This window comes from Prenolepis imparis, unplaced genomic scaffold, assembly GCF_030444845.1.
Source record: "Prenolepis imparis isolate NDT839.2.m4 unplaced genomic scaffold, iyPreImpa1.0 SCAF_5, whole genome shotgun sequence".
NCBI lineage: Eukaryota > Metazoa > Arthropoda > Insecta > Hymenoptera > Formicidae > Prenolepis > Prenolepis imparis.
The window spans coordinates 12,091,077-12,198,596 of NW_028141163.1; the positions used below are offsets into that span (position 1 = coordinate 12,091,077).

General features: G+C 29.9%; 14 protein-coding genes across 27 annotated transcripts; 7 read left to right on the top strand and 7 right to left on the bottom strand.

Moving 5' to 3' along the window:
• The first annotated feature begins 238 nt into the window (after window positions 1-238).
• Window positions 239-5,463, top strand: Not3 (CCR4-associated factor Not3). Its single transcript, XM_083037786.1, has 9 exons — window positions 239-809; window positions 1,643-1,875; window positions 1,963-2,118; window positions 2,212-2,391; window positions 2,603-2,890; window positions 3,022-3,277; window positions 3,578-4,215; window positions 4,340-4,549; window positions 4,664-5,463. Exons 1-9 carry the CDS (start codon window positions 785-787, stop codon window positions 4,760-4,762), a joined length of 2,085 nt encoding a protein of 694 aa, XP_082893912.1. The 5' UTR covers window positions 239-784; the 3' UTR covers window positions 4,763-5,463.
• Window positions 5,464-6,094: 631 nt separating this feature from the next.
• On the bottom strand, window positions 6,095-10,746 carry Pths (probable ATP-dependent RNA helicase DDX47). The gene is made up of 9 exons (XM_083037788.1): window positions 10,546-10,746; window positions 10,007-10,100; window positions 9,754-9,918; window positions 9,513-9,679; window positions 9,187-9,423; window positions 8,776-8,999; window positions 8,433-8,694; window positions 7,936-8,083; window positions 6,095-6,291 (listed from the first exon to the last, which is right to left on the bottom strand). Exons 1-8 carry the CDS (start codon window positions 10,564-10,566, stop codon window positions 7,955-7,957), a joined length of 1,299 nt encoding a protein of 432 aa, XP_082893914.1. The 5' UTR covers window positions 10,567-10,746; the 3' UTR covers window positions 6,095-6,291; window positions 7,936-7,954.
• An 828-nt stretch (window positions 10,747-11,574) lies between these two features.
• Rpb11 (DNA-directed RNA polymerase II subunit RPB11) lies at window positions 11,575-12,464 on the bottom strand. Its single transcript, XM_083037895.1, has 4 exons — window positions 12,266-12,464; window positions 12,086-12,175; window positions 11,831-12,005; window positions 11,575-11,728 (listed from the first exon to the last, which is right to left on the bottom strand). The coding sequence occupies exons 1-4, from the start codon at window positions 12,316-12,318 to the stop codon at window positions 11,693-11,695; spliced, it is 354 nt and encodes a 117-aa protein (XP_082894021.1). The 5' UTR covers window positions 12,319-12,464; the 3' UTR covers window positions 11,575-11,692.
• Window positions 12,465-13,012: 548 nt separating this feature from the next.
• Rl (Mitogen-activated protein kinase rl) lies at window positions 13,013-22,636 on the top strand. Its single transcript, XM_083037498.1, has 8 exons — window positions 13,013-13,200; window positions 14,642-14,768; window positions 14,856-14,966; window positions 15,482-15,733; window positions 15,864-16,031; window positions 16,172-16,360; window positions 17,081-17,213; window positions 17,289-22,636. The coding sequence occupies exons 1-7, from the start codon at window positions 13,073-13,075 to the stop codon at window positions 17,204-17,206; spliced, it is 1,101 nt and encodes a 366-aa protein (XP_082893624.1). The 5' UTR covers window positions 13,013-13,072; the 3' UTR covers window positions 17,207-17,213; window positions 17,289-22,636.
• A 411-nt stretch (window positions 22,637-23,047) lies between these two features.
• On the bottom strand, window positions 23,048-26,753 carry LOC145935843 (uncharacterized). 2 transcript variants are annotated; one of them, XM_083037496.1, is made up of 8 exons: window positions 26,651-26,753; window positions 26,457-26,567; window positions 26,202-26,368; window positions 25,901-26,052; window positions 25,445-25,801; window positions 24,942-25,333; window positions 24,276-24,805; window positions 23,048-23,876 (listed from the first exon to the last, which is right to left on the bottom strand). In XM_083037496.1, the coding sequence occupies exons 2-8, from the start codon at window positions 26,544-26,546 to the stop codon at window positions 23,732-23,734; spliced, it is 1,833 nt and encodes a 610-aa protein (XP_082893622.1). In that variant the 5' UTR covers window positions 26,547-26,567; window positions 26,651-26,753; the 3' UTR covers window positions 23,048-23,731. The 2 variants fall into 2 exon arrangements, with proteins under 2 accessions (XP_082893622.1, XP_082893623.1); XM_083037497.1 differs by having other exon boundaries at window positions 26,457-26,723.
• A 217-nt stretch (window positions 26,754-26,970) lies between these two features.
• Window positions 26,971-35,630, top strand: LOC145935951 (solute carrier family 23 member 1). The gene is made up of 13 exons (XM_083037778.1): window positions 26,971-27,168; window positions 30,032-30,157; window positions 30,777-30,934; window positions 31,700-31,905; window positions 32,007-32,133; window positions 32,250-32,370; window positions 32,671-32,926; window positions 33,159-33,287; window positions 33,671-33,829; window positions 34,685-34,764; window positions 35,023-35,164; window positions 35,239-35,386; window positions 35,472-35,630. Exons 1-13 carry the CDS (start codon window positions 27,139-27,141, stop codon window positions 35,521-35,523), a joined length of 1,734 nt encoding a protein of 577 aa, XP_082893904.1. The 5' UTR covers window positions 26,971-27,138; the 3' UTR covers window positions 35,524-35,630.
• A 130-nt stretch (window positions 35,631-35,760) lies between these two features.
• On the top strand, window positions 35,761-56,467 carry LOC145935950 (sphingomyelin phosphodiesterase 4). Of its 3 annotated transcripts, none has more exons than XM_083037777.1 (14): window positions 35,761-36,371; window positions 37,030-37,326; window positions 37,423-37,525; window positions 37,731-37,962; window positions 38,061-38,283; window positions 38,397-38,509; window positions 38,629-38,787; window positions 38,872-39,043; window positions 39,118-39,303; window positions 39,389-39,607; window positions 39,697-39,789; window positions 40,024-40,200; window positions 40,362-40,591; window positions 56,334-56,467. In XM_083037777.1, the coding sequence occupies exons 1-14, from the start codon at window positions 36,345-36,347 to the stop codon at window positions 56,335-56,337; spliced, it is 2,235 nt and encodes a 744-aa protein (XP_082893903.1). In that variant the 5' UTR covers window positions 35,761-36,344; the 3' UTR covers window positions 56,338-56,467. The 3 variants fall into 3 exon arrangements, with proteins under 3 accessions (XP_082893903.1, XP_082893902.1, XP_082893901.1); XM_083037776.1 differs by lacking the exon at window positions 56,334-56,467 and adding an exon at window positions 52,592-52,797; XM_083037775.1 differs by lacking the exon at window positions 56,334-56,467 and adding an exon at window positions 40,697-40,974.
• A 2,243-nt stretch (window positions 56,468-58,710) lies between these two features.
• On the top strand, window positions 58,711-60,018 carry Psf2 (DNA replication complex GINS protein PSF2-like protein). Its single transcript, XM_083038118.1, has 4 exons — window positions 58,711-59,171; window positions 59,274-59,382; window positions 59,456-59,617; window positions 59,727-60,018. Exons 1-4 carry the CDS (start codon window positions 58,927-58,929, stop codon window positions 59,769-59,771), a joined length of 561 nt encoding a protein of 186 aa, XP_082894244.1. The 5' UTR covers window positions 58,711-58,926; the 3' UTR covers window positions 59,772-60,018.
• Traf4 (TNF receptor associated factor 4) lies at window positions 59,941-79,198 on the bottom strand. Of its 5 annotated transcripts, none has more exons than XM_083038113.1 (9): window positions 79,169-79,198; window positions 78,489-78,581; window positions 78,159-78,386; window positions 69,996-70,123; window positions 63,381-63,485; window positions 63,140-63,301; window positions 62,581-62,898; window positions 61,861-62,121; window positions 59,941-61,582 (listed from the first exon to the last, which is right to left on the bottom strand). In XM_083038113.1, the coding sequence occupies exons 3-9, from the start codon at window positions 78,172-78,174 to the stop codon at window positions 61,229-61,231; spliced, it is 1,344 nt and encodes a 447-aa protein (XP_082894239.1). In that variant the 5' UTR covers window positions 78,175-78,386; window positions 78,489-78,581; window positions 79,169-79,198; the 3' UTR covers window positions 59,941-61,228. The 5 variants fall into 5 exon arrangements, with proteins under 5 accessions (XP_082894239.1, XP_082894242.1, XP_082894243.1 ...); XM_083038116.1 differs by having other exon boundaries at window positions 69,996-70,148; XM_083038117.1 differs by lacking the exon at window positions 69,996-70,123.
• A 239-nt stretch (window positions 79,199-79,437) lies between these two features.
• On the top strand, window positions 79,438-83,366 carry Mrn (general transcription factor IIH subunit 4 marionette). Its single transcript, XM_083038060.1, has 8 exons — window positions 79,438-79,619; window positions 79,742-80,362; window positions 80,851-80,975; window positions 81,265-81,470; window positions 81,954-82,127; window positions 82,531-82,617; window positions 82,698-82,910; window positions 83,019-83,366. Exons 2-8 carry the CDS (start codon window positions 79,849-79,851, stop codon window positions 83,098-83,100), a joined length of 1,401 nt encoding a protein of 466 aa, XP_082894186.1. The 5' UTR covers window positions 79,438-79,619; window positions 79,742-79,848; the 3' UTR covers window positions 83,101-83,366.
• Window positions 83,367-83,414: 48 nt separating this feature from the next.
• On the bottom strand, window positions 83,415-85,812 carry Cycc (cyclin C). Its single transcript, XM_083038061.1, has 5 exons — window positions 85,366-85,812; window positions 85,180-85,286; window positions 84,595-84,801; window positions 84,260-84,511; window positions 83,415-84,178 (listed from the first exon to the last, which is right to left on the bottom strand). The coding sequence occupies exons 1-5, from the start codon at window positions 85,395-85,397 to the stop codon at window positions 83,976-83,978; spliced, it is 801 nt and encodes a 266-aa protein (XP_082894187.1). The 5' UTR covers window positions 85,398-85,812; the 3' UTR covers window positions 83,415-83,975.
• A 1,064-nt stretch (window positions 85,813-86,876) lies between these two features.
• Window positions 86,877-92,603, top strand: Mtr4 (exosome RNA helicase Mtr4). Its single transcript, XM_083037873.1, has 10 exons — window positions 86,877-87,070; window positions 87,152-87,253; window positions 87,848-88,090; window positions 88,183-88,390; window positions 88,690-88,956; window positions 89,199-90,030; window positions 90,113-90,285; window positions 90,372-90,803; window positions 91,200-91,737; window positions 92,239-92,603. The coding sequence occupies exons 1-10, from the start codon at window positions 86,988-86,990 to the stop codon at window positions 92,394-92,396; spliced, it is 3,036 nt and encodes a 1,011-aa protein (XP_082893999.1). The 5' UTR covers window positions 86,877-86,987; the 3' UTR covers window positions 92,397-92,603.
• A 134-nt stretch (window positions 92,604-92,737) lies between these two features.
• Window positions 92,738-96,894, bottom strand: Casp (Fas associated factor casp). Of its 3 annotated transcripts, none has more exons than XM_083037875.1 (12): window positions 96,569-96,894; window positions 96,008-96,076; window positions 95,646-95,934; window positions 95,314-95,491; window positions 94,957-95,233; window positions 94,700-94,838; window positions 94,458-94,603; window positions 94,153-94,307; window positions 93,865-94,060; window positions 93,616-93,719; window positions 93,164-93,476; window positions 92,738-92,975 (listed from the first exon to the last, which is right to left on the bottom strand). In XM_083037875.1, exons 1-12 carry the CDS (start codon window positions 96,605-96,607, stop codon window positions 92,895-92,897), a joined length of 1,986 nt encoding a protein of 661 aa, XP_082894001.1. In that variant the 5' UTR covers window positions 96,608-96,894; the 3' UTR covers window positions 92,738-92,894. The 3 variants fall into 3 exon arrangements, with proteins under 3 accessions (XP_082894001.1, XP_082894000.1, XP_082894002.1); XM_083037874.1 differs by having other exon boundaries at window positions 94,700-94,841; window positions 96,569-96,893; XM_083037876.1 differs by having other exon boundaries at window positions 92,763-92,975; window positions 93,151-93,476; window positions 94,700-94,841.
• A 1,727-nt stretch (window positions 96,895-98,621) lies between these two features.
• Pld (Phospholipase D) lies at window positions 98,622-104,812 on the bottom strand. Of its 5 annotated transcripts, XM_083037767.1 has the most exons (15): window positions 104,542-104,811; window positions 103,740-103,940; window positions 103,100-103,457; window positions 102,898-103,018; window positions 102,377-102,797; window positions 102,069-102,304; window positions 101,595-101,862; window positions 101,316-101,484; window positions 100,842-101,090; window positions 100,509-100,764; window positions 100,206-100,426; window positions 99,896-100,132; window positions 99,548-99,788; window positions 99,124-99,453; window positions 98,622-99,051 (listed from the first exon to the last, which is right to left on the bottom strand). In XM_083037767.1, the coding sequence occupies exons 2-15, from the start codon at window positions 103,912-103,914 to the stop codon at window positions 98,950-98,952; spliced, it is 3,384 nt and encodes a 1,127-aa protein (XP_082893893.1). In that variant the 5' UTR covers window positions 103,915-103,940; window positions 104,542-104,811; the 3' UTR covers window positions 98,622-98,949. The 5 variants fall into 5 exon arrangements, with proteins under 5 accessions (XP_082893893.1, XP_082893894.1, XP_082893895.1 ...); XM_083037768.1 differs by lacking the exon at window positions 104,542-104,811 and having other exon boundaries at window positions 98,623-99,051; window positions 103,100-103,371; window positions 103,740-103,873; XM_083037769.1 differs by lacking the exon at window positions 104,542-104,811 and having other exon boundaries at window positions 98,623-99,051; window positions 103,100-103,368; window positions 103,740-103,861.
• Between the last annotated feature and the right edge of the window lie 2,708 nt (window positions 104,813-107,520).

Sequence of the window (107,520 nt, forward strand, 5' to 3'; positions counted from 1 at the left end):
TGAAATAAAGAATAGAAATAGAGAGAAAGAAGATCATTAATAATTGACCAATCACAGTTGAATGTGAAAAGGATCCTCGACTGTGATTGGTTAATTTCTTACGACTCTATTGTAAATGGCCCTGAAGTATAAAATCTCTATGGTCACTAGCATCACGTGACTATCCAGTCACGTGACGTTTCAAGAGACGTTGCATTTCTGAACGTACCAAACGAGTAGCGTGTGGCGTGTGAATCTAGAATACAGTACGCGAATACACGTCGATGCATATATACGTTATCATATATTATCTTGTTTCTTGTATCTCATATATATCACATTTGTTGATGCTACATAGCTTCTCGCGAGAGACTTCTCGCCGACTATTACGAACCGTGGGAAAAAAAACAAGATCGCATCGTCATACGTATACAAGTTTATTCGTGCTACCGCGCACACAAACCTCGCTCGTGCACCTCGTGCAACAAAATAAGCAAGTGGAAGGAAAAATCTCTAGAGAGAGAAAGAAAGAGAGAGAGAGAGAGTGAGAGAGAGAGAGACGGGATTTCTCAGCCGTAGCCAGCGGAGAGGAGAGGAGAGGATCTCTCTCGCGCACTTCTCTCACGGACGGGTGTCTCGGGGACGTTGTCATTTGAAAACGGAAGCCATCTTGTCTGGTCGAGCCTTCCATATTAAAATACGAGGAATTAATAGTCGCGGCTATTCGCTCCGATAAAATTGCCCCGTGTCCTTTCTAACACGTCTGGACTATGCGCGAACCATTTTGCCGCACGTTCACATAGCTATGGCTGCGACAAGGAAGTTGCAAGGTGAGGAAAGAAATGCCGCGTCTCTTCGCCTTACTGTTTACATTCGTCGGAAGATCCTCCGTCCTGTCTCCGCGGCGCCTTTTCTCTCTCCTCGTCCGTTTTTTTCCATTCCCTCCTTCGTCCTACGACTTTTTCTCGCCAATTTTCGCGCAAATTCGCGCGAATCTGACGTCCCGCGTAACGTTGACATACCGCGATCCAGCGTCGTCTTCGACGGAAGGATCGTGCGGGCTCTGCATTTTGAGAGATGATCCTTATTCCCTCTAATTTTGCACATTACTTGTTCCCTGAGATCACGAGCATTGTCCCTTTTCGTAGCCTCCCTCGGATACAGCTGTTCCTTGACACGTATCGGCATAACCTTTAAAAGCTTCATATTGAGGTTTAAATTAATTTTTTTAAATGAAGTATAGCGTAATGCGACGTAAATATGACATAAAATAATACACGATATAGTCTTGAAATCCATTTGGGTATTTTTTTTTATTATTGCATACATAAATGAGTTGTTATGGTTGTCTTTGTTACACAATTTTTGTATCGTTTATTATCTACATTATTATATATCTTATTTTATATTTTATGTATTACAGAGTCTCTGTAACTTTTCAGATTTTGCGAAAGTAGTTTTTCTAGATTTCTCTACGTCTCTGCATATATCTCCCAGCATATTTGTATATGAATCATAAATGAATCGTGAATGAATAATTCATTTTATCCAGATAGTAAAATAATTTATTGATTAGCGATATCCAATATACAGTGACTTTGAAAAAAAATTGTTCTAACAATTTATATAAAATAATATAATACATGAAAATCTCTCATTTCAGGTGAAATAGATCGGTGCCTTAAAAAAGTGACGGAAGGTGTAGAGACCTTTGAAGATATCTGGCAAAAAGTTCATAATGCCACCAACAGCAATCAGAAGGAAAAGTACGAGGCTGATCTCAAGAAGGAAATTAAGAAACTTCAAAGGTTACGCGATCAAATTAAGAGCTGGATCGCATCAGGTGAAATAAAGGATAAGAGTACGTTGCTCGACTATCGGAAATTGATTGAAACTGTTAGTATGCTTGCCAAGTATTTAATACCATATATGCGCATATCTATATTTTATCATAAATACTAGTAAATATTTTACGCATTGCAGCAAATGGAAAGATTCAAAGTTGTGGAGAGAGAGACAAAAACAAAAGCTTACTCTAAAGAAGGTTTAGGAGCAGCTCAAAAATTAGATCCAGCTCAGAAGGAAAAAGACGAGATTACTAGTTGGCTCGCAAATTCTATAGATGCTCTCAACCTACAGGTACCATATTATTACATTAATGACATTTTGGGTTGTCTTCAATAAATAATAGTACGAGTTACCCGTAATGCATCTGTTATTATTTTTGTTCAGATGGATACTTTTGAATCGGAAATAGAATCGTTACAAGCAGGAAAGAAAAAACGAATTGACAAGGATAAGCAAGATAGGGTAGACGAATTGAAAACGAAGCTTGACAAGCATCGCTATCATATTCGTAAATTAGAAACGTTATTACGTATGCTTGACAATATGTCTGTTGAAGTCAACACAGTAAGTGTTTTTCTTATATTTATTTTAGATTGACATGTAAAATCTACGTATATACTGCATGTGATATATCCTATTACAGAATAATTTTTGTAATTTTTTTCATTCATTTTATTGAAATTATGTATTTTATATATTTATATATTTAATTGTATATTTTTGTATTCATTTTATTTATTTCTTTTTGTATTTATCTCTGTGAAATTGCCAACAGATCAAAAGGATAAAAGACGATGTTGAATATTACATCGAATCTTCGCAAGATCCTGATTTTGAAGAGAACGAGTACATTTATGATGACATTATCGGCCTCGATGAAGTCGAGCTGTCCGGGGTTGGTATACCCTCGTCAGCGACGACGGATAGTAACAACAGCAACGAAACCGGGGGAACGCCGACTTCAACCAATTCGTGTACTTCGCCTATACCATCTCCGTCATTGAGTTCGACTATGCATAATCACTCGAGTGACAGCTCTATGGATAACGATAAGAAAACAAAGGTTCACTGTTATTTTCAATTCTCATTTCTCGAAAGTAGTCCATATTTGACATTAGATATAAAAATTGAGCTAGAAAAATAAAAATACATAAGTTTGTATCAGGAACATCAGATATCGCTGTTTGATTTCAGCCTGTGAAACCAACAGCAGTCAGACCGCTACTGAGTACACAAGCGAGCATTCCAACCACGGGAAGCACTGCCACCATGAAATCGAGCATATTATCAAGCAGCACTCCGAGCAAAACCATTCCCATGACGCCTAGCCACAGCTCGCCTAGTTCTACGAGTAATCACATTGCCACCACTAACGTTGGCAATTTCGCCACCGTAGCTGCCTCGCACAGCATTTCGCAAACCATCCATTCTACCTCCAATAAAACATCCAGTAAGATACTTCTTTTTTCATATTTTAATTTAAATAGCTAATAAGAGCCAAACGCGATTTATTAAAGTTAAAATATCTTGAATTAAGATTTATTTAATTTCTTGATATTGGATCTGGAGAGGAAAATAGGTTAGCTTTTATTATCCATTCAGATCCATCAAGAGCTTAACTAAAAGTCTCAGTTCTTCTTTTTATACACATAAAAAATACATGAGACTATTTGTAGCTGCCTAATAATTATTTTATGCCATACTCGTGTTAAACAAAACCTCTAAATTTCTTCTCTTATTCTTTCCACAGCCCACAACAACGAGAATAGCCTCCTATCATTGTCCACGTCCAGCGTTACGTCAAACGTACCGCAAACGGTTACGCAGCAGCATAATACTACTAATAATAACAATAGTAATTCGGCGCCGGCACAGACGACGCAGCATGTGTTGCACAGTCAGCAGAGCCAGAATCACAATAGCGAGGTGGAAATGATCACATCGATACCGCCGTCGTCGTCGTCGCCGCAATCATCGGTCAGCAGTAGATCTTCGCCGTTGCCCGCTAATTCCTGCTCGCCAGTACCGTCCACTGCCAATGGTCTCATCCCTAAGCTTCCCGATGGGAACATGTCCTCTCTAAAGTCCATTGCCCAACAAGTAATTGTTCGAGCAGGTCTCGATATACCACCTTCCGAACCGAACAGAAACATCTTTGACAGTACCAAGACGAGCAACAGTAGCGGCAACAGCGTCACGTCGGAAGCGCACATTCCTCCGCTGCTCGGGGTCGCCCCTCTCGGGCCTGTACCGTTGCAGAGGGAACACCAGCTGCAATTCCAAATGATGGAGTCCGCGTACTGTCACATGCCGCATCCGTCTGACTCGGAAAGGCTACGTTCGTACTTGCCGAGAAACACTTGCACCACGCCACCTTACTATCAGCAGGTATATTTCTATTTTGTAGGCGGTTTTAGATCGACACATCTCGTCTCTATCTGAGCTAAATCGATCATTCGCTACTTTCTACGAGCGCGAGCTGACACTCCTGACATGTGCGTGCTTCGATTAGGTTCAGCTTCCTCATTCGGATACCGTGGAGTTCTTCCAACGCCTTTCCACAGAAACCCTATTCTTCATATTTTATTATATGGAGGGATCTAAAGGGCAGTATTTGGCGGCGAAAGCCCTGAAGAAGCAAAGCTGGAGGTTTCACACCAAATATATGATGTGGTTTCAAAGGCACGAGGAACCGAAAGTTATTAATGAGGAATATGAACAGGTCAGTATTTTTTTGGAAGCCTGCGAAGCTTGCGAAAGTATATAAACTGATTATTTAATTTGCGCATTAATCTATAATATTTTGCGAAACTCTACAAGATATATTGCGTTTCAGGGAACATACATTTATTTTGACTATGAAAAATGGGGACAAAGAAAAAAGGAAGGATTTACCTTCGAGTATAAGTACTTAGAGGACAGAGACTTGAATTAATATAGCTTTGTCGCTCGTTGAAGTCTTCGAGATACGCCGTTTCCGTATCGTGTATTGTGTTTCTGAAATTTAACGGATGATTCTGTCAGATGTAAAAAGGAAAAATATATTCGATACGACGGAAAAAAACATTCGTTCGCATAAGAAGCCAATGAAAGCATTTCATTACAATTTTGATGCTGCGATGATAAAAAACCTCTCTTAATTCGTTCTTTCGAAGGGAAAAAAACCATCAATCGTGAGATAGATGAAACGAAAAAAAAAGAATAACAAAAAACAAAGAGATTGTTCGGGAAATTATATTAACTATTTGTAAATGATAACGCGCGAGATGTGTGGGAGAAAACAAATAGAAGGGAGAGAGATAGAAAAAAAAAACAACTACAGAAACATATAGAGATAATTCACTGTGCTGTGTGATAATAGGAGAGAATGAAAATAGAGAGAGAAAGAGAGAGGGAAAGAGGGATAGGATGATATACTTGCTGGCGACTGACTCTATAATACCAGTACAAACATGCGTGCTGTCCTCCACCCATCTAAGATAAGAAAGGAGGACACTCACGCTACGGTACGTTTTAATGTTAGATTATAAGTAGCCTTTTTGTATAAAGTGTATCGAGGTTATAAAAAAGAACCCTTAAATTGAATTAATGTACAGAATATGTAGAAATAGTGAATAATAATATTATGGAATTATATTTTATTTCTCATTTGAATGAAACCTAAGTTGTGTTTCGATTTTTGTCACGCACGCACTTATATAGCACGTCATCTCGTAGCTTATATATAGAGATTTGGAAGAAAAAAAAAAAAGAAAACATTCCATCCATCGTGATTAGACTCCGCTGTCTCGAAATATGGGTTACTTATATGCGCTCTAACTAATTGATCCGATTGGTCCCGGGCTCGTCCAGGTCTAAGATTCTGTATTATTAATAATAAGCAGCGTGTTGGTAGGCTAATAAGCTACTTTTCAGCGCTTACACTTTGCAACCCTTAGATTCGCAATACTTTACAAACGTAAGTTTATTAATAATCGTCGAACGATGACTTTTATCACACTATCGATGTGCACATGTGTGCGTATCTGTTTTATCTGAGAGAGAATCCGTGCGAATTTATTTATTATAAATCATAAAAAAAATAAATGCTAAAGCATGCATTTTTATATATCGAATAAGTAATTTGTTGAGCAAATTGCGAACATTATTTCGAAATAAATCGATTAAAATTATATCAATTATAAATTGATTCAAAATGACATTAAGTGTAAAAAAGTATTGAGATACTTTTACTCTCTATCCACACACGTGGTCTCCATAAGATTTCAAATAAATATTCAAGAGAGAGAGAGAGAGATTGATTATATATGTATGTGTGATAAAGACTACAAAAGTATTGGTATTTGAAATAAATAATTTCGCACGCAAGATCGTCACATGGCAAATCGAAAAGTGACTCCATGGGTTCGCTGTTGCAAGAGCCTTCGATAACGAGATTAAATGTACGCATCTCCCTCCTTCCCCCTAGTAAAAAAAAATTAAGTTAAAAATTCTCATATGATTATTTAGCGGAATAGAGAGAGAATTATAATGATTTTTTTTTAATTATATCGTGTAAAGCGTAGCGTATATTACATGTACTCTAAAAAGCGGATAATAATCTCCCGTTGCAGAGATTGCGCGACGAGCAATATATTAATTTGCATGACAGAACTCTTCAGCACAATCACGCATTTTTCTAGTTTTCTAAAGTGATCCAAGAGAGACGTATTATTACATATGTATTTATCTGTAAAAACACAGTAAATACATTAAGACTAAGAGATTTATATACGTACGATTGTGTATGTAGAAATTTCTTAATCGACAGTATATATATATATATATATATATATATATAATGTATATTCAAATTATATCTTTAAAAAAAGAACGTGATACATGCGAGGTGCTGAACAATTTTAACAGAGTATTTTTGCCTGCACAAAATTGAAAATTAATTCTTCACAGCTTGTATCGCATCGATAACAGAGTTAAATGCGTGATGGATGTGAAAATAATGAGAAACATTTTGCAGCATTTTAATTGTGTTTCTTGCAATGATACAAGGCATAAACAACGGCAGAACACACCGAATATTCTCGAGAGAGAAATGCACATTTTATATATTTTATTAATTTCTACAATATTTGCGATTATATAGATAATATGCATTTTCAAAAATCACGATAAAAAATAACTAAGAATCTCTGTTGCCACTTTATACACGCGATTAATAATCTCCTAATAATTAGAGAATGCATCATAGTTGTAAATTTGAAAGAAACACTTATTGTGTTTTCTTGTACCGTATTTTGTACTACAAAAACCTTGTACAATGGATTTTACCGACTTTCTATAGAGGATTAACAAAAAAAAAAAAAAGAAAAAACTATCGATTTTACAATAGTAGTCTAATGATTGTACATACAATAACAGTCATTATAATATTTTTCTGCTGTAGGGACGAACGTGTTCTTCTTTTTATCTGCATTTCTTCTCGTAAATGGGATGATATTCTGCTTTGTGATAACATTCACAAATATAGAAGCGTGCAAGAAGCATGAAAGAAAAACCTCTGTTGTATAATAACGAATTTTGTCTTCGATGCTTCGTTAATTTCCCCCTAACGCGTTCGCCGTAAATGATAAAAAAAATTGTGATTTTACTTAATATATATTTTATTGTGATTCTTTGAGTGATATTTAAAATACCATACTGCTCTGTGCAAAGACTTCAAATCGTTAAAAATACAGTACTAATTTCTTCAATATAACGATTTTTGCTTTATTGCTGAGCCTTAATTATCGCATTTCAAGCCTTACATTTTCATATTCAAATTTCCATTTTATCGTCTTATCATATATCTGTTAATTCAATCAGAATGACATATTTTATAATATGGATTAAAAACTAATGTAAAGAAGAGTCTCTAACGAAAGAATATTAATATACAATAAATATGAGATGAGTCAGCTTAGACGACACGAGAAAATTTTTGATTTCTAAATGAGAAACGAGTTTTTAAAGTAAAAAGAATTGTTATATTTTTTATTTAAAGTACGAAAGTCGTAGCAAGAAAAAGGACTTTATTAAAATAAAATTAATTATAATATTGTAATGACATACTTGACAATATCTAGCATTCTCATTTTCTTTTACTTTTTGTTTTCATTCTTTTTCTCACTCCAATAGACTGTTCTGTATCGTCGTCTTCATTGCCGGCATCGCCCTTACGTTTACCTGATTTTTTATTCTCTTCGATATTTTTCATATCCTAGAGAATTAAAGACAATAAATATATATGTGCATCGTTTGTATATCTATTTATCGAATCATTCGTCTTAATCCTCTCTCAGCAATAATTTTTTTGCTTACGCCATCAACAAATTGGATCTTTTAAGTTCACCCCATATTATTTTTATGTTCTAGATTTTCGAAAAATCCCCCAAAAATTCTGGATTATATTTGTTAATATCTCTATTACAATATCCAGATTTTGAAGTCAAATATTAAACTCAATTGTTTATACAAAGCAAAATTTGAATAGCTAATTGAAAAAAATAGAAATTTGCTTGTGCCTTAAAAGACCCAGGTTGTTGACGGAGGATTAAACTAGCTCTTACCATTTTCACTATTCGCTGTGCTTCGCTCACTCTTTCTTGCAGCAACATCACTTCTTCCTCTTCTGTTGGATATAATGGCAGCTGTTTTGATATCAACTGTTCTATTCGTTGATACAGCTCGACGTCGTATTGCGTGACAAACGTGATCGAACGACCGGATCGACCTGCACGCGCTGTTCGACCCACTCTATGTATATAATCCTTACTATGCGTTGGTATATCAAAATTGATAACAATATCTACGTGTGGAATATCGAGTCCTCTGTGGAAGAAAAATATAAATTTAAAATCTGCTTTTAACATTCAACATTTAAAGTAGTATATTTTGCAACGAGGGACCAACCTGCTAGCAACATCTGTTGAAATTAGTATAGATCTAGTTTTTGCTTTAAATTTCGTGAGCGCGGCAATTCTCTTGTTTTGCGACATTTGCCCGTGCAGAGGAACCGCCGTGAATCCTAAATTTCGCAATAATAGAGCAGTTCTCACGGTATTATTGCAGGTTCCACAAAATATCATGAAACTGTTGCCTGCCAGTTCATTTAAGATGTGCACCAGATACACATTCTACCACACAAAATCATTTTATGTAAAATTATAATTTTTACATATAATTTGTATAGATATATAATTTATATATGTAAAATTTATATATACATGTTTTATATATATAACTTATATATATAATTTTTACATTTTGCGTGCCAATAGTTATTTTATGACTAATCATGCTGTTATATTTGTTAGCTATTACCTTGTATTTCACTGGAATAAATGTGTAATACTGTTGCAGCTTTTCTACAGTTTGATACTTGGTGGACATCTCGACTTTCACGGGATTTCGTAAAGACGCGCGCTGCAGCTTTTGTACCTTTTTCGTCATGGTTGCCGAGAATAATAAGGTCCTCCTGTCTCGTGGTATAACTCTAAGGATCTTATCAACCTCCACCTCGAAATCCATGTTCAAGATACGATCTGCTTCATCCATAACCTTGTAAATAAGACAGAAAAAGAACAGATTAGAAAATTAATTCAACAATCCTCGAGATAAATCCATGTGTCGCATCCATATATTATTACCAGAAATTTTAATTGCCGCAAATTGAAGCCTTTTGTATTCTCCAAGTGATCGACTAATCTACCAGGTGTAGCAATGATAATATGAGGTTTTTTCTCTAATTGTAATCCCTGTGCATGCATGTCCATTCCACCTACTATCACTACACATTTTACACCTATGCTGGAACCTGAAACAAATACATGATATAGAGATTGGAGCACTTATAACAAGAGCACTTATAACAAAATAAGTTGTTCTTACCTAGCGCTTCAAATTGCTCTGAAATTTGGAAGGCCAATTCCCTTGTAGGTGTCAGTATAAGTGCAAAATATCTTTGAGGATTCTCCAATAATGCTTGCAGTATAGGCAATGCAAAAGCAGCAGTTTTTCCCGATCCAGTCTCTGCTAATCCTATTACATCCTTGCCTATCAATTATCAAAACAGATTAGTTACATCAATATCGATGCATTGCTCTCTAATATTTAATAGTAATTATATTATTGTCAAAATTACCTTGAAGTACCAAAGGAATAGCTTCTCGTTGAATGCTTGTAGGTTCTTTCCATTTTAATTCAATGCACGTATTACATAGGCTGTTCACAAGCCCCTATTTAATAGTAATCAAATATTTTTTATTACGTAAAATATGTTATCAGAAATTCTTACATCTGGACAAATCATTAAATAAATTTTATACAATTGTTTTGCAGTATTCTTCTAAATTTCTACAAATGTTTTCCTCTTGAAATAAGAATATATAAAATATGAGTTGAGTTTTCATAACTCAAAAAGATGGAATTTATAATATTATTAATCTCTCTCGAATTCTCAAATCCGCTTAATAATTAAGAACAATGGGCTCTAATTATTTAATAATTAAATTTAATTAATACATAATTGTGTTATATAAAATTCAGAAACTATATTATTTATTTATGTAGATTAATAATAATCTCTTTTTCACGTAAATATTAATAAATATATATACTCTTGACAACAATGTATAACATTTTTTTAGGAGTTACATGTGATAAATGTGGTTCAATATTTACCAGTGCTTTCCAATCATCCATGGCAATGTAGAAATATAACAAATATAGACACTTGCTAGCACAACAGTTTTAATTTTTGATAACCAATTTTTCTATTAAAATGCCTTCAATTTCGACATTTTTGATCTATTTATTATTTTTCTTTCTGAATAACCTATAGATTCTTGCACACAGGAAGTAGCAACATTTGCTAGAGCTATATCCGGGTTATGTAGAATAGTTTTCAATCATAGAAAAAAAGAGCTAGACGAAGACTCTCTAGGGAATTTTTAAAATCACGATTTAGGTTGTCATCTTTTTCTTGATTTTATGGTTATAAAAAAAGGACTAGATGGTAACTTCTAGGGAATTTTGAAAATAGCGATTTAGGTTGTCATCTTTTTCTCAATTTTGCGGCTAGGGGAAAATAACTAGATGGTGACTTTCTAGGGAACTTTTAAAATCGCGATTTTATGTTGTCATCTTTTTCTCAATCTTGTAGTTGGGGAAAAAGAGCTAGAGATGACGCTTTCGGCGCTTCCTAAAATTTCGTGCTCTAATCTAACCTATATAATGTTTGTTCGTTTCATGGAGAGATAATTTTTTAGAAGTATTAAATAAAATTTAATTTTCTTGGATTTTTTTATAACAACTTAATCAAAATCATTATTTAGTTTACTCTTCAAAAAAACAAACATTTAAATTATTTTCAGCAGATACTTTTTTTATAATTACAATAATATTATATATTACGTATTTAAGAATATTCGTTGAATATAAATATTCATGATGTTACATATAGAATGTAAAAAAGCTAAAATAATTTTATATAAAATTAATGAAATATTAATATATAATTATACATATATTTAAAATAAAAAAATAAAAATATATAATGCAATGAAATACATAAAATGACAAATTTTCTAACTTAAATAATAGTTACTATATTAGCTGACTATATTAATTTTTATAGTTACGAACATGGAGTCTTTAAATTCAAAGTTCAATGCTTAGTATAATTATTTAATATATATTATAACATATATTTACAATTATTATACAAAATTTGTCATATATTTAATATGCATATTATATGATTTAAAGGACTAAGTATTGGATGAAAGTTTGATAAGCTTTCTATGCATAAAATTTTCAATTCATTTTCTTAGTCTAAACCTTCCTTCTTCTCTTTGATTGCCTCCTAAAAAAAAATAATAAATTATATTCATATACACAATAATACATACAAAGAAAGAAAACATTACTTTAATATTTTATATTATATAATTGCATTAAAATATACCTTAAAACGTTCCTCAAACAGTGAAAGTTCCGCAATCAAGTCGGTGATGGCATGCATAAAGGCTTCGTGTGGAGTATAATCCGATGTTGTTTGTATTCTAATGACAAACTTATGTTCCAGTGGATGAGGTACTTTGTAACCGGCGAATAATACTTGAGGATCCTTTAGTAATTGACTGTAGATTGAAAAACAATTATCAACTGACTATATGAAAGAAGAAATAAAGTAACATTCAAATAACACTCGTATGCTTACTTGCGAATCATGTTTCCTAAAGTGTGATCCTCTTTATTGATTGTAAAGATAGCAGCATTAGGCACTTTAGTATCTTGTTCCTTTATTATCCTACAAAAAAAACACAGAAATAGATATATAAGATTAACTGATTCGATTAATTGTATATTTCATCGGGAACGAGGTTAGACATAAACATACTTTTTTTCTCCTTCATATAACAAGAACGACTCGAAGGTCGGAGGTGCATTCATCTTGCTTTGTAAATTTCTTTTTCTTTACGACTTTCTTTCAACTGATAAATCACAGAGAGTACCACAATCTTATAAATTATTGTAAATTATTAAAACCGTCAAATATATTATAAGGCCATTGTTGTGTGTATGAATTCTATCGAAACTTTCTAGCAAGATCCAAATAGACCCAATGTGATGCGATTGGCTATTGAATATGGAATTTTTAAAGAAATTAACCAATCGCAGTCGATCATTCTCCTCACATTGAACTGTGATTGGTCAATTTCTTAGGCCTTGCGCACAATAGAGAAAATATTCGGAATAATTATTAAATATTAGGAAAAATTAATAAATTTTAATTTTAAATTAAATATTAATAAATTTTTATTATTTTAATTCTTATTCCATATTTTCTCTATTGGGCCTTACGACTTCCAACTTGATTGTAGGCCCCTATTGTGGACCAGGCCTAAAGCCCGTATCAGACTACCGACTGCGAAGGCCCGACTCACATCTGGCCAATCACAGCGAGTCGCCGACTGACTGGGTCGCTGTGATTGGCCAGATGTGAGTCGGCAGTCGCGTCGGCCTTCGCAGTCGGTAGTCTGATACGGGCTTAAAGCTACTTATGTTTTCGTCCGACAGGGGCGCTGCGAGCGCTTTTCCACGCCACGCCCACCACACGATGCTGGCGCGTCAGCGTCAGTACGCGTCGGCTTTCCGGCGAGACTAGATATTCTGTCGGAAACGGTGCGGCAAAGTAGTTGTCAAAATGGCGGCGTACGAAGGGTCCGCGAACGTGAATCCGAATAGCGAAGTGGTTCGCGGGCAAACGTTCGAGGTCGGACCGCGCTACACGAATCTGTCATACATGGGCGAGGGTGCCTACGGCATGGTCGTGTGAGTAATCCTTAACAGTCCCCCCGAGTGTGCCGTTTTCGCTATTTCACGTTCGGTGCGGGTCAATTTTTCCCAGAGGCTCCCCCCGTTCTCTATCCCTCGACCGTCATCTGACAGACGACGATCTGCCCGAGATAAACGATAAACATTCGGGAGCGTTAATATAGCGACGCGCGCCATCTCAGAAACAATCGAATTTGTTTTCCGAGATCGTCATTCGAGCAGCTTGCCGATAATTATATATACATATATACGTAACTCAACGAGTTCAACGAGAGAACGTGCAGCGGATCGGACGAAAATTCGTCCGTTTCGGCCAGGTTTTTCCGTCCATCGTCTCCCCCTTCAATGCTTATTTAACTTTTGTCAGTGTCTGCAATGAGTGGCGTCAGGCTCCCAAAACATTGGACCACCGGTATCCCTCTCTATTTTTGCCAGACCGATACACGTTCTCTCGTTGAACGGAGTACAATTTCATTTTGTGCCGCCAATTTCGAACATATCTTTCACGACCCTTTCAAATTTTTAATTTAAGTCGTCTTTGTCTCTTTTATATTTATCTTCTTTTTTTCTCTCCCTCTCTTTCCATCGTTCTTTCATCACTTTATTCACCTTTCCTTATTCCCTTAGGTGTTTTTTTCCTAATTAATGTGCGTTATAATAAAGCGAAATTGTAATTTACAATTTATCAATCTTATCGGTTTTTATCGACGTGTTATCTGTTATCTAACATGCGCAATCACGTAGCAATAAGCCGCGACAGATTACGTGGAAGATAAATATTTACGGATAAACCCCATATTAGATTGCATTGAAGATTCAAGGTTGGAATTTTGACTAATCAGAATGAAAAGAGTTGAAATTTCTTTGCCTTGATTAGTCAAATATCAATCTTTAATGCGTGGTTACAACGAACTTTTTCTACTGGAATAAAGACATTACCCTTGCATCTTTTTTTATATTTTTATTGCAGTTATTATTGTAACGCACACGCTTGCACGCACACGCAACATAAACGGATAGTCTTACGCGACAAAAGCTTTAGAAATAAAAAAAAAATTTTTTATATTTTTTTTTATTTAATGATATACTTTTGATAGATTTGAAATTAATTTTTCGATATTTATGATGTTAAATTAATATTATTATTGTATGAATTACTATGTAGTTTAGTAAAATTAATCAAACATAACATAGTAAAATTAATAAAAAATCAATCATATTTTATATTTTATTATATTTATTTTTTTACTTGAAAAGGAATAATATTTTTGCTTCTATTAAGATGATGCTCTGCTTCTCTGCTAAAAGTATCTCTTTTATTCAAATAATACAAGATGGTTAATATATGAATAAAATTGTGGGACCAACCGAGTTAAAAATCTTTGATAAATAACAAATGCGAATAGATTTTTTTATATAAAACTTTCTTTTACTACAGATCTGCCTACGACAACGTAACCAAAACGAAAGTAGCTATTAAAAAAATTTCTCCATTCGAGCATCAAACTTATAGTCAGAGGACTTTGAGAGAAATAAAAATTCTTACAAGGTTTAAGCATGAAAATGTAAGTATATATAACATGAACAGTTGGATAACGCAATATTTTTTTTAATGACTTATTGTTATTAAGTAACTGTTTTCTTTATAATAGATAATAGATATAAGGGATATATTAAGAGCTCCTAATTTAGAGCAAATGAAAGACGTATATATTGTTCAGTGTCTGATGGAAACTGATCTCTATAAATTACTGAAGACACAAGTAAGTTATCCGCATATATATATCTCTACGCAGTAAATACCGTTTGTTTTTTCTTGATTCTTTGAAATTAGATGGATAAATGGAAAATTGTCTATTTACTGCTTATTTGGAGCGAAAAAGTGGAATTTAATTTTTATATAAATTAAATCTTTTTTAAATCTCTTATATAAATTAAGTTTTATGAATTAAATATAATTTATTTCATTATTTGTATGATAATATTTGATAACATATAATAACGATTTGATCCAATTGTTAGTACTATATGTAACTATGATGTAACGATATAATGTGTTATATTACATGTTACATTTATGAATGGGAAATTACAACTGGTAATATTTACTACAATATAAACATATATTATCTATAATATTTAATTCTGTTGTAAAACATTAATAACGGTATTTACTAAGTACTTATTGGCGTAAAACTGCCTTGAAATTGTTAGAAAAGAAAAAAGCAATGTAGACTCGCGAAGAAATACCCGAATAAAATTTTGTTTTTTTTTTCAGGCTATTAGTAATGACCACATATGTTATTTTCTGTACCAAATATTGCGAGGACTGAAGTATATACATTCGGCAAACGTGTTACATAGAGATTTGAAACCGAGCAACCTGCTGTTGAATACCACCTGTGACCTTAAGATCTGTGACTTCGGTTTAGCGAGGGTCGCGGATCCGGAGCATAATCACGCGGGTTTCCTTACGGAGTACGTGGCCACAAGATGGTACAGAGCTCCAGAAATTATGCTTAATTCTAAGGTAATTCTTAGGCAATTATTATAAACGAAAACATGATTTAAAAGATGACAATTCGGACACATGTCCATTATATCCAACAAAAAAAAAAAAAGAAAATCTAATACTTTAATACAATTTTCTTCTATTTCAGGGCTATACAAAGTCTATAGACATTTGGTCGGTCGGTTGTATTCTGGCAGAGATGCTCTCGAGACGAGCGATATTTCCTGGCAAGCATTACCTGGATCAACTGAATCACATTCTCGGTGTCCTCGGATCACCCTCGCCAGAGGATCTCGAATGCATTATAAACGAGAAAGTACTGGACGTTACGCTTACGTTTGTGCCTCTTTGTATCTCATTAAAATCTAAATTTTGCAATGCAATTTGTATATATATATATATTCGTTGACTTAACACTTTTTATTTATGACGTTAGTTAAAGTGCTTTGATTTCAGGCGCGCAATTACCTGCAGTCCTTGCCGTATAAGCCGAAGGTAGCATGGACGAGTCTCTTTCCCAATGCCGACTCAAGAGCCTTGGATCTTCTGGACAAGATGCTAACGTTCAATCCCAATAAACGCATCGTGGTGGAAGACGCGCTGGCGCATCCCTATTTGGAGCAATATTATGATCCTGCCGATGAGGTAAGATCTATTTGTTTCAAGATCAAAGTGTCTATTCTCTGGAAAAATTGGGAAAACTGGGAATTGTTAGGGATTATTTTTTACTTCGAAAAATTTGGGAATTTTTATGGAATTTTATTGAGACGCAAAGAAATTTTTTAAAAAATTGTCTGATAATTTCATTCTTATTTAACACTTAAGAAACATATATTTAACATATCTTTTTGTTAAAATCAGTTTTTATTAAAGTCTCATTTTTATTAAAATAATTTTTTTTATTGACGATCTTTTTTTCAAGGTTTCATATAAGTTTCAGAAAATTGTTCGATTTAAATAAATTAGTACTTAGGACGTTTATAGTAATTATTCTTTGTTTTATATTTTTATATCTTTAGCGTTTGGATGTAGTGATATCTGCATTTTTTATTATTGTGTAAATATCAATTTTACGTTTAATAAATCAATATTACCATTTAATAAATTTGCTACGCAAAACTGCATTCTTGATAACTTTCTTTGCAATTGAATGAATAGAAATCATTAGAGAGCGTATGTACAATAAAAAAGCTAATTTTAAAAAGCTGCATCTACAACTTTTCTTAATACTTTAGCTTACTTTATCATTCTCCAAGATTTTTTTTTATAAGATTTGAATAGACATTCTGAAGATTTTGCGATTACGGGATGCTATTACTATTGTGACAATTTATATTTAAAAAATTAAATATAATTTTCTCTCAGCCTGTAGCGGAGGAACCATTTAAATTTGACATGGAGTTAGATGATCTCCCAAAAGAAGTATTAAAACAGTATATTTTCGAAGAGACTCTATTATTTCAAAGGAATCATCAAGAAAACGCTATGTAGTTGATCGGTAAGTACTAACAATAAATTACGGTCTCTGAATCATTGATCTCATGATCTATCAATAATTTTAATTTTTTTTAAGGCTTGTTGTTGCCGGAATAGCCGATATGGAACCGAATGGAAAAGAAAAAACAAAAAAACAATGGAAAAGAAGAACAACATAAGTGGAATAACGGAATTGATATTTTGAAGAAAGCGTACTCCTAATACGCCACTTTTTCGCTGATCTAATTAACGACGAGACATAAAAAAAGTGTTAGGATGTTGACGAAAGATGTAGTTGAGCGATTCAACGAAATGATAATCGTGCCGATTAATCGGGTGAGTGATGCAATCATGTACACGCGCCTGTACTTTTGCATGTCCTCTCTTACCGGAAGAAAAGAGAAGTATACAGTGTTTCTTACGTTATATCGAAAAAGCATAATATTTCAATAATTGGTATGTATATATATATATACATATATAAAATATGTATTTTTAATTTATAATCATCGTCGTATCTCTCTCGTACTGCACCGTACCGTCTGTCTGTGATTTAATTGTGAATTGCGAGCGTGACGAGATGTAATACGTGATATATTTTTTGTCCTCATCATATTATCGTTCTCTTTCTTGAATTATCCTCCCTCTCCGGAAGCCGGAAATAGCTAAGATATACATTATCGCGTAATTGTACAGTATAATCAGGGCAATATATACAAATTTGACTTTTCGTGCCTCGATACGAAGGTCCTGTTGAGATATTCGTCTCTATAAACATAAACATTTACTTCAGACGGAATTCGAAGATGCTTGTAGCGTATAATTCGTAATAATTCATCTCGTATGATGTTTCTTCGCTTGTGTGTGTGTGTACGTATGATTGTGTGTGAGTGTGTATGTGTGAGAATTCCTTTTGGTATTTAATCTGTTCGTGATAGTCAACCGTTATAGCAAATACGCGACATATAGGCGCCACGATAATTGAGCAGATTGGAGAGGTTAATAGAATGTCATTTACGTTGAAAGGAATCGTGATCTCTCTTTTTCTCGTTCTCTTTCTCTCTCTGTCTGTCATTTTCTGAACGTTGCGATTGGAGAACGATGATGTTCGAATAAGATACGAATAACGCGATAATTAAAATAACATTTACAAGAAACTCTCGAGTATTAATATCTCTGTCTCTTTTTCGGAGAATTCTTGAAAATCTGATATGACATATAAACTACACTGCACTGAGCTTCGAAAATCTTTTTTCGAAGTTGATATCACGATTTCAAAATTTACTCGTGATAAGGTTCATGAATTGAATTACTAGAAATCAAATCCGCCATTTGATTTCCGATATTTTCCATTCGAATTCTTGTCGAATCCGTAGAAAGAATTTCCCCTCGAAATTGTGTTTACATTAAATTAATAAGCGAGAGTTGAAAAAAAGAAGGTATAAAAGAAAAGAGATATTTACTTCCTCTATTAATTGTTACCGTACACGATATTCATATTCTTCGCGATTCATCTAATAAATTGAAGAAAGATCCTATAAGAGAGATTCTTATCTAGATTTAAGACACATTTTTAATAAGTACAGATTCTGAGATTGTTGAGGGTGATTCGCACATTATATTGGCGTTCTTCGTCTACGAAAGAATGTCAGATTTAATAGCGAACAATATTCTATTATTATCATCAGAGATGTGCAAAATGGGTGTTCAAATCCATTTGAACTAGAAAATGCAAAATAAGAAATTGGAAACTGTCCATTTGAAAATGCAAAATGCTTTTTAGACACTCATTTAAAATAGGAAAAATAGGCATTTTAAAAATGGTTTTTAAAATAAAAATTTTTCAATATTTACATTTCTATATATTACAATTTATTTATATTTAAAGTTCTTATATTTTATTATTTATATTTCTTATTGTTATTTCTTATACTTATTATTTCTTTTAATATAAACTTGACAACAATTGAATTACCTAAACATTTACATATGGGATTACAAAAAATGTTTACAGACATTTAGTTATTCTTTTAAAATGACATTTTTTATCGCAATGCTCTTTAAAAGTACATACATATTATTGATATCTCAATTAATTTTTAATTTGCAAAAAAATGCATTTGAAATAGAAAATGGGTAATGAGAATCATTTAAATGGAAATGTAAAATAGTTTTTTTTAAATATATTTTAAACGCAAAATACACAAAATAGGCATTTTACATTTTGTATTTTCCATTTTAATGCATCTATTTCAAATAATGCATATCTCTGAATTATCATAATGTGTCATGATTTATTAATCTCATCATGATTTAATATATATCCATTTCTTCCTTCGACGTTTATCAAATATGCATTCGACTGTCAAAATATTGTCGTGGAAAAAAGATATAAAAAAAAAAGAGTCGAACAAGTCTCTCGTGGTTTACACTTTTCTCGTACAAGCCTTGATTTTATAACACCTAACACATAAAGTTATGTAGACGATTACAAGTAGTATTCATTCGACAAGCACAAAAATTTTTTTCTGGAAAAAGAATCATTGGTTCATATATAATGATGACAATCCCCTTTGTAGCGACAAATTCTAAATTAATTATGACATATGCTAGAGGATTCCTTGGGAATGGTGGATTCTTTGTAAACACTCTTACATTGTGTAATATATAACTCGAAATGAAATAAATGTACACATTTTTTTCTTTTTGCGATCCAAAAAAGATGACAGATCGCTGTCTTTGTCATATGAATATTCGACGTATAGTGAAAAATCGAATACAATTATACGATTCTTCGTGACGAAATGAAATTTTAATATAATTAATTTCTTGCATAATTTCTAAAAAAGAAAATAGTATATTATGTACACAACTTTTTATGATCTTTTGATTTATCTCGACAGAATTATTTGACAATTCACGATGATTTAAACATATATCAGGATTTTTAGTATACATATATACATGTATATAAAACTTTTTTTTAACTGTGCTTGTTAACATTTTTAATCCTAAAGCAAAAATGGAATCTTTTACGATATTATTTAGCAGTTTATAAGATATTATTAAGATAAGTTCTTTTGAAAAGTGATGGTCATTTCAAGGTCTTTTAAAAATAATATGCTTTCATATCACAAATTACGAGAAAGTTACGATAAAAATCATGCGTTCAATAAAAATGTAAGCCGACGAGAAATCGAAAATTTCCCTGTCAACGATATAATTGGATATGTAATATACATATATAATACACACACACATACACACATAATATATGAGAAGATGTTTTAGAAATAGGTGGACCAAATCCAAAAGCATATTGTACTTATTGTAATGATGAAAAAAGCATAGCTTTCTTTTCGAGTTGGAAATACTTTTCGTTTAGAATAACTTATTCAAAATAAGTACCTTTTATTAAAAGTATAAATAATAGTGTTTACTTTAGTATTAGTAACTTGAAGAGTCTGTCGTAAGCAAGAAATGTTTATAGCTTGAAAAGGAAGCATTTCCGAATCCATATTTATATGACTTTTTCATCATTACAGTACATATACAATATGCTCTTAAAGTTCGACCATCTATTTTTGAAACCTCTGTATATATAAGGAGATAAAAAAAACATCAATATCATCAGGCCTAATAATATACTTAAAGTTATGTACGTGTACTTGTTGTTGTTGCCGATTCTTATATATCCAAACATTAAGCGGAACATTTCGTCCGCCGATTTTCAATGTTACGATCGACGATATTATATATCATTGAGATGTGAAGAGAGAAAAAAAAGGACAGGAGAGAGTAAAGAAGAGCCGTCGTTTTCTCAAGAAATAGAACGATTGTTGTTAGTCCTCGTAAACGAGTGAGAAAAATCAATAGCGTTTTTACGTAGAATATATAGAATGAAAGAAGAACTTTGGAGAAATTAAAAAAGGCCATATAGGCCTCTTAACAATGACGGGCAAGATCGACATTTTTCACATATGTGCGTCAATCAAACATGTATACAGATGTTTTTTCAGCAAGCCATCGCGGGAGGACCTATTTATATTATTGCACAATTATCAGCGTTGCTTTAAAATAACATTTTTAAATGTATTTACATAAAAGTATAAACTTATAGGGGGGTTTCTGTTTAATTGATATTGTCAAATTGATTTTAATTTAATTCATTTCAATTGATATTGTCAAATATTGCTGAAACTATGGCTGTAACGAGAAAAAACTCGATAATCTTGTATTTTGACTAAATTATTTTTCAGTCATTTGAAGATCAACCTAAGTTTTTTTAAATGAAACCACTCATCGAATTCTTTTATATAATTCCTCACAATATTTGGCATAACAAGTTATAAGGATATACAGTGGTCAAAAATTAAATTAAATAATTTACGATATTTTATACTTTAATATTTGACATTATTTTACATAAACTATAAAATATATCTTGTAAAACATTCATATATATATATATATATATATATATATATATTCATTTTTCGATGATCTTATTTCAATACTTTTACTTGTGCACAAAATAATGTAAGGAATCAATTGATGCAAAGAAAACATGTTTTTAAGAAAAAATATGTAGCTGCTAATTGCAAATTACGTATTTTTTCTTCAAAACAACTATGTGTTTTCTTTATACCAACTATTTTCCCTCTCGAAACTTTTTAATTTTTATATAAAATATTTTCTCGTTACAAGCAATTATAGTTTCAGCAATATTAGACTATATTAATTAAAATAAAATATCCTGTGTGCATATATATATATATATATATATATACATATATATATCAACGATTTAATTGCTTTATCTTTTCAATGCTTTGATGCACCAACAAAAACCAGAATTTCTCCATAAAATATTTTTATTCTCGATTCTCTATTGTTTCAGCTTTGGTCCTTCGCTAACGGCAATCGTGAAAGATATCATCTTGTCCGATCAATTGTGTCGCCGTGAATCATTGATGGTTTTTTCGTCGCCGAAGTTACATTCATAGTGTTAAAAGCGAAATGCATTTAATATGATTGTAATTGAAATCGTAACTTTCAATTGTTGCTTGCTCTTTTTTTTTTAAATCAAATTTGCAATTTGTTCAAATTTATGCAATAAATTTCGTCTAAAATAAAATAAATATACAAAAATGTGATAAATAATAAAAAAAGAAATATTGTGAAACTTATAAAGTATTAATTTTTAATACATTATTAATTTTATAATTCACAGGCTATTAAAAACGCGAGGCTAAACAGTCATAAAAAATGGTAGATTGTTTTGAAATCTACTATTGAATTGCTTTATTTTTTGCACACTGATATTTTTCGAAAGTATATAATATTAAACACAGAAAAGAGACCATAAATGGAAACATATGAATAAACTATGAATGTAACTAAGGAGCTATTTGAGAAATAAATGTACTTACTGTGTTCTCTTTACTCGATTTCTTTATTACCTCGATTTACTGCTCCAAATAATTGTTATCTGAGACGGATTATCATTACCATAATGTTAATTAAATTATCATTATCTATATTGTATTTTAAATAGCTATTCCAAACTATTATTGTACTAATATAAAAATGGCTTTATTGGCCAATTATTCGATGTCTTTATTGCGCCACACACATTCGTGTATCCTTATAAACTTTCTTTTTTTAGATTATAAACACTTTCTATTGGTTTTGCACTTTCTGAGGTTTTAGTTACATTTGTGCTGAATGATAATGAAAAATATAAGATCTTATTTAATAAATATTACGCATACACTACACTACACTTTTACATTGCTCATAAGTTTTGGTCGTGCTTGTGATTTAGCAACAAAAATATTTGAAAGACAGCGAATATAGCTCAGCGAACAAATATTTATTTCTTTATTCACAATGATATCGAGTATATTATGTATCTATCAGTGACCTTACTCTGGGATTAGAATTATTTTTACAAGATATCTCGAAGTTATTTCCGAAGACTATAAAATTATTGTTTTTCTTTTTTTCTGATTTTCTTCATGCAAAAGTACAGTTTTTTTACACTTCGAGATAATATGTATATAAAAAGAGATTTATCTTCGACAAATTTCATTTTCTTTCTATAATTGCACAAATGACGGTCAAAGTACTTGGTTGTCTATTTTTTTTTCTTTCTGCAGAATATATCAATTTATATAGATACATAATTTGTCAAACATATACTGTCATTAAAAGTATTCATTATCTTATAACGATAAAAAATGTAGAAATAATGATTATTATTGGAAGATTGATTGTACAGTACAAAATAAGAATTCTGAATATCTTAATATCTTTTCTCGCTCTCTATGTATAAAAAAACTTTTCTAATGATGAAAAAAATTCCATTATTAGTTGCATAAATCATATATAATTACATACACATATTTATATGTTATTTGTATTTCTCTGCAGCCAATGTAAAATGTTACGAAAAAAGTGAAAAATCTTAAAACAATGCACTAAGATAATGAGCACTTTACAAGTTTCAAATTTTTAAACAATTAATTTGTACAAGAATCACTCTCCTTCATTATTATCCTTTGTATATTTATCATTTTTCACTTCTATTCTCAGTGGAGAACGTCCTCTGGTGTGATTGCCGATACGTGATCGCAAATCGCCGCCCTTTAAGGTACTTCTCAAATCACGGCTGTTGGATCGTCTTTAAGAAATACAATATACGTGAGTCTTTAGATAAAATGAATACTTAATTATGTAATAATAAGTTAAAATGTTATATCTTACACACACACATGTGCATTTCTCCAAAAATATTATAAATATTAAATAATTAAAATATTAAAAATATTAAAAACAAAAATTTTTATATAATTCATACACTAATAAAATTGTAAGAAGTATTACCAGAATATTTAATATATATATATATATATATATATATATATTATAATATTTAAAGTTTTATAATATTAAAGTTGCAATATGTGAAAAGTTGATTTCAAAAGGATATGTAGCAAAGAAGAGGGAGAGAGAAAAAAGGGGAAAGCGAAAGAACATGCGCGAGTTATGATAAAAATAGATGAAAAAATTATCCTTTTACCTGTTTTTCAAATAGCTATCGCTCGTTTCGCTTTTTGCATGATTTAATCTTGCCCAGACAGTGGAAGCAATGCGTGGCTTGGGTGGGACCACCTTTATCACGCTTCCTTTAGGGCCCTGAACTTCTTTTGCAGGTACATTGCTGACTTCGTCACTATCATCATCATCATCATCATCATCGTCCTCTTCATCCTCCTTATGTTCGCCCTCTTCTTCCTCTTGCTCTTCCTCCTCTCCTTCTCTCTCTTCTTCTTCCACCAGTATACACTGTCCATATTTTTGCTCCATCTTGCCTTCTTCCGCTTGATTGTCTTCATCTTCCGATTCTTGCCATTCTCCTTCCTCTTTCTCTGACAATTGTGCCTCGTTCTGATAATCTTGTCGGATTATTGCTGAATTATCGTGTTTCGATTTTGTTAGATTCGTATTTGTGACCACTACTTGAATGGGATCATGGAACTGCGCTTTCGTTTTCGGTCTCCCTAATTTCGATCGCAAGTCACCACTGCTATTTAAGTTGTTGAGGACCATCTGAAGAAAAGAATAATTGTTTATATACAGGTATTTACGAAATACGCCTTAAAAAGTTTGTCCAAGTATTTTGCAAACATTCTGTATAGAAGAGTAAAAGAGAAATATTCTTTTGACAACAAAGAAATCAACTAACTTGATATCGGATTTTTGCTCGTCGCTTTTGCAATTTTTCCTCCTCATCGTCAGCGTGCATTCGCATACGGGGAATTTTACTTCGTTTACACCAATTCTCATCGCTGTCGCTACTCGAACTGGTCTCTCCCAAGTCTTCCGTTCGTGTCGCATCTTTATCCTTGCACTTGATTCCCAATCTCTCCTTTATACCGCGTACTTGGTGATCTTTAATGCCATTCCTTGGAAGAAAGTCATCCTCCACAACATCGTTCAAGCCCCACGACTCAGACAATGCGCCCCATGGATTTTTCGTTTGACTTCTATCTTCATCCTCATCCGATACCATATGTTTAGTTTGTTGGATTTGCTTATACATACGCTTACGGGATTCTGTTAGAATTCCTTTGAGACCTGAGAAAATTTGCATAAAAAGAAAAAACTATCTTATCACCTTTACCTTCATCGATTTTAAGAGTTTTATCTTCGTAACATGCACATGCATAAAACTGCATACAAGTTTACCTCCAAAGTTGGGATTTCCATACTTTTTGTAGTATTCGCTACTCTTTTCCGCATTGACAGACTTTTTATCCATCCTGGTAGCAAATCTTAAAAAGATTCCTTTAGATTTTGGATAATCCACTCCCTTCCTCCATATACCTGGTGGTAATGGATAATTGATGTCTTTAATATTTATGCAATTCTCTTTCTTTTCATCCTTATCTATGATAGACTCATTTTCTTCATCCACTGTCATTATGCTGTCTTTCTTGGAATCCTCCTCTTTGTCTGAATATTTCACAACACTACCTATGATTTTTTTAGATAATCCTAACATAGCTCTGGCTGCCGATAAATTGTCGAACCAGACTATATTACCTATAATGTAATGAATTATATATTAAATAAATATCAGTCACAAACGATATATCATCATACATGTTTTTCTCTAGAACAAAATCAAACTTTGAAGCATACATGAAACATCATTGATCCATTCGATAGACTTCGGAGCATAATCTTGAAAATATTTGAACACATCTTTGGTGCTCATATCCTCGGTTCCTCTCATATGGATTACATTCACTCTGGTGTTCTTTGAATTCTCGCTATCATCCGTAATACCCATACTGTAAATATTATATATAATCACTATAATATATAAAAATCATAATATACAATATTATATATAATTAATATTATGTATAATCATAATTATTATATATAATATATAATTATGGATTGCTTTCGTGCCAAATAAAATAATAATTTTTTTTACCTGCTATATAAATCCTCTTCTCGATTCGGCGATTCCTTGAATTTCTCCAATAAGCCAAAACGCTTCGCCCGTTCTTCCATTTTCAATTTCTCCTCTTTGCTAAAGATATCTATACCAGTTGTAAATGTGGATTTTTCATAGTTGCTGTCTAATGGTGGTGTTTGAATCTATGTAGAATAATTAAAGAGCGTCTTTTTTACAAATGGCATTGATTAATAATACGGAATCGATTAAAATTAATATAATTTTCCTTACCCGTAATTCTGTTGGCAAAATTGTTTTGACTCTGTCTACTTCCTCGATAGGCATCATCTCGACGTCCGAAGATTCATCATACTCATCCATTGTGCAAATGCGACGAATGTGCTAGGCGTTTAAATATTGTTAAGAAAAATCAACTACTATCGTGAATTTCGTAATATTCCAATTAGTAACAAATAAATGCTTACAATATATCTGACAAAATTAATAGGTTACAGTTTACAAATAAGATCAGGTTCTGTCATGGCCACCCATTGAACTCTACGTAGAAGAGCATCTAAAAGAAGCGAGAGAGAGGAGAGAGAGAGAGAGAGAGAGAGAGATAAAGTCACTAGCTAGTGACTTTAGAGAGAGAGACTCAGCGAGAAATGATTGGTCGAATCGACGTCGATTTAACATCGATTCGACCAAATCGATATATCGAATCGATGTAGATTCGACCAAATCGACGTCGATTCGACCGCCATTTCTCGCTGTGAAGGTGGAGGGGGGGGGGGGGCGAGAGAGAAGAGAGATACATACTGGAACGTATTTGAACGTGGATCGTTTGATTGTGAGTGAAAGATCGCGTCCTCGTCTTCACCGAAACGCTCTTCATTTTTCCACAAATCTTCATGAGACTTAGGACAATCGATTGAGTTCACTGGAACGTCGTGCCGCGTTATTACTCGCTATAATGCCGGAGAACAACGAAATATTCGAAATGGTAAGTTAACTGGAATGAAGAAAAAAGTTTTCTGATGCACTTTAATTGTTCAAGAGTATTCTAATTTTGCGGCATCTCGATATCACTTTTTCTTATCTCATAATTATTGGGAACTTTCCAACAAGGACACAGTGTGACACATAGTGTATCATTCTATTTTCTTTCAATACCAGTGAACAACAAAGATAGATGAATGATCTTTGTGTCGCACTGTATTCTTGTTGGAAAATCCCAGTGCAAATTTATGCAAGGCATTTGATATAAATAAAAAACTTATGCGCGATATTTTTTGTCGAAAACCGTGAAAGATTTTTAACAAAAGAAAGAAATTTTAACAAAAATGTTCCCATATAGAAAGGTTAAAGACATATTTAAAAATTATTTCATTGAAAGAGATTGCAATATATATCACAAATATGTTGCGAAACATTGATGCACATATAGCTCTAAGATTTAAATTAAAATTAATTATTAATTATTATTATTATTATATTATTATTTAATTATAATAATTTAATTGATTTAATTATTTTATTATATTTAATTGTTGAGCCAAGTGTTTATATGACACTTGTAAATAAATAAATAATAAAATATTTAAATTTAAATAATTTTATTCATAAATTCAATATTTTTTATATTTTATTTATATGGAAATTAGACAAGAGAGTTTTACTTTAAATTCTAGTTATAATGTAAATAATATAATATTGTTAACTAATATAAAATAATATAGTTTCCGGTAAAAATTTTTTTATATATAATTATATATAACAAAAAATATGTAAGTTTATGCATAATTATATATAATATATATGCATAATTATATATAATATATGCATAATTATATATAATATATGCATAATTATATATAATATATATGCATAATTATATATAATATATGCATAATTATATAATTATATATAAAAAATTTTTATCAGGTTGTTAACTAAATAACACATAATTGCAAGTTAATGAACAATAAATGAATATTTTTTTCGAAATTATCATTAATTGTAAGCATTTACACAAATATTCAAAATGACTAAAATACACCTCTGTCATTAGGAAATAATACATAAAAGTAAGACAATTTTAATTATGTTTAAATAATATGTGTATGTTAATAATCAAATAATTTACAATATCAATAATATACAGTGTCCTATTTTGATCAATACAAAATTAAATTTCTCCGAAATAAAGGGAGAGATATGAAAATAATGTGGTTTCTATATATTGATATATTTGATCTTGAATAGAAAGATCAAGATCATATCAATGTAACTTTAAATTTTTTAAATGGAAATTTCCATTTTCCATTATAAATTATTGTAGCTAATATCAAAACAAAAATATTATTAACAAAATATTATTAAACTTTTTTGATAATTTTTTTAAGATGCATTATTTTTTAAGTTATAAAAGTTACAGTAATATATATTTTTCCATTAATAACATCTCTGTGTGATACACACACATACTCATACACATAAAAAGATATAAAGACTAAAAGCTATTATAAAGATAAAAAGACCTAACTGTGCCACCTTTATCTGATGTAGCTTAAATAATATTAATGCCTGAGTTACTGTAATTTTCATAATTCTCATAACTCAAGAAGTTTTTGAAACAAAAGAAAGTTTAATCATATTATTTTTAGAAATCTTGGCATAAACTACAATAATTTGTAATGAAATATGAGAGTCCTTATTAAAATATTTTTAAGATCTTGATATATTCTTTCACTATAACAAAAGAGAGATAAAACAATCATCATTATGTTCTGTGCCCTTTAAAATCCTTTTATCTAAGCCTTTAACTTTTATGTAAAATATTTTTGTTTGTAACGCTTAAATTTCGAAATATTCACTCGATGAGCAATGGAATATAAGTTATAGGCCGGTATTTATAGTCGGTTCTTATATTTAAGACTGTCTTAAGTACAATCTTAAGATGTGATTAACCAATCACAGAGCCGTATTTGCATTTTAAGACATTACTTAAGACGGTCTTGAAATAAGAACGGAGTATGAATACCGGCCATAATCTCGTGTTAAAGTCTTGTGTAAGCAATGGAATTTTTTTAGTCAAATTCCTGCTAATAATCATTCGAAATAGTTTCGTGTACTTTTATTATCGTCGCAAGTGTTTAGCGTGTATCTAGAGTCAAAAATGTGATAATTTCTTCTTTGATTTTAATCTTTGTTTGGTGATTATATTGATGATTATTATTGGTTATTAACAATACGAAATGAAAATTAGGCATATTGGTAAATAATTCCATTTCTTTCAGTCATTGTGAAATTAATTACTTTGTAAGATCTTAACAATAAGGCTCTCAATGTGATAATCATATTTAAATTTAAACGTGCGCAAATAAGAGGCACACGCGGATGATAATGCATCGGTTTCAAGGAAGAAATAATTTTCGTTTTGAAACTGATTACTTATGCACAAAACACCGATTTTCCTGGTCTAATATCAAGAAATAAACTTCAAGATTTTTTGTTCGATTGCTTTACTAATAATATAGAAAGACCTTTACTTAATTAATAATATAAAAATATTTATTACAAATTATTAAAATCTATAAAGTGATGTAAAAGTTATTTAAGAAAACTATTTCTCAAATTTTAACTTTAAAGATAAATATATCGATAAAGACGTTTATAAAAAAATTTTATAAATACTTATAGAATTGATACATATGTATGTCCACGAGAAATTGCTCACCTTTACCGAGATACTCTTTATATATTTAAATACATACACATACATATTTCGTTTTATTTAAATTACATTTTGTAGCATTTAAATTATTTTGTTCAATATATAAAAACCATCTTCTTTGATTTTTTAGGAGCCAAATAATTCCACGGTAATAACAATATCGAAGGAAACGAGAGATAAAAACAGAAATCTTGGTATCACCTATGGAATCGACGATATACCGCCGTGGTATCTATGTTTATTTATGGCATTGCAGGTAATTTTATATTATACGTATACACATATAGTGTATATATCAACAGTAATAGTGAAAATCAGGGTTGATAAAAATTATGTAAGAAAAAAAAAGAAAAAAAAGTTCTTTTGTTTAAAACACATTTTCAATGCTCTAGATTCTAGATATATTTTAAACAGCGTTAAAAAGAATTAATGTTTAAACAAAAAAACATATTTATAACATAAATAGAATATATAATATATATAATACATAAATGGAATATATAATAATATATATAGAATATATATACATTACATATTTATATTCTACATATATATTCTATTATATTTTATAGAATAATATATTATATATACACAGGGTGTGCGTTTTTCTATTGTTTTTATTAGAAACATTTTGTTTTAGTTTTATTTATATACTTTTATAATTTAATGTAGAAGATTGTCTAACTTATACGATATATATTACGCGCGAGCAAACAAGCGATCAAATAAGAAAAAAAGGAATACAGAGTAAATTGATTGTAGATAAATAGTTCTGATTTGTTTAATGTTTAGTTTCTTGAACTTAACTTGGAAAGCTAAGCGATTAATCATTTTTATACATATATAATAAATGATAATGAATGTGACATTTTCAGCATTATTTAACTATGATTGGCGCTATCGTTTCTATTCCGTTCATTCTAACACCAGCCCTTTGCATGGCCGAAGATGATCCTGCGAGAAGCCATATTATTTCTACAATGATCTTCGTCACCGGTTTGGTAACATTTGTCCAGACTACTATAGGATGTAGGTATGTACGAGGATCATTCAATAAGTAAAGAAACAAAAAAAATTATTAGTTAGCATTCCTCTGTCATCAATTTAAAACAACTGTTTGACAAAACTATTTCAGTATATATGTATATGTATAACTTTTTATCACTCATTCAACAATGACAAATCCTCTCAAAAAATGCACTTTTGAAGAACAGCGTTTAGTGATAAGTTTTGGGGGGTTTTTGGGGATGTAAGACTATCTAAAATTTATTCCTGGATGCTTAAGCAATACTGTAAAAGTTGTGAAATTTTTACAAGTGGGTTGATTAGTTCAAAAGTGATGCTGACGATCGTTTGGGATGCCAATATAAAGACTCACTATTTTATTTTTAGACAGAGCATACTATATATATCAATGTCAGTACTATTGTAAATATTGTTAATATATTGTTAATAAATCCATTGTGTTGAATAATTATTATTATATTGAATAATTATTATATTTTTATATATTAAAACAACAGTCGTTTTTGTCTCTTTACTTATATTGAATAAATTTCGTATAATTATTATGATATCAGACAATATAATATTAAAATTTTTTGTTGCAAAGTGACGGTTACACACTGGTTCAGCTCACAATAAAACTTAAAATTATATTAATTGATCCACACTTGGAAAATATCAATATAATAACTCAAATAGAAAAAATATTTTGATAAATTATGTCAAATTACGTCAAAATAATTACTATTGCTACCTAGGAAACTTTATGCAAAAAAACGTATTTTTGTATTAGGTTGCCATTGGTACAAGGTGGAACCATATCGTTTTTGGTGCCGACTCTGGCGATATTGAACCTGCCACAGTGGCAGTGTCCCGCACCGGAAGTCTTAAATCAGATGTCCTACGAGAATCGGACTGAGTTGTGGCAAATTCGAATGAGAGAACTATCGGGAGCCATTGCCGTTTCCGCTTTATTTCAAGTGATCGTTGGATTTGGAGGTGACTTTTATTTATAATCGCCAACTCTATCTTGTATATATACATAATTTTTTCTTGCTTTTCTTTTTTCAATGTGAGACATTAAAACTGCGTATTTATAGGTATTATCGGATATTTACTGAAGTTTATAACTCCGTTGACAATGGTGCCGACGGTTTCGTTGGTTGGGCTGTCTTTGTTCGAAAATGCAGCGGATGCCGCGTCTCAGCATTGGGGTATCGCAGCTGGGTACGTAATGTGTCTTTCATATAATTTTCGAAAAAGCTTGAAAATACTTTATATGGATTATTATTGTGTTTACCATTCAATTCAATTCATTGAAAATCTTTTGTATAAATTTTTAGAACAATAATACTGCTGACGACATGCTCTCAAATAATGGCTAATGTGCCATTTCCGTTTCCAATGTATCGCAAAAGCCAAGGATTTCATATTATCTGGTTTGAAGTATTTAAACTCTTTCCGGTAAGTATAAAGCGAAGAAAATCCTGTAGATATAATAATTAGTTATCATGAGTTATCACATGATGTAGATGATGACATTAATCTTAAGACTTTATATTTTTTACTGTAAAACATTTATATTTAGAAAATTTATTAATTCTACTTATAAGGAAGCTTTTTTAAGTCTAACACTATAAATTCAAAATAAACTTAAAAAAAATGTTTTATCCATTTGTGAAATCGTAGAATATGAAAAGAATTTGCGTGCGTGTACATCTATAAATTATATATAAACTATATAAGTATTTCTTGCATTCGTAGATTTTATTAACAATAATCATCATGTGGATAATTTGCATTATACTAACGGTGACTGATACGCTACCATATGGTCATCCCGCCAGAGCCGACAGTAAATTGAAAATCATAAGCGACTCACCCTGGTTTCGAGTACCGTATCCCGGACAATGGGGTATACCCACCGTAACATTATCAGGGGTATTTGGTATGCTAGCGGGAGTATTAGCGTGCACGATCGAGTCCATCAGTTACTATCCAACTACTGCGAAAATGTGCGGTAGGTATACATATATTCGATTTAAATCCATTTATTTAGACAAGAACTATAAAAGAGAGAGGGATGAAAAAGATTATTTACGACTTTAACGTTTTTTGTTAATGCATTTTAAGATACTCAATTACTGATGATAACATGAACAATGTACAACATATACATATACTTATATATATGTAAAATTTATCGAAAATTTATGAATTTAATTTTCTTATATATTTATTAACTTTTGTAGGAGCACCGCCGCCACCGCTTCACGCAATTAATCGTGGTATCGGAGTGGAAGGCCTCGGTACATTATTGGCCGGGCTTTGGGGTAGCGGTAATGGTACGAATACATTTGGTGAAAATGTCGGCACAATAGGTAAAAGGCAGTTTTACTTTAAGCGGATTTTCCGCTGATTTAAGCACTTATAAGAACGTAAGCAATAAACCAATTGACATTTTTAATTCGGCTACTATATTTATGTACGTTTTACAATCTATATATACTTGAAAAAAAAGAGATCCTGTGTACTCTACAACTCTACATTGTGCTAATTGGCCAATTGAACACTGAGACTCTTTGATTGATCAATCATGCTGATTGCTATAAGCATCGATGTGTGGACGTGCGCTTCGCGATCGGGACCTTTCCACTTGACTGTGATTAGTGGATTTGTGTTTACTGCTTACGCTTTTTTATGTGCCTTTATGATCGTATAAATCATGTAATATTATCATCTGATATAACGTGAAATAACTTAGGAGTTACCAAAATCGGTAGCCGCAGAGTCATACAATGGGCATGTTTCCTGATGATCCTACAAGGCGTGATCAGCAAGTTCGGCGCGGTGTTTATCATAATTCCCGAACCGATAGTGGGCGGAATATTCTGCATAATGTTTGGGATGATTTGTGCTTTCGGTGAGTTTTATATAAAACAATAAGACATACTTTTTTATTATTTCAATTAAAAATATTACTATCAAAGTGAGAGAGAAAAAAAATGCGCTTAAAGAAGAAATCTCCCATTGTATTTTATGCATCTTAAACAAGATAGTAAAAATAATTATAGATAACGAGCCAATCTGGTGAGAAATAACAAAAAACAAATATAAATAATAAGATGTTACCAAATTCATGACTAATAATATTAAAGTAAAAAAATTCCTGAAAAATTAATTTAAAAAATTATTTACGATTTTTTTATTCCAAGCAATAATTTATACAAGAGAAAAAAATTGAAAAAACTGTTGTAACTGTTTTCATGATAGTATGTATAATGTACATATGATATATAATAATAGCTCCAATTGTTGTTCGAAAATTTATTTTTTATTATAGTTTTATATTTGTTCATGTAGATTAGGAATATTATATAAACTGATTATATATGTCAGGATAATCACCAAGTATAAAGTCAAAGAGAATTTTATTAAAAATGAAAAAAAAAGATACAAAAAAGAGAAAAAGAAAAAATAAATGTGTACTGAAAAATAATAAATAAATATACACAGTATAAGTATAATAAACACAAATATAATACAAAGAAATACAAGATTTCGATTATATTATTTGATATTCGGGAAAAGTTTTGCAAAGTTAATATAAAAAATTTGCAAAAAAAATCAAAATTCGATAAATGCAAGCGCAGAGCGTGAGAAAATTAAAGTTAATATTTAGATATACATATTTAAAAACTTGTTTTAAAATTATTTAAAATTATTTCTGCTTTTATATTTTATTAAATATATTTTCTAATCCAGTGTTTATTGCTAGGTTTGTCGATATTGCAATATATAGATCTCAATTCGTCGAGAAATCTGTTTATCTTGGGCCTATCTATATTTTTTCCTCTGGTATGTGTATTTTCGAAGATTTAATTTGTTATTTCCGGCTTATTATTTGTCTATTTATATATACGCATATTTTGCATATATGTATATATATATATATATATATATATATATATATATATATATATATATGCTATTTATATGCATAAATGTTTTTGCATATATATATGTGATTTTATGTGAGTATAGTGTGTGTAAAAAAAAACCCAGAGAAGAATGAAAATGTGCAAATGATATTGGGACTCATTTCCATCATATCAGGTTCTATCGAAATGGTTGATCAAATATCCGGACATAATACAAACAGGAAATGCTATAGTAGATAGTGTATTCACTGTATTACTCAGTACCACTATTCTAATCGGTGGTGCATTGGGCTGTTTTTTAGATAATATCATACCAGGTATATTATTTATGATCAAATGGAAACAATAACAAAAATATATATATAATTTATTTATTTATTTAATATCCAAGGTAATGCAAAAGAACGTGGATTGGAAGACTGGGCGAAGGAAATGGAATTACCCGATCGCACAACTGATAAGAAAGCTGACGAAATGTCTAATGTCGAATATGTCACGAACACTTTCGACTTTCCGTTTGGAATGAGTTTGCTGAAAAGGTATTATTACATATATAAACTTTATTTTCGTTTGCATATAATTTGTAGATGGATATAATATAATAATAAAATTAATATCTTTCAGGTGGAAATGGACATATTATGTGCCATTTTTACCCACGTATAAGAGATCATAAAAATGTATATTATTATTGTTTCAAGAACACCTTTTTGTTATTATGATTATTTTTTATAATCGAAAATATGTGATAGTAGAAAAGATAAATATAACATCTCTGATATATATAGTAGTGTTACAAGAAATTTTATAACATATACTCACAAACAGCTAGATATCAAGAAAAAAAATATAAAGAAAGTATATCAAGTTTTTAAATTATCTATTTAAATTTAAAATATTATAAAATATATCCCAGCGAGAAATGATTGGTCGAATCGACGTCGAATTGACATCGATTCGACCAAATCGACGTCGATTCGACCACCATTTCTCACTGGGATAGGTGTATATTTTATTGTTTAAATCTTTTCTTAAAATATCACACACACACACACACACACATACTCCTAACACATACTACCACACAAAATCCTAATATCCTAATATAATATCAAAAAATTGCATCAATAATAATAAAAGAGCAAATGTTATAACTCAGACTTTATTAAGACTCTCTAAATGTAACATATATATTACATATTTAAATTTAAATGACTAGCAAGAGTAACAAACACGGATGATAGTGCGTGGTCAGTTTCAAGGATAAATTTAACATATTTATAATAAATATTTATTTATTGTATTTACTAAAGTCACTAGACTAGTGACTCTAGTGACTTTAGTCAAACCGAACGCAGCCACTGTATATACTTGTAGAAGACTTCATTTCTAAAACAAAACACAGATGATATATAAGTAAACAGCGTTAAAAAAATATAGTTTATTGTTTTTAAGTGCTGATTTTTAGTTTATTCAAGGACGAAAAATCTCTGAACAATGGCTGCTTCGACTGATGTTGCTACAGTATGTACATTCAATGTAAATTAACTTGGCAAGTTAAAGTAGCAAGACATAACCTTAAAAACCGGAACAGTAAAAGAATTCTTTTAAAAAAGAACACAATTATATTTATTTTGAAATTAATAATAATTTTCAATTTTTATTTTTATTAGTTTATTATTTTACCCATTAATTGTGTTTTACTTTACTTATTTATATTTATGTTTATATTTACATTTATGTTTTATTATGTTTATTTATGTTTACATTTATATTTATTTTTACATTTATAGTTTTTTATTATACTGACGTGGTTCAAAAAAAGAGACCGAAATGTATACGTTTTTCATATTTTTTAATATATTTATATATTTTTTTTTATATATTCTTTTATATATTTTTGATTCTAATTTAGCTTAGTGCATAATAAATTCATTGTGTCCTATGTACTCTTATTGCTTTTTCTTCATTCTTTAATTTTAAAATATTACATTTCAAATCTAATGTTATACATTATATGCATTGATTATTTATAGAAAAAATTATATAAATCTTATAATAATATTTATATAATAACTATGAGAGCGATAAAAACAATATACAATATATAATATAATAAATATAATTTATTATATATATAATATAATAATAATTTTACTATATCATTTTTATGAATCTTTAGATCAGAGCACAGAGATATTTAAATGAGCCATTGGTGGAACGATGCAGAGATCTAGCTATATTGATAGAAGAGTCAAGTACCACTGAACTGCAGCTTGTCTTCCCTCTACTGATAGACTCTTTATTTGGAATAGTAGATAATGTCGGATGGAATCTGCACATTATTACAACTAAGAATCCACAAGAGTACGAAGCACTGTGCAACTTTCTTTGTCCACAAGGACCAATGTTTTCATTATGTTACAAATTGCTTCCAGACTGTTACTTGAAGTATAACTTTCCAACATCATATCTTCCAGTATGTCTTAAAATTTAATTTATGCTACATAATATATACGTGCGTATGTTGTTTTATATTTATTACAGCTACAAACCTTATTGTTTCATATTTTAGTCAAAAATACGCTCCATGTTGGGAGAAGGAGTAATATCGCCATTTTATCTCGATAAAATTAGAGATGATCAAGGAACCCGTCTTCCTTCAGCTTTATCTATGAGTATCCTTTGTCAAATACTATATAATTATTACTATTTAATTACTAACTATATACTAATATCTACTATAATAATATAATAATGCCCGTTAAAATTGAAGGAATATTTAATAATGCCTTGATTCTGTACATCATAATGTCCTTGATTTATCTTGCTTAAATTATATTATGCCTTATTAGTATTGATTTTTCCTTAATGCAAATATATATCCTTTTGAATATTACATTTTTCATTTTGCGTATCATCTGACCAATCCTTGGTTACAACTGCAACAGTCAGAGAATGTATGGGCGAATTGGGAAACTATTTACGTTCAATTAGCACATCGTTATTTGTATCATTTCCTTCCAAAAGATAATTCTATCGTTTTACCAATGATTGGACCGTATGTCAAAAAAACTCCACCAAGAAAATTGACTCAGTCACCAGAATTCAGAAGGTATGGAAACATTTAATGTTTATATTGAGAAATAAGTCGCATAAATTTAAGTAGCAAATATATTTTATTCATATATTTTCTTAAATCTTCCCAATCAGAGATTATCACAGAATGCAAACTCCGAGGCTTCTAAGAACGTCCATATTATCACCAGGAACGACAAGTCCTGCATCAGGTGTACCGCAACAACAATGCTTACCGCAAGTATGGAGAAGTGAGACTGTAGTGCAGGTTTTTCTCGATTTTTGGTTGGAATATGCAGAGAATGCGCAATTGACTTCCCAATTGAATACATCCTACTTAACTTCGATACCGCGGCGAGTAAGTTTTCTCGATTGAATAAACAAACAGTGAATAATGATGTATATAAAAAAAATATAATATTTCCACAGAATAAGAACAAGAATAATTCTAATAATAACTTCTAATTTTAGCATAGCATACATTCTGGTGAACATATACGCCTTGTAAGAGCATTTATAAAAACGCTGCATGAATTTACGAATAGCGCAACAGGTGACAAAAGTGCTATGGATGAATTGAAGAGGTATTGAGATATTTTATTATATATATATTATTTGTTTATTTAAATTTATAAATATATTTTTTATAATATTTTACATTGTACATAACTTCCTTTTACTATTATTTTATTTTTATTTATAGAATAATTCTTCCTTCGGTTCAAGGAAAAATATATACGTTTTTGCGAAAAGCAATATATCATTGGCCATTGGACAGTTCGTTTAGATTAATATTGGAAGCTTGGTTGAGTTTTATTCAACCATGGAGATATGTTCCGGGAGTAACATACACTAAAGAAGGGTACATATATCAATACTATAAAAGTACTGCTAATATTAAACTAATATAAAAATATTGCTAATATTTGCGCTTCAATGTTTTTAGTAAAAGAGAAGAAGAAGAAAGAGATAAAATTCATGACCCTGGAAGATGGATTTCTTTTGTTGCCAATAATCTGTTAGCATATACAGCTATATTTCAACAGTTGCTTCCACGATTTATGAGAACCGATTTAGTAGCACCTAAGAATGCACTAATGTTATTCAGAGTTACAAAGGTACGTATATTTTCTTTCATTGCTATAGAGTATACTATTTTCTATAATTTTTAAAAATATATTTCTCTGTATAGGTATTTTCGCAACCACATTTAGCAAAAATGATATGTGAAGTAGAAAGTTGTATGGACGATGTAGGCTTAAGTAAAGGTCGACTAACCACCAATCAATGGACATCGATTGTTAGGCAACAGATTCTCGAGTTAGAAGGTCCGACATATCAATATATGCCTATGTTTTCATCAGCTATCACTTTGCAGGTATTTTCCACTTTTCGTAGATCTCTAAATATATCTATCGATATCTATCGATTACTAGTTTCTGATTAGTTTATTTTCTTTATAGGTTGTATGGTTCTTAAGCACCATTAAACAAGCGCATTTAACAGCAACTAGTTTGGTCGAAGCTTTGGAAAACAGAAGAAGAGGAAAGCGCTTTTTGCTGTCTTTATGGGAATTTATTAATTGCGAAGATTATTCCTCAGATGATATCAGCATAGAAGAACGACGACGCGTTCCTCTACTCTTGGCTACCTCTCAGCAGCAGCTAATAGATATATTTCAAGTAACTAAATTTTTCTTACACTTATAACACAAATTGTACATCTATATTAATGTAAATATCACATAGAGAGATAATCGTGATTATTGCAGATCAACCTCGAAGACATTCCACAAGATGCTATAGTGGCGGATCAAGAATATCATGATAGTATTCTGTCAACTTCCTTTTGTCATCAATCGCAGGTATGAACTATTGACTATAACAAGTTTTTTTTTACCGATATGCTGAGGATGGTTCAAAAAAGGACCAAAACAAAATAATTAAAGAGGAATTTAAAAGCAATTTTGTCACGCCAATATCTGCACCTGATTCTTATTAGCTTTTCATATTTGAATTTGTATTGACTATGATTTTTTTAGTGAAATTTTATCAAAACTTTTTTCATTTAATTAAAAAAGAATATTATTAATTTTTAGACGGACTCTAGTCTTGATTCGAGTAGACCGGGTACTTTTGTACCCCTGCAAAAGGATAGGCAAACGTGTCGATATATCGAATACATGGGTGATCCAGAACTACAGCCGATTCGAACGAATGAGTGTGCTTTTCTCGTTAGAAGCTTGTACAAATTATGCTGTTACATCAATTTCAAGGTATTATACATATATATGTATTTTACATTTTATAATTATACATTATATATTATACATATTATATATTTTATATAATTATACGTATACAACTATACATATTTTATATATATCTTTAATGCACAAATTGTTATTCGTCGGTCTAATAACTCGCGAATTTGCAGTATCGACGTGAGATCATCGCACTGTACAACAGACCGAGCTTCTTCGGTAGTATTTCTCGGCAATTGATTGCACCACCTGTCACAGTTACGAAGTTACCGAAACGTACGCCTAACGGATTCACCAGTGGCTACGAGGAACGACTGCCACCTCGATTGAGTTTGCGACCTTTAGCCAGCTACTCTTTTCTCGTCAGTGTGTTATGCGGTATATTTGTCGCATGGCTTACCAAGTACGTATAATTTCATGATCTCTTTATAATTTGTTGTGAATTGAAATTACGTTACGTTATGACAATTCTAGTATTACTCTATGCGCTTACCGTTTTCTCTTACAGTTATGGTCCTTTTAAGTTTTTGGGATTTGCACTTTGGGTTTGGATTATGTACATAATTATACGTGCCACATTGCATCATTATTTTCCATCTGATATAAATTCTTTCAGACCAAATTCAACTACGTTTTCTATCAACCGCTGATTTTCAGTGGTTTTAAAATGACCAATAAGTTACAGTTCTGTGTAAGGTGTTTTAAGATACATTGGGATATATTCGTATATTCGTATAAATGTTTAACAATTTTTGATATTTACATATATATAATATAAATATATATTAGCGTGTGTATATATATATATATATACACACATCCATATAAAATATATTTTTAATAATATTTGTAACCTACTATTTTTTTTGTGTGTATTTACGATTATTTATAAAATATACCAATAAATCGTTTGTGCTTGCCATAAATGATATAAAAATATAATATATATGTATATTATGAAAATATTTCAGGTAAAAGTATCAATGCTTGGACATGCATCTATATCTGGACATTCGTATTTTTTTAGTTTTTAAATATGGATATCTAAATTTTTAATATGGAATGTATATATACATATATTAAATGTATGTACATATGTTCATGGCTGAAAGTTTTGATATCCGCATTTAAAGCCAAAAAAATACGAATGTCCAGATATAGGTGCATGCCCAAGCATTTTACTTTTACCTTAATTGCTCCCTCCTTTTCTCTCTATCTTACAAAATAATTACAGTGCAAGTGCTTTAAATATCATTATTGCTTAAAAAAAAATTAACTTATAAATTTATGGAAATGACAATAGAAATGAATTTTCTGAACTATTTTCTCTCTGAATCAGCTATTTAATATATCTATTAGCTGCTGCTGAGCAATGTGGCACATATAATTTATATATATATATATATAAAACAAATCTTTTAGCTTATTGAAATTAATAATATTAAAAAATTAGGATATTTTTAAAATATATAAGAAATCATTTATTTCTCAATTATCTGTTATTGGTCACATATATATTACGTTTATTACTGATAATATATGGTTGAAATCAATTTAGGTCTCTCTCTTTTTCTTCTTTCTCGTAGAAGAGAAATTATTTTAAACTATAATATAAATTAATGTCGCTTCTACTACAGTATTCGTAAGAAGCGATATTTGTGTAATATATATCTATTCACACGATTTAAGATTATTGTTTATCATGCGCATCCCACCACACGAGATTCATATTTTAAATTAATGCAATTTATTCACGAAAAATTAGAATATTTCGAAAACAGCATTTCTGGAAACTTTACATAAGAAAGAATATGACTTCATAGGAAAAATGATAAGAATAATGAAAAAAATAATTTAATAATACTTTATTGCACTAAATTTTTTAATATTGGATTCTTTTTTCCTTTTTTTTTGGATTTTTCTTTACAAATGCATTTCTGTTAATATATTATTGACGTGTTTACTTTTTAATCTTTTTTCAGTCACATTTTTTCAATGTGACGTCACAAAAACGACCTAGTCATCGTTATCTGAACGAATATAAATACTAACATGAAGTAACACGAACGAGCTTAATCAACATAATGCATTGAGAAAATAAGCTCGCAATTGTCTCATTAGACAAATTGAATTCGAAAATTGAAGCTAGTCGATCGATATAGCTTCAAGTATAAGTAAAAAAAAAGTTAAACTACATAAAATCAATATAATGCAAAAAATATAGCAGCGATTATTAATTCTTTTAATCATTATAAAACAACTCACTATACTTTCAAAAGATTATTAATCGCATGAATTCGTGAATATAGCGACTGCATCAGTAAAAAATATGAGATTCTCGAACAGATTTTTTCGAGTAAAAGAAAGTGAAATTGACTTTTACATTTCTTACAAGACTAATTATAAATAAAATTTAGATATAAAATTTTTAGTTATAAAATGGAAATATTCATATATGTATACATATATATACAAAGTTTTCAATAACTCTAATTTTAAAAATTAAAAATAAAATAAATATACAAATAATTAAATATATCTTGCACATATCTTGTGTCGTCGTTAAAATTACAAAAAAACAAAACAAAACTGAAAAAATTGAATGCAAAGAAATTAATTTTTGCACACAAGAATAAAAAATTAATCTCTATTTTAAAAAATAAGACAAATTTGAGTACTTATATAAAATTAATTTCTTATAAAATATATAATTAATTTCACTCTCTTTATAAAATTAATTTGTAATTATATTATTATTTATATATAAATTTCATTATTTTATATAAATTATATTATTTATAATTTATATATAAAATACGTATAATATACTTTATATTGAAATAATTTTAATATGATATGATTTTAATTTTATATTAATATATAAAAAAATCATATCATTATAGATAATTGTTATATTTTCATAATTATACTAGATCAACACAAGCGCGCGCTACGCGCGCGCTATTCTTCAATTTTACGTTAAAAAGTGATATTTAAAATAAAATAATATAAAGTTTGTTTTAACTCGATTAATATTTTTTGACAGAAATCAGCTGATTTCTGTCAAAAATATTAATCGAGTTTAAAATATTATAACATACATAATATTTAAAATATATTATTTTAATTTATATAACATATTTTTTTTTAATTATTAGCAAATTAACGTTTTAATCAGGTGATTTCTGTCAAAAAATATGAATAAAGCGAAAATTTGCAAATTAAATTTTAAAATAATAATGTGTTATAAAAATTAAAATAGTAATATGTTTTATATAATATGTTATAATGCCTCATCTGCGATTATAATAATTTTTGATAATTAATAACACTTTACACTCGGTTAATATTTTTGATACTTATCAGCTGATTTCTGTCCAAAAATATTTATTGGATAAGGCATTATAACATATTATTTATATTTATAACATATTACTATTTTAATTTTTATAACACATTATTATTTCAAAATTTAATTAGCAAATTTTCGTTTTATTAATATTTTTTGACAGAAATCAGTTGATTAAAGCGTTAATTTGTTAATTAATTTTTAAAATAATAATATATTATAAAAATTTTTAATAATAATATGTTTTAAATACTATGTTATAATTCTTTAAACTCGATTAAAATTTTTGCCAGTTATCAGTTGATTTCTATCAAAATATATTAATCGAAGATAAGGTATTATAACATATTATTCACTAAACAACACAAGCGCGCACTTCGCGCGTTTTAACAATGTTAATAACTTGCCTTATTTAGAAAGGGATATCTGAGAAAAAATCTATATACAATTAAATATAAATATAGGATGTCCTATTTTAATTGCACATCACAAATATCTCAAAACAAGACATGTAAAAAAAAGTGTGTCAAAGAAAATTTATATGATTTTGAAGAGGAAAAAATTGTGATCTTGAATTTTAACTAATTGAAAAATCATTATATATATATAAAATAAGCTTTGTTTTGTATAATTTTTATCCGTATGTACAAAAAAAAAAAAAAAGAATAATTGAAAAAATAAATAAAAGAATAATTTTTTGCATCTTTTTTTTAGAAATAATAAAATTTAAAATTTTTATATATTTATTTTTAATATTATATATATTTTACTTAATTGTATATAGACTTTTTTCTCGAGTATATTTTTCTATCTTGTTATTTATATCTCTACACGAAAGGAACATGGAGAAATATAATCTTTTAACTTTAACAGAAAAAAGTAAGGAAATAACGTGTTATGTGTTAATTTATATAGTTTCACGTCACGCGTAGCCTGTAATAAAAGTAAAGCATGCAGTTAAGTAAGCATGACATCGCGTAAATATCGTGGATCTGTTGGAGGTTGGTTTTTAATTAGATCTTTTTAAATATCGCACCCACGTGCGTTTTTATATTATTTTCTGATTCTTTCTTTTGCACGTGTTTTTTCTAGTCGTTTTTTAAACGAGGAAAAGCTGATCTTTATTACTTCTACAATATAAATAAAGCTCACGTTACTCTCCATGTGTTTTGTGTTCCCGCTTCGTTAAAAACAGCATTATACACCTAATAATCCGCAAGCTCTTTCTCATATGCATATTTTTTAGAAGAACTAAAAAACATAATTTATATCATATCCTTTCATCGCAATAACTTTTATTTATTTCTTAAATTTAAATATTCCTCCTTCTTTAAGCTTTTAAGTGGACAAAAAAGAAAACCCAAAAATTATCGAATATAAACATTAAAAACTAATGAAGAGATCCATATTAAAATATTATATATATGTTTAAAAAGAAATTTGTTTTGTGCTTTCCCGTTAAATTTATCCGTCCTACTAACTTTTGACGAGAGATATTATCGTGTGTCTCTCGATTTTCAAATTTATTTCATTTTTTCATACAGATTTTGGTCTTATTGACATTGGTGGATCCGGCGATCGGAAATATACGGCACTGAATTTAAGCCTATCTTCCGGCGCGACACATTAGTCGTATTAAACCATTACACACACTCGGTAGTATATTCAAGGGTGTATTTACACATGGTCGATGTAACACGAACACGACCTATTTTCGATTTAGATCGCGTTCATCGAGAGGCTGCTCGCGCGAGAGAGAAAGAGAGAAGTCATTTAACTTCGCGGTGCAATTAGAGATCCTTTATGCAATGTCAAGCGCTCTGTTATACGCCAGTTATGGACAATGAATATGTACGAATTCTCACAAATGAACTCGTTTACCGTTCGTTAAAGCCACTAGCAACGAATGGAAGTGTCTAATTGTAAGTTGAACAGCCTTCCGCTGTTTTTTTAGACGCCATATATTGGGGCAGTGATAACTCATCAACAAATTATATTGTTATATATTATATGCCACTGATTGGCAATAATTAATCTCGATCTTGACAAACAATCGCGATTGTATTCTGTATTTGTATGAATATAAATTGTGGGTAACAAAAGCAAATATAGAAAAAGAAGAAGAGAAGAAGTTGTACTCAAGAAATCTATACAGAGAGAATTTCTCTTAGAATTTACCCTGAAAATCATATTTTATGATAATTTCTCTGATTAATATTTATCACAATAAAAATAATAATATCTATCACAATAAAATATAAAACATGTTAGATTAATTTTACTAAACTGCATAGTAAAATTAATCAAACATATTTTATATTTTATTGTGATAGATATTATTATTTTTATTGTGATAAATATTAATCAGAGAAATTCTCGTAAAGTTCTTTCCATATCATATTGTCTTACGATTACCATGATTTTCAGGGTAAATTCTAAGAGAAAATTCTCTCAGTGTAGCTTTTTTGCAAATAATTATTGTGTGTCGGAATCTTTTGCTTGTGATATAATATTAATGTAAATATTTCACGAGCTCTTCTTTTGCCATATTTCCAACAAGTATTTTATCGAATTGTGAAACAACAGAGCATAATTTAATCAACAGTCAAATATTTGTTATCCTTTTATTTTGAACACTTTTATTCTATTTTATTTATTAATTTATATTTTATTCATATAATGATTTTTTTTAAATCTTATAACAATGCATAAATACTTGATTGGACATATTATATTCTTTATTTTATTCCAGAATATATAGCGTGAGGAAATAAATAATGCGCAAATATATAATACACACTTTGTAATACTCTAGTTTTTCAATATGTATATTTTGCTTTCTTTTTTTAAGCGTTGTTATAAAATTAAAAAAAATTATTTTATATGAGAGAATTAAATATAAATTATATAATAAATTATATAATAAATAAAATGAAATAAAAGTGTTCAAAATGAAAGGATAATAAATATTTAACTGTTGATTAAATTATGCTCTGTTGTTTCACAATTCGATAAAATACTTGTTGGAAATATGGCAAAAGGAGAGCTCGTGAAATATTTACATTAATACTCGCGGTTATTAAGAAGACTGACGTTTTTTGCAACCACAATATAGGAGAAAAGGAGAGAAGACACATGAATTGTATTTCAAATACATACCTATACAGAGTGTTTACGAAATACTTGGACAAATTTCTAGGGCGTATTTCTCACGTCAAAGTAAAGAATAAAATTTATATATATCCATAATCGAAAATGAGCGATTGCAAAGCTATCCCATTTTAGGGATTATTTAATAATAATGTTAATATAAACTTTATTTTATTAATTTAATTTCGCGCGCTCAATTATTTATTTTTTACTATGGCTATATATAAATTTTCTTCTATATTTTGAAGAATATATATAGAAGCCCTAAAAGTTTGTCCAAATATTTTATAAACACCCTGTATATGCGTGTATATATATGTATTTATTTGCGCGTATTGGTATGCATATACTTAACTTCTCCGCAAAAAGAGAGAGAGTAACAAATGTATAGACTTATTGTTTAGTTAGCCTTGACAGAGTAATTCTATCCCTTCTGCCCCTTTCCCCGATTTTATCGACGTTTAAAAATGTCGTGTGATAACAAATGTTCGGTTCGTGCCTCATCATCAAGCGCTTTGCGATACTAATCATTACGCACGCATCATATCTATTAATTACGGTCGATGGCTATCGTGTCATTTTTAACTCTTACGCACAGGAATAGCTTTAGCACGTGAGGATCCTATGAAATCGGACAATTACTTTTACGAAAATTTTCGACTATGTTCGAAGTTACGATAGTCTACATATTTTACATTATTTTTCATTTTATTTTACATTAGACTCTTGTTAAATTTGTTAACTTGACTAAACTTTTCAACTAAATTACTATTTTGTTAATTGAACATATATTAGTATTTAAATCAAATATACGTTTTGTTAGATTTAATATGTTATATTTAATTTAAATATTTCTATATATTCAATTAACAAAATAATGTTTAGTTGAAAGGTTTAATCAAGTTAACAAATTTTTTTTCAGTGCAGAGGATAAAGAAATATCGGACAAAATATAAATAAATTATTTATCTAACTACTTTGTTCTTCTATAAACAATTGATTTTTCTTGTTTGTTATCTGTCGCTCATGCTTTTATGCAAATACAATTGCATAAGCAAGAGTAATGACTTATGTCAGATATAAAATTTTTTTATAACCACTGCAGGCTATATTATACCTATTGATTGTTACAAGGAGCTATCAACATACAATAGGTCACGTTTTTCTTTATATAATACTGAAGATGAAATTAATCTTAAACAAAAAAAAAATCTATTTACGAAAGAAAGCAATATCCAATTGCGTCTTATTTTTTCTTATAAAATTGCAACCATTCATTTAGCATGTGATTGTTTAAATCTCGTCTTATTTTGATATCGAATGTATGTAATTTACATGTTAAAACGAGACATGAGGAGCAAGATCAAACGCAATTTTATATCGATGATTTCATGTATGATTTTTCTATCAAATATATTTTTTAATATATTTTTTCAATCAAAATTAAGTTATATTGCACAATAAATGTTATATACGTTCCTTGGGCTTCTCGCATTTAGAAGACATCAAGGATGACACTGAAAGGGATGTAATTTCTAGAAAAACAAAAAAGTGTAGGAAAAAATTGGGAAATGTGTTTGACATGACCACATCTGCTACAAGCGATAAACGAATTGATATTATTAAGTTATAAGAAGAAAATCCACGTTAAATTTAAATGAACGATGTACTGCAAATATGAAATGCACCCATCAACCCTTATCGCATCCGTTCGCGGTACATCGATATTACACGATCAATGCAACATGGAACGCGTAAAATAAGGCTTTCCTTGACTTGACATTTTGATAACGAAGGCGGAAGGAAGAGCACGAGCTAGAGATTCCACCTCCACCTCGTGTTTTCTACTGTCACAAGGAACACCTCAGTCACACGCCATAGGGTTGCGAAGGCGCACGCGTTCGCTTCAGCTTTGTTAGTGCTTTTTACGGTTTCGCGTATTGCGAAGAAGAGAATCTTATGTGTGTATCAAGCTAATTAATAACACATAAAAATATTTACCATAACATAAAATAGAATTTACATAAGTATTCAGCCGAGTCGATCGATCGATTCTCTCATCGAGAAGTGACAGACCTTATATGCAATAATTTTTCCCGCTCTTTCGAGGATGTACATGAATGAATGACGCGAATTAATATAACAATTAAAAAGATAAATTTTCAATTGTGTGATTGGTAGGATATTATTTTTTTTAATTAGTGCCATTCTGTCTCTCTCTCTTTTTTTTTTTTTTTCTTTGTTCGTCTGCTCGGTGTAATAAAAATTTTTATCGCTGTTGAAATCAATCTACTGGATATCTAAAAGTAATGTTAATAAAATTATCTCTAAATAAAAATAAAATTATCTCTAAATAATGAGTAATAATGAAAAAAGTAACAGCGATGCGTGATCGCGAGAGAAAATGTGATGTGCTGAGTACATGAATACGAAAACGGCTTCCTAGCTTTGCTTCATAGCGACGTGACGGTGTGTCTGCAAATTCGCGTGACACAAAATACAGTCCTATTAGATGATATCGTGCGGAAATCCATCTTAACTCGATTTCGCTGCTCCTCCCATATAAGTAAATGGACAGGAAACGCGACGTCCGTTAGCATATCACGCGAAACGAATGAGCGACCGATCGATCGTCTTCTCTGATGCGAGAAGCGAAAGACCGAAAAAAATTTATTAATAAAAATATTAATTATCAAAAATATCGAAAAGCCGGCAGAATAAACCGGGTTATAAAACAAGGAAAAATGAATCAAATATAGTGATACACGGAAGTTCACGTAAATTTCATGCACGAAATTGGTAGCGCAACACATTTTGATTCCTTCGAAGATCAATCGATAGGTACCAGTATTTATAAAGATAATAGAATTTAAAAAAAACTGGAATATTTTTCAATGAAGACTAATGTCTAGTGTCTAGGATAATCACTGAAGAAGAATTGTTAATTCCGGAGCAAGCGCGTGAATGATGAAGCAATCAGTCTTCTTTTTCTTGCGTCCGATGATGAAATCCGCGATTTTGAACGATCTCCAGCAAATGAAGTTAACGAGAGTTCGAGAGTTAAAAAAAAAGAGAGAAAGTAACAATTATTAAACATCTAAGAAATATATCGGGAATTCTATCGAAGAAGCAATGACTATTGCTTATCATACTGGAAAATATCACGACATCCCATTTACGAGCCAACATGATGATTGCTCCGGCTAACTTTATACCGCATCATACAGTATCATGCTTCAAGATCGAAGGGTAACGACGAGAATCATTCGTTTGTGTCTTCGAGGGCGCCAATAAGACTGTCAGATGACAGTCTTGACCAACGATAGTCGGGATGATGGCATTCACGTCGAATGCGACCGACACGATATTCGACTATTTGGATCATTTCAACCCAACAAACGCATCGTCTGTGGAAACGAAGCTGAACCTGCCGTACACCGTCTGCGAGATTCTAGTGGCGATCTGCGCCGTCCTCGGGAACGGCCTGGTGATCATCGTGTTCGGCAAAGAACGGAAGCTACGCAGACGTACAAACTACTACATCGTCTCGTTGGCTGCAGCAGATCTACTCGTCGGTCTCTTCGCGATCCCGTTCGCGATCCTCGCGAGCATCGGTCTACCGACGAATCTACACGCCTGCCTGTTCACCGTATCGGTCCTCGTCGTTCTCTGCACCATCAGCATCTTTTGCCTGGTGGCGGTGTCCGTCGATCGTTACTGGGCGATATTACATCCCATGAGATATTCGCGCACTGTACGCACCAAAACTGCCATAGGTGAGGGACCATCATCCTTCGTTCCCAGCTCTGACGTTATTAATTTGATTCCCGATATCGGGTGCTCGTGTCATGAGATTATTAATAGCGGACGATGATCCGACGTGTCATTTTTCCACTCTTAGGAGGAATAGCAGGAACTCGATCTCGACGTAATGATTACATCATTTTACGTGAATTGATTTTATTCTTTTTTTTTTTCGCTTTTCTTATAAACGCTAAGAAACAAACTTGTTCATTCAAGTGATCAAGATTGCCGATAGTTTGAACGAAGCGAGTTGTTTCTGGCAATTTATATTTAGATATTTTTCTAGATTACAGTATCCATAATACAGAAATAGAGAGAGAAAAATTAGTTTTGATCAGAGTTTATTTTAAGCGACGTGTCAATGAAATCAGTCCTAAATATTGCAAATACTTGAACACAGTTTTTAATATTTCATTGACACAATAAAAGCGGGTATTTGGCAAATATGATTCTGGATTATTCTAACAGGAATTATAGATTACACTCTTATGTAATAGCTTAACCGCAATTGCAGACTTGTTTAGTTAAGGATCAGTTACAAAGGAAGCTTTAAATCAGATCTTTAGATACGTTATTAACTAATACAGTGATGTTAATGAAAGAGACAAGAAGGCTCGGTAGTTACATGGTACTCTAATCTCACTTTCCAAATTATATGTACATTCGGATGTAAGGATATAAATACGGTAAACCGATAATTACATGACATTATTGCGTAAATTGTGATTTAGTGCTATATCTTTTCTAAATCGCGTCTCAATTATCTTAAAAATAAAACGTTTTTGAAAAAAACGTTTTATGTAAAATATTGTATAAATGTTATTGTCCGGAACAAAGTTCATATTATAATCAAATATAAATACATATAATTATATATGTATAAAAAAAATATGTCCATATATTTTTTCTTTCTTTCGTACAATCTCTATCAGCGCGTGTATTTAAAAGAAAAATAGTAAGAAGAATAATTAAAAAGTAATTCGAAATAAATAATTAGTATGAAGGCTCACTTAAGAATAATCAATAAAAGATAATGAAAATGGCAATGAGAACCAGCGCAGTAATTGCTGCGAGTAATTTTATTATGCACTAAGAAATTACAAATCAAATATAGCCGTACATTTCAATCCCTTTTTTAGACTCTCTAGCGTAATATTAAAAAATATTTAAAAAAGTATATTTAAAAAAATTAATAAATAAAATTATATAATAAACGACGCAGTCAAGAAAAAAGCAAAACTATAAAAATAAAAAATAAGGTGCTGTCATTACAAACTCTAAACAAATTTCTTCGTGTCAAACAGTAATAAAAGAGTATATATAACTTTAAAATACGCATCCGTTATCCTAATTATGTATTCTTCCAAAGTTGACAAAATTAGGAGCAAACTAGGAGCTGTTTAATAAAGGTAACATAAAACAAATAATAAAATAAATTATATTTAATATTATAATTCATAAAACTTGAGATTTAATTTATATAAATATTAAATCCGATTTTTCGCTTCAAATACGCAATAGATTAACAATTTCCCATTCATCCGCCCAATTTCAAACAATCTGTTTAATATTCTGAATCTTTTGTTGACTGTATCAGAAATTAAGCTGACAGAAAAAGATATACTTTTAATCTTATGTTAGTAGTCGCCTTTTGTAGACTTGATATATACTGTAAAAAAATATGTAAAATTACATAAAACATATATAAATATGTAAAATTACATGAATATTTTACACTTATTATTTATTGAAAATTTGAATATGAGATAATTTTATCACGTAACAGCTAGCGGAGGAATATATATAGAACAATATTATATTGCAATGATGTTTTATTACATGTGTAATGTTGCAAAATAATACGTATTTTTCCCAGTGGAATACGTTTTCTATTAATCGATAAAAAATTCGCTTATCTTCGTCTACTGCGGGTATAAAAATTTTGTTCGATATAAAGAGTGAAAGAATGTAATAGATATTAATCGTAATTAATAATCCATATCTAATGAATGTATACGAGTGTTATTAATTAAAATAACTGTGTGTATATAGACGATGTCGATACATGGCATGTTTACAACAAGGAACACTCGCTTTCAGGTATAATATGCGTGTGCTGGATAGCGGGCACTTTAGTGGGGTTCCTGCCATTATTCGGATGGAACGCTGGTGAAACAAGCGATCATAGATGTATTTTCACCAAAGTTATGGATTATGATTACCTCGTATTCTTATACTTCGCCACAATAATCTTTCCCGCCTTGCTGATTGCTGCGTTCTACGCCCATATATATCGAGTGATCATAAAGCAGGTTAGTCACACGAATGAAGAAACTGAATGCCAAAAAGGCAAACAATGATATATATAGGGAAATAATTAACAAATAAACCTTTTATCGTCTACTCTCGCGATTGAAATGAGACTTTGGGAAATGATTTAGGCATGCCTCATTTAAAGCTAGTCAAATTTCCTGTAAAACTCTCAGGAGTACCAGAATTTGGAAGCTTGGTGTCTTGTTGAAAGTATCCCATCGCTATAGGAAGTATCCATATTTTCAGAACGCATACTGAACACCGGTGCAATATTGTTTTGACGTTAACAGTCTTCGCGATTGTACACAGAGAGAATTTTCTCTTGTTAGAATTTACCCTGAAAATCATGGTAATCGGACAATATGGTATGGAAAGAATTTTATGAGAATATAAAATATAAAATATGTTTGATTAATTTTACTATATAGTTTAGTAAAATTAATCAAACATATTTTATATTTTATTGTGATATATATTATTATTTTTTATTGTGATAAATATTAATCAGAGAAATTCTAATAAAATTCTTTCCATACCATATTGTCCGATTACCATGATTTTCAGGGTAAATTCTAAGAAAAAATTCTCTCAATCACTCGTATCGACCAAGGTGCTTAAGGTGATTAGTCTGATTGATCAGTCAGAGAATGCTTAAGTGTTTAATTAAATAATGTGTCCAATTGGGCGCCATCCGTGAGAAGTGTTACTGTTTCAAGCACTTGTGAACAGTGTATAAATTGTTTTGAAAAATTAATTTGTTATTCACAATTGTTGCCTACTCATTAATAAAGTAAAATTACGAATAAATTGATTTATATAGATTTATAGATAATAAATAAGTGAAAAAGTAGCAAAACTGTGTGTGTGCACTCAATAATCAGAAGCTAATCTCTGCAAAAGGGATACTTCTGTGAGACCACTCGGAAACGTTACTCATAGAAATACTCATACAGTTACAAATGCAATTATTAATTTGGCCTGCAGACTTCATCAAGTCCCTAACACTTCTGGTGCTCCTGGAAATTTTGCAGAAGATCTGATCTAATTTTAAATGAGACGTGCTTAAATAATTTCCCAAAGTCTCATCAATCACAAAGATAGAAGGTAAAAGATTTACCTGTAAGAAGTGTAACGGGTACGACGGTTGTAGCTACAGCAAATCGTCACGGTGGATCCAAACGGTGGTGGTGGTGCTGTTCGCCGTCTCGGCGGTTTGCGTCTTGGCCATCAAACAACGGGGACAATGTTGCGTGTACTTGGTGCGGCACGCAAACGGGAAATCAAGGCTACGCAGAATCTCTCGCGTATCGTCCTCTTCTTCATCGTCTGCTGGTTTCCGCTGTACACGATAAACTGCGTAATGGCCTTTTGTCCCAACTGCGAGGTGAACGATCTCCTAATGAACTTCTGCATCATCCTCTCGCACATGAATTCAGTCGGCAATCCGCTCCTCTACGCCTATCATCTCAAAGATTTCCGTATCGCGCTCAAGAATTTCGTCTGGCGACTACTTTTCCCGCACAGCAATGTCAAATCAAGCGTGATCAGCGTAATCCAGGATCGCGGATCCCTCGTCGGTTCGCAGAGGCAGCTTCAGGCTCACCGTCTTAGCGACTTTCCTCAGTCGAGGAGTCGAAGATCGAGTCTGTTACGCCAGGTGCGTTAATCTTTCTCTATTTGACTGTATATTTAATTAAATTTCAAATGTCAAACAGGAAGAAATTCATTTTGGCTTATTTTTTTAAAAAGAGAAAAAAGGAAAGAAAGAAGTTTTAACTTTTTTATATTTTAAAAATAATTGATTAAAATGAATAAAACTTTCCAATCTATTTCTTATTTTTCGGACGCGTTTCACTTTTGTATTATATTTTTAAATTCTTATCTATATTTATTAAATCACATAATTTTTGTCATTCTGTCGCTATTTAACAAAAATTGAATATTATCAAATTATTTCTAGAAACATAATTAATAGAAAATATGCTAGAATAAAGATATTAGCTCTGTATAGTAAAATAAAATTACTATTTTTTTCTTAAAAAGATTTCAAACATATAATGACACAATATTTGACATCAAAACATACGACACAAAATATGACCAATTGTAAAAAAATAGTTATAGACGATTTATATAATTTATATATATAATAAACATTAATTATACTGTTTTATGTTTTTACTTAAAATTTTAACTTTAACTTAAAAATTTTAACTTAAATGAAATAATGAAAATAATCCACAACCAAATTCTATTAATTAATATGAACGGATTCATTCTTAAGATATTTTATTTTTTCTTAGAACACTAAGAATTCACCTAGAATAGAATAATAAAAATAATTTATACTTGCACAGTGTACATATTAAAATTAGAAGTAACACATCTAAATCTCTAGGATCTAAACTATATTTTAATTTTGTAATAATGTTGGATTTCAAATATATAATATCGATCCATTGTCTTCAATCCTTTATATAATATCGATATTATTTTATTATATTCAAAATTATTTATAAATAAAATAATAACAATTATGGCAATATTAAACAAAACAATTTAAAAAATATAAAAGAAATTTTGACAAATAATGCGAAGTATCTTTATAAGAGACATTTTAAATATTAGATAATAAAAGAGTATTTGAGAGAATTTCTGTGGCATTGTGAGTGTATGTGAAATTATTTATTTTGATACTGAAAGTTAAAATATTTTTTGTTCAAGTTAATTTTCTATACATTTTAAATAACGTATATGCTACACAAATGCGCTCTAGTATATTGTGCGGTTAAAACACTGCCATAACTTATAACATAGCCAAAGAATAAATAACCGCAATTTACAATTAGCATAAAATACACAACTTATGTTGGTATAAAATTGTTTTTCCATCAAATTTAATATCATATATATAATATATTAGAGAGAAAGAGAGAGAGAATAAAAAAAAGGATCAATAGTAGTTGCTAAAGGATAAAAAAGTCAAGAATTTAATAATATATGCGTACTACAATATCATCTTAAAGACTTTGTTAATTGTTAACATCTTTTTATAAGTATCTTTACGAACACTAATATCTAATATCATGTCTCTTCTATCTCATATAATAGACACGTAACGATATACAAACAATAACTTCATTTACGCAAATGCATTCGCGCAAGTATAAACACAATAATTGGTAACTTGCATTATGATATCTATATATTTTCTTTTTCAGGAATTTTCAGGCTTATTTCTTTGGAAGGTCGAAAAAAGACTAATATATCTAAAAAAAAACATACAAAATTTATTTATATATATAGTAAAAATCCTAAATATTTATTTCCCTTATCCCATAGTTGAATCATAAACTTTGTGAGCCAAAGTGGTTCATATAAGATTGTAAAATATATATATAATAAAATAGATTAAAAATAAGGAATATAATCAGGATAATTAAATTACGTAATTATTTCGTGTAACATGTTTTTTTCCGATTCGCCTTTCAATTTGCAATGTATCTTTATGGGATTTATTGGTTTACAGGTAATCGACAATAAGAAAACAGGCAATACGTTTTCTGAAAGGCGTGTTTCATCGATGCAGGAGAAAGAAACGCGTCAAAATGCCGCTGATATCAACACCGTAAATGAAACAGCGATCATAATTAGAGATTCCGCACCGTCGAACGAGCGATTGGACGAAGAAGAGGCGATCAGCGAAAGCGACCCGAGCGTACGTGGAATCTCGCCCTCGATGGAGCTGCAAACTTACAAATCGCTAGTGCCGCTCTTGCCTGCCCAGGAAGATCGAATCGAGGAAACGCCGCCCGCATCAATTTTTATGATCGAGGTCGATGTGTTGAATCACTCTACTACTCCCGATTATCTTTTGGTTCTAGAAAAATCTCGAGATAGGATTGACATAGCACGTGCATAACCGAAAGATAGAATAATCGTAAAACTGACACATAATTTGAAAGATAATACGCTTTAAAATGATTATACAATTAGGACCTTTTTTGTATTTTTTATTTTTATCATTTTCACTCTTCGTTTTTATCAAACTATTTTATTATTTTATTTTCTATTTCAGTTATTCTCTCTCATTAAGAGTGCCATATTCATATTTTATGTATGTAAGTTTACATTAAAATAAAATTGTATTGAAATAAAATAACAGGGATGATACTCAGTTTGCAACTTCAAGTAAACAAAGTGTGATAAACATGACACATCTATAATTTTTTAAATCATATATTGTAAATAAAAAATGATGAAAAATTATAGAATAGATATTTAAGCATTTGTGAAATATCCCAGGTTACTTAAAGCTCGTATTAGACTATATATATGCATTGAAAATTAAAATTTGATCTATTAGAAAAAACAATTTCTGCTCCTTTTGTTCTGATTATCTCCTTTTATTCTGTTTAGAAATTATAATTTTTAATATTCAGTATGTAGTCTAATACAGGCTTTATATGGCAGAGTGGTTGCCTAGAGAGGGGCCTGTAGGATCGAGTTTTAATAATAGGATCCCGATATTTTTCCTCATCTGCTCGAGAAAGGCTTATTATATATACATATATATGTAATAGATATATGGACAAAAACAAATATACTTAATATTGTACAATAAAACAAATATATATGTGTATGATTATGATGTTTATTTATATCTACATATATATATATATATATATATATATATATATATATATATATTAATTAGACTTTTTTAAAGTTCTAAAGTTATTAACATTTTTGAATTTGATTTACTCTACGTCAATAAATATTTTCATTTTATTATTTACTAATTTATTTTTTTGCATTTAAATTATTTATGATTTTTTCTCTTCTTATTTACATTAAAAATAAATTTTGAAAATGAAAGGAAATATTTCCTACGTCCATGAAACGAACAGACCTTATATAGGTTAGATTAGAGCACGAAATTTTAGGAAGCGCTGAAAGCGCCATCTCTAGCTCTTTTTCCCTAACTATAAGATCGAGAAAAAGATGACAACATAAATCGCGATTTTAAAAATTCCCTAGGGAGTCTTCGTCTAGCTCTTTTTCCCTGGCCATAAGATCGAGAAAAAGATGACAACATAAATTGCGATTTTAAAAATTCCCTAGAGGAAACGCCGATATCGAGAAAAAGATGACAACATTACCACACGAAATTTGAGGAAGCGCCGATGCCATCGAGAAAAAGATGACAACATTACAACACGAAATTTGAAGAAGCGCCGAGCCATCGAGAAAAAGATGACAACATTACAACACGAAATTTGAGGAAGCGCCGATGCCATCGAGAAAAAGATGACAACATTACAACACGAAATTTGAAGAAGCGCCGATGCCCATCGAGAAAAAGATGACAACTTAAGAACACGAAATTTGAAGAAGCGCCGAGCCATCGAGAAAAAGATGACAACTTAAGAACACGAAATTTGAAGAAGCGCCGATGCCATCAAGAAAAAGATGACAACATTACAACACGAAATTTGAAGAAGCACGGATGCCCATCGAGAAAAAGATGACAACTTAAGAACACGAAATTTGAAGAAGCGCCGATGCCATCGAGAAAAAGATGACAACATTACAACACGAAATTTGAAGAAGCGCCGATGCCATCGAGAAAAAGATGACAACTTAAGAACACGAAATTTGAGGAAGCGCCGATGCCATCGAGAAAAAGATGACAACTTAAGAACACGAAATTTGAGGAAGCGCCGATGCCATCAAGAAAAAGATGACAACATTACAACACGAAATTTGAAGAAGCACGGATGCCCATCGAGAAAAAGATGACAACTTAAGAACACGAAATTTGAAGAAGCGCCGATGCCATCGAGAAAAAGATGATAACATTACAACACGAAATTTGAAGAAGCGCCGATGCCATCGAGAAAAAGATGACAACTTAAGAACACGAAATTTGAGGAAGTGGCAATGCCATCGAGAAATTAAATGTCATATGACCATGGACGTAGGAAATATTGTTTACGTCCATGAAGTGAACAGATTCAACAGGTTATGATCGTTCGAAATAGATTGTGAATTGTCGAAATAATTATAAACATATAGACAAGAAAAAATGATATTTAAAACGAATTGAAGCTGAATGAAACATGGACCCGAGCGAGGTCGAGTTTCTCGGTGAGAAGCAACTGGTCAACATAGTGCCAAACTTTAATTTGGACATGATTTATCTGATCTCGGGCACAGTTGGACCTTTTCGCGCCGGTTTACCTGTCAAAGTGCCGATTTGGCTCGCTGTATGTCTTAAGCAGAAACAAAAGTGTCGTATCATTAGCCAAGAATGGATGGACATTGAAAGTCTGAATGAAAGGAAGGAGATGGAAAAGATGTCCAAGTATGTCAATTTTTACTATAAATTCGTTATTTACTGATATATTTTCTGTCAATCAAAATCTTGTTTTCAACGTTGATTCATTTATGAAAAATTCTTACGCAGGTTGTTCACGCAGATGTCGAGTAATCATTACATAGACGAAAGTCAAATTTTACTGAGCCTGGCAAATGACGATATATCTGATGCAGATAATATAAGGATATCAGTGAAAGTAAATAAAGCTGACAAAAAAATACAATAAGCAGGGATTAAAAATTGCATTCTCAGAGTTTGCATTGTTGTAGGACATATGGGATATAAGGATGTCTAAATTGCGTACATCTGTTGATGCTTTTGTGAAAAGCGAGGGAGTACATGCAAGACTGGATCATCTTACTGCGATGGAAATTAATAGTATACGTCCATTGCTGCCACATGCATTAGATCAAATGTTACGAATACAATCTGTAAGCATAGATTTTTTTATTTATTACTATTATATGTATGACATTATTGTCATAATAATTATATCAATAATTGTCATTTTAAATAATTTAGTTTCTATTTTGTGTGCAGGCAAATATAGAAGAAACTAATTCCCAATATAGCGGAAGTATGTAAAAAGGAAAAGAGGTATTCAATTTTTTTATAATATGTTGTAATATTGTCAGTAAACAGAGAAATTTTTTTAGAATTTTTATACTTTATTGATATACAATTAAAAAAATCTTTACTTAAAAATATCTAATTTATTATTTTATCTTCAAAGATTTCCTTAAAATATATATTATTTGATATTTGAAATTAATCTCACACATATATTGGATTTACACACAGCACAAAAAATAAAAAATATTTTGCATATGAATATTATGTAACAGGTTTATTAGCCAGTTTACTTTCATTACATACGCTTCATTACTAGCATATCGATCACATTTCTCATTCTCACTATGTATAAGAAGTGCATATTTACATTGGTGAATCTGTCTCAATTAGTTTAATTCATTGTTCATTATTGTATGGCATTCTGCATTTATATTTACACTTTTTAAGCTTATAATACAGATCATTAATCTTTGATTTTTTCCCTAAGAATAACTCAGTCATGTGATTATAAGGCCATGAGGTCTTGAAAAATTCAAGATCCTCGCTCTCACTCTTTAGATATTTTTAAAAGATATAGTCTTATAAATATGAATGACAGATCATTAGGAAGATAGCAAATATAATCGCAAGCTATCATAGAATAATGAAAAAGCTAACATATGTAACATATAATATATAAACCTTTTGCCGAGTTATTTATGATCCATATCTTAAAATGTTGTATAAAAAAGGCGATAATAGAAAAAAAGAAAAAATATTTAATTTAATCTGCTCCACATAAATTTTGATAAAAATACATTTAATCGATATCTTTTTGCATAAAAACAAGTTTGAAAAAATTTGCTTTTTAAACCTTTGTTTTTATATAAAACCACATCGATGAAGCGTTTTTTATCAATTTTCAAAATTTATTTGAAAATTTAAGTAAAGCAGGTCATTCTAAACACTTAGAAACAAATATTTTATGTGTGCATTGTACAAAAATATCAAATTTTATTAAATTTTTTTTGTTTTGTCATGTATAAGTATAGTATTTTAAAAAAAGTTTTAAAAAGAATATATATATAAAAAGTCATGTGTTTAATTGACCAATAAACAACTACAAAAAATGATACGCAATAAATTTAAAAAGACGAAGAAAGAAATTGAATAAGTAAATACGTTTTGATGCATCGTATTTGGCAGTGTCAATAAGTTATTAATTCTACCAGCAAAGAATTATGTCAGCAATATTTGTAATGATAGCTAAACAAACGCAACAAAATTGTCTTGACATAGACGAGCGGCAATTTTCGTAATGCGTTTTCACTCACTTGAGGGTTTCAGTTTAGGATTATCGCCACATAATTCAGAGCAACATAAGTACTGTATACTTTGCCCAAGCGAGTACTCGAAAATATCACATATAAAGTCCGTAACCATAAATGTGTAATGCTTTAAATAGAATCATCGCATTAACGCATTTGTTTTCAAACCGCTACGATTTTACTAGGATCCACTTTAACTCGAATAAACATGGTATCGTCTTTGACGAAGTGTCGCTTCTTTACCATCTCGTGGGACACAAATCTTGGAAAGCCAAAACCTAAAGAATCTGGTTCACGACTTGGCCGTTGAAAATTCTTCCACGTCGGGTCAGGTATGAAGCTTTCCACGATGTTGCAAGCCTTTTCCGCGATGACTGTCTGATCGAACATGGTGAATGACACGCTGTGCGAGAACGGCCATCGTAGAAGCGCGTCGTATTCGCCCGGCAGGATTTTTATATATATCGAGATGTGGCTGCCTTCTCCGGTTCCATTTCCATTTAAAAATATCGATGCCTGTATGATCGAAAAATTCTTTAGTGAATTGATACTTGAAAACTTTGTAATTTCCTAGTCTCAGCTATAAACAATATAAACGCGCGAAAGAAAGAAACGCATTAAAGCTAAAGAAAACTCATAAAATGAGCAAATTTAAGAACCCTATCTTATACATTTAAGAGTACATACAAGATGTAATAAAAAAGTATCCGCTACTTAAATGATAATATACATCAAAACGTGGAAAAAAATTCCTGTAACAAAATTGTTCAAAATAATATTTCGTATACACATACTTGTAATTTATATCCGTATTGACTAGTATAAAAAGGGGGACTGACGAGCTCCATTCCTTCCTTCGCTTTAGCTTCTAACATCTTTGCGGCATAGTCCGTAATCTTCCATATAAGTGTGCCCGTGTAGTTTAATGATAGTTTGCTGATCGCTGATTTTAGACTGGTTATTTGATGTTGCTGCTTCGTTACGAGACTACACATGAGACTTAGATGCATCTTTGCGGATTCTTCTAGATGTTTATCGAGCGAAAATCTATTTCCCTATTACAGAAAAATGATGTAATGCTTTTCAAGCATAAAAAAAAATATGAAAAGATATATAGCTTTTCTTTACGTTGTAAATAATTGAACGAAATTAATTTTCCGAAGACAAAATTTCTAACATCTGATATTAATCTTTACAAGTAATCGATAAAATTAGTTCCGGCACGTGTTAAAGCCCGAGATTAATTTCATAAGAATTAAAAATTTTAATTATACATTATAATTAATAATCATAATCGTTAATCAATAAATTTATCTTATAAACTTTGGCCAAGCCTGATGCGTATAAATATGTAAAAAGATAAAAGAGACTTAAAATCTTTGTAAAAATAAATCTCTTATTATAAATATTAAATATTCTATTTTGAAAAAAAAAGCTTTGTCCAATTCATTTTGACTTACTTATCTCTTATACAACAGATACAAACTATAATATATGAGAGAAAAAAATAGTACCTTGAAGCGACAACCGGCGTCCTTGAATGTACACGAGAGTAAATGCGTGGTGCAATGATCCTTTAAGTGAACCTCGAGATCCTCTCGGGGAAGTACCGCGGTTTCACAACGATGAGGGCATGCAACAGGAAATCGGCCGCATTTCGTGTGATGAGCGCCGAGCGTATCGAAAACGAATTCTTTGTTACAGTAACGACAGGCGACCAATCTTTTGGCACATTCGCCTAACTTGTGCTGGCCGAGATGTCTCCTTTGCACCTTCATTCCACATTTGTTTTCGCAATACAGAGGCTCGTAGCCACATGTTCCCATGTGTTTCTATAAATATCGTGTTTTATAGAGTCTAAAACTAATGATTTTTCAAGATAACAGTAATGGTTTTTATAAGAAACTGCTGAACGAAATATATCCATATTTCACGCAAAGCAGATAATTAAAAATATATTAATAGAAAATTAATATTGCTCGATAAAATTATTTTCCAATTAAATTTTTTAAATAATTCGATCTTTCGGAGAAATTTAATTAGTAATATAATTAGTAGTAAATTTTATTATACCTCTAAAGTATGTCCAGTAAACTCTTTGGCACAAAAGTCGCAACGAGCCCTACGTTGGGCGCAGGTATATTTCAGATGGTCTTCCATGAGTACACGAGGAATCATCGCCCCGCATTTATTGCCACAAGGAACCGCATCATGTTTACATGTATTCAAGTGCGCCTGATAAAAAAGAAAGATTTGAACTTCTCTGTCGAGATTCATTCTTTCTAATATTAAGTTTTATTTTAAATAATCTTACCTTTAACTTCCTTAATTCGTCCGACCATTTACAGCCATCCTTGTAATGTATGCAGTATACGACTGAACCCATTATTGCCTTTTCTGCCTCCGTATCTTGGAAAGTCTGAAATTGATCAGAACAGAAAGATATTATTTATTTTTGTTTGTTTGACCGTTTGTCAAAACATAAAACTCAAAAACTGTCGGCAAGTATATCATAATGCGGCCAATCCTGTTACATGATTACTATATGCAATACATAATTAAATTTTTATTAATCCGAATGCTTCATTGTGCCTTCACAATAATCTCGTAATATTGGGCTACTCCGATTTTTTTAAATTAATATCTTTCTTCTTAATTATTGCAAAGATAACAAAACGATAGAGGACTTTTCTATTCAATTTAACTCGCTCTATTTACATATGAGAGATAGATGATTATTATCGGATCTCTATAGTTAGCCGATTCTTCGAAATAACAGAGCAAATAAGTATAGCATTGTGGGAGATGTTGCCTTGTACTGAAAACCACGTGGGTGGTGTAATCTAAGAATACTTTGAATCTATTGTCGCGATCATTTATTATCCTTAATTGATTGCACTATTGAAAATCCTACTATATATATATAGCATGTAGGAAAAAGGGAAGTAAAAGATGTCAATTTTTCTTAATTTCTATAATGACATGTAAATAATGATCTATTTTTTTCAGATTTACTAAAACCTTGCTTATATCATCTGTAAAATTAATAAATAAATTTAAATTTTTTAAAAACGTCAATTCGTTATTTTGCTGTCATATGTGGATAAAAAAATCTTCAGTAGTGAGTAAGATAATGAAAGGCCAAGCTAGATTAAAAATATACTATTTTATGAATAAAAAAATTTATTGTAATAAATGTTTTATATTATTTTAATGTAATAATATTTGGACGCATAAATAGAAAGAAAATAAAAATAGAACAAAAAATATTATTTATATGACTTAAAACTAAAATAAGATTAAATTAAAAGCAACACAAAAATAATTCTTAATTATTTAGGAACATTTATAAAATCAATTTAAATAAAATCAAATATTACATGGAATCAAACATTGTATTGAAAGCACATTGAAAGCTACTTAGTTTTATTTTATATGGCATAAGCCTATAAATTACATTATATGTATTAATGTTTACCTAATATCTAAATTTTAAAAATATATTACTATATTTGTTTTCAGCTATACTTTGTTGAGATTTCATAAAATGTAGTGAAAGTATTTATTATATAATTGTCATGTCTTATAATCAAAAAATTACATAGTTTAAAACAGATTTTTTATTATATTATTTTTATTTATTTTTATTATATTATTTTTTATTATTTTATTATATTTTATTATATATATATATATTATCTATTTTCATTGATATATTTAAATAAAACTACAAGAGATTATTTATTATTATGAAAAGTCTCTATATAATGATAGTTGGGCATCGATTCGTCATTTATTATTATTTTAGAAAAGTTAGTAATTCGTCATTTTATCTACTTCATCTTACCTTTCTTCTATCACGGTCACGATCCCGTTAACAGAGACCATTTACAGTCCAATCACATTTCGATAAATAAAATGTCAAGTATTATTTTTAATATTATCAGCTTATAGCAATAATAAAGTTCTTATCATTCGGGATAGAATATGTAAAAATTCAAAAAAATAATTTATAACATTCATTTTGAATATTTTTGAGCGTTTAGAGAAATATACATATAATAGAGAATAGCCAAAATATATTAATATAAAACTAATAAAAATTGATAGAAGACTGTGTAAAAAATATATGATAGTTCTAATGGTACAATAATATGTTTAATATGTACATCGTTGCAAATTTATGCAATTTCATATTTCTTTAATGCATTCGACTAATTCGGCGAAATTGTTTCCTTGAAACTTCGGTCTCCTTGGTTCAGGAAAAGGAATCGTGAGACTAATCTTTATATATACTAACATACGCAAATGCATCCGGCTTAAATACGTATGCGAGCACGTTCGGAGATGATCGCAAGCAGAAACTTGCACGACCGGCAAGGTCGAGGAACTTAACGCAACCAGCTAGTTGTTAGCGGCGAGATATAAATAACAGAAAAGAAGTGAAAGAGACGAACCTGTCTTCTTCCTCTAGATTGCTCTTGAAAGAACTTGAAATATTAGATATTTTAAAATTTACATCAATGCAGTATATCATAACATAAAATTTTTTTTAATTAATTCAACAATTTTTAATATTTTTTATAAATAATTTTAAAATTTTTTAAATACACAAAAACGTAATAGTATTAATAATAATAATAATAATAATAGTTAATAGGTTCAGAAATTTCTACATTCCTAAGTCCTCTTTTTCTAATAAAAAGAAACTTTCCAAGTTATTAGATTCCCGCTATAGCAATAATATACAAATGGGCATGATATTACAATAAAATAACAGACAATCAATCTTCATATGTTCCACTTATTTTTGCATCTTGCAGCATTGAATATTCAATCTTCAATATTCATAATAATGTCATCATCGATTGACATAATTTTTTTATTTTTTTTTTTAGCTTCAACGAATCAAATATACGATATAATTAAAAACTCCGTGATATAGTAACAGACAAATGTTTTTATATTAGTATTAATAATTAGTTCATATTGTTTCTTCAGGTTGCATATAGTTATACACGACATTATTTTATATTATATTATTATCTTTTAAGTTTTACATTAAAGAAATTACGAATCCGATTATTTATATATATATGTATACTTATTGTGTGTACGTGTGTATTATTTTAATTATCAACATTCTGATTTATCGGAATATATATATCTTTAACATAGCTTGACTTGATAATGATAGCTACAAATTTGATTATAATCTTTTCTCCCAGACTCGAAGACCGCATATTCCAACAAATTTTATTGCGAATTAGTACTCTGAACAACGTTCTCTTTTCGAATTTGTATACGTACGACCTTGACAAATAGTTGAAAATTAACATACGACGTGACGTGCGTTGAGCTCATTATTTTCTCATTCTTAAAAACAGTCGAATTGAATAATATCATACCGGGACAGCAAAGATGAGATATGTATTTTTAGATCCATATTTTTATTACATATTTCATATTAGTAAACGTCCCAATTCCTAAACAAGATTGAACAAAGGTGCACATTTTTATCGATATTAAGCTTATTTTAAATTATATCTTTAAAAATATGAATACATTAAATAAATCGAACATATCTAAATTTTGACAAGAAAAACATTTTATACATGAAATATTAATCGCTTTTTCCATCTAAAAATAATGTAAATTAATATTTTTAGATAAGTTTCTTATAAGTTTACTTAAAAACATCGCACAAATCTTAAACGAACTACATTTTATGTATATTATAAATATATATAAATAATAAATTAAATATACTAAAAAATTGCAAAAAGGTTCATCTTGTATTAAAAATTAAAACGTAATAAATTCACACAACTGATATAACTAAACGCACGTTCCGTTATCTATATGTTACTTCAAACTGATGTACGTTTTATTGAGTGCAACAATAATATCATTGAATTGGAAAATTATAAAAGTGTTATATATATTTATTAATTTATTATTTAATATAATTTTGAAAAAACTCATTCACATTAGGAGATATACTTTTATACATTTATTATTTTATTATATTTTAGAAAAATTATGTTTTGCAATCTATATAATTACATAATTTATTTTGTGTGAGTGTTTTTCTAATATAATTAACTTTTCAGCAAAGTTATTTTTGTGAAAATTATATATTATATATTTTCATAAGAATATAATAATATTTAGTTTCAAAATATCAGAAGATAAAAAGTTTAAAAATATCTAACTAATTAAAATTGGGCTGCTAAAAACCTGCGATTAGCGAACCGTAGATTCTTTTATTCTAATTAGAGTCTATTGATTAATTCTGTAAATGTATGTTTCGGTCCTTGGACTAGCATCAGCGAGTAAATTTAAAGAGTGCTTATGACCTTCAATCCCCAAAGTTGATCGCGACAATTCTCCAGTTCTATTAAGGATAAAAATACCTGCAGGCCTATTCTGTAATTTTTTAACGCATGCGTTATAATTATAACACAAGCTTAAAAAGTTACAGAATAGGCCTGCTGGTCGCTATTGTTCTGAAAGCATTGCACAACATCCGAACACTTGACAGTTTGTCGTCCAAGCATACTTATTGAGTACCACAAAGGTCGAAACTAATTTAATAATCCATTTCCGGTTAGTTATATATTTAATATCAGAATCTTTAGGCTACGTTTTTTAAAAGTTTAAAAGTTGTATATAAAATGACGTGGACAAAGCAATTAAAGCAATAAAAAATAAGATATCATTGCTTCATCAGAAATTAAACATTTCGAAAAACACTTTTCATTTCAAGTTCGATAATAAATATTCTCAAGTAAAAAGGGAATGGGCTAATTAATAACCAAGCACGAGTAAATGGTGCGCAAATTATTTTTCCTTCTTAAATATTATTCATTGTATGTTTCAGACCAATTTCGGACCATCAACTGTTAAATAGAAATAAAAATAAATCTTATAAAGCGGATTATATGAACTCAAATTCGCATACAAGTACATATATAATATGGAATATAAATTTTAAATTGAAGGGCATTTAAGGGAATTAAATTGAATCCTTCGCATATGAAGGGTACATACATAAAAAGATTGAATCATGCATATGTCTATTATTGGTGACCTTCAGCAACCCTCACGATGGACAAGTTTAATAAGTCTTCCTCTGGTTCCAGTTGTTAAGAAAGAAATTACATGGTTCTGATTGGTTGGGAACATTGTAAAATGTCCGAACCCTTAACAATTTGAAGTTAAAGAAAGGCGTAAAGTTTTCGAGAGAAAATGTGAACAGAAATAATAATGAGAAAGAACTCATCACATCCATCGGACAAGGTATTGCGAGGTACAAGAAAACAAAATACAATTATCGATTATTCAAACTAAAATATTTAGACAATTATCGCACGATATTGTAATCGTGTAAAATATCTCGTTATTTTACACGATTTGGATCTTGCTGGATTTTTTTCTAGAATAGCAGCCCTTCTCTTTCTAAAGAAAAGTCTTTTGCATATCTTTTGTACAAGATAACGATTGTTGTTTTAACCCGATATACAATGAGATATATAATGTGCGTACTTTAAGATTGAAACGTGGAACGTACGAATCAAGTTCCCGTATTTTACTTCCTTTCGTAGCGGGTTTCCGTGGAGCGTAACGTTCTCGTTCACGAACGGCATGGAGAAGTTCATGTCGTGGAATGCGCGACGATGGAACATGGAACAATGAGCGAGGAAAAAAAGCACGTACAAAGAGCTGCGCCGCTTCCGGCGCGTAGCCTGACCGGAGAATGTCGTGGGAAGAGAGAAAGAAAGAGGGGAAGAAAAGGGGGAGGAGGTGATGATGGGGGCAAAAGAACCGAGTTTCTATAATATTACACACAATAATTACTTGCTTGCATATTCGTAACCATCTTATACATTATTTCGCATTTCCGGACATCCGCAACCAACAGAGGACCATAGAAGGTTTTACAATTCGAAAATTTGAAAACTGCTCTCTTTTTATTTTTCTCTTCTTTATAGCTGCCCAGGCTTCTGTCAAGAATTTTTGCTTATAAGCCAGATGAATTTATGAATTATATATTGCATTAAGTAAACCATGAAATATATTTGTGGTGTATGACCACCAGTATTTAGTAAATCAATTGCCGATTTTGTAATCGGCGAAATGAGATTGCGAATACGAGCAAATCGAAGGAAGAGTCGGGCAACGAAAGAAGAAGAAGTAGAATAACTTCGAAAACGGTCGAGGCCATCTGTTACATGCTCGATTCCCACGCTTCCGCTGCCGCCATCCTGTCACAGCCAGCAAACATTTACAGCCAGCATTTTATTCCAATGAGACGGCATCGGACATACACATACTCGCATACGAAATTCCACGAATCATATGGATGCGAATAAGAAAAGGCCATACCTTGGAGAGCTCGCGCAACATCTAACATATTGAAATGTCAGGACGAACTGTTTGCATACAGAATTTTTGCGCACGCATCTATCAGAATATCAACATTTTCTCAACGGGATAAACTTATATTCTCATAAAAAATCATGTTGATATCGAGAGCACCACATTTCTTCATTGCTGTATTTAGACATGTTGTTTTTCTTTCATTTTTGCAATTTGCTATTGATGATATATATTAAAATAATGATTGGGAAAATAGAATTTTTCATAATAATCGACGAATGTTATGTATATGGTTTTATCATTATTATGATAATGAATAAGATATTTCAAATTATACATAAGCAAACAAAAATATGAAAACTTGTATCCCTAACAACATACACATGTTCAAAAGATATCCAAAAGACATCCTGAAGATGTAAAATATTTGATAATTTATTTTTAATAATATTAATATTAAAAATACTAGTTTTGCGTTAGAAAGTTAAACTAAAAGTAAAAAAACTGAAAAAACGAGATAAAAAGAAAATGAAAAAAGTATGTCTACCTCGTCAGTAATTATAGGTGCTTTATCCATCGTGTCGTTGATTGGGCTGGGCGGTGACGTGGGGCTAGCACTGGGACTTATGTGAAAACCTTTGAATTCTTTCACAGGTCTTTGTGGTGACACCCTGGCTGGAAAACTCAAAGTTTTGGTCCACTGCGACAGACCCCGCACCATCTTTAAAGTCTAAACACTAATGTCACTCGCGGAGACCGAGATGTTTCTCGATTCTTATGCCGTTGGTACTATTCAAATATGAATTTTGTGGAGAGACAGATTCATTATTATATTCCTTCTTCTTGTTGCATGATACAAATTCTATAATACCCGTGTTTACAAACTCAAATAATATGCTTTGTGTCCTTTTTGCGATGGTTTTCCACAAGAAAGAAGGTTTTGTAATTTGAACGAAATTTTCACACCCGTGATACTCAAAGCAACGAATTATATATTGGTATCCGAAGAATCTCTTGATAAACAAATTTTTTAATCAGAAAAACTTCCTGAGAGTTTGATGATGTGCAAGACAGAGAACGTTCTGATGGATCAACGCGCAGGCTGCGACTAGTTCTGCAGCTCCTCTGGACCGAGCGTTATGGTGTCGATGGGAATGATGACGATGATAGAATAGTGGTGGTGGTTATATCGATGGTGGAGGAGGAAGAGGAAGAGGCGGTGAAGAGAAGGAGAAAAAGGGGGAATCGGTCACGAGCGGCCAGAAGAGCCATTGAAGCGACTGTGAGAGAAACTGGTGAGATAAAGAATGGTGTGCGACACAAATGTAATTTTCTCCAGGTTTTTCATTATATTAATTATTTTGCAATTGGTATATCCCATAACTCTATAAAATTTTGCGCGAAAAAAAAATGGAAATTCTCGATACCAAATGATTATAATTACGACACAGAGAGAATTTTCTCTTAGAATTTACTCTGAAGAATCACCATAAATCTTCGAATCCCATTAAATTTTAATTTATAAAATAAATCGCTTATTCGTCCACAGAGAGAATTTTCTCTTCTCAAATTCACCCTGAAAATCATGGTAATCTATATAGTTTAGTAAAATTAATCAAACACATTTTATATTATTATACCCAGTTTAGTAAACTATACAGTTTTATATTACTATACAGTTTAGTAAAATTAATCAAACACATTTTATATTTTATTGTGATAGATATTATTATTTTTTATTGTGATAAATATTAATCAAAGAAATTCTCATAAAATTCTTTCCATATCATATTGTCTCACGATTACCATGATTTTCAGGGTGAATTCTAATAGAAAATTCTCTTCGTGGACGAATAAGCGATTTATTTTATAAATTAAAATTTAATGGGATTCGAAGATTTATGGTGATATATGTTAATATCAATGTAAATTGCAATTTAATTAATTTTTAATTTTTCTTTAGAATTATAGATGTAGAAAGAGATAAAGGACCATAGTGTTAAGATTAAGATTAATTGGTGAAGCTGATCTTTAGATCCGTCTTCGCAAGACTCTTGTTTTAGAATAGAATAACTGGAAGAAGAGCATTGCCAAAAATAAAGATAAATCATTAATGAAAGAATATGTGTGTGTAAAATAAAAATGTTTTTTTCTTTTTAGAAGAACAATTTAGACAAGTAATTTTGGATCCTGCAAAAATAGGCTCCAAACAAAAGAGACACGCGCAGAAACACGTTCGTTCTCGTCCATGGACGACAACGGAACTTGCAAAGAACTTGACTAGTATTAGAAGACGCGGTTCGATCAAGAAAGGAGGGACACGTGTTGCTAACTGCAGGTTTGCAGAATGTGGAGAAGGGGAATAACGACATTGCCGGAATTATATATCGCGATATGCCCGTGCGTTCAACTGTGCGCGGACCGGATCTAGCTACGGCCTTCTTCTTGATCTCCTTCCTCCTCTCTTTCACCCCGCTAATAATCGATTATGGTATAAGTCTCTTATAATTTGGCTCTTAGGCCTTGCACACAATACAGAAAATATTAGGAATAAAAATGAATATTAAATATTAAAAATAGGAATTAGGAATATGTAGAAATTAAACGTAGAATGAAAAAGAATAAAATATAAAAAATATAAAATATTTATAAATTTAAATAATATAGATTTAGAGACACTGCTAATATCAAATATAGTATAAGTATATTTCTAGAGCAATATATTTTATTATCATATTTAGTGTTTTTCAATTAATGGAAATTTTACTTATATTAAAGAAGAAAAAAAACATAAATTTTGGAGAAATAGATGGTGAGTTCGACCTATCAATTTACAAAGAAATAATCCAGATGATTTTTCAATTTTGATGAAAGAACTTAAAAATGATCTCTTTTTTTCACTATACCAGAATGACATCAGAAATATAATAATCTTTTAGAAAAAACTTTTCCGTTTCTAATTAAAAATAGTAAGAAAACCTTTAACTCCAGAGCAGCATTTATTAATGACGCTATTCATTTAAATTTTAAAAATGTAATGAATATTATTTTATATTTAATATTTAATATTTTATTTTTATTCCATGCAGTCCATTTCGTTTCCTTGTTTTGAAAGAAAATAATTCCTTAAAAAATTCCTATTTCTAATATTTGATATTTATTCCTATTCCTAATATATTTTTATTGTGCGCAGGACCTTAAATGGCCACAGTTCTAAATCTTAATATGTTTCAATAGTTATAAAAACGATTCACATCGCGCCTCAGCTTCAGGTATTATACCTCGAAGCCGAATCGTTTAATGAGCAAATAAATATTTAAGCATTCATTACACTTATTGAATGTTTACTCTCGCCGCTCATTAAATCACTTCTCAACTTTGAGAATACGTATGAGCTGTAATATATATTGACAGTTATTCTGTCGCTTAATAAAATTTTGTTCGTTTAATTTTCCATTGATCCTAAATTGTTTATTAAGGATTGAAAAAATGTTTATGTACCATAGTAAGTAAATAAATGATGCATGATAAAATAAATAAAATAAATCTGTATTTTTATATTTTAAAATCTAGAAGAATTCTTAGAAAAATAAAGGTGTTTCCATATTGTAATTGTTATATTGCAATATACATATTAATTTTTTTACAAATATGAAATTAAGTTAAATCTTTTGTTGCTTTCTAGTAACATTATAAAATTGTACCGTTATTTAAATTAAATAATTCCATCAAGAATAGAGAATAAAATCTGTAATCGGCTCTTTAAATCTCTCGCATATAAAATCAAGAAATATCGATACTTCTCTTTGTAAAAAAATTAATTATTTGACTTGATAATTAATAATGTAAAAAAGAATAAGAATGTCCTCAATCTTGTTGTATACTTCATATTTAAATATGTAATGAAATTATTTTGAAGATTTATCTAACAATATCACTTAATCGATCATTCATCGAGGTATTTTGCATGCATTTGCCCTTAATTGCGAAAGCAAAAGAGATGGAGTACATGAAGTTGCCATGTGTGCACGAGAGCAATCTTCGAGATTCTCCACGCGGATAAATTTTTCTTCAAGAGAAGTAGAGATTTTCGTTGAGTTTATGCACACCTTCTGCAGTCTACATTTCAGAGATGTAGCTCTGTTGAGGGGACAAAGGAGGGATTTTCGAAGCGTGCTGCATATGATACATGGAGCACCTGGCAAGATGATGGGAGGGATCGAGCGTATGTGCGGAGGATAGGACGAAACACTCTGTCCAGGGAATAATATTGAGAAGGGTGCAGCTGTCACAGCAGCTGCAAACTTCTCACTCTGTCTCTTTCTCTCTCTTTTATCCACTCTCTTCCTTCCCTCCCTTCTTCCCTCATTCCTTTTCTCTTTCTCTCTTTCTCCCTCTCTTCTCTTCCTTTCACTTCCTCTCTATCTTTCTCTATTTTTTTTTCTTGTGATTGGCAACCTTTCTTTTGTATCTTTTGCCTCTCAGCTCCTATGCGCCATTTAATTTCTACCTCTTGGTATACTGATTTTTTTACAAATTTTTATAATACTTACATATAATAGTAAATTTATGATGGCAAATAAAATCCAAGATGGCAAAGGAAAATATAATCTAAGACATTTCTAAAAGATTGTTTTTTTTTAATTGCTTTTACGTCTTTTAAACATTAATCTTTTTATTATCTTGGATGATAGTGTGTTTATTAGAACAACAGATGTCTTTATGCATTTATTTTATTAATTCATTACTTAATAATTATAATCAATAATTAATAATAATTTTATAAATTGTTGTGATCAATTTATATATATATATATATATATATATATATATATATATATATAATCATTAAAAAATCAATACTACACTACTGTCATTTACGAAAAGAAACGTCCTTCTTTCTAAGGCGAAATCTGCCTGCATTTGTGTTTGTACCAGCTGCTTCTTGTATATATAAAACTGAACTTCCTACCCTGCTTTACATCTGCTTTTCTAACACATCTGTAATGGTCATTCGATATATTCTAGATATAATAGCACAGAAAAACACAACGCAATATTATTTTTTATTTTAATTTCTTATTCTATATTATTTTATTCCTCATATATTATTTGGAAAGAGTCATAATATATATATCTTCTTAAAATGTAATGGCAGATCTTGTTTCCATTTCAATATCATTCAGACAAGTCTGATTTTTACATCAATTGACTATCTATTGAATACTAAACAATAACATATATATTTTATTTAAGAAAGAGAAAATAATTTGATGTTTTTATCATCTCTAAACTTTTAATTTTTTTTAGAAACATATAACTTGTGGTAGAAATAATTTTATTTTTTTCGAGTTCAGCAAAGAATTGACAAATTAATATCTTATATTTGCATTTGGACTTCTGCGATCACTTACGATTACTTATGCTTGTGTAATTGACGTAAAAGTATAGTCAGTAGAAGCGCAATGAAAAACTGGTGTCGCAAAGTGAAAGGAGAATTTCGCAGCACTTGAATATACTAGATAAATTAATGGATTCTTCACAATGTGATATCGGAAAGAGAGAGAGAGAGATGCAATATATATATTATCCACTTTGAATGAATCTTTTTCCAGTTTAAATGTCGTATCATTAAAAATATTTCCGGCTATGTATGATGTTTGCTCTTTATTATACAGATTATTAAAAAATACTTATATTTCGAATTATATTTCGATGCAAAAGTCATTTCAGTACATACGTAAGCATTTTTCATTTATTTCTCTCTTTCTTTTTTTCTTTTTTTATATAATAATAATTTCTTTTTTATATAATGTTTATTTTAAAAATTGTAGTCAATTTTTCATATATATTCATTTTATATATATATATATATATATATATATATATATATATATTTATGTACACATATTCATAGAGTATTCTGATTTTATTAATTAAACATTTTAGTAGAGTTATTTTTATATCATTCTAAATATATTTTTAATAAACTAGTATACGTAATCTTTCAATATCAAAATCACATCGATTACAATCGATACTCATCATGATATTCTTCTTCATAAGTAATCTTAATAAGTATGCTTTTTCTGTTAAAACTAATTGAAAATGTATAAGATGAAAATAATTCTAATTTTGTAAGAGAATATCATATCAATGCAATATATCAGTGATTTTAGGGTAAATATTCTTGCATGAAGCCTATTGTATAAAATGTTATTTTTTTCTTTTCTTTTATGTTTTATAGCCCCGATTTCATTTAGAATCGTTATAATTATCAACCGAACACTCAGCCAGAAAATTAAAATTACTGTTCCGAAAATGCAGCTGTCAGCTGTTAACCTTGTTCTAAAAAATGCGCCCGATAGCAGCAGCTGCACATTGAACCACGGCACATTACTGCCCAATTTGATCAGTATAAAAAGGGAGAAAAAGAGAGGAAGGAAGAGAGAGAAAGACAGAGAGAGAATGATGATCATTCTTCCGCTCTTATATTATAATACGCGTGCACATACGGTCGGATGCATAAACGATACATGTGTATTCTATAGGGATGGTTGGATGGGCAATATTTCTTGATTAATTAAAATAATCAATTGCTGCTTTTGATTAATCAATATTTTAAATATTCAAATATTAAATAATCAATTAACTTTTTTTTAATTAACAAATATTTGATTCTTTTAACTCAACATCGTCATATTGATTAATTTTTTTAAATCGATTAATTTAATATAAGCTATAATATTAAATATAATATACATATAGTATATTAAATAATATTAATATAAATAATATTATTATATATATATATGTATATATATGTTATAGATTATATCATAGATTATATACAATAGATTATATTATAAGGTATATACTAAATAGTATAAGTATACCTTATAATATAATCTACTATATAATACTAAATTGTTTATAAATTAGCTAGAAAAAGTAACAGAATAAAAAAGTATGCATGCAAATTCAATTTTTCATGTTGTAAATATTGAATCGCGCATATGCACTGCTAACGAGAATGATAATAACGTTCGACTTGATATTATGAAAGCTTAAAAGCAATCAGAACAAAGAAAAAAAAAATTTTATTTAAAAAGAAAATAAAACTATTAATTAACACTTCGAAATGTTTTTTATTAATATAATGTACTTTTACGATCTTTTTTTCTTTTAATCGATTTTTGAAACATTGATTTATTTTTGAATATCGCCCATCCTTGTGCATCCACATTTATAATTTCATAATATACAAAATATTCTATTCTTTTCGTTCCTTGCAAGCATGGAAACAATTACTAATCGTACAAATAACCATGTAAATGCTAAGGCTTTCATCTAAATATTACGAAAAAAATTTATTTTCAAGTATTAATAAAACAGACTATTTCTATACTCGTCTGTACTTATTATTTATCCATACTACTGCCGACACATAGATTAAGGGAAAATAAAGGAATAAAATCGACTTTTATGGAAAAGTCGACACATGAGATTCTATTGTTGTCTGAATAATAAATACCCCAGTGAACAGTAAATTATTATATTAATATTATATAGAATATTCAGAAAATATTGCATCACCGGTAAATAACTACCAGTTTTAGTTGTAATATCTTACTTACAAATATAATATGATACATATTATTTCGTTATTATTTCGTTATATTACATCATAAATATCATCAAAAGACATAAAGAGATGTCTAAAGAATGATAAAAAGTTTTTAAGTCGGTTTTTAAACGTCTTTTAGGAATATGTACTATCTAGAATTGTAATTACATATTATATATTTAATTCATAAAACTCATATTATATATTTAATTCATAAAACTCGAAATTAAATTTATAAAAAAATAAAATTCCATTTCTCAAACAGACGGCAAATGGACAATTTTCTATTTATTTATTTATTTATTTTCCGTTCAATTTCAAATTGTTTAATAGTCTTAATCCCTTGTTAAGATTGTATATTAGAAATAAAACTGAGAGAAAAAGATATACTTCAGATCGTATTAAAGAATAACCGACTTAAAATACTATATATATGACTTAATATCAAATCAATAATCAATAAAAAATATATTAGAGACAGAGAGAGAGAGAGAGAGAGAGAGAAGCGAATAAATATTTTTTTATATATACCATTATTAATTGCTATATAATTTATTATATACTTTCTACATAAAAATAATTGTATTGATCGCAAACTTGATTGATACACTTATTTGCGTCAAGAAATTAAAAGCAGGCATCGTCGAGATGAATAAGGAACAATCTTCTTTAATAATATCCAATATCAACAAATTGCAATTATTATGTCGCAAATTAGTAAGCGTTTTCGCGTCAGTTTTAGTTTGTCAATATGATATCACAGATTTTTTCACGTTTGATTAAAAATGAATTTACCTTCAATATTTGTTGTGTTCTAAAAAATTTATGTTTAATTTATCTATTCTAATTTTATCTTTCAAACTGTATTTTTGAAACTTTTTGCATCTATATATATCTTAAGACTGACGTGAATATATGTATATATAATATACGGATAGTTTTAAGGCGGCAGATTCAAAACCACGCGATTGTGCTTTGGTTCTCTCTTTCTCTCTCTCTCTCTCTCTCTCTCTCTGTGCTGTCGAGAGCTATATATCTTTTACGAAATGCTCGCGACATGCAAATATCTTCAAGAGTACTTACAGAGAAATAACAGCATCACGCGTCCGCCAATAATGCTTCTCCCGTTCAGAGTTCGTCGAACTTTTATTCCTTATCGTGGACAAGCGGATGGACCTCTTTCCTCGGCATCCTTCTACCGATATTCAAACGCCGCTTATCAAAACTGTGAGGTCAACTCGATTTCACGACCGTAGTCAATGACAGCGTAACGTTGACTACACAAAACCGCGGGCGGTCTTGTATTGCTAGCTGGAACAAGCATATATAGTATAGTAAAAAATCATGACCCCACTACGTGCGTGTGCTATATGGGCGTACTATAAAGTCTCCCTCGGAGAATATTATACTTACTTAACTGCAGAACATGTACACATAACTGTGCCGTGCGAGCGCCATGTGTAGTTAAAAGCAGGTGGCGGTAGACAGGTGAACGTGTTGGCGGTGCTGGAACATATAGGAGGTGCTGGGAAATGCCAGAGATAGAGAGAGCGATAAGAAAGCTATATAGTATCACACCCGCAATAGCATTACAGAAAATAAAAGACTGAAACTACTTGTCAAATATTTAGGAGAGCAGAATTACATATGAAAAAGAGCAGGTGGCGGAAAAAATTGCGTATAATACGTAATTAATAAAAAAAAAACTTTTCAAAAAAAGTTGTTAATATGTAGACTGCTCATAATAAATTAAATACATTAATATTATAAAATGAACAATTATTGTTAATTATTATTAAAATAAAAAATATTAAATATATTATATATATAATAACGGCCTAAAACACGTAATCCGATTTCTTTCAAGGTTATTTCGAAAAATTAATCTATTAATTAGATTAAATTCGAGAGAAATAAAAAAATCGAGTAACAGACATTTTAAAAGTATTCTTTAAAAAACTAGAAATGGAAGCAGATCAACAAAGAAAGGACCGGGAAATAACTAAAGATTGGTCATAAGTGAAGAAATAATCAAATAAAGGCGATAAAGTTAGAAAAGAAAGAAACAAGTTAAAATAAAACAAAATATATACCAGGTTAAATCACTCGGAGTTCCGCCCGGCACGACGGCAAGGAAGGAAAGAAGGAAGAAGGGGAGACCGCTAGGTGACCGGAAGTTGTCGATGAGACATGTTTCTTTAGGCCGAATTCACACCTTGGCAGAAAAGCAGGAGCCAATCAGAACTCGCGCTGAGTAAACTTGATTGGTAGTAATTTAGTACCAACTCGAGTTCTGATTGGCTCTTGCTTTTCTGCTTTCTGTGAATTCGGCTTAAAGAAAAAGAAGAAGAAGAAAATCAATGGAGTTTGTCCATTCGATTATAAATATATCAGATCCTCTCAGGCTTTTCTCTGCTTGTATTGATATAAATTGAAATCTTTCTCTGCCCCTAAGCAGTCACAAAGAAAAAGAAAATATCTTCCTCTATTACTATGTTTTAAGAAGTGTTATTTATTTTTCTTATTCTTTGGTATTATATAAATGTAAGTCTCATAATGAAAGACAATTTTATATATATTGTTTGATATATAATAACCAACAAAATAATTATCTCTTATAAACTTTGTATTCAAAATAATTGATATCTTTATTTTCTTTGTTATAGATTAGATACATTAGATGAAATGTGCATATGTATCAAAAATGCAAGGTGATCACACTATCGGAAGATTGCTTTTACATTGAAGGTGCACTTATTCATAAAATAACATCATGTCTAGTACAATAAGTGGCAAGAATTTATTACGACCGAACAGCTTACAGTGCAAAAACCTATACGAGTATTTAAAATCGCGTTCTCCCGACATTCTGAATAAATTGTACCATAAACCGCCCATATGTCTGGCTGTGTTTCGAGAGTTGCCCACAATTGCCAGGCATTATGTTATGAGGCTGCTGTTTGTGGAGCAACCGGTACCCCAGGCAGTCATAGCTTCGTGGTGTTCGAAGCTCTTTTTCGAGGAACATCAGAAAGTAGTGCAGGTCCTGAACGATCTGTATGTATGGAAGGAGGCATCTATACCTGGTGGACTACCAGGCTGGATTCTGAATAATATCTTCAAGAAAAATTTGAAGATTGTATTGCTGGGAGGCGGTAAACCGTGGACAATGTCCAATCAACTGGAGACTGATAGTAAACCACGAGATGTGGCTTTCTTAGATTCTTATGCGTTAGAAAGATGGGAATGTGTTTTGCACTATATGGTTGGTTCCCAACAGCAGGAGGGTGAGATCTTTTTTTCAATCTTTCTAATCTCTCAAAATTAAATAAGATGCATAGCATATTATACAAGTAGTAATGGCTATGAAATTTTTATACATTTCTTATTTATACTGCAGAAAATTGTTTTATCTAAAAATATTATCCTTATGTGCAAAATATAAATATTTTTATAAAACACTGATTTTGATTTTTAATGAAAAAACTCAAGCATGTTTCAATTTATGATTTTTCTATATATAGCAAAAATTTTGAAATTTTATGCTGACATTTTTATTTAAGCTATATATATATATATATATATATATATATATATGTAAAAAAGAAATATGTACAGTCATGCTTTAAATATTTTGTTATTTTTAATATAATTTGCGTTTCTGAGAAGTATATAACTCTATTTTAATTAGACTCTTTATACAAGTATTTATATTAGTATACAGAGAAATTACAAATATCTAATATATCTAACATATTTGAATTTTTTATAATAGGTATATCTGCTGATGCTGTACGAATCCTTTTACATGCTGGTTTAATGAAAAGAGATGAAGTTGATGGAAGCCCAATTATAACACAAGCAGGTTTTCAGTTTCTTCTTTTAGATACAGCTTCACAGGTAATTATATACTAATTCATATATCAGTTCTTATATCACATATTACTTTTTTTAAATTTAAATATATATTGGCTGAGTTTCGATATTCACTGCCAGTACTGTAAATCTATAGTTTACATCACGTACATTATAGATATTCAGTACTGGCAGTGAATATCGAAACTCAGCCATTGTAGAATATATTTTTAATTCTTGCAATTATATTTATTATTAAATACTTATGCATAATAATATTAATCAATTGAAAATTGTGCTTATTAATTTATACATCACAAATATTTTGTTTAAGGTATGGTACTTTATTCTGCAGTATCTTGACACAATTGAGGCACGTGGTCTTGATTTAGTGGAGAGCCTTACCTTTTTGTTTCAATTAAATTTTTCCACTCTTGGTAAAGATTATAGTACTGAAGGCATGTCCGAAGGACTCTTGACTTTTTTGCAGCATTTGAGAGAATTTGGACTTGTATATCAACGAAAACGTAAAGCAGGAAGGTAAATATACATATCTCGTCTTGATAGAAATATTTTGTTGAAATTACAAAATTCATTGAAAATGCAAATAAAAATAATTGAATATTTACTGAATCTATTTCAATTTAAATCAGAATTTTCACAATAGAATAGTGCGAATTTTGAAGAAAATTAGTGAATATTTAAAAAAATTAATAATAAACTCATGAAATATTATTTTGTTTTAAAACTTGCAGAGCACTAAAAATTGTTATTCTAAAGATTACTTAACTTATATTTATTGAAACATTGATAAAAATTATCGATAAAATTTTAATAAAATTACAATAAAAATAGGCAATTAATAAAAAATTTCAGTATGTGATATATTATTTCCATATGATTTTATTATATTTCTCTATCATATTTGATTTTATTATAATTTTCATATAATATTTCTATCAGGATATATATGAATATATAAAATTGAATTGATCTTTTCATTAATTATATATCTGTTGCAAGATTTTATCCTACTCGATTAGCACTAAATATTGCTACTGGTGAAAATAAACCTTTAGCTAAAGATACAGATAAGGAAGGATACCTAGTTGTAGAAACTAATTATCGAGTGTATGCTTATACAAACTCCAACTTACAAGTCGCATTACTTGGACTTTTCTGTGAAATGCTATATAGGTAAGTGTGTTACACACACACACACAAATTATTGCAATTGTTGAACATAAAATTATTTTTTTTAACAGACATTGAGAGAATATTTATTAATATATATTTCAGATTATTTAGAAACTTAAACTATTTTTGAAATTTTTCCATATCTTCTTTATATATTATCCAGCATGTAGTTATTTTTATGACAAGTTAAAAGTTTATCATAATTTCTTTAATAAAAAAAATATTTATTTCTTTTAAAAGCATTGTAAAAATGAGTAATAATGCTCAATCAAATTTTTAAAAATCGTATTAAATTATGAAAACAGCAGTTAAGAAAGTAAAAAAAATTGTGCTAAAACTTCTATATGTATAGATACACATATGATATACAATATTTTAAGTCTTTATATATTTCTATGTATAGATTTCCAAATTTGATTGTATCAATATTAACAAGAGATTCCGTAAGGCAAGCATTGAAGAGTGGAATAACTGCTTCTCAAATAATAGGGTATGTTTATGATGACATTTCTCATTCACATCAATATCTAACATAAATAATCAAATAATATTTTCTATATTGTTTTATAGTTATTTGCAACAACATGTGCACAGTAAAATGAGAGAAAAAGGACCTATATTACCACCTACTATTGTAGATCAAATTAAGCTGTGGGAAAATGAAAGAAATAGATTTTTGTTCAGCGAAGGTGTTTTATACAGTCAATTTCTTTCACAAACTGACTTTGAGGTTCTTAGAGATCATGCACTTTCTATAGGAGTATTAATTTGGCAAAGTGAGAGGTAATTATTATTTTAAAATCCAAATATTTTATAAAATATAAATACAGTTTATTATGTCACAAAATTTTATGACAAATATCACAATTGAAACACATCTTTATCTTGTAGGAAAAGAACCATGGTAGTCACTAAAGCTGGTCATGATGATGTAAAGAAGTTTTGGAAACGATACTCAAAGGGTTCGAGTTAATATTGTATTAATAAAATCTAATTGTAAGAATTTTACATACATTATTGTGTTTCTTCAGTAGCAATACTAAAAAAAAAAAAAAAATATGTCTCAAAGAAGTGCCTAAAAAAATTGCAAAGTAAATTATTCTTATTTTCTCATTCTAAAAAAATTAGAAAATAACTTTTTGATCCATGCCAAAGTTTTTCTCAGGTCAGACTAGGTTTTGATAATGTAATTATGATATAACGAATTAATAAAGTAAATTTTTATATATATTTATATAATATTGTCTATATTTTTTTGTATATTTTTACCAATCATATTTATATAACAAAAAATTATTTAAAATTCAATAATTTATCATAATAAAACTCATTGCAATTTTATACATCGTAATAAATAAATTTCATGCTGGAAAAAAAATTTAGTTGTTACTCTGGCATTCTTTTAACATCAAATTTCTGTAATAAATTTAGTACACTTACAATTAGTTGGCTCTTGATATGTTTCCAATACTTATGTGATGGAAAAAAATAATTCAATATTGCAGATAATGAAATTAAACATGCAATTGAAGTACAAATTGATAATCCATTATACATATAATTAGTTAAGATGTAATGTTTCGTAACTTTTGGCCACATTATATCAAGCATTGAGAATAAAATATAAGAATATTAAGTAATGTATCATTATTTGTCACATTGTTTAAAACATAGTTTTATGTAGGGATAAAAAAAAGTGTTTTCTGCAGATATAAAGAACAATATTCGTTGTCAACTCTACGCGTCTCTGATAGCGATATATATGTATATATATAGGAGACATTTTTGATTGAAGTATTCACTGTATTAGCATGAATCCCAAACATTTGGCGAACAGGGAACTTGATGTCAACGTTGTGGTGCTGCTTTTGGTTTTGGCATTTTAGCCAGTAAACCTTGAATCTCATTCTTTTCATCATATCTTTTCCACAATTCATATAAATTAATTATATAACGTGCTATTTCTTGAATTTTTTCCATATCTGCATTTAATTCAGCGAACCATGATTTAAGATCTTTCTGCAATATCACACAAGCTATTTGCAGGCAACCTGTAAAAAAAAAACAAAATAGATATTGTTAAATATAAAATTTCTTTGTAAAACACATTAGATTGTAAAAATATTGCTTACCAATAGCTATTTGATAAGGTGGATATAATAAGCATACATCTGTTCTTAAACTGTCATTAATTATACGCCATGCAAGAGTAAGTAATTGATCATCTGGTCCCACATCCTGAATTAATGTTAGCAAGGGACGGTATGGTTGATATACTATTAAACAACAATCCAAGTGTTCCAGAAGATAAAATTCGCACTCTAAAATATGATTTGTGCGATATGGAAATTCTTGTGTGTATGCATAATTAAACTTGTTCTTAACTATGAAAAAAAAGAACAATAAAATTTAATTAGCATATTAATCATCAATAAATTACAATAGAACATATATTCACAAAACTTACCTACAGTTCCCATTGTCGTTATTAATCTAGTATTAGAAATGACTCCAAATTCTTCTACTTTTGATGCTAAAAAGACTGCTGTAGGAGCTAATAATAACGGATCTATACATTTTAAGCTATTGCGAGCATAAAACCTTTTAAAATAAACTGTTGCAGTAGCTATCACTTGTTGCCTCAACTTTAATTGTTCACCTAACATCTGTATCACTAATAACAGAAATAAATACATGATTATGCATAGACTATATTGTACAATTATAGAACATGATTGTGTCATTATAAAATGTAATATAAATTTATGCAGTATGTGTATGCACACATACACAAATAAACAATAAAGGTACAGTGAATTATTCAATCTTTAATAAAAATACATGACAGAAATAGTTCCTTGCTAAGTATAATTATTGTCTAAAAAAAATCTGTTATTTTTTTTTTACTTATGCTAAAGTATTTTGACTAGCTTGAATCATATAATATAGATCTAAAAAACTTAATCTATCAAGATGAAAAGATATAAATACAAGTTTCTTTTTCAGCTAATCAATATCTCGCTACATTTTGTGATTTATCATTTCAACTTACTGTTAGAGAAGAAAATGAATATTTTTTGATATTCTTCCTCCGTTAATATTGATAAATCATGTTGACGCTCTCTGATCAAATCTTGTTTATCCAGTAACCACTGTTGGCTAAAAATTTAAAAGATCTAGTGAAAATTGCATTCTGTATAAAATTTATTGTGATATAATAATTCAAGAATTAACTTACTGATGTGAACTTTGCCAGAAATTACCAGCCATTTTATAAATAAATTATTTAATTCTAAATTTTGGTGTTAGACAATGCTAATTGTTAGAAGTCCTAAATCTCGTTGGATGTATAATTATTTTTATATTTTTCACTGAAAAATCTATTCTGAATTTGCTTGAAACGTGAATAAACTGACGAATTTGTTTTTCTTTTCTTTTGTATAAATTATAGAGGAAAAAATTTACAGTTACTTTTAACGATTAAATTCATATAAAACAATTGTCCGAATTATAAATATATAGCAACAACATCAAGAAAGAACAAGCAAGAACAGAATTTATACTCCATATCATAAAGATTAGAAACTGGATGGAGCATCACGTGGATTATTGAGCTCTATTATGACTTCAAAGGTGGAGAATAATCAAATATATAGGTTAGATTAAAGCATGAAATTTTAGGAAGCGCCAATGCCATCGAGAAAAAGATGACAACATTACAACACGAAATTTTAGGAAGCGCCAATGCTATCGAGAAAAAGATGACAACGTTAAATCGCGATTTTAAAAATTCCCTAGAGAGTCTTTCGTCTGGCTTCGAGTTGCCCTACTATATATACTGTATATACTGTGCTATAAGTCGAGAAAAAGATGACAACATAATCGCAATTTTAAAAATTCCCTAGAGAGTCTTCGTCTAACTTCGAGTTGCCCCTATATATATACTGTATATACTGTGCCATAAGATCGAGAAAAAGATGACAACGTTAAATCGCGATTTTAAAAATTCCCTAGAGAGTCTTTCGTCTGGCTTCGAGTTGCCCTACTATATATACTGTATATACTGTGCCATAAGTCGAGAAAAAGATGACAACATAATCGCAATTTTAAAAATTCCCTAGAGAGTCTTCATCTAACTTCGAGTTGCCCCTATATATATACTGTATATACTGTGCCATAAGATCGAGAAAAAGATGACAACGTTAAATCGCGATTTTAAAAATTCCCTAGAGAGTCTTCGTCTGGCTTCGAGTTGCCCTACTATATATACTGTATATACTGTGCCATAAGTCGAGAAAAAGATGACAACATAATCGCAATTTTAAAAATTCCCTAGAGAGTCTTCGTCTAACTTCGAGTTGCCCCTATATATATACTGTATATACTGTGCCATAAGATCGAGAAAAAGATGACAACATAATCGCAATTTTAAAAATTCCCTAGAGAGTCTTCGTCTGGCTTCAAGTTGCCCTACTATATATACTGTATATACTGTGCCATAAGTCGAGAAAAAGATGACAACATAATCGCAATTTTAAAAATTCCCTAGAGAGTCTTCGTCTAACTTCGAGTTGCCCCTATATATATATACTGTATATACTGTGCCATAAGATCGAGAAAAAGATGACAACATAAAATCGCGATTTTAAAAATTCCCTAGAAAGTCACCGTCTAGCTCTTTTTCTCTATTGCATATGACCTATTGTGGACTCGGCCTTTAGATTTTTCGCGCATGTGTACTGGAATTTTATAACCTCATTTTCAACAGCCGTCATTATAGGTTAAACTGTAGCATCAGTTTTTAATGTATTATGTATAATTCTGAGTCGAAAGTATTGAAATAATAATTTTTAATAAATAATGGCGAATCTTACCGAGGATTTATTTGACGTCTTTGACGAACATGGCGATGATGTGGAGATGATACCGGAAATTTCGAATAAGTAAGACTTAATGCAAAACCTAATCTTTATGAAAAGCAATCTCTTGGCTATGGATTACATCTATTCGAATTAAATGTGCAGGAAAATCGAACCAGAAGCAGGAATAAAGCGACAGCTTGACACGGAAAATGACTTGAAGTCACTTAAGAAATTACGACATGATCCTATTCTGGATGACATTAAGTAAGACCCTATCTTATATACCTGAAATTCAGAGCAATTTGTTAATAAATGGAATCACTAGTTTGAATATTTTTTAATTTTTAATTTTTTAAATACAAACTAATCCGAGATAATATATTGAATGTTAAGCATCTGTAAAATTCAATCATGGCAATTTATAAAAATTGATTATGTTTGCGTAAAAGAAACTTTTAGAATTTGTAAGATTTTATCACAAATCAAATGAATTCAGGTTGATAAAACCATTTATATCTTTTATTTTAAGAGTAAATTAATATTGTATATATTGCAAAAGTGTGTATTTATCTATAAACCATTATACAATTTTTAAAGCAGTATATTCTATATAAGTAATAATACTATATGTATATGTAATAGCTTTAGTTAATTTATATTTTTGATACTACTGCATATTATTATTTTATAAAACTGCAATAAGTATAATATGTAGATACACATTTTTTTATTTTGTTCAGCTATATTTAATTATTAATTTAAAATTAATATAATATTTATTTAATAACATGTAATATAGAATTATTATGAGAGAATTATAGCATGCAACTACATCAAATTACATCATTATTTCTTCAGCCTAGAAGATATGGCATGTCGTATAAAAGTACACAATATAGAGACTGTCGAATCTTGTATGCACGAAATTGCTATTCCTCCTGATCAAGAATACATACCTTTGGAGCATAAACAGGGTAAACCAGCCAAGGAATATAAATTTATACTTGATCCATTTCAAAAGGAAGCAATTTTATGCATTGAAAATAATCAGTCAGTTCTTGTTTCCGCTCATACTTCAGCTGGTAAAACTGTCGTAGCTGAGTAAGCATCTTACATTTTACATTTTCAAAAATATCATCTTTAACAATCTTTTCCAATGGCTTTTCCATTTTATCATCTTATGATTTGTACAGGTATGCAATAGCGTGTTCACTTAAGGATAAGCAGAGAGTTATATATACAACCCCAATTAAAGCGTTAAGTAATCAGAAGTATAGAGAGTTTCATGAGGAGTTCAAGGACGTTGGTCTTGTAACAGGTGATGTTACTATAAATCCAACAGCTAGCGTATTAATTATGACTACAGAAATCTTGCGTAACATGCTGTACAGAGGTTCAGAGGTTTGTCTTATTATTAAAACTATAAAAATATGACGTATTCTATTTCATTACAATTCAGATGTATTAGTGACCAATTATTTGACTTATTTAGAATTGATATTTATTCACAAAATATTATTAAGAATTGATATAATAAAGTATATAATATAAGAATGTTAATATAAGAAGAAAATTATATTTTCACTATATTATTATTTATTATTATATAATATATATATAATTTATTACTATATATAAATATTTTTAGAAAATCATATATTTATATAACATCTATTTATGTGTATAAATCTTGTATATAGGTGATGCGTGAAGTTGGTTGGGTGATCTTCGACGAAATTCATTATATGCGCGATAAAGAGAGAGGCGTGGTGTGGGAGGAGACGCTTATATTGCTGCCGGATAACGTACATTATGTATTTCTCTCTGCTACCATACCGAATGCACGACAATTTGCCGAGTGGGTGACGCACTTACACAATCAGCCTTGCCACGTGATCTCCACAGACTACAGACCTACCCCGTTGCAACATTATATATTTCCAGTTGGCGGAGATGGTATTCATCTGGTCAGTGATAATTATTTTTTATTTTTATACATATGTAAAAAATGAATATAAATATCATATACATTATTATTATATAATAATGTATATGATATTTATTTTATCAAAATAATCCTTTCATCAAAAGAAGTATTTAGAAAGGACTTAGAGTATATTAAATAAAGAAATGTATTATGAAATTGTGCCTGATAAAGAAATGAAAGATTCATCTACTAAATTTACTAAATCTATTGTATTACATACAGGTTGTAGACGAGACTGGTCAATTTAAGGAGGAAAATTTTAACAGAGCCATGGCCTGTCTGCAGAATATAGGCGACGCTGCTAAAGGTGATACGAAAGGACGCAAAGGTGGTTTACGCGGCACGAACAGCGGACAAACGAATATCTTCAAGATGGTAAAAATGATCATGGAGAGAAACTTCGCCCCCGTGATAATCTTTAGTTTTTCGAAGAAGGACTGCGAGGTTTACGCCATGCAAATGGCTAAGTTGGATTTGAACACGTTGGAAGAGAAGAAATTGGTGGACGAGGTCTTCCACAACGCGGTGGATGTCCTTAACGACGAGGACAAAAAGTTACCGCAAGTTACGAACTTGCTGCCGCTCTTGCGACGTGGAATAGGTATTCATCACGGTGGACTCTTGCCGATCTTAAAGGAGACGGTCGAGATATTATTCGGCGAAGGTTTGATCAAAGCCCTCTTCGCCACCGAAACATTCGCGATGGGCTTGAACATGCCTGCGCGAACGGTCCTGTTCACGGCACCCCGTAAATTCGACGGCAAGGACTTCCGTTGGATCACATCCGGTGAATATATCCAGATGTCTGGCCGCGCGGGCAGGCGAGGCCTGGACGACAAAGGGATCGTTATATTAATGATAGACGAGCAAGTTAGTCCAGTTGTCGGCAAGGCTATCGTTCAGGGAAAGCCAGATCCGATCAACTCCGCGTTTCACTTGACTTATAACATGGTTCTTAATCTTCTTCGCGTGGAAGAGATCAATCCGGAATACATGTTGGAAAGAAGCTTCTTCCAATTTCAAAATCAAGCTGGCATTCCAGCTTTGTATAACAGTGAGTCGTTATTCGCTGACATTACTGATAGTTTAAAAATCGTGAAAATTAATCCCTTTGATTACCTTTTTTTCTTTTATAGAGGTGAAGGAATTGTACACCACCTACAATACCGTGAACGTCGAGAGATACGATGAAATTTCTTCTTATCACGATATACGTGAACAGCTGGATCGGCTGAGCGGAGAATTTCGATCGTTTTTAACGCAACCGGAGTATTTGGTGCCATTTTTACAACCTGGAAGATTAATAAAAGTGTATATTTATCTATTATACGTGCATTTTTGTGTCATTTTTGACGAAATTTTTGCTAAAATTAATTTATCGTGCGTATTTTGCAGGTGAGAAACGAATGTGAAACATTCGATTGGGGTATTATAGTGAACTTTAAGAAAAAAAATCCGAAGAATCCAGTAAAAGATAAGACTGTCATTGTCGTCGACGTTTTACTTCACATAGCGAAAGATTCCAAGGAAGGCACTCCGATTCCGTGTCGCGAAGGTGAAGAGGGCGAAATGGAAGTGGTTCCTGTTTTGCATAATTTAATTTCTCAAATCAGTTCGCTCAGGTTGTATTATCCGAAGGATCTCAGACCGTCTGATAATAGAAAGAGTGTGCTAAAAACAATACGAGAGGTGAAGAAGAGATTCCCAGATGGTCCGCCATTACTGAATCCTATTACGGATATGCACATAGAGGATCAAGCTTTTAAAGATATTGTCAAGAAAATTGAAGCGTTAGAAAAAAAATTGTATGCACATTCTTTGCATAAGGTAAGTGATAAATATAGAATATATATAGAAATATATATAGAAACAAAAGTGATAAATTGGAACGCAGTCTAAATATTGTACACATGATTTCAAATTTTTGACATTTTTATAGTAAAGTATTATCAAGACAAATTCCATAACATATCAATGTGTCTACTTAAATCTTGTGAAAAAATTCCATAAAAATTCCCGGATTTTTTATTAAAAAAAAAAAATTTCTGAAAAAATACAGTTTTTCCAAAGAGTAGACACCCTATGTGTGTATATTTGCAATATATATTTTTATAAAACACTCAAAGTTTTTTATTTATTGCAAGATATTCTTAATTGTTCAAAATTTGTCGCATTGTATGTATTCTTTTTGTTATTCAAATTGTAATTTTATAATGTTTACAGGATCCTGATGTAAATGCATTATACGAACAGTTTTTGCACAAGGAGGAATTGGCTGTACAGCTTAAGCAAGCCAAAGAAGAATTCAAGCAGGCCAAGTCGATACTTCAGATGGACGAACTTAAATGCAGGAAACGAGTTTTAAGAAGAATGGCATATTGTACATCGGCGGACATTATAGAACTAAAAGGACGCGTAGCCTGTGAATTGAACGGTGCCGACGAGCTATTAATGACAGAGATGATCTTCAATGGTCTCTTCAATGCTTTAAGCGTGCCGCAGATGGTGGCATTGATAAGTTGTTTTGTATGCGATGAAAAATCGAACGAAATGCCTAAAAGCACAGAGGAATTAAGCGGTCCTCTCAGACAAATGCAAGATCTGGCGCGAAGGATAGCGAAAGTCTCGACGGAGGCCAACTTAGAATTAGACGAGGATGCATACGTCGACAGATTTAAACCGTATTTAATGGACGTTATATACGCTTGGTGCAAAGGCGCAACGTTCTTACAAATTTGCAAAATGACAGATATATTTGAAGGTAAATATATTAGCATATATAAGATGTCTTGCAATAGGGTGTCTATAGCTTGACTATGTGGGATATCGTAGGAAACTACTCCTGAGATTTTAAGTATTATTTTAAGTAAAAAAGTTCAAATCAACAATGGGTTCCATGTTGCAATGGTTCCTCAAACTCAGAAATTCCAAATTATAATTTTGTGATTTAATTACAATTTTATTTTAAGGCTTAAGGAATACAGTACATTCTGAATTAATTCATATAATAACAAGTTGTAGTTTGATGGAATGAGGTGATAGCATTATGTTATAATTTGAAAAAATAATCTTGCAATTGGGACCCATGTTGATTTGAACTTTTTTTTATTCAAAATAATCCCAGGAACATATAATCAAGCTATGGACATCCCCTATTGGAAGACCCTACACATCCTGCCTTTTAAGACAGAGATAAATCTCAATTCTTATATTTATCTCTTTGTATAATAATGTATTATATATATCCTAAAATACATTTCAGGATCTATTATCAGGTGCATGCGCCGCTTAGAAGAACTGCTTCGACAACTGTGCCAAGCTGCAAAGGGTATTGGAAATACAGATCTAGAAAATAAATTCAGCGAGGCGATCAAACTTATAAAACGTGATATCGTGTTTGCGGCGTCTTTATATTTATGATGCAAAGGAAAACAAACTAGTATCAAAAGTAATAATTTTTTTTCCATTACACACACACGCGCGCGCACGCGTACACACACGTCATACATACACTCACACAAACATACATATATGTATAATATATCCCAATATAAAATAAATTTTAGTGTATATTCCCATTATTTACATAGCCCAATTGCGATGCGTTTCTAACAAAAAGACAGCTCTCATTTTAAAATTGCTCAGAATTCTATTTATTTTTGAGAATTTAAAGTGTATAATATATGTATGCATGAAAAAAACTTTTTTTCTTCTTTTTTCTCTTTTTATGAAATAACATTACATTCATCATATATGATTTCATCATATGGGAAAAATTCAGCGTAAAAATGTGTATTTGCAAGATAAACAGGATTTCTATAATTTGCTGTTTCTATCTCGAAATTGTTAAATAAATACATTTTTTGTAGAATATTTTGCGACACTTAATTTCTATATTTAAATTTAATTATAATATATTTATCGTTCTTCTAAAATTACTGTTTCCTGTGGACAGAATTTTAATTCCATCAAGGTGAGTTTCGAGTCCATGGATGTTAACTGGAACAAATACACAAGTATGTGTGTGTATTAAACATAGTATAAATACTTTTTAATGTTAAAAAAAAAAAAAACTGCTGAGAGATTGGTTTTATTTCAATTTGCATATACAAAGAATACGATTCTAAAACAAATTACAAATAAATATCTACATAATAAGAACTTAAATGCTTACATCATCTACTTACATCCCTTCGAGGCCAACTGGACAGGAGCTTATATTCTTCTGTAGGATAACCTTCCACGATAAGGAAATTAAAGAGCGTCTGTAACGGCGTATCAGATTGAAATTTACGTTCCAGGATTTTTCCAGCCGGAAGTCGTACTCTCACTTTCATTACACCATCCCCTGTTCCCTGTTGCGGCTCAGGTGGCAAACTAGATTCTACAGCTTGCCTATGCGCTTCTTTCCTCGCTTCTTCTGCTAGCCTTTCATTTTCAGCCTGTTCTTTTTGCTTCTTCTCAAGTTCTTCTTGCATCTGTTTCGCTTCTTCTTTTGCTCTAAAAATATATAATAGTATAACAAATATTATGCTTATTGTTCAATGTAAATTATCTTTATATCTGTGCAGCAGGTATTAGATTCATCTTTTTTTTATGCACATGTTTTATATTAATAAATCCTAATTTTTTTTATTACCTATCGACTGCTAAACTTTCTTGATATGCTGTGTCTTGTTCTTGCTTAACTCTTTCTCTGGCCTGCCGTTCTTCTTCAACGCCAATATCGGCTCGTCTTTGTTCCTATATTTTAACAAGAATATTTAATAATTGTATAAAATCTGTATTTATATACTCATGGTTTAAATGGAAGAAGGCAGTATATTTTATATATATACTAATGACAAGTAATAACAATTTTTTTTCAACAGTGTGTAAAATAACTTACTTGAAATACATCGACGGCTTGTACCAAGTTCGTCAGTAACTCGTTAACTCCAACATTTCCATGCACGATGGTGAATATCTCTGTATTAGATCTAGATCTCATAATAATCATTAAAACTGGCAAAGTATCAACATCTATGCTTGATATAGCCAACGAACCAACAGTACCAAGAGTTTGAGTTACAGAAAATAGAAACCTGAGAATTAAACGAGTGTTTTTCAATGACGATTTTTCGATATAAATTTAGTTACACACTTTTTTCTATTAAATTATTTGTATAAATAATACCTCTCTTTATTAGATTCATATGTGATATCCCAACCCCAGACTATAAAATTTGCCGAGAGAAGTTGAAGCACCGTTTCAAATCCTAACAATTGAGTACAAAAGACGTTCGCTAATACGCTATTATCGTGATGCAAATATACAGCTAGTAATTTTCTCTGTAACATAAAAAAGAATTGATTTCAGGTGTAAGAAAAATAGTAATTAAAAATCATATTTTAATAAAAATAGTATTTTATATTGCAATTGCAATAAAAATAATATTTTTGTTAGTGCTAGATAAGATAATCTAAATAAGACAAACAAACCTCTTTTGCTGGTTTCAGACAAGATTCTTTCAGAGCATCTTCGAATGTACCGGCAAAAAAATCCGGGTGTGCCGCCCCGTAACGTTTTTCGAATTGTTCCGCAAAATGTAACGTGCCCATCACCTCATCTACTACATTTTCTGGCACTAATATAAAAAAAGAAAATTACATTTATTATTGTATATCCATATTAAGGTGTTTAAATAAAGCATAATAATTTTCTTATGTATTAATACACTTACTGAGACGCTCTACTTTAGTAGACTTAACATCGTCTATGAAAATATCATCCTCGACGGTAAACGTTTCAGGGACATCTTCAAATTCTTCCACATCTTCTGGTTCATCTATGGAACTATCGCTGTCAATCAAATCTATAACCTTCTGAACACAGAGAGAAAGAGAGGAAGAGACAAATATTATAAATCTTTATATATGTATATAAATTTATATTGTTATAACAATAGAGAATTTTTATCCTCTTAAAGTGAGATATTACCTTCTTCTCTTCCTTCGCGGGAAGTTTTCCGACGGATAAATCGTGTTCTGGGTAGCAAATCCCGCTTTGTGCCAATATTACGTTATCGTCCTTTAGCGAACTAGGCCAACCCTTCCATTGCTGATTTCGTACAGGCACATCTATCAACGAGTAGATGTCCGTTTTCACTTCTAATACAGTACGTGTACCAGGAAACTTCAGGTTGTACGTTTTATTATGTACTTCATCCTTCACATTTAAAGTGTAATTTTGAACCATACGATCTGACAGGCTTACCCTGAGAAAAATGTAGATTTATTATAATAACAAAATAATAATCACAAAAAGTTGCATTAAGGTAAAAATTGTACGACTTACGTCTCGTGAGACGAATCACCATCTTGCGATACCGTTGACAGGTACAATGTATTTTCTCTAGGCAGATCTAACATTTGCAATATCGTATTCGATGTTTGAGGCTCCTTTTTCCATCCGTGAAGATCTTGTTGACAAGGTGCTATATTCGTTTTATACCATATAAATTGCTTAAGATCTCCTAAAAAAAATGTAATCCAACATTCAGTAATTATTTATGTATTTAGTTTTTATATTTATGTATTTAGTATTTATAATTTTATATATTTAGTAATTATTTGTGCTAATTGTTAATTTTTATATATAAGTATCAATGGAAGATAGTTTATACTTACTCAAAGTGGACAATTCGGATAGATTTATTTTATGAACATTATCAAGATAATTAATGTGGAATGTAAGTGTTCTATTCCTCATGCAACTTTTAGGTCTACTCGTTCCAGGTTTTGCATTCTCCACTACATCCGCTGTTGTTGCTTCTATCTTTTTCGAGCTTTGAGCAGTTTGTAGATTTGTCGAAGACGAATGTGGTACTACTTTAATTTCCTCCACCATTTCTATATCTGGAGCCATTTCGGAGGGTAACTGTTGCGTACCTTGGGGCATAGCTTTATTTATTGCAGCCTGTACAAAAAAAAAATATGTCTTAATATATGAAACTAATTGTTATCAATGACTTCGTTATACTAATATCTACCAGTAGATCCCAGTTTGTTTCTTCCAAATATAAGATAGCTTCTCCGAAATCATCGATCCCAGTGCACGCCTGCAAATAATACAGTAATACAGTTCAATTGACATTTTAAGACATCTTTGATTTAAAGATTTTTATTTTGAAAAATCCAAAAAGTTTTTTTTTTAATTTAAAGTCATAAATATTTTTTAAATTAAATTAATAAAAATAAATTTTAAAAAGATTTGTAAAATATAATTATGTATTTGTACAAGCATGAACAATCCAAAAATTTTTCGTACTTCAAAACAAAGACTTATAAAAATGGCGCAACAAAGAAAACGACAGAAGACATTTTTCACGAAATTTGACAAATTTACAATGTCAAGACGTAAGATTGGATGTAAAACTCATATTCGATCGCTCGATCAGTTTTGAGTACTTCTGACAATTCAATTAAAAAAAAAATTAAAAAAAAAAAATACGAGAACTTGCTTCAACTGTCCAATTATTCAATGTCACGTAAACGTAACTATAACCTAACAATACATTTATGTTGTACAAAGCAAAAATCAGCTGGCCTACCTGAAAATCAGCCAATATCGCATCCCGATTTTCAGCCATCGTAATAAAATTCTGATGCGAAAATAATGCAGAACAATCTCTCTCTCTCTCTCGTGCGAGAGATTGAAAGAATGAGAAAAAATTGCGTGACACTCGGTCCCTTCGATTATCTTCTTAAAACTATTACGAATATGAATAACGGCAAGCCATTGACGTCCTAAAACAGGTCCACCAAATTTCTATATAGGATACGCGGCGTCATATCACGTTAAAATCGAGTATAATGCTAATAGTGCAACTACGTATTGGTACGTTTGATGTTAGAGCAAAGCTGGCTATATATATGTGTGTGTAATTCATATACATCATATATATATAGTCATGCGCGAATGAAGAAAACGGACGGTAATATCCATAGATAATATAAATCATATAGATATCTAAGCGCCGAAAGCGCGATCTCTAGCTCTTTTTCCTGCACTATAAGATCGAGAAAAAGATGACAACATAAAATAGCGATTTTAAAATTCCCTAGAAACTAACTATTTTAGTTCTTTTTCCCTAGCCGCAAAATCGAGAAAAAGATGACAACCTAAATCGCTGTTTTCAAAATTCCCTAGAAGTTACCATATAGTTCTTTTTTTATAACCATAAAATCGAGTAAAAGATGACAACATAAAATCCCGATTTAAAAAATTCCCTAGAGAGCCACCGGCTAGCTCTTTTTTCCTAACCATAAGATCATTTTATATATATTTAAAAAAAAACAGAATATTAGCTAACAGATTCATTAAATTTCTTTCCTGTTAAATAAATTAATAAATAATTTTAGAAAAAACTAAATTAATTTAATTTGAGGACTGTTTTATTATTATTACTATTGGTAAGCACAAATCATAATAATATATATAATAAAGAGTTAAAATTTTATTTTAATTATGTGTATCATATTTTATGTATATCATTTTAATTTCATTTTTATAATTATTATAATATATATTATATTATAATCTCACTATAATAAATTTTATGGAACGTATAATAGTTTTATGATTTATATGTAAATCTGTCAGAAGCCAAACTATAATCAATTTTACTTTTAGCAGTAGAAATGACGAGTTTACATTACAGGTTTCTATTATGATTTCCTATATTTCACATAGATTTCATATGTAAATCATATCTAGACTTTTATTTATAAAAGAAAAATTTTCTGTATAAATTATGTCGTTATGCTATTTTGATCTAAAGACAATTTTTACCTCCATTAGTAAATATAGGCATATCATATCTTAAGTTATAGATTATTAAAAATATGAAAATTGTTAAAAATATAAAAATTTTTGTACATAGAAATTTTTTATATATTAAAATATATTTGCGTCTTCTTTTTTCTTTGTACAATTTTCTTTTTTGTATAAATTGTATATAAATTTTGTATAATTTTTCTAATTAGAATTTTCTAATTTACAATTATAATTTATTTGTATCTCAATATGGAGATGGAACGCATATATGCACGTACACATAGATTAATATAATCACATTCATATAATTATATAAATACATTTTAATTAAAGTTTCTTTAGTTACAACTAAACGTATTTTTATTCTATTAATCACACAATAAAACTTAAATTAAGTAGTAATGCCTGTTTGAACAAAACGAATTTAATTATATATTATGTTTTAATCAGTAAAAATACAATTATTTATTCATCTTTGTAAACATATTTGAATATTTCAAAAAGAATTGGAATGTTTAAATTGATATCCAGAACAATAAAAATCAAAACTAATTAATTTGGCAAATGTCAAAATGAGAATAGAATTTAAGTATATAATATATTTTATTATTATCTTAAAAAATATTCTATTATAATAAATGAATGAATGAATATACAAGATATCCCACAAGAAATTAAGTAGTCATTTGTGTAAATGCATATAAAAAGAAAGTAAAAAAAGAATAATATTTAAAATATTAATATATATATGTTAATATAATTATATAATTATATATTAATATATATGAGTTTTTTTATATTTTAAATTAGATTTTTGTCAATAAAAATCCAAACAATTGATGTCACTTTCTTTTGCAACAAAATAAAATATACAAGACATATAGATAAAAACACATTGAAGTAATTACAAAGTTTATCATTCGTTTTTTTTGTTTTTTTTTTTTTGTTAATATAAGTTATAACAGTAATATAAGTTAATATAAGTTATAACAATAATAAAAGTTAATATAAGTTATAACAGAATCTGATTAATTTTATATATTAATAGACATATCTTTTATTTATATATTAATAAAAATCTTTTATTAATTTGTACTCAAATAGAATAAATTGATAAAAATAGTTATCTTCTCTCTCGTGATAGCACACATAAACTTACGTCCATAATGCAGTCGGCATCATTCCTTCTACCGTTCCAGCGGCAGGTTTTAATTCTTCATTGCATAAGAATTGTAATGGCAAGTCGACCAAGTGACCCTAAAAATAATATATTTTCGATTTAGAAAACGATCGACTCACACATATATAAGAATTTCAAAAGATACCTACCTTAATACCTTCTGCTATTTCTTGAGCTAATAATGGATCGGATAATGAAATAGGTATTTTATCTTGATATTGTTTCAACATAGAAAAATTGACTACTTTATCAGTGGGAACACACTGGAATACTTCTTCGTATATTTTTGTATTTTGTTTGCTTCTGGCGCACCACACGTCCTTGTAAAAGGATTTGATAATGGCATCGTCGATGTTGATGTCTTCTTTATCATTTAATAGTCCTAAATGTTCGCGAAACAATTGTTTTCTTAAAGAAGAAGCAAATTTGCCGCGAAGAAAAGGTATATCGTTCATGCGACCGTCTTCAAATTCCTGATCCTATAAAGAAAGTATCAAATTTTTATCATGATAAAATTAATGACTCATTTTATTAAACAGCATAAAAAAATACCAGGGTGATAAATATACTTACATGAATTATTACTGCTATCTCGCTGTCTCTTGAAGCAATCATACTTCTGTCATTTATATTAGCTGATCCACAGATTACTGTGTTATCATCTATTATTATTAGTTTGCTGTGAACATAGATAAGTTCTGTTACCATCGTACCATTTAACATAGAATGTGTCCTCAAGCCATGGAATGTAATGTATTCACCAGGATCTTCTATACCTGCTTCTATAAGTTGATTTAGAATAGCTTCCTTTCCCCTGTTATTAAATAAAATAGAAAAAAATTCATATATGCCTGTTTATAATTATATTACTCTGTTTAAAATGAAAAATGGAAATTATTTATATAAATAATTATTTCATACCTCGATATAGAGGCATAATTCCAATGTGTTATTGCTCGTAATGCTGTTCCACTTGGTCCTCCAACTTCTCCTTCAAAGCCTGGTAATAAAGGCATTACGACAAATACTCTGAACACTGAGCCTTCTCTGTGTGCTCTCAGAATTCTTTTCAATAATGTCTCACCAATTCGATTTTTTACACTACCTTTATCCATGGAGGCAAGTGTTATAAAAAATTGATTTTCTATGTATATATATCTACAAAACTATGTAAGATTAATAAAACGTGTGACGCAGAATTACAGAACATTATAGAATGTAAAAATCTCACCTTTCTGCTTTACTGATGGCATGGATATAAGCTTCTTGTATACTCTGTTCTAAAGTTTCCGGCTCAAGAAAACCAGCTGACCAAGAACTCACTGATCGCAATACTTGACACTTGACATTGTGCTTATTTGCTTCTTTGATAAATGGAGCATAATTCTGGCAGTGTTTGTATGATTTTGGCAATAAGTAAGGATAACATAGATTTAGATTTGCTTTTTCTAGCTATAACGAAAGGATTTCGTTAATGGATACATTTCTTAAATATACATGAATTTAAATATGCATATTATCAAGTATTATGTACTTTGACAGCATTCCAACGTTGTATAAAATGTCTGGCTACATCTCTAGCAGCAGAATTCTGCACTAAAATTCCTATATCGTGCCATGGCATCCTAGGAGTGGTAGTTCTGTCAACCAGATCCTGATATGGCTTTTCAAGATCGTTAAAGTCTTTAACAATGAAATTCGTATAGTCTTTACCGAGCCATAATTTTGTTGGAGGTTTTGAATTGCAGGCATAATCCACTGTATCTTCGGATTCCGATAGTGCTTGTTGGCTAAATTCAGAGAAAATTATTACATAATTAAAATAACAAAAAATAAATTAAATAAAGATAACAGGAATGATTAGTACTTGTCGACATCTTCATCGGAGCCTGCTTCGTGAGAACTGTATACCATATTAATTAATTCCTGCCTCTTTACTCTCACAGTATTTTTCATTTTATCGACTGTCGTTTTCGCCACATCAAATAGATTTTTTCTTTGCATTTCAGGAGTATTACACTTTATATTATCTCCCTTTTCTTGCAGCATAAAAAGTGAATTATCACCTGACAACATTTGTGCTTTTTGTGCTTTATTGTCCTTATGTACCATCGGCCTATAAAAATAAAATTAATTAAAATAAAATATATATTTATATGTATTTTTATATATCAACATAATACTACAATATATATTTAAATTATTATAATATATATTTATATTATATATATTTATATATATATAAAATTTTAATACTATTATATATTATTATATTAATTTTACATTATATATTATATTCTTAATTATAATTCACATTTATGCTAATTATAATAGTACTTACAACAAAGGCATGGATCTCGCAGTTACCATAGCTATAGTATTCGTTGCGATCGCTAATGGTAGTAACACGTGTCTGTCTGTGTTACTATAGGTTGCTGATACTTTTTTGCTGCTAGTATTAGTCAACTTGTCTTTCGAAGGAATGTAGATACTCGAGTGATGAATGGATTCTACAATAAAGAGAGAGATATAATTAAATTATATAGAGATATATATGTATAATTAAGATATAATTAAATGATACAATAGATACTAATAAAAAAGTTCCACAGATATTTACCTAAATCTGTCAATCTATGTTCGTTATTGTCCCATCTACCGTAACATAAATCGATACCACCAAGAAATGCTAGAGATTGATCAACGACCACGATCTTTTCATGATGAGCCCAAAGAAAAACGCCTGCTCTTGCATGATCCGGGTGCCTCAATACTTTTATATTTTCAGGGCATTGTCCCACAAGTCTTTGTTTGCTGTAGTAACTGTTTATGCCTAAAGCAACTTCAATTTCCTTATATATCAATATAAATACTTTGATACCTTCGAACTATAAAAGAAAATATGCAAATATGAAAAATCTCTTATATAGTAAATATATATTTTTTGTTTTATATATTGTTTAATAATAAGTGACACAATATAATTTATATATTTTATATATAATTTCAATAATCAATAGATTTTTATACAAGATGCCCCTCCCCCTTTTGCAATGTTTGCACATTTATGAAACTGTCATTAATTAATACTCACTGCTTTTCTTTGTAAAATTTTATCTAGTCGCCAATAATCTCCATTAAGCATCGGCCTTTTCATATGAATTTCTGGCGAAAGCCACCAATCTGCAATAAAAATTTCCTCTTTGGCATTTTCCAATGCATCAGCCACAGCAGCCATATAATCGGCTCCATCCACGAACCAAGTTGCAAATACAGATGAACGATACGGAGCAAATGAATTATGTGGATTTGTTTGTATAAAATCTTTACCTGTTTAAAAAAAAAATCAAACTAATTAAACATACATAATAATCAGTTGTTTATCACTATGCACAATCTTACCTTCTCTGTTACTAATTCCTTGTATAAAATCCATCCATTCCTTGGCTTTTCGTTTCGTCCAACACTTGATGACTATGTGCCTACTCAGATTCGCAATCTGTATTCCACTTCGTGAACCTGTGCTATATATTCCAAAACTAATCCCAAAACCGTTATCCATTAAAATGACAGATTTTATTCTTCCGTCTTGTGTAAGATGTGCAACGAAGGTTTCCTTAACAATGAGATGTCTCTTATGCCATTTGCCGCAAAGAGAGGCACATAAGTAGTTGCATTTGATACAGAAGCCACATTCGAATAGACCACAGAAATTACATCTGGTTTTAGCACCTGATCCAGTCCGTTTCAAAATTGTACCTTCTTTTCCCTTCATTCCTAAATCGGCCACAAAAGACAAGCGTGAAATATCCAAAAAATTGATCTATAAAAAAATATATATATATATATATAACAATAGTATGTCTTTTTTAGGAACATTATATTTAAAATGTGATTTGACTGATTAATTAAAATATACCTACAGTTTCAAGATGACGTCTGTAGATTTCTATGTTAAGTAAATTATATAAATAATCTTCTAGTTCCTTTCTTCTATGATTTAACTGCTCGTAAGGTACTAGAATATCAGGTTTATTAGGAAATCTATAAAAATATCTTTATTATATTTTTTTCAATTTTTTCATTAAAGATATAAAGATATAAATATATATATGATTTTTATACCTTGGCAAAGCATTTCGTCTTCCTGTTTTCTCATTCTTAGTTCCAATATTTTTCAAGCTATTTCTCTTCTCTCTATGACTTCTTGTAGGAAAAGGTATATTCAAACTAGTACGATATATTTTCAGTTGATTGTGCAGATATTGAATATGTTTGTATCGCTTTTTAATAATCCAAACAAAAGGTCCATGCCTAAATTCTATAGTATATAGATTTGGATTCAAAGGATGTGTAGTCACACTGCGTTCATTGTCTATAATTCTTACTTGCACCTCCTCACCAGAAATAAACACATTATAGTTTTGATTTTTACATCTTGTTGGTAGATTATGTATAACAGTGAAAGGAATGCCAAGGATTTCTAACAATGTAAGAGAAAAAGAATATAATTAACAAAAGCAAATCAATAAAAGTTGGGTAAAATTAAAATAAGAATGTGTGAATGTAAATTAAAGTACATATGTGTATGATTTTATATTTTAGTAAATAAATTTTAGTAAATAAGTATACACAAATTTATTAATAACTGACAAGATTACAGGTCCAACTAAACAATATTAGAAACAAATATTATTAAGAAACAAATATTATTAAAAAATGGAGAATATACATGAAAGTCAATGTGTATTAATAAAATATATACCTCTTTCATTATCCATGCATTCTATTTCTTCTTTACGAATTTGTATCATCTCACCATTCTCATTAATTGTTATTTCTAATGAATCAGGTACTTCCAAAGTGTCATCGTATTCAGAGTCTTGTGATACTGCACGGGTTATCTCGTTAGATGCAACCTCAACCAATTCAGTGGACATCTTGGTAAGTTTCTTCACAAAATTTTCTATAATATTTACAATATATTTAAATATATAGAAAACACATTCTTTAAAATATTAATGAAATATAGTATATATAAGAATAGCTTCTTCTTCTTTTTTTATATATGTGGCTTATGAATAACCATATATATATATATATATATATATATATATATATGTATAAAAGCTTAAGCTTAAAACTTGATAAAATTAAAGAATATTTTATGTTAATTATAAATTTGATTAGTAAAATAAAATTTATAAATGAGAAATTCTAACATGTTAACTGATTCTGATATATAAAATCTGATATATAAGATCAGAGAAATAAACCTTAAATATTGTCATATATTAATATATAGTATTATTAATAATATTATTATCAAAATAATGATAAAGTTTTCTTCTAAATCTCTTTTTAAATATTTATTTAAAAAAAAGTAAACATATTTTATATATTATACACATATATATATATGTGTGTGTGTATGTGTGTGTGTGTGTGTTTGTGTGTATGTGTATGATAAAGAATAATTCATTTTACAACTTGTATGGAAAATACTAATCTAAAAACTGTCAATAGAATATTGCTTAAGATTGATTAATACTTTTTCAGATACTTACACAATAATGCACTCTTAAAGTAATAAAGAATTGCTTTTGTTTTTTTAGAGTATTCACACGATTATTCACTCACGATTATCACTCTACTGGATTATTACTTAGTATAAAAATATATAAACCAAACATTATATCTATCAATAATCAATACTGGCAAGAGGAATCTAAAGTTTAAACGTTGAAGAAACGAGTTGAAAGACAATTGAAATCTTATCGACTTCGATCCTTATGCACTTGTGATTGAGATTGTGGATCTTGCGGATAGCGTATTCTATACCTACACATTTAAGCATTTATTATTATATACGTGTGCAAGGTCCCAGCCGCGCCTACGGAATTATACGGAACTACCCGAAACACTCCGAAGTCATAGTGAGATATTTAAATATCCTCTTACCGCAAAAATCGTTCATTGTTAATTATAATTCTTTCGGTTTTGTTAGATTCCATCTGATCGGGAGTTTTATGAGTCGTTACTTAGATTACGTGTTACATTATACATGATGATTCATCACGCGATATTCATCACGATGACTACTAAATGGCTATAAAGTGATATTCGTGTACGTATATCAATTTAACCTATATGTACATATATATATATATTACCTACAGTATATATTTAATATATACCTTTTATATATATTAATATATATAATATTATATAATATATATTATTAATATTATATAATATAATATATTATATTATATATATATACACACACACACAGGTGTCCCATTTTTATTTTTGATAATCAAATATCTCGATATCATATATATATGTATTATAATTTTAGAATTCAATAAGGGGGACATAAGATGGTGGCAATAAAGATTTGACTTTGAATAATAGTTTAAATAATGTTCACGTGAAGGTCAATTATTTCTGTCTATGTCGCCCATGAAACCATATAACTTTTTATCTAAAATATTTTTTTCTAAAATTATATACATGATATATCGAGATATTTATGACTATCAAAAATAAAATGGGACACTCATCTGTGTATATACAGGGTGTCCCAGAATGATGGGGACTAAATTCGTGTGCAGATTCCTGGGATCATTTGGAGACGATTTTTCCTCAGCAAAAATGTCACCAATAATTTTCGCGTTATAAGCGATTGAGAATAAAGGGTTTTTCGCAAACTAAGCCTTGTGGAAATAAACTATAATAATAAATTCACATTCTTCAGTTAATTTCAGGTAGAGTTTACTTTAATAGAATTTTAATTTAAGGCTTAGTTACAAATATACATGATGGCAAAAATTGGAAACATGCAAAAAATAATGACCTCCCTCGACATTTTCGCTGAGGAAAAATCGTCTCCAAATGATCCCAGGAATCTGCACACGAATTTAGTCCCCATCATTCTGAGACACCCTGTATATGTATATACAATAAAACAGAACAATTGAATAGCGCACGCTTTTGTTTTGTCGTAGTAAAAGTAAATTATAAAAAATGTATAACATACATCCTCTCACTTCAATTTAATGAAAAGACAATTAAGAATTATTAATGAAAAATTTAAGTATCGAGGAATCGTTCGACTTATTCGCTTTCTTTTGATATCGCGATTTTGAACACAGATATAGAGTATATTTGATTTCAATGTATTAATATTCAATATTAGGACAAATTTAGGTCACATTGTGAAAGTAATTGGATCGCCTGTGTCATTTTCCGCATATTTTAACCCACTTTCGGAATATCGAGACGATAGCGTATTATCGACTCTATAATGATCTGTTTCTTGACATGGATGTTAAGGAGAAAGCAAGATGTGCACACATATGATTTTTTATCACACATATTATACACATACACACAACGTTTTTCATCGCATGATTTCGTCTTGACATCTATAATTGCTTGTGAATTAGTTGCACATGTTTATCTAGTTGTGTGATGCTGGTGCGTGCATATATATATAATCGCAGTACAACTTCTTCGTCTTTCTGAACACAAAGTTGTACTTTCTATACTTTGTTTTTTTCTTTTTTAAAAATCACGTTTTATATTTGTCTATCTTATTTTACTTGCAAAAAAAATACTTGCAACATAAGCACGGTTTAAAATTCTTTTTTCCTTGATGTAGGATCAAATGATCTTTTAAATGTTTGATCTTTTTAATTGTTTCTAATTCTGAATATGTCAAAAGATATTTATATATTATACAATATATGTGAAATATTTCATTTTATTTCAGTAAAAACTGCACATAATTAAAATTGCGATATACATATATGTATATATTTTTTTATATATAACTCCTCAAAGGGATACAATGTTTTGTGGAAAAATAGTTGTCTTATTAAGACTTATGTTAGTGCACTATTTTAATAACTTTGCAATTAAAGAAAACAAGAAACAAGAATAGAAAAAGTACTTAATTTTTTTAATAATGTTGTATAAAATAGTATTAAAAGGAATTGTTTCAATTAAAATAATAAATGATTGAGAATATATTTTATATTATATTATAGATAGAAATATTTAAAAAATGTTTTATAATTACAAACCAAAAATGCATATTTTTTATTCGTATTAAATATTATTTTAAAGTTTTGTTCTTTGCTTAATTGTCATTATTTTTGCAACGCGCAATCTAATAAACATTTAAATTAGAACATATTTAAATATATCGTGTATTTAAATCATGAATTTCATATATTTTTTATTGAATGCATGCGTTGTTCTACTTTTAAATATACAGTTTTAAATGTTTCTCGAGAGTACTTTCTTGATGATAAACTATCTTGATCATAAATGATATTTATTATTATAAAATAAAAATAATTATTAAATAAATTTTTTAATATCTATGAGTTGAGATAGATCAATATTGTAGATATACACTTTTTTTTGCATATTAAAATTAAAGCATGAATATGTGACACACTTTTATAGATTATATTAAGATGAAAGACTAACATTGCAAACAAAATCCTTGTGTTAAAAAATTAACATCTACTTAT

Coding starts and splice junctions, on each gene's coding strand:
- LOC145935950 (XM_083037775.1), top strand. CDS start 36,345: ATGGCTGCTTCGACTGATGTTGCTACA. Junction 38,284..38,396: donor TAACTTCGATACCGCGGCGA/GTAAGTTTTCTC, acceptor TTCTAATTTTAG/CATAGCATACATTCTGGTGA. Junction 38,510..38,628: donor GCTATGGATGAATTGAAGAG/GTATTGAGATAT, acceptor TTTTATTTATAG/AATAATTCTTCCTTCGGTTC.
- Psf2 (XM_083038118.1), top strand. CDS start 58,927: ATGGACCCGAGCGAGGTCGAGTTTCTCGGTGAGAAGCAACTGGTCAAC. Junction 59,172..59,273: donor GAGATGGAAAAGATGTCCAA/GTATGTCAATTT, acceptor ATTCTTACGCAG/GTTGTTCACGCAGATGTCGA. Junction 59,383..59,455: donor ATATAAGGATATCAGTGAAA/GTAAATAAAGCT, acceptor GCATTGTTGTAG/GACATATGGGATATAAGGAT.
- Traf4 (XM_083038112.1), bottom strand. CDS start 70,169: ATGGTGCGGGGTCTGTCGCAGTGGACCAAAACTTTGAGTTTTCCAGCC. Junction 63,486..69,995: donor CACCTATAATTACTGACGAG/GTAGACATACTT, acceptor GATCAATTTCAG/ACTTTCCAAGATACGGAGGC. Junction 62,122..62,580: donor ACGCCGGTTGTCGCTTCAAG/GTACTATTTTTT, acceptor TTTCTGTAATAG/GGAAATAGATTTTCGCTCGA.
- Rpb11 (XM_083037895.1), bottom strand. CDS start 12,318: ATGAATGCACCTCCGACCTTCGAGTCGTTCTTGTTATATGAAGGAGAA. Junction 12,006..12,085: donor TTAGGAAACATGATTCGCAA/GTAAGCATACGA, acceptor TTCAATCTACAG/TCAATTACTAAAGGATCCTC. Junction 11,729..11,830: donor TGTTTGAGGAACGTTTTAAG/GTATATTTTAAT, acceptor ATTTTTTTTTAG/GAGGCAATCAAAGAGAAGAA.
- Pld (XM_083037767.1), bottom strand. CDS start 103,914: ATGTCCACTGAATTGGTTGAGGTTGCATCTAACGAGATAACCCGTGCA. Junction 101,485..101,594: donor ACATAGATTGACAGATTTAG/GTAAATATCTGT, acceptor TCTTTATTGTAG/AATCCATTCATCACTCGAGT. Junction 100,427..100,508: donor AACGTTGGAATGCTGTCAAA/GTACATAATACT, acceptor CTTTCGTTATAG/CTAGAAAAAGCAAATCTAAA.
- Rl (XM_083037498.1), top strand. CDS start 13,073: ATGGCGGCGTACGAAGGGTCCGCGAACGTGAATCCGAATAGCGAAGTG. Junction 13,201..14,641: donor GGTGCCTACGGCATGGTCGT/GTGAGTAATCCT, acceptor CTTTTACTACAG/ATCTGCCTACGACAACGTAA. Junction 16,361..17,080: donor ATTATGATCCTGCCGATGAG/GTAAGATCTATT, acceptor ATTTTCTCTCAG/CCTGTAGCGGAGGAACCATT.
- Cycc (XM_083038061.1), bottom strand. CDS start 85,397: ATGGCTGGTAATTTCTGGCAAAGTTCACATCA. Junction 85,287..85,365: donor TTCTGGCAAAGTTCACATCA/GTAAGTTAATTC, acceptor TTAAATTTTTAG/CCAACAGTGGTTACTGGATA. Junction 84,512..84,594: donor AACGACAATGGGAACTGTAG/GTAAGTTTTGTG, acceptor TTTTTTTCATAG/TTAAGAACAAGTTTAATTAT.
- LOC145935843 (XM_083037496.1), bottom strand. CDS start 26,546: ATGGATGAGTATGATGAATCTTCGGACGTCGAGATGATGCCTATCGAG. Junction 26,053..26,201: donor GAAGAGGATTTATATAGCAG/GTAAAAAAAATT, acceptor TAATATTTACAG/TATGGGTATTACGGATGATA. Junction 23,877..24,275: donor GATAGCTATTTGAAAAACAG/GTAAAAGGATAA, acceptor TATTTCTTAAAG/ACGATCCAACAGCCGTGATT.
- Mrn (XM_083038060.1), top strand. CDS start 79,849: ATGTCTAGTACAATAAGTGGCAAGAATTTATTACGACCGAACAGCTTA. Junction 80,363..80,850: donor TGGTTCCCAACAGCAGGAGG/GTGAGATCTTTT, acceptor TTTTTATAATAG/GTATATCTGCTGATGCTGTA. Junction 81,471..81,953: donor CGAAAACGTAAAGCAGGAAG/GTAAATATACAT, acceptor ATCTGTTGCAAG/ATTTTATCCTACTCGATTAG.
- Casp (XM_083037874.1), bottom strand. CDS start 96,607: ATGGCTGAAAATCGGGATGCGATATTGGCTGATTTTCAG. Junction 93,720..93,864: donor AAGCCGTCGATGTATTTCAA/GTAAGTTATTTT, acceptor GTTAAAATATAG/GAACAAAGACGAGCCGATAT. Junction 92,976..93,163: donor CCAGTTGGCCTCGAAGGGAT/GTAAGTAGATGA, acceptor TATTTGTTCCAG/TTAACATCCATGGACTCGAA.
- LOC145935951 (XM_083037778.1), top strand. CDS start 27,139: ATGCCGGAGAACAACGAAATATTCGAAATG. Junction 27,169..30,031: donor ACAACGAAATATTCGAAATG/GTAAGTTAACTG, acceptor TTGATTTTTTAG/GAGCCAAATAATTCCACGGT. Junction 33,288..33,670: donor TGAAAATGTCGGCACAATAG/GTAAAAGGCAGT, acceptor GAAATAACTTAG/GAGTTACCAAAATCGGTAGC.
- Not3 (XM_083037786.1), top strand. CDS start 785: ATGGCTGCGACAAGGAAGTTGCAAG. Junction 2,891..3,021: donor ATAACGATAAGAAAACAAAG/GTTCACTGTTAT, acceptor GTTTGATTTCAG/CCTGTGAAACCAACAGCAGT. Junction 3,278..3,577: donor TACCTCCAATAAAACATCCA/GTAAGATACTTC, acceptor TTCTTTCCACAG/CCCACAACAACGAGAATAGC.
- Mtr4 (XM_083037873.1), top strand. CDS start 86,988: ATGGCGAATCTTACCGAGGATTTATTTGACGTCTTTGACGAACATGGC. Junction 88,391..88,689: donor TGCTGTACAGAGGTTCAGAG/GTTTGTCTTATT, acceptor TCTTGTATATAG/GTGATGCGTGAAGTTGGTTG. Junction 90,031..90,112: donor CATTCCAGCTTTGTATAACA/GTGAGTCGTTAT, acceptor TTTCTTTTATAG/AGGTGAAGGAATTGTACACC.
- Pths (XM_083037788.1), bottom strand. CDS start 10,566: ATGGATGATTGGAAAGCACTG. Junction 10,101..10,545: donor TGGATGATTGGAAAGCACTG/GTAAATATTGAA, acceptor ACTATTAAATAG/GGGCTTGTGAACAGCCTATG. Junction 9,000..9,186: donor TTATTCCAGTGAAATACAAG/GTAATAGCTAAC, acceptor TTTGTGTGGTAG/AATGTGTATCTGGTGCACAT.